Below are 101,775 nucleotides of genomic sequence, written 5' to 3' on the forward strand. Positions count from 1 at the left end.
TCCTCCTATTTTCTTGCTTTCTTCTGTTTTCTAATGTTCCTGAATATCTGTCTTTTCTTCTTTTTACTCAAAGTGTGTAACCATTTCCAGTGGCAAATAGGCAAATCAGCTTCTTAAAAACAAAACTTTTTGTTGTCAGAAACTATTTCAATGAGGCATGTATTTTGCCACAAAGCAGGTAACCACACATTGCTGTGCCCAGACTGCCAGGCAGTCAGAGGCTCTGCCAAGATCTGATGTTTGTCATTAGGTAGGATTGGCACTTCAGCCCTGGTAATAGGTCTTCAGAATTCAGACAGCCACAGAAACACTGCACATGACACAAACTGATCTGGGCATTTTACATTTCCTATAACACAATCTAAAACACCCTTTTAAATGTATTCCTAAAATACCTATAGATATTATTATGAAATATCTGATACAGAAGAAAAACCACCCCTACTCTTTTTACACAGCTTTCCACTTCTTAATCTTTTTTTATTAATCTGTCAAAAGCTTTAAAGCTATCCTGCCATTTTTAACACTTTAAAATTGCCCAAATTTGATGCTCTGCACTGTTTCAAACTGTTTCTGAATTTAAATTTTTACACCTCTGAGCCTTTTAGTGTTGCAAGTTACAAATTTTCTAGATTCTGTAACACATGGATTTGCATTTTATTTTTCCTATGTTCTCAATGCATATACTCAACATGTTTTTTTTTTTCCTAGAAAACATCATCATGTTTTTCCCCCATTTGTTGATATTTGTCTTTTGCTCCCTCATGGCAGTTGCATAGATTGCTATAGATTGCACCTGCTGAATTCCCAAACATTCTGAGCTTTTGTTCACTGGCTAAATCCATTTTCTGACTTTCCTTTGGAGCATGCAAATGCATCTGAAATGTGAAACGTCTCCTTCACGTGCTCTGCCTTAAACCCTAAAAGTTGGAGTCATTATTTCACTTATCAATCCCAACTCTGAACTCCTTAGTTTCCACCCCTTTACTAAATACTATGTCTCCTGCCAGCAACCACACTGTCAAAACCCAGCAAAATTTTAAGCCTCAATAAATCTTGCCAAAGGCTTAAGGCAAGGTGTTTCCCAGCATTTCTATGCATACTGAGAAGGGAAACTACGCAAGGTAAAAGAGATAATTCCTATGAAAGAAAGAGAGTTTAAAATGAGCTGATGAGCTCATGATGAACTTTCCCTTCCTTTGGAGGATTTTTTGTTCTTTTTATTGTTGTCCAAAGTACATCTCTTATCTTAATTGTTAACAAACTTGTTCCTTTCCTGTTAAAATATAATTTTTTCTAGTTATTTTCTTGCTCTTCATTTACCACACACATTTTTTTGTGTCATTCCAAATAATCATTTATTACTTTCTTCCTACTAATTTCAAATGAGTTTTCATGTTTATTCTGTCATTTTTATCTGCCGCGCTCCCGCCCCAGACCCTCGATCTCTCTAGCCCCGGCTAGCTCTCTTTGGGGCGAGAGTGGGCAGTGGAGGCGCCCTCCGCTGCTCCTTAGTAGGGTTTGGAGGACGCCTTTGTGGGTCCCTGGGAAGGCGCTGGCAAGCCTCGTCAGTTGGAAGGAAAGGCGGATCCAGTTGGGGGCTGAATCTTCTTTATTGAGGGCCAACGGGGCCAACCGCACAGAAGTGGTGCCAGCCAACTGGAACCCTTGGGAGGGGTCTGACACCAAGTTATATGGTCTCTGGGAGGGGAAAACCTTGAGGGAGGGATGTTGAGGAACCAATGAGGAGAGGGAAAGGGAGTGGCTCCGGGATGGGGTGATCTGACCTGGTCCAATGGGGAAGGGTCATGGGAGTGGCCCTAGGCCCTCGTCCAATCACTCAGTGCCCTGAGGAGAAGTTTCTGGATAGAGGGGAAGGAACACCGAGTGACGGACAAGGCACCTGGGAGGGGATAGGGGAGTGACTCAGCACTTTCCAGGTTGATGGATGGGTACTGGAAAGGCGGGAAGGGAGGACCAGGCGGGAAAACAGAACAAAAGAATGTACCAACTGGGAAATAGGGGGAAACAGGGATAAACCATTGGGGAAATACAATTATAAGGAACCATACATAAAATATAAAGAAAGCGCACTACCACATTTATCCCTAACTCTATCTTGGAAATAGGCAATAAGCAAAATCCATTTAATAACAAATGACTCTCGGCTGATAGATGTAGGGTTCAATCCTACTCAGCTACCATAAATCTCTAAAAAACAATTCAGTAATCTGAAAAATTTTCATTATTAAGGCTTTGTTGTAGTGGCCAGAAGTAGAGAGGAGAAATTTCCCAGACATCAAGTTAAAAACTGGGGAGAGTTCAAAACTAATGAGTATACATTAATTTCCTTTCCAAACTATTGCATACAGAGACACTAACAGAAGGAAAGTCCATCACATCTCAAAGAATGTATTAATATTTTGAAACAAGAGATGCAGTAGAATCCAATTATACTGTGTTTCAGGGATCACTTGTTCTGTGCTCTGAAACTTGCAGTTTAGTTATACCAAAGGATGACATTTCATTTCCTTGATAGTAGAGTGTTAGTTGTTGGTTCTCTAATTAAACAGTTCCATTCTAATAAAAAGTTAAATTAGTACGTGTTCATGGTTAAAGTAGCCTGTACAATTTGTCTCTGTAAAATCATAGAGAAATTAACAATTTCAGGCTACACAATCTCATGCCAATAGTTTACAGAAAATTATCTGAAAATATAATTAATTACACTAAATGACCATACCTTGAGAGGGTCAGCTGAAGATTAAAGGGAAAGTTGTTTTCACAAAACATTACTTATTTTTACTAACACTATCTTTAAGACTAACTCCTGTAATTAACTTTTAAATTATTTTTCATTGAAGCTCAAATTCTTAATACTTACATTTATTATATGTATATATTTTAACTACTCTTAGATCATTATTTCTTATTAAATTGTCTCATTACAGTCAATGCCAGTTTTGTCTTTTGTATTTTCATACAGTAATTATACAAATTTTGCTGCAAAGAAAATGAAAGTGATGGAATAAAGAAAGATTTCTTGGACAAGTGATGGAATAAAGACTTTGTTTAGAAGAATCACTAGCCATTTTACCATTATAAATTACTTTGGGAGAAATAAATAAAATCACTGATTTTTTTTTCTACCTAGATAATTCCAGGTACTCACACGCAAGTTCTAAGTGTCTATGTTTAAGAGAATATGATAGAAACTTCAACACAGCTGTCAAGGCAAGAGAAAATATCCCAAGAAATTAGGAAGAAATAAAACTTCCTGTACATGTCCCAATATTTTCCTTTAATTCAAATATGTTGTTGCAAAATACTAATAAAAATACTGTACAGTTTATTTGCCCCAACCTCTCTGGTTACGCTGAGATATCACCATAAATCCATTTTGCCGTATGGCCAGGGAAATAACCGGATCATTTATGTATTTCCCAAGCTGTCATAAACCACAGTTTTTGTGATTTGAAACACAAACTGAGAAAGGCTGAAAGTTCATTGGCTTTTTAAAAGACAATACGTAAGAATGCCAATATGTTCATCATGTGTGATGAGGTTGTATACATTAATGGAACATGAATGGAACCTAATAAGAAGTAATAAATACACTTTTTCTCACTTGAATTGCTCACTGATCTACCTTTATTTAACACCGTTCTCTTTCCAGCTCCCACCTTCCAGTTCCTCTGTAAGTTGTTTTAATTCTTACTAGGAATTAAGAGTTGGAATTTATTTACTTTGAAACCTTATTGAAGAGTGCTGAACCACATATGAATGGAGACAACAATTCATCATCTTGAAAACTGCCTATTGAATATTTGATGTCTTGAATAATTTCCCTGAGTAGGAAATAAAGCACTAAACTGTACCAGTGTGTTTTGTCAGGGGGAAAGCTAATAGGATTCTAGAAAACTGAGACATTGTACAATTAATCTCCAACTGCCTGTCTAAGACATCCCTCAGCACTCCACAAAGACAGATGTTAAGGTTTGCCACCAGTAAAGGAATGGAGTTTTAAGAAGGACTTTTATTAGCTCTTTCTCTTTACTTGCTGAGATTCAAAAAAAGCATGCGTTTTACACAATCCAACAATAATCAAGATTTTTACTTAGAGGAAAATCACTGTAATCTTTGAAAATGCTTTCCTGGTGTTCTCCAGGTATTTGCTTTTAGAAGACTTAAAGCAAGGAAAGGAAAATAGCTCCTGTGATCATACCCCAAATTACACTGAAGGTTAGAGAAATTAGACATCTCCTTTTGCACCAATTACTGTGTTAAAGAAATTGTTGCTTCACACAGTGAATGTGTCAATAAGGCACCAAAGGCAGGAGGATAAGCTATACAGGCCAGAAAAACTAACATTTTCAGGAATGACAGTCAGGACTGAACTATTGGACAAGAGTGCAAATAGAACTATTGGGATAAAGATATTAAGTCCTTGCCTTTTTTATCTGCAAATTGAGGCTTCAGAGTAGGTAGAAGCAACAGTAAAAATGGTAGCCACTGACTGGTGGTGGGGGAGCAAAAAATATAACAGGCAGTCTCAGTCAAATGGAGGATGTTCAGCAAAAGTGCCTTCAACAAACTGAGGTGAAAAGTCAAAATCTTTGAAGAACAAACTGGCTTTTAAACACCAATAATTTACAACCGGACGGAATTCCCTTTATGAGAAATTCTGGAATCATTCATATGTTCCCATAAAAATCTGTTTGTTCCTCATATCTGTGAAAAGAATAATTTCTTGACCAATTATCAGCAAAAGCAGTGGAAAAGGTTGCTTTGAGTCTTTAAAACATACTGGTGATAGGGGAAATAAGGATATCTTTAGCTGAACAATACACCTGTTATCAAAGCACTAAACAAGTTTTGATGAAATCACACAAGGGAAGTAAATTTTGGTTATTAAGGTATTTATTATCCTTTATCTGATCACAGAAGAAGTTTGTGTTAGGGATACTGCTAGAGCTCTAATGAGCTTCCAGATAGACCCCAACACTTCTGTGAAAGAACTTCAAAGAGCTCTCAGGCTGGAACTTCATTTCGGTTTTTACCACACAAACAAGAGTACCATATCTTGTGAGTCACCCGAGACAAGTAAAACTTTCATTGTAATGTAAACAATTTTCTACATCTGTTTATTTAGCCCAAATGGCTTTTTTACTGTACCCAGAATACTGAAAATCTTTTGTGCTATCAGTCTCTTTTGCTCATAGCACATTGGATTAAAGCTAACTTTTGTCCACATCCCTGCAGAGTTAACACAGATCTTACATCAGGATTTCTTGGACAACTCTTTTGCACATGGAATGAACTTAAAGACAGCTAAGATAAAATAGTTTGCTAAATTTGATTTGCTCGCATAAAGGAAAGAGCAGATATTTTTAAATTTGAAAAGAAACTGGGTAAACTAGATCTTTTCTTATTCTCCTGAAAAGGATCCTAAAATGAGGAAAGGAAAAATTTTAGCAAGAATTCTTAAAACATCAGAAACACAGAAATAAATGTCATATTGACAGCATGGAATATTTTTAAACAACTTCCATGGCTACTGCTGTATTACTTCTTGTATGTTCTTGACTCAAGTGTAGGATTGAGAATTTTTGTGAGGTTAAAAATTAAACTATCTCACTATAATTAATGTTAATGTTAGATATTAAACCAATATTAAATATTTCCTGCAGATGTGTTTAATTTCTATAATGGCTTAATATTTCCATGCATCACATTGATTGTGTAGCCATGGAATAATTAGAAATTTTATTAATCCAAATTATGATAAAACTCTTCATGGGATCTGGCTGCATGTTTTTTAAATACTATATAAATCATAGCTGTAAACCCTCATCTTGGGTGCATGGAATGTCACAGAATATTCCTTATTAAGAATACAGAGCTTCCTCTCAAGAAAATACACACTTACAAATCAGGTTAAGGCGAGAAGTTTCACAAAAAAGTCAGTAGACAGTTCATTTGTCTAATAAACTCCTGCTTGTGGGCAGGATTATGAATTGTGATAAAAAAAACAACAACCAGATGAAAAGTTGCGAAAAAGATAAAACATGACAACAACAGCACTGGTCTTTTTAATTAATTTCACGGATTTTTCTGTATTTGCACGAATTTCTTTCCCTAATGTGTTCTTTTATGTGTATGTATATTTCACTTCATTATTTCCTCTTGACTGTGAAGAAAACCTTTCAGAAAAAGGAGGTTTGCTTCCTCAGTATGGAATATGATATGGAATATGATTTAAGCAATATTGCTCCCAATGTTTTTTAAGTAGGCTTACATTTTGTCTTTTACTCAATTTTTTCTTTCCTCATGAATTGTCAAATGACAGTACATAAACTATGGAACAATTACATTGTATGTATTAGTATGGTGAGTTGATGATGATGATAAAGATTTTATGAAAATTTATAAAATATAGAAGAGTACTAAGTGATAATTTTTTTTAGAATGAGCCAACATTAAGGATCAACATTTGTTGTTCGATATAAACATCTGCACTTCAAAGCATAAATGACAATCCTTAAAAAATCTCACTGTAGTCATCGAGAAATAACAGTTTTTCTTTGGTCAGATTCTTTGGTAACACAGAATTCAGACTATAAATCAGTTCACATAATTCACTACTGTGTCTCAGGTTTGCATGTCTAGTAAAGTTCAAATTAAATCCCAAACCCTAACCAGGAAATCAAAAAGGAATTACATCTGTTCTGCCTTCAAATGAATATTTTCAAAAGAAGAACAATTTTGAAGCAAATATTCCTGGTTGTGTTGTTTTAAAATTATCTTGAATGAATATTTGAATACCATTTGAAATTGTTTGGTACATCCTTTTTATAAGCATATCTTTTATTCCATATTTTTTGGTTCAGTTTTTATCCACTTCATTGAATTAAAAAATGCCTTTGTGTACATCAACCACATATTTCTGTCAAGATTTTGTCAAGGTTTTTAGAAACAATATATATGCAGTATCATGCACATGACAAAATGATGCTTCCTTGATGAATGCCCAGCCTTATTATTTATCATTGGTGTATACCTTCATGAGTAGCTTTGAGTTTTGGGAAAAGCTTGGAAAATGCCTGTTTGTTTGACAACTAGGCGTGGCCAACCACAGCAACAAGGTCCAATGGAGCACCTGGAGGCTGGAGCTGAAACAGTAAAACAGACTGTGGGACAACTAATTTTTCTCACTCTTTAAATTCATTGCTGTATTTTATGTCTGTGATTTAGATACTGTGAAACAAGCTCCCATTTTAATGGGACTATCAGGAGCCACAAGAGCCAGGCTGGCTAGCTTGTTTCGCGTGGCTCCATCAAGAGGCTCACATGCTCCCTTACAGACACGTACATCTGCCTCTGAACCAGGACCTAGCTTCTGTTCCAGACAAGTACATTAATTATCAATAACACAGAACAGAAAAAATATTGCTCAATGGCACCAGTTTGATGTATTTGGGTCAGATCAGGATGACTTGACAAAAACATTTTGTCTTTTTCCATGTTCTAAAATGAGTAGCTTTTGCAGAGCAAATTAGAAGTCATGAAAGCCTTTTTATTCCCATTAATACATTCTGAGTACAAAAGGAAAGCTTACTTCTGGGTAGCCCTTACATCTCTCGACTCTTGGGTAGCTTTGGGAGAATATGATCAAACAATATTTTTCAAAATTAGAGTTTTCATCTTCAGTATTACTTGTGTCTCATAACTTTGGATGGTAATGACACACACACCTCTACCATTTTAAATGTTGGCTCTGAGATAAGAACAGTGACTTAAAAGTGTGTGTTTCTCTGCATTGATTGCAAAGAGACCCCAAGGGCAACTAGCTAAGATATACACATCTATACTCAATAGTCTTATACTTTGTCACTTGCATTGCACATCTTTTTTCTGTCAAGGGGCTTGGAAATATTCCAGGGACATGACAGTAATTGCATATTCATAGCCCTTAAATTCAGAGACCTATCTCTTTGAAACTTACCCAGACTGAGATTTTGTTGAGGCATAAGATTCTAATCCTCTAGATCTCCTGCACCATGCTAGGGAAAGCAAGTAAATTTATGTATAAAAGAGGGATAATTTTTAAACCCTCTCAACCCTTTTTTTAAAAACACTCTCTTCAGAGTTTAATTTCATTTAGAAAACAGGTTTTATGAAGAGTGATTTCGGAGGAAATGCCATCAAAATTAAAACTGTACTTCAGCAATTTAATCTCCATGTCACAACCAGGATTTTCCATATGCTAGAACAGCTAGAAATAAGTGTGCTGGTCTAGGAAATGTGGTCTTTGCCCAAATCATGTATAACATTGGATCCTGTCCAGTCAAATTAAAAGTGTTAAACTTTCTGTATCTCAGAACCCCAATGTTTTGTTCTCTCTTCATTCACAGACAGGTCCCCCTTGGCTTTGACTAATCTGCATTTATACAGAGGGGATTAGGCTTCCTACTGGAAATTGTTTTGAGAAAGAAAGAATAACAGAAATATCACACATTAGTTTTTGTGAGAAAAAAGTGTAGGAAATATGCCTCAAAGTACTTAAAAGCCTAAACATGCAAAGAGCCACTGGAATTTTTTTCAGAAGAGCCAAGGCATATAATTTCTTATATTATGAGTCAGATAAATGAGGTATACTTTAACATGTAAACTATGGAGACATAAATCTACAATTTGTGAATTTGCTGAGTCACAGAGACACAGAGTAATTTAGGATGAGAGGTGGAGATAACCTGTCTGGTCCAACCCACTCTTCAGCTCAGATCAGGCTTCCTAAGACCTTGTGATTGTTTAAATATCTTCACAGATGAAAAGTTCAGAGCCTCTTTACAGAACATCTTTTAGTGTTGCAGTACCCTGTTGTGATTTTTTTTCCTAATATTCAAATATTTATATATATGTGTGTGTGTGTGTGTATGTATGTTTATATATATATATATATTCCTAATGCTCAAATTTTCATATGTTGCAATTTTTATTCTTGAGCATTCCCTGAAGGCAGCAACATCACCTCTTTTCCTTCTCATCCTAAGAATAGGTCATTCTCTCATCCTCTTATTGTACATCACATGCATTCAAACATGCCAGTCATCTAAGTGATCTTCCACTGGAGAACCCAAAAGTGGACACAGCACTGCAGATGAAGCTAATAAGAGCTGAACAGAAGTGAATAACCACTACCACCAAATTGCTTCCTTCAGTCCTGCCACAAGCACTGTGTGCAGCTGTTTTCCTTTGGTGAAAGGACACACTGCCTACTAATTCTCATCTTGGTTTTCCACCATTATCCCACGCAAATTTCTGGGCAGTCAGTCCCCAGCCTGCACGTGTGCATGGATTTATACCTCCCTAGGTGCAGGTCTTTGCCTTTGTCTTTCTGAACCTCACAAGTCCTGTCAGCCGATTTCTCCAGCCCATTGAAATCTCTCTGAATAACAAACCTGCGCTGCAATTTATTGATCACTTTCTTATCTACATTTCCCTAAATCTGGGGAATGGACACTTAAAATGGATATATCTAAATTCATCATGATGACTTCAAGCACCAGAGCTGGATAATTCCACTGCCAAAGAGACAATAAAGTATATGCACAAGCACACATATATATTTATATCACTTCCGTTTCTTCCTTCCAGAATTTAGGTTCAATAGCTGCATTGTGATCAAACATGTGGAGTCTCTTAAGGTCACTTCAAAAATGCAGTAGCAATCATTCCAAAAAAACACACAGATGAAGGTTTGGCTTTTACCTAGCAACCTGAAACTTACAGCACTTTGACAATGAAAAAAAATTGGGAAACAAATTTGAAACTCCAACTCAGCTGAAAAAAGTCCAATCCTATATCTCTAAGCTTCCAAGAGAGTCTCATAATCCTCAGGCTTAAATCCAGAATGGGGAGAAAATCCTCCTGACTTCTCTCAGTAAAAGGCCTATTTGATTGCTACAAATGAACCAATAGTTGGCAGGTACAAAAAGAAGCTAAATAAAGGAGCTAGGTACTCACCTCAGCTTGAGTTTTTACTTAGTGATCTCTAAACAGAGAGTAGGGTGGTATTTTAGAGTAAACAGTCACTGGAAAAAGGCATGAGAACTTAATTTTAAAGGTAACAAGAATTATGTTAACACCCAACAACACTTCTCATTAATAAGTCACAACATCTGTGCTGACTACCAGGTGTATATCAATCTACTCAAATTTGTGACCAGTATACACTACTGGTAAATAAATATAAATGTCACTTTAGCATTCACCCCAAAGCTTGTTTAATAATTTAGATTTTATATATTTCACCTTGCAAATAAGGGCTTGATATCTTGGGACTGTTTTGAAACATGAATGATGTCTTCCTGAATAACAGTATCAGAGTATGATCTCCATATATATTAAAGATCATGTAAATTTTTTAACGCTTCTGGTTTTTCTCCAGTGTGTTATACTGATTTTATATAATATTTTTAAAAATCACAAAATATTGTAAAGCTTTTTTATCTTCTTTTAGTGACTAGATGATCTTTAAGGTCTCTTCCAATCCAAAGCATTCTATGGTTACATAATTTTACACACAAAATTATTTTTACTGAACATATTAATTGCTAGAAGAATACAATAAGCTAAGTGATTTTTCACTTCTAAACCCAGTTAATTTGGGATAATATTAAGATTAATAGTTTTTGGTGTTGGTTTCAGTTTATCTGAAATTTATTTTATTTGAAAAAAATATTAAATCTGATTTTATTTAATTTGAAATTTAAATATTGAAATTTAAATATTGCTAAAAAATGACCAGTCTTAGTCTCCTACATTTTAATGGTTATAAATGGCTTTGGCTACTTAGTGCACCTCTCTTATCCATTCTATCTGAATTTGGTAATCCATTAAAAAGAAAAAAATTCAGAAAAGGATTTTAAAATCAAGCCAAAATATCTCATCTTACCTCAAACTGTAGAGATTATTTTTGGCACAGTTTCTGACCTCTGATAATAAAGTTATAGACATTTTTCATAAACATTTCTAATGTCTTTTTAATCTCTTGAAAGGTGAGTTCCCTAGACAATTTTCTCCTTACCAAACAGAAATATCTCCTCTTAGGCTTTGTGTAGTTATTTCCATAGAATCTGAGAGAAAAAGAATAAAAATGTAGATAAAATTAAAGACTAGATTCCCCAAAATATTTTAAATTCTTAAGCAGGTCATGTTCTCAGTTGCTTGTTCTCCCTGGTTTCAAGCATCTTTTACCCTGTTGCACAGTAGCAAATACTTGGCAGGCAGAGTTTAAATTGTATAAAATCTACCTTGAAGGTTTTGCAATTTTATATGAGAAAAATGTGAGCTGTGTGGATGATAAGTTCCTTGACAGCAAATGTCAACTGGCTTAATAGGGCAGAGGTTCTGCTATGGTTTCTAATTATCGCAAGGCAAAACCTTTCTAGGAGTTTGTTACAGAAAACTCAAACAATTACAAGGAACATAGTTTGTAGAATTTGTACAGTAATTCCTTTTTTTCTGACTATAATGTCCAATGTTAATAAGAAAGCCAAATTGGTACAGGCACTAATGACAATTACCAACTGATTTATGACTTTCATTCTTCTGCCACAATAAGCACAGCTTCTGAACACCCACAGGGCAAGAGAGAGCACTGAACACAGCAGTTTGAATCTAAATGCATGTTGACTCCCTCACCAGCACATCTTTTGACTTGTCAAACAGGGTATATTCCCCTAAAGAATATAAAAGATGTACTAAGAAATTACCCTAAAGCTCCTAGTATATGTATTATACTATATTCAAGTATTTAGAGGTTAAAATCTCACAGGGCTTTCAGTTATATTAATGCATTATTTCCATAGAGGAATTTTTAAGTCTTCATTAAAAATTAAATACTTCCTTATAACACAAATATCTTACAACAAAAAATTTGGTGGCTATGTCTGCTTTACGTGCAAAGTACAAATCAAGCCACAGAAATGTCAAAGGGTCAAATAATTTTCCTTTCAGATTACATGTATAAATATATCTGAGTAACTTGGTAATTAGCTACTATACCTGCAAACAATGAACTGCCTGTAACTTAAGATTTTAGTATTTTTATATAGCTATATAAAATCAAACATTTTATCAAACACTTTCTCCAAATATAACCCTTTTCCATCAAAGGACTATGCATACATTTGACAGGGAGACTGCCAAAGAGAGTGAAGTAACTATCCTTTGACTCCTTAGTCTAACGTACCAGAAAGGTGAACCAAACTCAGAAAGGTTGAGCTTGGATTTCAACTCTCTAAATTTTGAAGTCAAGGAAGTCTTTTGTTTTGTGCAACCTGCACCCAGGTAACCGTCTAGTATGGCCAACCTGCTGACAAAGGGATAGTTCATCTCCACAGTACATAGTGCTACTCCACTTTGGACAGCCAGCAGCAAATCTGCCCTGTAAGTTCTGCCCCATCGCACACCCACAGAAGATCCTTCCCTGCAGACAGGGCAGACAGCTGAGTCATGCTTTAAAAGGCTGATAAAAGAGATCACTTTTTTTTTCAGACCCTGGATCAATGAAGCAGAGTCTTTTCTGTGCAAAAGAACCTAAGCATATCCCAAAGTGTATTGTTCTTTCTCTGAAGGTAGGACCAGCATCTGGTCACAGGGTGCTTTGGCAGGCCCCTGAAATGGCAAGCAATGAGCCTGATCCATCCAGCTGTTCCTGTCAGGAGCTGAACAAGACCAGGCCAGAAACAGGACTAAAGAGAAAGCAGCATTGTGAGTACAAAATCTGTTAGGCAGATAGAGCCGTAAGAACCAAAGGGCCCACCCCATCCAGGAGGGAAGATATCTATAGGACAGGTCTGAGGTCCAGCTGGGAGGTAGGACCAGAGATCATCTACAAGACAGTTCAGGGAGGGAATAAAGGTTTAGCCAAAATGAAGCTCACAGACCGATGGGGAGGAGGAAAGAAAGAGGAAGCCCCAGGGAAGACTGGGCAGGAGCTGAAATGCCCTTACATGCCCCTGATAACCTTCTACCTGCATGTCATGCAGTCCTGCAAAATAGAAGCCAACTATGCTGAGCTGTATGCAGAATCTCAGCTTATTTGAACGCATGCTGGTTTAAGATTAAGAGCTGTCTGCTGGCTTAATTGACTGAGCCAGCATCAGTCTTTTTCATCATACTGCTGTTGGGCAATTCTCCAGCTGCAAAGCTGTCTCTGAAAGAATGGTCCCAGCATGTATTGACAGGGGTCCCATTCTCTTCTGAACAAACAAGTCACTTCCCTCTGCAAATGTGTCATTTTGTAGTTATGCAGGAAAATGAGACAGCTGGTTTGGAGCTCAGCAAAGGCATTTGTTTGCAGTGATCTCATGTAAAGCAAGCAGGTATTCTGGATACTCCTGAAAGACAAGAGCCAAAAAGCCAGGTGGTTTGCAGCTATTTTGTACCCATGATCAGAAGGTACTCTATCTAGGAGCCAGAGTTTGCCCTACCTCTAATCTGTTCTTAAACTGACCTTATTGTAATATATCTAAAGTGCGGACTAAGTTATATATGTATGTAGACAGAAGACAAGGTCAAAACCAGGGTGTCCCCATGAGACAGAAGGGGGCACCCACTGATAACAAATACTGGCTGGTTTAGCCCTTCTAACTCTTGAGTTATACCGCTTTCATCATTTGCTTGTCATCAACCAAATTGCACACTGAGAAACCATTCATTTTCAAAATTAGTTATCTTCTCATATTAGGGATCATTAATTCATGTTTTTACTTTTTTAAACTGTTTCTATTTTAAGAAAAATCTTAAGAGCCTGCATTGATTCCATATACTAAGACAATTAAGAATGACCTGTACAGTCAGCTAAAGCACTTTGAATGGTAGAAGACCAAAATCCTTGACCCCTCCTACCAGCTTACCAAACTTCCATGACATGCGCTCTAAATACTAGCCATACAGAAGGAGCACCCATGAAAGTGACCATATACAAGGGAAGCCAGCTGATGTAATCTTTTTGGGATTCACTACAGCTTCTTATAGTGGACAGCAACCACCTGGATTAATGCAATGGGTGAGCAACTGGCTCATTGGACAGGTGCAAAGGGTTCTAATAAATGGGGTTATACTGGGCTGGTGGATGCACATTAGTGCGACTCTGCAGGGCACCATTTTATGCTCAGTTCTCTTCAACATCTTCTGAAATTACTGGACACAGGACTGGAAGGAATACTAAGTTTTACTATGATGTTAATTGGGAGGAACTGCTGACTTCTTTGAAGGCAGAAGGGCCCTGCAGAAGGGCCCTGCAAGAAGGGCCTTGACAAATTTGAAGGCTGAACAATCACCAGCCATACAAAATTTAACAAAGACAAATGCCAGATTCTGCACCTGAATGGGCAGCCCTGGATATACAAACACACTGGGGAATGAGATGCCAGAGAGCAGCACTGTGGAAAGGGACCTGGGGGTCCTGATCAAGTTGAACATGAGCCAGAGTACCCTGGCAGCCAGGAGGGCCAGTCCTGTCCTGGGGCGTACCAGGCACAGCATGGCCAGCCGGGTAAAGGAGGGAATTATTCCACTCTGCTCTGAGCTGGGGCAGCCTCAGCTCAAATGCTGGGGGCAGTTTTGGGTTCACAACATAATAAAGATATAAAGCCATTAGAGAGGGTCCAAAGGAGGGAAATAAATATGGTGAGGGGCCTTGAGGAGAAGCTTCATGAGAAGTGGCTGAGGTCATTTGGTCTGCTCAGCCTGGAGAAGTGGAGACTGAGGGGAGACCTCATTGCAGTCTGCAACTTCTAGAGGAGCACAAAAAGGGCAGGCACTGATCTCTCTCTGGTGACCAGTGACAGGACCTGAGGGAATGACCTAAAGTTGCATCAGAGAGGGTTTTGGTTACATATTAGGGAATAGGTTTTCACCCACAGGGTCTGGGCTCTGGAAGAGGCTCCCCAGAGAAATTATCATGGCATCATGCCTGATAGAGTTCAAGAAGCATATGGACAACATTTTCAGGCACATGATGTGTGTTCTTGGGACTGTTATGTGCAGGACCAGGAGCTGGATTTCAATGATCCTTGTAAGTTCCAACTCAGCGTATTCCATGATTGTATTATTCTAATTGCAAGTGACTCCTTTCCTGCTCTCCTTCCTTGATGCTCCTGGTTACAGCAACATGCACTCTGGGCTAGTTCAGATGACTTCCCTTAAATGCCAGCAAAACATGATGAAATGCTTTCACTTTTCCAAGTACAAGAAAGAAGAGATAGTTTTAAAAGTAAAATGGGTTTTGAGGAAGAATGCTGAAAGTAATTTGTTCCCTGACTCATGAAATAGTAATAGGCTTCCTGGCTCCTAGACAGAAGCAAGATGCAGACAAAGTAAAGCTCTGCAAAGAGTAGAAATGCATTGATTTTAGAGTAAAACCCAACTGAGAAAATAGGCATGCCAGGAAAATAGTTTCTGCCAGTTCTCTAGGAATGACAACAGCATGAAAAATTTACTATCGGTAGAGATGAATAGGCAAAAAAGTGAGAACAGGAGAGAGATGCTATCCTTCTGAAGAGCTAAGTGAACTAATTGTTGCATTGTTTATTGTCTTCCTTTTGTCTTTTAAAGATCATTACAGCAATAATACTGTCAGCTTTGAATGTATGCATCTATTATTCTCTACAGTTAGATTTACTAACGAGAGATGGTGAATGCAAAGGGGAAGATAAAAGGAACTGATGAAGTACAAAGATAAAGACAGAATCACAACAAGACAGACAAAGGTTATCAACTTAATAATGCAAAGTAATTTCAACAATTTGAATCGGTAGCTTGTTGACATTTCTGAAAGTCTTTATGCCGTTATCTTATAAAACTGATTTCATGGGAATGGGGGCATAGTATAACAGTTAAGGAGTAATCACCAGCTTTATTTGATTATTACTGTTCATGCTTTGGAAACTCTTTGTAGCTTCTGAATATAATTGACAAAAACTTACATTATATTACTATATTCAAAATTGAAAGCAATCATTTTCATACTTTTATATCAAACATATAATTAATTATTCAGGCACTCATGTTCTTTCAGATATTCTACAGTTCTCTTGGGGAATAGAGGACTTTAGTTTTACAAAAAGCCAACAGGTTAAGAAAATTGTATTGTGGTATTAACATAAGTATCTCAGAGAATATACTTTTCTGTCACACTGGAAATTCTGACAATTTCCTATCAGGTTTCCTGAAACACACACATCAAGTAAGCTAAGATCTTGTACTTGCATAGATTTGGGTTTGAAGGAAGAATATATGAGCAAATATTGCAAAAGAAACCTCATTGTCTCAAACCTAATTATATAGTTGCCTAATTAACATTGCTTGGCTAATTAATTAATATTAGTATATACCCATTTTCCCTCTCTTCTTTCATTCTGTAGAAGCTGGAATGTGCATTTGAATATGCTGCTAATTACATGAATCATTTATTCATATGTTTAATGCAGATACTTAACTTACCAGCATTACTATCACAAAACCTTTTTTAAAAAAGAAAACCCCTGAATTTCAGAGCAGTTTAATTTTGTATAATTTTATGATGGATTAATTTAGGGAAGCAGTAGGCAATCAGAATATATTTGAATGAGTTCTTTGCCATAAACTAGGGATCCAAATTAAATGTATAGAATACCTGCTGGCATGACCCAGCTTGATGCAGCAGATATTGGTAGTAGTACCCCACCTCAACTGTCCTTGAGGGTGAGCAGAGATTTTTTTTCTCTACTGTTAATAAAATCCATTATGGTCACAGAATATTCTGAGGAAGGGGCACACAAGGATCATCAGGTCCAACTCTTAAGTGAATGGCCCATACAGGGATGGAATCCATGACCTTGGCATGCTCTAACCAACTGTGTTAATCTCAGTGTCAAAAAAATTCAGGATTAAAGCTAACCACTGTGGACCCAAACACTTTTCTAGCTGATTTCCTAGGGGTAATAGACAAGAGCTTTCTATGCCTATATTATGGTCCAATGTCTGAGAGTGTAATGGATTGAAGGTATTTTTTTTTTCTTTAAGGTTTGCAGACAGTTTAGGTGCTTTCTTACAAAAGCAAATCTTTATCTCGCTCAGGTTTTTAAGATTTCATAGGCTGTAGTATATTATATTCATCCTTTTTTTTTCCTACCCAGTCAAATTTATAGTGTAATATTTAATTGTATTGTTCCAAATGGGAAGGGGATGAGTGATCAGCTAGTTGTAAAAAGAATCATAAGTTCACTGAGTCATATGTCCTACTCATCTACTTTTGTTTTTAGCTAAATAGGTTTGCTTCATGAGGACCAGGTTATTTGTAGAGTTGGGAGATAAATATTTTTTCCTGACATCTCACTCAGAGCTTTCCTGTTCATCATCTTTCCAAAAGGACTCCTTAATGTCATCACACATGGGGGTTTGGGTCCTCTATATTTCAGTGGTGAAGCTGCTGGATCACAATACTAGACTGGAAAATGACACTTAGCTGAGCTCTGCTCCTTGCTAACCTGGATGGATACATACAATAGTGGATTTTCCCTCGCATCTAACAACTGAATGTCTTGTTATTGGTTTTATTTGAGGGGCAAAGGGAGGCTAGATCCAGAAGATGCAATTGATTCAATAACCAAACCTACTTTCCACTTTCATAAGAATGGAGCTGGACAGAGGATTTAGCAACACACTAATTTTCTTCATCCTTCACCAAACCCACATACCGTGCAATGCACAGGGTGGACAACATATGCAACAACTGAAGCAGTTCAGCACTGTCACTTGCTGAAAGAGCAGCTTGATATTTTTTAGTATTCAGTGGGGTTTTAGTGCTTTTCAAATGTTGCTGTGTATGTTACACCCACACCTGTCTCATTCTGTTATATTTCAGTTTTTCTGGCTTTTTACATGAAAATCAGACAGGAAATAGTGCTGCTTCTGTCAACCTTTTGCTGGTAAGCTCCTCTTTAGCAACCCACAATAGGCTTTACTTCATCTCATTTAACAGCATGAGCCTAAGAGACAAGTTATCAGTTTTTCCAAGCAGTACAGCTCCCTTAATGCAGCTTGCCCAGCCATTCCCAAAGGTAGGATCAATATTGCTATATTGAAAAGAATGGTTTTGGTGCTCACATAAGAAAAAAGTAATGTCTGTGGCTTTTGTGCACAGTGTAAGCAGATCTACTGCAGCGAGATATTACACTGACTTCCCTTGACAATTTTCCCAATATCTTTGAAATCATGTAGTAAGCTCTGTTCTGGACCCCTTCAGCATGACTGAAGAGCTATTTATGCACTGTATTTAATATGTGTTTCAATGTAAAGTACGTTATAAATCTTGTTGGCAAAAGATTCCAGGGCTTCTCTCCCTTCAGGTGGGAGGTGGCTGTGTTGGCTGTAAATCCATAGGCTCACTGTGACTGCTTTTCTGTGTCCCTGTTACTGTTGAGTCGAATAGTTTCAACTAAATATGTAAAATGTACCTCCCATCTCTTCCCTTCTAGCCTGGCAATGTATAAAGATATAGGAGGATTTTAAAGACAACATATGGGCAGCCTGCTGGATCACTGGTTTGTCTGTTAGGCTACAATAAAAAAAAAGTGACAACCATAGTCTTTCCAGGACTAATGTCATAAAAAGACGGGACTGGTTTCTGCTCTGTTATCAGCATGTGATCTGGGGTGAAGTCAAAGAGAAAACAGTCTTGTCCTGCAACATTGACTAGGCATTAAAGCACTAAATGGCATCAAGACTCTGAATGGCATCAGTAAGCAAGCATTTTCCGGTACCAAACTCTCTCTGTCCCCTACAGATGCCCTGAGCAGGTCTCCAAATTGCCCTGCAGGATCTGCACTTCTGTAAATCACAGAGTATGTGCCACAGCACAGCAGCATCTGCTAGTCCCTTTGAGCATGGCTTTTTTTTGCTGTATTCACTACTGTCTCAATATATTCTCCAGCACAGTTGTGGCCAGTGTAGTCTCTGCATAATTAGTTTGTGTTCGTAGTTTTCCCAGTATTACAGAGTAGTGTATTGGATTTGTGTGCCCAGGTTTTGATAGTGAGGGGGTTAAAAGGGTGGCTTCTCTGAGAAGCTACTGGAAGGTCCCCCCATGCCTGATGGAGCAAATACCAGCTGGCTCCAAGACAAACTTGCCACTGGTCAAGGCTGAACCCATCAGTGATGGTAGTAGCACCTCTGGCATAATGTACTTAAGAAGGGTCAAAAACTATCAGCAACTGCAGCTGAAGAGAGGAGTGAGAATATGTGAGAGACAAAAGTTTGCAGACATGAGGGTCAGTAAAGGTGGGGAAGGAGGTCCTCCAGGAGCTGTAGCAGACATTTCCCTGGAGCCTGTGGTGAAGATCATGGTGAGGCAGCTGTGCCCCTGTAGCCTCTGGAAGTCCACTGTGGAACAGAAATTCATCTGTAGCCCATGGAGGACCCCACACTGGAGCTGGTAGAACCCAAAGGAGGCTGTGATGCCATCCAAAGTCCAGCCTGTAAAGCAGGCTCCTTGCAGGATATGTTGCCCATGGGAAGAGGAGACCGCATTGGAGCAGTGTGTTAGCAGGACCTGTGAGCCCATGGTGGATCCACACTGGAGCAGCCTGCTCCTGAAAGAGTGTATCCCATGGGAGGAACCTACACTAGAGCAGGTGATGAAGAACTGCAGTTCCTGGGAAGGACTAATGTTGGAAAAGTTTGTAGAGGACTGTTTCCTGTGGGAGAGATCCCACACTGGAGCAGTGGAGGAATCTTTCCATCTCTCCCTGCCCTTATCTCAACCAATGAGCCTTTCATTGTATTTTCTTTCCCCTGTCCAGATGAGGAAGTGATTGATAGTCGCTTTGGTAGGAATTAGGCACCCAGCCAGGACCATACTACCACAAGTGGTATGGGATTAATAAAAGTAACATCTTCTAATCTTACCTAAACAAATATAAAGGGGATGTTTCCAGTTTAATTTAGACATAGACACTTCTACTAGCACAATAGAAGCACACTGCTGAACAATTTACAGACTTACAATGAATGCACATTAGTTGTTATGGTTTGTGCACAATGCATTCTCCTTCCCTTAGATTATAATAATGGCACTAAGTAACTATAATCTCCTTTGGTTTCAAAATCTAGAAACACTAAATAGTCAAAGGAAGGTAACTGAAGAATAAACAACTGACTGTCAGAAGGCCTCTGTTTTCTTTGGTGAAACTCATGCTTGTCTCTGTAGGAAAGTGCTTGAGAGGTCAAAAATATATATAAAATAAAAAAACCAAAACAAATTACCACCATGTATATGCTTTTTTCACAAGGCAGAGCACAAATCTCCCACTATCTTTGAGGGCATTTATGCATTGCTACTTTTAGCAAGACCAATAGATAAAGCACCTTATCTGCAGCACCAAGGAACATTCTTGGACTATCTGCATAGATGCCTTAACATCTGGCATGCATTTGTATTTATTTGTGATTTAAAGTCGAAGACTGAGTATCTTAAAATCAGAAATGTTGACTGGAAGAGCTCTAAAAATTCTGTAATTTAGCTTCCCATGTTAAGAAGAATTTTCATGATCTCTACACCAGGACAGCCATGATGACTAAGAGTTTCCATTACAAATGCTAAAAAAGACAATTTATGAACCAATCAGTTTTATATTGGTAAAATACATCTGCTTTTATAAAATCAAAATTTATTGAATAAAATTAAAACATATTTTCCAGAAATTCCACCAGGTCTTTGTGTTGTCAAACTTCATAAAAAAATAAAATTCAATCAAAAATGGCTTTTTTATATTTTTATATAAAAACCTCTTTTTATCCTCTTTGTTCTTAAGACTAATCACTCATCTTTAATTGCAAATTCAATTTTTTATTCCAAGCATCATTTAATCCCCAAATATGTGTTTCTCTAAACACTCTAAACAGACAAATTTAAAAAAAAAAAAAGCTGCAGAAATCAGTATTATAGCTGAGATAATAATCACCTGAAATCCTAGCTGACTTTTCCATAATGTCACATCATTTTGCCAAAGTTCCCTTAGTGAAACATGAATTACAAAAGAAAAGCAGAAGAAGCCTTTTTCTTTTGATAAAATGGAACAGAAATTATGCAATCTACAAAAACAGCTGATGCTTTCGTTTTCAATACAAGGTTAACAACAGCAATATGAGACTATTCCTACCAAAAGGTGATAGAGGACTCTCCACTGATCAAGGGGTATATAGAATTTCACTGGACATGAAGCCAATATATCATTACATAAAGATATTTCTCTCCCCATTTCTCAGCCTGCATTGCTTACCTTGATTTGACTTCCCGTAATTTAAATAACATTTCATATTTTCAAAGCACTGTACATTCATTAACTAATTTCACTCATTGTAATTTGACACTGCTGTCTAATGATAAATTCCCAAATGCGGTGGATTTGAAAACTTTCTGTTAAGCACACCCTGATAAGCCTTTTCCAGCATATAGCTGTAAACTGTCTTTTGATGTTGTTAGATCTGTAACCCTTTGCTGGCTATATGCTTCCAGCTAATAAGGAGTTACAATGATTACTGAGCTTCTGCTCCAGAAAAAGAGGCAGGATTTTCCTTTTCTTGGGGGAATTTAGATAACACAAGCAGGCATTGCTTCATTTCAGTGTTTCAAAATCTCCGTGACAGTTTTGTCATGAAGATGTACAAGCTGCCTGATAGACGAGTTTGGGGCCATATTCCTAGTGCTGCATGATAAATTTTTTGTTCTAACCTGAACACACAAATTGAGACAGGTGGCATGTATTTACTTATTAGGTCAAGATAATAATGTCCTTTGCAGCAGCAATGCTCTACTTGGCCTGCAGATGTTATCACAGATTGGTTCCACATAACCTTTGTATTTGTATCAGAGGTGCACCAGCCCTCTGGAGCACCTCTCCTCTCAAGACAAGCTACGAGAGTTGGAGCTGTTCATCCTGCAGAGCAAAAGACTCCAAAAAGACCTTATAAGAGCCTTCCAATATCTAAAAGGGCTACGAGTGAGCTGAGGATGCACTTTTACAAGGGCAGGTAGATATAAGGCAAGGGAGAATGGGTTTAAAATAAAAGAAAATACATCTAAATTAGATATAAGGAAGAAATTCTTTACTGAGAGGGTGGAAAGGCACTGGAACAGCTTGCCCAGAGAAGCTATGGATGCCCCATCCCTGGAAGAGTTCTAGGCCAGGCTGGATGGGGCTTTTAGCATGGATGGTCTAGTGGAAGGTGCTCCTGCCCAATGCAGGGGGCATTGAGCTAGATGGTCCTTCAGGTCCCTTCCAACCCAAATCACAACCCAAATCATTCTATGATTCTATATCACTGCTGGGATCACTTCTACATTTTCCCACTTTGCAGAGGCAGGTCTGAATGTTTCAGTCCAAGGGCAAATAAAACTCCTGAGTGACTACAAGGAGGGCGTATTAGGACACTGTGTCCTGAATAACTCAAGGCCATAGGTCCATCTAGATGTTGCCTAAATTAATCCTGGAACAGAGGATATTCCAAATATTGCAAAAAATGGAGATGATAACCTGTTTGACAAAGGAGATCAGTGGATCAGTGGACACAGGCCATGTGTCTCCCTTCTTTTGATCTTCCCCAATTTTAAAAAGACAATTTAGATAAAACCATCTGTTGAAGAGATCCACGGGTGGGAAAAGGGTGCACAGAAATGACCATAGAGAAAGTTTTGAAGGGTTTTGACAGTGTTTCAAATCTTGAAATTTCCTGTTCTGAAGAGCATTAGGTGGTTCATTAGAAGTACAGGTCTCTTCAGTAATATTGAGGCTGCTTTGCTTTTCTTTCTGACATACCAGGCTGCAAACACTGAAAGTGTAAATCTCTATTCTGAGCAGTAACACCCATTAAGCATTGATAATATGATCTGCACTGCAGAAACCTGACAGAGTGATAGGCTAAGTAATCATTAGTCGTAAACAATAATGTGCGTAATAGCAGTGAATCATCAGACAGAAAACAGAGCACTATTTAGTTCTAAAGATGAATTAGGACGATTTGCTTTGTGCATTAAATGAATTTCCCTGCAGTACTTCAGACTGCTTTGTTTTCATACCTTCAGCTGCATCTGCTCCTCCTGAGAGTTGCTGTAGTCACTTTACTGAGCTCCTGTTTTATAAACAGAGAAGTCATCTCTCTTACCCTGCCCTTACCAGCTTGTCTCAGCATATGCTGCTAGCTTTCACAGTTGACAGACACTCTGACAACTGGCAGTCTTTCTGTCAAGAAGATCCTAAAAGATGAAAGTGTTGAGAAGAAAGTTCAGTTTAGGATCATCTCCATGGCTTTAGAAGAATGTTTGCAGCAGAGATATTATAGTAGAATACTGATAAAACCATCAACTTTGCTTTCCTGTGAACATGAAATCTACTTTAAAGGGGTAATATTTGCTTTATAAAATGCTTAATTACCAAAAAATTCTATATTTTAAAAATCAATCTCTTGCTTTTTCTGGGCCAAGTACAGTTCTCAAAAAGACAAATAACCACCCCTCACTGTGCTGTGAGAAGTGGGTGCTCTGCCTCAAGGTGACTCTCCCAGTTTTAACTCCCTCTCCCTCCTCTCCCAGTTTGGACACTTCGCCAGGTTGCTGTCACCTTCTTCTTGATTCTTCTCACCTTTCAGAACATTGTCTACTTTCCTTCTGCCTGGCTTATGTCAGGTGAGGAGCTGATCACACCAGGCAACTGGCGCTGGGCCGAGCAATGTTGTCCCCTTGCTGCTGGCAGGCGAGAGCAGGAGGAGAGGAGGCGGTGACCTGCCTTGCAGCGCTGACAGCCGGGGAGGGCTGCCAGTGGCAGGGCTGGGATGGTGCCAGGACCCTTGCTGGGACAGCACTGGGTCTGCATTGTGAGACCTCTGCAGGAATAGAGCAGCTTTGCTGATATCCCCGACAAGCACGCACATTTTATTCTCCCAAGTGTAGTCCTTGAGTTTAGGAGCCGATGAAGCAGCTTTCTGCTGCTGTCACTGCTTCTAATTACCTACTGTAATAAGGCTTCATCCTGATTCCTTCTCCTTGACTTCTAAAATGATCTTGTGACCTCCAGGATGAGTGAGCTTTCCTTTCTGATAAACCAGCAGCAAGAGCAAATCTACAGCACCTGTTTGAATATGAACCAGACTGGCTTATGGTAGAATAAAAGTGCAAAATGTTGTGCAAAATGTTATGCAAAATGTTAATCCCAGAGAAATTAAGACTTAATACAAATAGATGAATGCTATGCAATGTTCTCCCTCATCTGTGGTTTATTTGAATTAATCATTTCAGGCAAATTTTGATCAAGAAGAAATAGTCTTATGTACTAGATACTACCCTATTTTTATGAATATAGATTTGCTTAAATAGACCATTTATCTTTGATAGTCATCTGAAGGACTTCTGATACAGTCACCTTGTAAGTCTGCAAACTTAAAATGTTACAGAACTTGTCCCAAGCTATAGTGCAGGGATATGTAGATGATACTCTAATTCACCCCTTTAGACTCTGTGCAGTTAGATTTTCAGAATTTTTCAAAGTGAGTTTCTTCTTTCTTTCTCAGTGAGTTGATTCACCGAGTCACACCATTTACTTCAATTTTTTATAAGATAAATCTGAAGGATAATTTAAATTAGCGCAAACCCTCCAAGATAAGCCAATCAATTCCAAATGCCATCTGTCACAGTATACTCAAAGTGAAGGAGACAAGAAAGCACCCACTGGTTCTGTTCCTCCACACTAACCGGCAGGTGCCTGACTGTCTGTCAGCAGCCCTGTGTTTTCCTGCTTTCTGAAGCTTAATAGGACAGCCAGTTTTCCTGATTAATTCTGGGATCTAAAGCAGACTTTGTAAAAATTGCATCAAAAGCTAAGATTACACTTTCTCTATTCAGAGCAGTCACAGTAGCAAAAATCTCTTCATTTTCCTTACCAAATTTAGAGGGTAATTATCTTCTTATCTCTCCATTCTTTACAATTAAACACATAAATATATCTGTCTTGCAGTTGGTATGTACACACCTCCTTTTTAGACCTCAGAGCACCTAAACTTCTCATTTTGCTGTAAGGGTGAGGTCTGTTGCCCCAGAGTATCATTTACCTTTCTCCTTTTATGTTTCCGAAACAAAAGTGTTCAAGAATAATGATTTGTGGTTTTCTGTCTCCATTATTATTTTAGGTTTGCTGGGACAAGTAAGAAGGGTGACTGGCTTTTTTGGTGGGGGAAAGTGGTGCACATATATAACAATAATTATTTAAATATTTACATGCTTTGCTTTACCTCCATTCTCTCATCTGTAAAGGCATTATCTGTAACCCGGACACTTGTGTCATCACTACTACCAAACACACCAAGAGCAGATTACTTGGCAGAGATGGACCATATCTCAGCTTATCACTTCCTGTCTGTAAAGCAGACTGTATTTAGTGGGCTACTTCACAGAAGTTTTTCTTCTTGTTTTTCCCTCTTTGCTGTTATCCACAGCCACAGTAATACTAACACTGCAGCTGGTCCTTCAGAAAGAAGAGCTTTTCCTAGATTTTCCAAATCCTTTCCCGAGGATGTCTCTGGTCTCTAAGTGGACCCCACCAGCAAGGCATTTTTATGCTATTTCCTGACTATTATTAAAGGACAAGCAACATATGAAACTCATGTCATTTTTATCCCAAACTTTCCCCAGAAAGTTGTCTTTATTCCATCACTCAAATGCTCTATGAATTTATTACCTTCATTCCCTCATGAAATTAGGAACTTCAAAATCCTTTCCATCTTCTCTGAAGCTTTGATGAGTGCTAAAATGATAAAAGCCACATTCAGGTTATTGGGATCTTGGCAACAGCTGAGAGCACTGAAATGTTCTTTCTTTGCTTGAGAGGGTTGCTTAGAGTGGGTGAATTGCTTGATCTCTTTTTTCTCACAGGACCTTTAATCTAGGTGCTGGGAGGTTATGTCCTATGCATCTGAAAGCAGGCACAGGGAATAAAACTGTCTTCTTCCAAAGTCTTATCTATTTGCTAGAAAAAACGATCACTGCAGTGTCAACAGCTAAAGTTAGAGCTTCACTGTGAAAGGAGAAGAGGAAAAACTAGACATTGTCCTAAATAGTAGCACAAACAAATAAGACAAAGGAATGGTTGAGGAAAGGCTTATTAGACTCCTAAGAGTCTGACAATTCGGTCTACTGGGTTCTTAAGGATATTTTGTTCCTATTGTCAACCAGATACTGTTTTCAAATATAAATATAAAACACAGTTATGCTAAAAATCAGGACAGCTACAGGTCATTAAACAACATATGTTCAGATGCACTGATGATATGAAGCACCCACATAGGGGATGATGTACAAGATACAAACTAATTTTATATTTGATAAGCAGAATGTATGTTAAGAGTGGGCAGGTTGAAAACAGCATATTTTTTTATAGTAGTTGTTTTTTCCCAAACAAATAATATCTACCTTCACTAGAGAAGCAAAAGATGCAATCTTCTAAAAATAATTTGTAGATTTTAATTTTTAGAATGTCATTAGACAATAATAAACTATATTAACTATATTAAATTACATAGAAAAGCTTTTCTGCCTTGTAAACCTGTAGCTTCGTTCAACTTAACATTAAGTAGTATTAATTATCCCACAATATTAAATTCTGTGGGTTTCAAAAAAATTTCTACAGAGCTTACACAGACCCTTATGGCTATTATAACTTATGGAGGATTGTTTGAGTAAAATTCCTAATGACTATAGAAACAGTCAGGAGTACACTTTGTAAATCCACATGGATATGAGTTTCTTTATGGTTTGTATTAACTCCATACACTAAATAAATTAGCCTCAATTTCTTTTCTTCTCAGGATGAATCTCAGGTGAAAAGATGGAATCCAAGTTGTTTGTTCTTACCCTTTTGATTTAATTTTCCTTCCACAAACATAAAATTAAAAATTATATTGTGGAATCTTCATCTATTTGGATTGATTTTCATTAATAGGCACTTTTCATTTCCATTAATAACATGTCCACCTCCACATTCCTCATCCCATCTGAACTAGGCATCACATTCTTCATCAAGGTGTTCTCTGAGGGAAGGAGCATCTATACATGTTTCAGCAGGTCCCCTTCCCCTGAGTCAGAAAGTTCCTGCACAGCATTCATTGCCAGCAAGGAAAGTGCTGAAACAATCATATATAAGCATTTGACAAAGGGATTATGTCTCTTTTTAGTATAGTCCTCCTTACAGAGACACTGCCTTTTCTTCAATTATTTAAAATTAATTTTCTCCATGTTCTTTTATTACACTGTAACATCCCCTGACTTCCTCTACAGAATTCCTTTGTAATGTCTGAGAGGTCTAAAAAGGCTAACATCTATCAGCCACATATCAGGTTGACTGATGCCTTGCATGGTCTGCTATGAGCATCCTGCTTCTCTGCTCCAGGGCTGCACAGCAAGCTCCTCATCTCCAATCAACTCCAAAAGCTGCCTGTGCCTACTGGTGCCCAGAAACTCCACAAGCATGATGTAAAATATATTATCTGTAATCATGTAAATTTGTACAGTCAGAGAGTTGATTTTTATTTGCTTGGCAGGAGGTTTGCAACACTCCAAAGCTTGTAAATTGCTAGGTACGACTGCTGTGACATTTCAATTCAGCTGTGTTCATCCCAAATGATAGAACGACCATCGCTGACCTTTCACATGCACGTATATGCATAAAGCTCGGCAGAAAGTAAATGTTTGAAATCTCTCTGAGCACCAAAGGCAGCTTCTGCCTTGCATGTATATGTGCAAAGATTTAGGAAGTTCCTATTAATATTCTGCTAAAGTAAGCCTGTGAAATTTTACTGTTAGCAGTAGCACTCAGCCTCAGAGAAATAATAGGTGAAAGACAATATGTGTTATGTATTCACATCAAACCTTGACAGAAAAGCGAAGCATTATCTAGCGCTGAGCTCCTCAGGAAGGTTCATTCCCCTCACCCCTGGGCAGAGCTGCCAGGCTGATGTGGAGCTGTGTCACTTGTGGCCCCCTCCTCAGCTGCATTATGCTGGCAAATGTCAGGCTGAGACCTGCATCCATACTGTGCCTCTCCATTACTGCTTTCTTCACTCAGCCAGAGAGCCCAAAGCACATTCCCCAGAAGAGAAAAGTGCTACCTATCAGAAAAACATGTCTGAAAGCAGAAGGGCATATGGCATGCAGCAAATGAACTGATTTAGTGCAGTTCCTAAGCAATCTCATGCAAACACAGATCCTCAGAGGTTCTGCCTGTTGATCAAAGCTTGTTCCTCTACCACACAACAGCATGTAAATTACGACTCATTTCCTCTTTCTGGCAGAAGGTTGAAGGGCACCTTTGAGAGCTTCATCTATTAATGTATATAAATTTTCTGCTCACGGCCCCTCATAGGATTTTATATAACAAAAAGTGACCAAAAATGTTGTATTTCGTACTGCCTTCCATAACATGAACATACTTTTCTTTAATGTGAGGAATTGACTCCTTAAAGGAAGAAAATAAATTACTTTATAATCCTTTTATGAGAAGAGTCTTGTCCAAATCTCTTGGCAATATGTCACACAGCTAAACTGAGCAACAAATCTGTGTGTGAAGGGAGACATGATATTTGTAGCATGAAAAGAAGGACCATCACAAACCCTCTTGCACCTCTCTAAAAGCCCATGAATTTCAATAAAGACTTTGTCAGCAAGTACATTTTTGATTTATACTGGTGTTGCTTGTCCTAGAACCCATGGTTACACATGAAGTGTGATGCACGCCAAGGGGAATCCCAATTATTTACTCTTGAATCACTAGAGAATAAAGCAGAAAATTACTTTCCTTGCTTGTGATATATTTTGACATAGCTTTCCAAATTTTTTTCCCATTCTACAATGACAAAAAACCTAGATTTTGAGATATTCTTACAGTATAAAGCAGATAAAAAACCCCTGTGACTGACCTTAAAATACCCAATAGCCCAACAGTTTTGAATAAAACAGGGACTGATCCCTAAAGGTGTTCCACAACTATGAAAACATTAACTTTCTGGTTAGTAAGATTGCCTTGAAATTTGATTTTTGTCTTGTGAAAAAATAAAACATTCCAACAAAACTTGCTTTGCTTTTAAGGAATATTCAGTTTATGACAGAAAAATTGTTTTGAAAATAAAGTTATGACAAGATCACCAAAACAGAGCTCTTCAGAGCAAAATCCAAATGGAAAGTGAATTACAGTTCACCAGAATTTTCAGTCACAATAAAATTTGTGCACTGCAATGGTATTTTGGAAAATCAGAACATAACCATCTAGACAAATGTTTTTTTCATCTGTATTTCCTGTTTAACATGCAAAAAATGTGTATTTTCTTGTAATTGCAATTTAGAAATTAGGATTATTACCTTGATTTTAGCAGTTGAATTGAAAAGGTGACTAAGCATTCAGCTGTTTGTCTGCCAGAAGCAGGTAAAAAAGGAACTCAAAGATTTCAATTTAAAACATGAAGGAACCTTTGGCTGACACTTCAGATTATTTTGCTGAGGTGGGGTCTCTCCCCTTCCACTTCTCCTTGCCAAGGTTTTTATTAATGGTAATGAGCACATAATGAAGGAGACCCCTCTTCAATAGTGAGATTTCAGAATGACTGTTGCAAACTGCAAAAGCTCTAGAAAGCATCACAAATGTCTCCTGAAAAACTCTAAACCTTGAGAGGAGACTCCACATTCTGCACCCTTTTTACTAAAGCAACAGACTAAAGTGAAAAAGACCCTCCTGCAGCCCTAAAACTCAGAAACTGAAGACAAGTATGTGAGAAAAAAAAATAATGTGAGAGCATTAAGACCATTTTTGAACCAAGAGGAAGGTGAATCCATCCTCCCAAACCCGAGAAATGATATAGCTAAACACAAACTTTAACTCATTTTTTTAACTCATACATTTAGAGTGACTAGTCTAATTAGGGCATCTTGAACTGAACATACAAGAGAAATATTAAATGTAGCATGTTTAAAGCATTTATATTTCTGTTAGGTAGAATAACCCTATGAAGATGAAGCTGATATCAAATCAATTGCATTGAATTAATAGAATAATAGAAACAAAAATATACTCATGTCCTTCTGAAATACCATCTTCTACAGAACTAAAGGGCATCAAAAAACCCACAAAAAAATGAAAAGCCATCAAAAAAATCCCTCCAAACCCCATAAAGCAAAACTTGACCCTCTCAAGACAGAAAATGAAAAAAAAAATTATAAAAATTATCTTTAAGGGTGGATTGAAAGGAAAAATAAAGTATAAATTATAAATTTATATATGTAAGAGAATTTATAATCAATAAATTATTGACTACAACTGTAATAATAATATTAATAATAATAATTTAATATTATTGTGGGGCTATTGCTTGAAAAGCTTCTTACAGCCGAGGATAGCTTTGAAAAGGTGTATGTTTTTCCTGTTTTTTAGACAATATTTATCAAGGTACTGTTTTTTGTGAATTCTATCTACCAGTTGTGAGATTACTGCATCCATGTTTGACCACTCTAGGCCACTATCTTTTTCTACATAAATATGAGAAGTTATTTGAAGTTTGTATGAAAGGTCATCATTGTGTTGTGACCACTTGCTCCCACAGTGGATACTCAAACCTTTATAAATGCAACCAAGCAGCTGAAGAGGTTACTAGGCCACCAAGACTCTCAGGAAAGTTTGTGGGCACTTGAAGAAGGAAAGCACTGGTAATTAGCACAGGGGTCAGCAGCTTGTCATGGAAGAGCTGCTAAATTATATCTATAAACATGCCCTGCCATACTAGATAGGATACAGGAACACAAACACTTCTATAAGGAAAAGAAGTATATAACCCATATCTATTCCTCTGTAGCAGATTTCACACCTTTAAATATTTCTCCATAAGACTACATAAAAATTGCTGAGATAACGGAATAAATGGCTAGGAATAAAATTTACAGGCCTGTACCTACATGGTTTGGCTGTTTTGTTATCTTAAATGTTGTAATATTAGACAATTAAGTATGTGTTTAGTTTTTAATTTAGTATTTTTAATCCTATTTTCATTTGTTTTAATATAGCTTATTATTTTTTTCTCACAAGGAAAATTCTAACAATGATTAATAGTCACATAATATTAACCTAAGCTAAAGGTAGATTTACTAGTAAGTGTCATTATTATTATTTTCCTTTATATTTGTATAGATAGAGATATTACTAATACTAAAACTTTGTATAATATATGTATATTATATATATATATATATATACATATATATATATATAAGAACTAGATGTGTGAGTAATTGTATCATCTATATCTCATCTGGTTTTCAACTGAGACATTTCTTTTATCTTCAATGTTCATTTGAAGGGCAAGTTAATCTTGAAAGCAGTTTATTTCATTAAGTTGAAAAACAACTGCTTTAAAGGAAAGAAAAGTTTCAGAAACTTGTAAAAAAGTGTGTGTGTGTGCATGTGTGTGTGTGTGTGTGTGTTCCTGGCTCCTGTTCTTCAATTGTGTTGAAAATCATTAATTATTATTCTAGTAAATAAGATACCCACTAGGATAAGGTACTCCTTTAAATGATGTTAAATTGATATGCTTGATTAATTACCTCTGCAATGAAGCTAGCAAGCCAGCATACACCTGTACAAGTTAAACTAAATTTGACATTTTTACTGGCCTTGAATACTTCTGACTAGTATTACGTAAATATTAATGGTACAAGGACAGCAACTCAGCCTCCTTCCCTGTCATAGAGGATTAGAACCAGATCAGTCTTTCAAGCATCCTTGATAACCTATAAACAATTCTTCTTCACAATTGTCATTGCACCCAGAGGTGAAAGATAAATTATTATTTCTACCAGGGCAGGAATGGTAGGAAGATTTTTTGAGATGATGTTATGAACATCCTTCACTTGATTGGGAATGATTGAGAGATTGGCTTATTCAAAGAGACTTCTTGTGTTGAATTTGATGAGGTGGATAGTTCTGTGACTGCAGTAGGACAATGCTGACAGAATAACAACTGCAGGCATTTCAATGTAAGTACAACAATGCACAGTTAAGTTGTGATCAATATATCTTTATTTCCTGGCAAGAACACATTTTTACTAGATATGATTAGTGTCTAATCTACCTCCCACACTATAGTATACATATAGAAAACTGGTACCAAGCTGGAGAGAAGGAAAAAATACACTGATGCCTGAGCATTAAATTACAACTTTTGAGAATTTCAAGATGAACCTGAAAGAAAAGTATTGAATGTAAGCATGAACAAAATACCCTTGTGAAAACTATGTTTCTTTACACTATTTCATGTGTTTGAATCAAAGTGCACACACTACTGGTATGGATGGGTTGGGAAGAAACACCTTTTGATTAACCCAGGGAAGGCAATTTACACAGCCAGTTGATCCATTTGACTGACATTGACATTCATCCAAAACAAAGGTCATTCTCCATTCTCTTGTGTTGAGAGAAATTCAGTTTTCTTTACAACAGCTGTGCTGATTCCCTATATTTTTTTTTTCAGTTCCATCCATGCCTTGTCATTTGATCTATGTAAACTGTCCACAACCTATCAAAAGTAGATGAACAGCATCATTGCTCTTATTCGTGTGTGAATTTCTAGTAGGTTGATGCTGGTCAGAGGCCTGGCACCCAGCAAAAACGCTCATTCACTCCCCTCCATAAACTGGACAGAGGAGAGAAAATTTTACAAAGGTTCATGAATCAAGGACCAGGAGAGATCACTCATCAAATACCGTAACAGGCAAAACAGGCTCAGCTTAGACACATGCATTGAATTTATTGCTAACAAAATCAGAACAGGATAATAAGGACAATAAACGCTTAAAAAATCTCCCCCCTACCCCTCTCCCCTTCCAGCTCTACCTGCTACCCCAGCAGTGCAAGGAGGGAGGGAAGGGGGGTTATGGTCAGCTCATCCCTGTGGCTTGTCCCGCTGCTCAGGGAGAGGAGCTGTTCCCCTGCTGCACCGTGGGGTCCCTCCCACGGGAGACAGTTCTCTGTGACCGTCCCCAGTGTGGCTCCAATCTCACGAGCAGCAGCTCCCTGTGAATGCTGCAGGATGAGTCCATCCATGGACAAACGTTCCTCCCCAGACTGCTGCAGCGTGGGTCACTGTGCCACAGGGTGCAGTGCTCCAAGGACAGGCTGCTCCAGCATGGGAGCAGGGCCCCTGGCCTTGGGGCTGCCATGGGTTTTCAGCCTCCTCAGGCATCCACCTGCTCCACTGTGGGGCTCCTCCATGGGCTGCAGATGGATCTCTGCATCCCCATGGACCTCCATGGGCTGCAGGGGCACAGCTGCTTCACCGTGGTCTGCACCACGGTCTGCAGAGGAATCTTGGTTCCAATGCCCGGAGAACATCTTCCCCCTCTTTCACTGACCTTGGTGTCTGCAGAGTTGTTCTCACATGTTCTCACCCTGCTCTTCTCTGGCCACAGTTAAAACTGTGCAGCAATTTTTGCTTTTCTTTCTTCTTAAATATATTATCACAGAGGTGTTACCACCATTTCTAATTGTCCAGTCTTGGCCAGAGGCACATCCATCTTTGGAGCCATCAGGAATTGGCTCTGCCAGACATGGTGGAAGTTTCCAGCAGCTTCTCACAGAAGCCACCCATGTAGTGCCCTCACTACCAAAACCAGGCCATGCAAACCCAATAAAGTATTACATGAAGAGACAAGGCTATTCCAGTACAGAATCTAAGGGAGTTTGGCCAGCGTATGGAGGCAAGCATGCACAAATACCATTTCCTCAGGGATAACATTTGTGCACTCTCTGCTTGGAGAGAAGCCTCCAAGACAGCTGTATAATCACCAGTGCCATCACTCAAGTTTGCTCTCATTCTCCATCTATTTCTGACCCTGAAAATCTTCTCAGTTTAAATCCATAGCTGAAATTCCTCTCAGAATTGTGGTATTTCTGTGGTTTATTTTCTATAAAGCTACTTGCTACAGTTCTGCACTGGGTTCCAGACTACATTCACCCATCCATGGTTCATCAGCCACTCTGTCCTAATTAATTGCTTCCAGTAGTGCCAACCCTAACATTTTTTAAATTATCAGTGGTTTGGGGTTTTTTGTTGTTTTTTTTTTTTTTTTTTTTTTTTTACAAGACATGTCTTAATATGAAACATTCTGATGCATAAAAAGTAAAATATTCAGACTCCAGCAAGTTACTTTCCTTCAGTTTTAGAACTTTCCAGGATATTTTTATTTAGAAATATGTTTAGATCAGTGGTGACCAGAACAGGCTGTACTTGGCACTTACTATTGGGACAGAAAGAACTGATAAAAGCAAGCATTTGGGAATTTAACAGGGAATTTGGTATACCCTTCCATCTTTTTTTTTTTTTTTTTTTTTTTTCCCAAGATGAGGAGAAGCTGTTTTACATTTCTTATAAGATACATTTGTTATTCATGTTTAGAGGACTAAAGATCAAAAAATGTGCTGAAACTTTTGGAGATCAAGCCCACCCCCAGCATGTTTTTCTTGGGTTACAGTGCTATATCTTCACCCACTTGATATCTACTGTGGGAAATGCCCTTTTGAAAGTGGGTATCTATTTTGAGAGAATAGCCATGGTTACAAAAAAAGGCCCTAAATTTTTTGCATTCAGCACAGCAGAATGGTCTTCCTTCAAGAGCACATATGTGCAGTGACCTTCCTCCTGCAACACCACAGTCTTGCAGTTCTAACAGTTTAAAAACATGACAGTATTTTAATATGTGTCACACTATGGAAAGCCTGTAGCTCAAGTTACTCACTTGTGAATTCATCTGAAACTACACAAATCATGCTAAAAAGGAGACTTCCTCTCCTTCTGTCTACATTTAAACAAAGACTCAGGTTTATGAAATGGGGGAAGCTTCTGTGAGGTTCTGAATCAGGGATATAGGCTTTTATATAAGTACTGAATCCTTTTAGAGTAAACCTTTGCTCCTTATAAAAAGAACAAGTGTCTTGCTCAGACATCTGAAAGCACTTCTCTCCTCCTGCTCTGAAAGCCTAGGCACCTCACCTTGACTTAGCAAATTATGGTAAAGAGCCTTGCATTCAGAACATTGCCACACCTGTGTCACAAGCCCAAAATATGTCTATGCATATTCTGGTCCTGAAAGTTTTTCCCTAAGGCAGCTTCCACACTTCTCTCTCTGCTACATTACAATCTTCATTGCCCAACTGAACCCCTACAGTTTCTTTGACTTTCTAAAGGCTATTTTTTCCCTTCTGCTTAATTCAATATCTCTAACATTTGTCTTATACTCCTTGCTTTTAATTTTGAGGCACTTGGTGCTAAGAGATAAGCCTGTGGCAGATGCAATTATCCAGCAGCATATTAGTCACTTGTTACTGCCACCTACCTGCCTTTTTCATACTAGTGTTTCCACTGGGAAGGGAGAGACTGGAAAGCCTTTCATCTTCCTTATAATTATTTCTTCATAAAAAATATCTGTGTGGAAGCTAGACACAAAAATCAGAAGTTTAAACCTGAGACTCATCAGTCCTGTAAATCAATAGATTTTATTTGCAGAACCTACCTCATGCTTTATCTCTATTGCAGGCATCACCATGCTGACTTTTTAAAATGAAACAACAAATATAGCCATCTAGCTTAGCCTTAGTCTTTTACTATTTACTGCAGGCCAATGCCTTCAGCTAGGCCCAGACACATCTCTCAGTAATCCAAAGCTTAAAAATGCTTAGAAAGCCAGAGTATAACTGAAGTATAAGCTTTACTATTTAGTTTTTGTAATACTTATGCTTCAGTTTCCTAGTTTCAATCTGCAGTCTTTGCAGCTCTTTAGCAGGCTTCTTATCAGCTGTAGCTGAAACTCACAGTGCATTTGGACAAAGAGATGATGCATTTGAGAACCACTACCTCTCTTCCATCCAGGGTAATGGAGTGGATGAGGACACATGGGCAAGCAAGAAAGTGAACCACGCTAGATCATAAGGATGCTTGGCAACACTGCACAGAGGCTTCCAAACAACTCTGTGTAGACTCCAGTTCACAATAATCACTGAATCACTGGATGGACCTGAAATTACTCTCACAGTTACTTTCTTGCATCAAGCTTCTGGTTTCACATGGGTGAAACCAGATACAGTACTGCTTATGTGTTGGTTTTATTTTCTGCATTCTGCATCAGAAATTGAAATTTTTTTAGCAAGACTGATGCAAAGTGTTTCTGCAGAATTTCCCTCAGATATCCATGACCTCATGCACCTTCCCACTGCTCCAGTCCACACTGAATCGGCACTGGCTTTATGCAGCATCACTCAGTGTCACTCTTCTCAGAGCTCTCAGTAATGGGAATGAATGCAAGGGAGACCAGGGCTAGGTTTGTGTGAAGCAGTTCAGGAGTTTCTGAATGGCACAGTTCCTGACTTGAGTTCCAAACTATGCAAAGTGAATACTTCCAGACACACGCAGCTGGATTCATATGGCACTGCACTTGAGTTTAGAAGCCCAGCTCACAGAAATTGGCTCTGCACTGAGTTAGCTCACTGTCTTTGCAAGGATTAATGGAGTGATTAATCAGAAACCAGATAAACGACCCGCAGATAATTCACAGTTTATTATAGTTTCTTTTATCTGCCTCTGCTCCTGGATTGAAATTTTACGCAATGCATAAGCCAAGAGTGTTTCTGCTAAATTCATTGTGGATATTTGCAATCAAGATCCCTGAACACATCTTGGTATTAATGTTAACTTTTGCTCAGAGGAGTATGGAAATTATGGGGTTATTGTAGGTCAGTATAAACTGAAAGGATGTCAGAGTAACAGCCTAGCTTCAGCCAAAGCTGGCACCGAAATTTTTAAGATCCTATACATTGAAGGGAAATCTTTCTCTTTTGGAGATTGCAATTTGCAGAAGTATGGACTTGTTTGGTTTTAAAAATTACCCTCCAAGGTAGAAAAATACAAAAAAGCTTCTCCATTTTGCAGTGGAAACACATTGTCTGAAAAATATTTCAGTTGTGCAAAATCAATGGCATGAAAGGATGGACATGGCTTATAGAGAACCTGTGCTCACAGGTACGCTTGCGCCTCCTTATTATTTCATCCCCTGATGTTAATTCAAACAAACATCATATGGGTCTCCCCTTCACAAAGTTTGAGCAGAACTGATAGCCAACAAATTATTTCGAGAAATATCAAAACCTCACTTAGAAGTTTCTGTGAGAAGAAAAATTACTTTTCTAAATCAACTGCTGGTTTTATGTAACTGCACAGACTCCAAGAAGATGGTTCAGTTAAAGACCATGCTGTGCTAAACTAATATCACAAGGGGAACAACCTTTAGACATATTGTATTAATGTAGTAAATGAGGGCAAAAAGGCCTTTAGAGACTGAAAAATAACCTATAAAAATTCACAAAAGAACTCAGGTTTGCAGCTGTGCCTATGAGCTGCTTGACAATATGTTTACTGCTTTATCACTCTGATAGGCATTTGAAATGCCATGGTAACTATAATTTTCTGGATAAACTTGCCCTGAATGTCTGCTGCTGGCTTCACCCAGAATCAACTGCAGCCCATAAGCTGGTAGACATCTTGCTGATTCTCATGACCCGTTAATTATATTGCCTCTCATCTTACCTCTAGAATCCAGTCTGAAAGGTGACATCAAAATTCACCAACCCCAAGTAAAATAGAAAGTAGTTGTGCAGGGGGAGCTGCAGCACCCTATGTAGGAAGCCCGTGTTTATACTCATAAAAAACTACCTCTGACAGTAGAAGCAGGTATCTCACACTCAGTTTTTCATATATTGTCCCCATGACAGGAATTCATGGCCTTGTGGAGGTTCTCTCCCAAGGGCACAAGGACAGAAATATGCAAATATGTCTGAAGTTGGTATATTCTAGATGTAAAGGGAAAATGAAGACGAGTGAGGAGTCCATCCTGAAACACCACTAAAAGGTGATTTTCTACATGGGATTTGTGTGGTTTCCTTTGCAAATCACTTCATTTTGGCTGTATATGTCGTGTATACATACATATTGGGTCAGGGTATTGCTGTAGGAACATCTAGACTCTAGTCCCCATGATTTTGGGATTAGACCCAACTGATCTTAGGGTACATGTACAGAAACAGCAGTTTGGGCCCCTAGTGGACTCTGCAGCAGAGACTCTGAAACTTCCACTCATCCCAGTCTTAGATGGATTATAAGAATTACCAGCTTGCTTTTACCTACTTAAATTCCATTTAGATCTTGTTTTAAAGTACTTCATATAAAAGGCTGTGGAATTAAAGGCAGTGGGATTCATGGATGAAGATGACTCTGTAAGAGTTATGTGATTTGAGATATTTTTGATGATATGTCTTTAACTTGTCCATAAAAGTCCCACAAGAAGTGTGCACTGTAGCCTTGTGGCAGAGAAACAGGAAGCAAAAAGAAGTAATAGATACTCCATTTCCTAATCTGCAAGCTTTTAACACATTTACAGCAGTCGATTTCTTGCCCATTCTACTCCTGTTCTTATTAACTAAGCTGCAGTCCTTCTTGGAAGTAAATATTTTAATAGCACATGCTACCACCTGCTGTAAGCAACTGAAACTGCTTTTGTAATTTCAGAGCTTTCAAAGCTGCATTAGGCAGCCAGCCTTAGATTTAAAATACAGCTATATTGTTGGCATCTCTTTCTGATGCTAATTTAATTAGCTATTCACCCAAATATTTAATCCAAATCTGAAAGTTTCTTAGTTATATATGATTGTAATATCTGGGGTTCAGCAGTCTCTAAGAAGCATGAAAATTTAGGAAACAGTTCAGTTGTAGATATGAAACAGATAATAAATTATTTAAGTGATAATTATGAAGATTAATCATTTCCAAATACAGAAAAATTAGTTCAGATATTAGCAATTGATTCAATGTGAGCAGATTTTTTTAAAATAAATCGATCCATGAGGGGTCAAACATTCAGAATATTAATTATTAAAATATTTACCTTTTTTACCCAGTTGCCCATTTGACTCAAAGAAAGGCTAAGAAACGTGCAGGAAATCAAGATGTCTCTTTATTACTTGTTAGAATAAGAATATTTTGGGGGGAAAGAATACATTTTATATGGCTATTTTAATATGTATTTCTCTGGGGTTTTTTCCCTGCTATATTTGTCCAACTCAAAACAAAAAGGTAATTATGTGTAAACATCTCTTTTGCCAAATCCTCAGCAGGTATAAATCCATGTAAGTACTATCAAGGCATTGATATTAGGCTGCTTTCACAATCTAGAAAATAGTCTGTTATGTGCACTCAAGATTTTGGAGGAGGAACAAAAAAAGCTTGAGTCTAGGGTAGAGGCAAAAGAAGGCAAAAGGAGGGTTATGTTGTATCAATAATTTGCATATGTATATGTACTGCTTATGCTACATTAGAAAGTATAAGTGCAGAAGGGGATAATAAGAAAAGCCAAATATATTGTCCTGCAGCAAATTCAGTTTTTGTTCTAGCTTCTACAGCTTGCTTTTTTTTAAAAAATAATCCTAATCATCTTGTCCCTGCTGACAGTCATTCCAGCACGTGGCTGTCTTGCAGCCCATAGACTTTTCTCTCTTCTCAGTCCACACAGGGAGCCCAAATCCACACCAGCTGTGGGCTGCCAGGTGGTGATGCAGAGCAGAGTCAGCCCCATGCTGAGATGACCTTGGCTGGACCCTCGTGCTGCGCTGCTGTCTGGAGCTGAGGAACACCATTTTGGCATAAGGACAGCAGGAGGCAATGGCAGCTCCCTCTAGATTCCCTTCTCCTCCTGCCCATGGCAGCAGCTACTTTCCAACAGTGAAACCCAGCAATGAAACCACTTTCCTGGCTGGGTACCTGGTGACACAGCCACATCAGCAGACTGGAGGGAACAGAGGAGTCTGCATGATGTACACCCCGTTACTGGACTTGCAGCATGTCTTGCACTGAAGCTAAGGTAGGTCAGGCCATGGGGAAATGATTCTCCTGCTCCAAGTGTAGCATGAGCATACACACAGGGAAATTTGGGGTTAAGAGTAGTGCTAGAGCCAGGTGCCTTGTCTCATGATGTAGGTAGCCCCACACTGCAGACACAAAAATCCAGCTCCCTCACCAGCACATGCAGGTATTCTCTGAGGTTTTAAAGCAGTTAGAAAGTAACCAAGGCACAGCCAGCATCTGGCCAAAAACATGGAAAGGATTTCCCACCCCAGTGCAACCTACCACTTATGCTATTGTGTGATTTTTCACTGCATACCCATGCCAATGACAGGAAAAATTTGTTTAGTTCTAAATGCTAATATTAATAACAACAGTGAAAGTAATTAATTGTTCCTTTTCCTTTTTATTTATTTTGATATTATGATCACTAGTCTTGTCACTTAACTTTTTGTTTTCCTTGCCACTCTTTTACCCATTTTCTTGGCAATTTCAGGCATCACTTCAGGCACAGTCTCTACAAAACAGAATGCCTTCTTCTTTCCCCCTAATATCACTGTTCTCTTTTTCTTCTTTTTTCCCCTATTATATTTATAGACTTCAAATCTTTCAGTCATAACCATTATCTTGCTAGACTTGATTGACTTCCTCTCAGTTTAGTAACTCTCAAAGCTCCCTTTCTCTAACTGTTACAATGTCAAAACATTTTGCCATATGTTCATGCATAGCTTTCAAAAGCCCCATTGCCTTCCTCCTTAGAGCAGAGCCTTTTTGTATGAATACCACCTCCAGCAGCAGTGCTAGCATATGTCATCCCTGAAACAACATTGGAACACACCTCACTTGGGACTTGTCTATCCTGAACATTGTGGAAAACTGTACATAGTGACTGGGATCCACTGTGCCAGGAAATGTAAAGGTATCTCCTTCCATCTGCTGGAGAATGGGGAGGAGCAAGGCTACTTTGGTTTGCTTTACTTGCATATTTCCTTCAGTGTCATGCTGTGAGTTATCCTTCAGTCAGAATTAGATTAATAAATTGAAGAAAGATTCAAGAAAGACTACAAGCAAAGGGTCTGCTGGGGGACTCTGGGTGATTTGTACTTCTTGTTACCCTCTGAGACAGTTCTGTCAATAAGACTTTTTTGTGAGAGAAGAAATTATAGATGAAAATTTTAGGCTACGAAATTAAGCTAAGGAGACTTCCCTTGTCTTATAGGATCTACCTTGTAGGATAAGATGTAATGGAGTTGCTGGCCATGCCTCCCTTTCCGAGACATTAATAACAGTAATTCTTAACTTTCTGATCTCTTTTTGATGCAGTCGTTCCCCATTTCATTACTGACCTATCCCTCTGGAAAAGCTGGATAGATTGGCTGACACCAATAGCATGAAGTTCAAGACCAGGTGATTAGATATTGGAATGGGCTTCCCAGGGAGGTGGAGGAGTCACCCTCCCTGGAGATATTTATGGAAAGACTGGACGTGGCACTCAGTGCCATGGTCTAGTTGAGAGGATGGTGCTGGGTTATAGGTTGGACTCAATGATCTCAGAGGTCTTTTCCAACCTAATTGATTCTGGATGATTCTGTCCTTAAATAAATTCCTTCCTTTTCTTCCACTCTCCCCTTCATCTTTAAAACATATTTTCCAATGTTTTTTCTTATTTTAAACATGAAGCCTAAAACTACTTGTTCGCTTAAGACCTGTTCCATATTTTGACTAACTTAATCTGGGAATAAACCAAATGTTGTTCCAGGAAACAGCTAGTGCTACAAACTGCACTGTACTGGTAACAGATGCAACAATTAATTATTCAGGGTTTTTGAGTATGAAAAACAAAGACTGACAAATTTTGGTGTAAGATTCTTTTAAATTGAAAAAATAAATTTTAAAAAGAGTTAATGAAAAACAATGTCCCAGAAATCTCAATATGTCCTTTGGTGGAGATAGAAATTAAGAAAACCCCACTTCTTTCTTCTTTAGTGATTGTCTCTGTTTTACTCTAAAAAATCCCTGCCTCTCTGGAGAGATGCCATACCTCCTTAACTATGTAGGCCATTTCTTGTCATCTTGGTGTCACCTAAGAACTATGACATTTGTGGAGACATCTCTCATCTTGAAGTATTTTCCTTCTCTTTCTACTCTTTTTACGTGATGACACATCAGTGGCAGTGTATATACTTCTAAAGCAAGGAACCCTTCTTTCATTTTCAGACAAATACATATACAAGATTAGTCAAGAGAACCTCTCTTAAGAACATTCTTTCCATCCAAATATTTTTATTTTGCCATGTATTTTGCTTTGGTTTAGTCAAAACAGAGTGACAAATATACTGCATTTCAGTTTTATTGCTGTTTTCTCTGTTCTGCTGAACTCTGCGGGTTGTCTCCTAAAATACTGTCTGACAAGGAAATTGTTTCCACACTGTTTTGTGCTTTCTCCCACAGAATCTCTCAACCAAATCCACCAAAAATTGAATCTGCTGTAAACTAAACAGAACAGTTTGATCACAGCTAGCATAAAATTGTACCATTCAATCAAAGTCAAACAGTACCAGGTTGCCTTTTGTAAGATAAAGGGTTGGTTCAAAATGTTACTTGTGTATAAAGATGCCCAGAATAATCTGTGCATATCAGATGTGAAAACTAAAAATTAAATTTTAATCCAGTCCTACACTTTCTTAAATACAAGCCTTCTAAAAATTAAGTAAAAAATACATGAGTCAGTAAAACCACTTCCACCCTTAACCATATTTTTAAGCAGTTTTCAGGATAAGAGCAACACAAATACTCCAAGCCAAAGCACTGAACTTTGGCATTTTTGATGGCCTTTGATCTTTCCTCTACTGTAAGGATGGCACGTGAACAAAATTGTTCTTGGTGCACTAACTGATACAAGGCTTTTGTTGCCTGTGTTGATTTGACTTAGCACAAAGAGCAAATGCATTTTCAGTAACAAAAGAACAATATACCTTCAGTTTTTAAAAAGTGGGAAACAGAAAAGGTCAGTTTCTATTGCAGATGCACTGCTTCTTCACTGATGATATCGTCAGAATAAAAGTGATGCGCTTGTCAAGTCAGCACTTTGATACAAACCAACATCCTTCTAATTTCAAAGTTGTATTTATACAAATGTACAAAACCATAAAGAACATGATTATCCAGATATATCTCTCTTATCTTGTGATTTTCCTTTTCTTAAAATGTCATTTCTATAAACACAGTCACTTGGCTTTCTGCATGACACTAAGGTAAAGGTAAATTTTAACTCTTGGTTTATATTTCAAATATTCTGCAATTCTTTCTACACAGTAGTAATAATCAAATGGTGCTTCTCACTGACTACATCTTGAAAGCTCTGAGTAACTGTAATCCCTCTGTTAGTACTCATACAGGCATAAGGAAACAAAATTATACAGAGATGCATATAGACAAAGGATTTTCTATTTTGACAATGAAGGAGGCACAATACAGTAAGCAAGGACATGGGCATGCCTGAGAGGTCCTCAGGGCTTAGACACAGAGCTCTAGGAAACCCAGAAGCATTTCCATCTAGTTAAAATGTACAGGTGGAATGTCTGTTGGGGGAGGATGCCAGTTTAATACATATGTACCTATATATACAGAGCTAATATGTATATACAAGGTATACACGTGTGAGTGTATATATAAATATATATATATATATATACAATGACAAATTAATCAATTAGCTTTGTGTTAGTTTAATATGCAGAAGCTCTAAACTTGAATCTACTTGTGAAGTATTGTTTTTGAATTCTGCATTGAGCTTGTACTGGATGAAATACAGAAACAGCTCTTGAAGCGGAGCTGGCAATGCAGAGCTCCTGCACAGCTTCCAGAGGTAAGTTAAAGGATGCCCATAGCATTTCAAGGCCTCCAGCCTGCTCATCTCTGGAAAGTAGGCACAAGTGACCTTGTAGCCCTTCAGCCACAGGATATTTAACACAGGGCACCCACATCCTGCATGTTAACATTTGTTGTAACAAAAACCAGCAAAACTTTAGAGAAACGGCAAATTTCACTGCGTACCAGGCTGAACCACAGCAGCAGGTTTGCAGTGAAGTGATAACTGAATTGAGTCCTTGTGGAGTGCTGGGTGGAATATTATCAGCCTTCATCACCAACCATACTCAGGGCTGTGGAAACTGATATGCTGCTCTTCATATTCACAAGTGGGAGACAAAATATTTTTTTTTTTTTAAGATAAGGTACCAAGGAGCTTAGAATCAGAGAATCACAGAACAGTTTTGGTTGGAAGGTATCTAGTCCAACCCCCCTGCAATGAAGCAATGAACAGGGATGTTTTCAAATAGATCAGGCTGCTGAGAGCCCAACTCAACCTGACCTTCAATGTTACCAGGGATAACTTACATAGCCTTAGTAGCTTTTGGTAGTAATTAGAGAGATATTGCAGATGATGCTAATCAGAAGTCTAAACTCTGCCTAAGGTATGTTTGTAACAGCTAAATCCTGTTTTTGCAACTTTAACAAAATGAAGATAAAATAAATAAAGGGTTTTTATGACAAAGGACTTAGAAAGCAAGAATGATACAAGGTGAAAATTCTCACATCATTGAAATTACTGCAAATTAGGAGGTAAAGGCCAGCCTATGCAAGCTGATTGGTATCTTTCAAACATGCATTTTCTCATTAAATGTTTCATTCCAGTAGTGCCATAGTTCATACTCTGGTCTTGTTCACTTCTGCACTTGGGAATGCTCACTGATGATTCAAGAACTGTGGATTGAATAATTAATTTATTTAACCTTTACAGAGCCTAGGTAATTTCAAAAACATAGAGTAATATCTTTGCTTTATTTTTGTGCTTAGGAAGTTATGTTAGTTCAGCAGATTTTTTTCCGTTATATGTTAGCTGAATTTTCATGTACAAATGTATTTCCTTAGTTGAAGGATTGTAAGACTTTAAATGTCAACTCAGTATTCATGAGGAATCTTTTGTCTGCATTAAGAGCCAGCTGCTGTCAGCGATATTGGGTTACAGAGCACAAGAACAGCCAGCCAAAAAAGAAAAAAAAAAAGAAGAAATCCAAAGTCATTGCCTGATTTGATTGTTATTCACTTTTAAGTACTTTCATTCAACTCTGATTGCTGTAGAATTTCTCTGCTTTATGAGTGTCTTTAAAAGGAGACATTGATGTTTTATGCTGTCTTAAGTGCTAACAATCATCACTGCTAATGAACACAGACTCATTAATGTCTAAATCATTCATAGCACAAGGGTGTTGCTTTCCCTATTGAGTTTGCTTTTCCTGGGACAATTAATTTTTATATTAGTTACTACATCGGTTTTGAATACCATCCATGAATTTTAGTTTATCCTTTGGATTACAACACTAAGTTTTTTGCTGTAAAGGTAGAGTTTTTATTCAGGAGAAGTATTTTTAGAAACCCCCCCCCCCATCCATAGAAATTTTTATTTTAAATTTTTGTTTAATTTTTAAATCTATAACTTATAGTTTTTTCAACTATTCCCTAAATTAAAGCTGATCTTATTTTAGTGTAAATAACTTTCACTCTGAGCCATGAAGGAAACAAATATACCTCTTGAACACAGAACTATTAAAATCGACAATATTACACAATGACATTATCAAATCATGTGGGAAGGAGCTGAAAAATAAATTGTAGCATCATACCTGTTTTTATATTTGGAGCTTATATTTTGGATCCTGAAGAACAAAGCTTTCTTTAAAAAATACTTTTTGGTGACATATTACTGTGACCATTTCAGGAAGAGCACGGCACTTGGACTGAACAGTTTCTAAGGAAGAAACTGCAGTGTCTTGAGAAAAACAAATACTCTGAAACTGCATTACCAACAAAAATATAAAATTAGTAGTTTTCCTGTAGGGTTGGGCATTGCAGCAACCCTTCATCCCACATAATATCCAGTAACTCTGGTGAAGCACTGGGATAGCTCCTAAACCAAACCATAATCGAATCACATGTTTCTTTGGAATTGTCTTTTGCTTATCAAATCACTCTCCCTATGCTGTGAGCTTGTCAATTATGTCGTTTATGGAACTAAAAGGAACAATCTGTGGAATGTTTTGTCTATCAGTCTCTTTTCCTCATATTTGGTTCTTTCTGTTCACGTAGAAATTATATGAGTACTGTCCTTTTATTTCTGTATGATTTGGATTCACTGACTATTCATAAAAGGGATGTGATAGCACTGCATTTTTAGTATCTTTCTCACTAAATAAGAATTACAATCCACACCATATTACAGCAGATAGTAACATAGCAGGAGTGTGCTAGGTTCTGATTCTGAATAAACAATGCAAATAAAAAATCTTGGCATTTGCAAGAGTGGTGTGCATCAGGATATGTATCATACACTGCAGCAATGCTGAACATACAGAGTTCTCTGAGCAATGGAACCAGATGAGACTGGTTTCAAAGAGTTTGCAGATTACTGATTAGATACTTTGATGCTTAATGAAGTATGAGATTTTCATGCAATTGGGCATTCAGTGTTCCCTCTTCATGTGAGCACTAAGCAGCAGACTGGAGCAGGAGAGGCAGAACAAAGCTTGTGTTCCTGTTTCTGTGCCTTGAGTGGACTGACTTCATGAGAAAATGAGAAAATTAGGAGAAGTTATTTTGGCTCCTGAAATATTTTCTTTACAGGACAGGTACACAGACCCTTTCCCTCATAGAGGCCATTACCATCCTCTCTTCTCAGGCATCTCTCATACTGGAGCTTGGGCCGAGGAGTGAGAAGAGAGAGGGATACTGCTATTTCTTTGTGAAATTTGGAGAGAACTGGCCCATTGGTTCAGAAGTTACTATATATGAATAGACACAGACACGGGCATTCACATTTTGATTGCTCAGTGTTCGTCCTTTTCAGGCACCTTGATTGAAAATGTGAAGGGAGGAAGAGAGAACAAGTAAATAATCTGCTTTCTATGTAAAGAGGTCTGACTCCTAACAAGCTGCAGTTCCCTTCATTTTGCCTCTGATGTCTCACTTTGTGGTTAACATGAAATTCTTAGGGGGAGGAAAGAAAAGAAAAAAGCAAGTTCTAGAAAGACAATTTTATTATACACAGCATTTAATGCATGTAATTTCTCTCTGAATTCAAAATAAGCATCTTGCAAGTTCCATTACACCAACACACACACACACACACATATATATACACATATATATAATGACTGTATCTCCTTCATACAACTTTTCCTCCCTCACAGGATTTCAGCTGTGTTTCAAGAATCCAAGGCTTACCTCGGGTAGAGAAACCTGGTTCAGACTTCTGAGGAAATTGCTAAGTTGGAAGAAAGAGCTGTGACAACATCTGCAGAGTGGAACCATGTGATATAAGAAAGGTAAAGTTGATAGTGGAGGTAGAATTATTGAAACTGGGTTTATGAGTGGTTCAAAGATTCTGAAGGAAAAAATGTCAGGGTGGAAAAGAAAGAATTCTGAAGGAAGAAGGAGGAGGTGAAAGAGAACTCAGGAAGAGATGAAACCCAGAAAGCATCAAAAGCCAATCTTGGTGCCTTTACCTGCCTCAGGATCTTCCTGACCTGACCTCATTATTGATCCCTGGCTATCTCTCCCTGGAGTCTCTGAGTGTCACAAGGGAAGGGGTGAAGACTGAGCACACTAACATTTAGCTTAACTCTTTATTAGGTAGCTAACATCTGTACGTGCCAAGCAATGAGTAGTTGCTATACACTTTATCACTGTATGTATTATGCTGCCATAGTCCCTTTGCAAATAGCTAAAGGTGTCCAAACTGTTACAAACAGTTACATCAACTGGGTACATCAAACAGGTAAGGACCCAACCATGCTGAGTTTCTCTGGATGCTGCTGAAACCCTAACAGACCAAAAGCAATTGGTAGCAGAGCTTGGACAGGGAGAGAATTTTGAGGTATAACTTCTAAGAGGAAAGAAATTATCTGTGCCCTTCACTGCATAGTCTGGTCTTTGAAATCTGGCTGTTGAAGGGGAAGGGCTAATTGTAGCTGCTCCATGCGGTAGTTTGTGCCTAATTAATGATCTGGAATGCAGGGCTAGAATACCTAATTGCAAGAAAGGGTTAACCCATCTGGAATCAGGAATGCCAGAGAGAGATGGACTTCTTGCAAGGGAATAAAGGTTCTCTGAGTGATGAGTTGAGAAACAATCTCAGCATTGCCTTATAAACCATCCTGGAATGGTAATAGTCAGGGCACAAGCTTAGGCACAAACCTTGGTCAGCAGAGCTGGGCTGGGGGACAGACCCACAGCTGGGCTGAGGTGCTACAGGCAACCACTATCAGGACTAGTGCTGATGCAAGAGTTGATAAGGAGTCTGCTTATGACAGATCTATGGAGGCTCCGTGTAGAACTGCATCTACTGGTAGAACTCTGGCCAATGCATATTCATTAACTGTTTCTCTTTTATATGTAAGCACACATATGTGTGTAATTAAACTCTAGAGGTACAATTGAAGTTCCTCAACACTGTATATATCCCATTTTCAGACTGCACCCCTGTACCTTTTAACATTTCCTAATCATTCAGAAACAATATGTTAGTCAACCGGTAAGCTATTTCCCCACAATGGAAACTGTGACCTGACACTTTGGAAATTTATAGGTATATTCAACCAGTAGAAGAACTGTGGTGTGTGAAGTCTCTCTCTTTGAATTTGAGACTTTACTGGAAATACAGTATTCACATCAGCCCAAAACTTCTCATTACATCCTGTGGGCCAATGGCTGGGGATTTATACAGATAACGTATCAGTTCCTATCATGATTTCTCTATGACATCAAACAAATAAACAGCTTTGAGAACAGGGGCTGAAACTTCCCATGGCAAATACTTCATTTGTGAATCCAGGTTAAAAAGCCATTCAAAAATCTGGAGATTTACCAACCCTTTTCAAAGAATAGCTTATGTTCACCCAGCTTTAGGAAGAATTCAAGCTCTGTGCCAGCCTGGCTTTAGATATATACATTTGAAGGAAGAAAGAAATAAGTAAATTTCTTTCAGTTAATGAGATTTTTCTTTGCCCTTAACAGTGTGTTAAGATCTAATTATTAAAATTATTAGAGATGCCACTGCCTGAAGTAAGGTGCAAATGAGACCATATGCTGAAGTCAATAATGCAGATTTGTATTTAACAGTAATTGTGAGGTAGAGAGATAGACATATAAAGAAATAGGAAAAAGAAAGAAAGAATAAGAGTAGAAAGGTCTATAGTCACACCCTTTTGGATCCTGCCACAAGACTTGATTGTTGCAACTTCAAAGTCTGTTGGTCAAAGCGATGGTCACTGTCTTGATCCATCAAGGGTGAAGGAAACCCACAAAACAGCATCCACTGGGTTTAAATGTGCTCCTGTTCAGGTTGGAATGCCCAGGTACCTTCCCTGGGTCATGAAGGTAGGATTATTGCAGTGTCACACTGAAGGATATAATGCTGTGGATTATGGCACACTTCAAGAGTCTTTGGTGGTTCAAGACCTTAGAGCTCAGGTCAGCACAGGTGAATCAACAATAAACCATCAGAAGCGGGTACATCTTCAGGCTACTTGTGAATGTCCAGATACTTCCCCGGAGGGGAGTTTTCACACCAGAGCCATTATGTAAGGGAGGACACTGGCATAATACAAAGCACTATCCTGCCTGGTGAGATTTGCCTCTTACCAGCCTTCTCCCTTAACTTGTTCAACCCCAGCTGTAGCGTCCTGTGATGAGTGTGCACTGCCCTCTGCACCTGGGCAGTTAAGAGGTCGATTGTTTGAGTCATTAACCAATCCAGTTTCTCACACGTTGTTTTACCCAATTTGTGGGGATTCTAGAGGCCCCTTTTTGTACAGTGGTCCATTAGTCAGAGAATCAGGCAGCCAGATGTTTCTGTACAATACAGCAGTAGCATGGTCTTCCAATTTCTGGAAACACACAGACTGTAAATAAAGTATACATGGAATACATAGAAAGGTGAAAGCTCTTTTAACTGTTCTCCCAAAACATGGACCATTTGTGATTAAAAACATCAAGGGGAGAAAGAGGTGTGAAGATTCAAAGGGAATCAGATTTCATTTTTACAGATGTCTGTGTGATAGATTAAGACAGGGTTTCTACCTTTGAATTTCTGACCATTTTACAAAGAAGAACTCCTGGGAAGAGGACCCACTTTTTCTTAGAAAGTCTTCACAGGGCACTAAGCTTACAGCTGCAGTGAACAGGGTGGACTCACAAATCATTGATCTGCCTGATACCATGGAAGTGATGGAAGTTTTTGTACAATTAAGTGGAGACAGGCAGACTTGATTTCTCTGTGCAGATGTCCAGAGGCTATTTAGCAAATTTAAACAGTTCTGCTTTGAAGCTAGATGCACATAATGTTGATGGGTCAACATTTAAGTTAGAAGAATATATTGGCAAAATTTATTTCTTCCTTGTGATCATCTTGAACCTGCTCACAGTATATTCATGTATGTAAAACAGCCAGTCCAGTCTATTTGTCTTGTACACAGAAATTATTTCATACCATTTTCAGCACAGCACTTACTGCTTAATGCTGGTGCAAAAACTTCTTTATTTGCATTTAACTAAGTTCCAAGTCATCATGATAAACATATTAATTTGAAATAACTTTTCTCTCTCTTTCAACATTTAAAACAAGACCTAGCACAGGATTCTGCAAGGTGCAATCCCACCTAAAAGGAGTAAGTGAAGGATAGAAGAGATGCTGGGGTTGGATGTGGTTGTGGTGTAGAGGGGGAAATTAGGCTGACTAATAATGCAAAGGCTGTTCCTGCTTGAATACTGATGAGCCAAGTTATCTGTGCTGGCCACCTGCCTAACTATTTATTTCCTGCCAATGTTTGATTGCCTGTGCTGATCTTTGGGGAACTGTTATTGTGTGAACGCTGCTAAATTATTTTAATCTTTATTTTAATTCCTGTAAGCTTTTAGATATAATTGTAAAATATAGTATGTGATTTGTGTGTTGTCCGATTGCTAAAACCTTTGTGCAATAATAAATGAGTATTGAAATTCCCTATGGAAATTCTGGAATATAGCCAAAGGGCAGATAACTGTGGGTGAAAGCTTAAGTGAACAGCAGCAAAATCTTGTCACTGCCCTTGCAGGAGACACACAGAGAACACTTTGGTTACATAAACATAGCACTCTTTATCTCTTCTCAGCTTGTCTAAGAGGCAGCTGTGGTCTGTTTTCTTGGTCTCCATTCACTCATTCTGTTTTGACATTACCTATAACTGCATGGTAGGTGAACACTTTATTGTCTTCCCACAGGCTCAAATTCCCACAGCAGAGCAGTGCTTGTGCTCAGAGATCACAAAACCCAGCAACCTCTTCATGTTTCTTCTCTGCTCATGAACATAATCCAGGGCACAGGATGTATTTTCCATGGCCTCAAGGCTCTTCTTCATGTCAGATGCTCAACTCAGGCTCAATTCATCCTGACTAGACAGATCAGTGGCACAGGCCTACCACCACCCTGTCCATAATGCTGTCCAGCTTAGTCTGGACCAAAAAATATTCTCCAAAACCGTGATGAAGCACCAGATAGGATGGTCTGACCAGTGCTAAAGATACAGTTTTTTATGACCAGACTATTTTAAGAAATTAGAATTTTGGTGCAGGAATGAGAAATAGCTGGTGGTGGTTGACAATATAGTTTGAAGAACTGGAACTGAGAACCACTTCTGTTTAGTGTAGGCAGCAGAATGCAAGAAATGGTCTGTGCTGAATCCTGGGAACTTCTTGTTTCTACTGACTAAGTAAAACTTTCACAGTCTATTTTCTGGATGGGGGGGAAGAGGTCTGTGTGTAAGGAACAGTCATGCCGGTGACTGTGTGTGGGTATGTTAACCTGGGGCAGTCTGTAGGTACAAATTCTGCAACACCATCACAAGTTCTTGTGATGTCTTTTTCTCATTGTCTAGCCTTCCCATCCACTTCTGGAATCTCTAAAAATATTCCTCAGCATTGCTAAAGATGAAGGAATAATAAAAATTGAGGGCATATAGAGTGTGTGCATATTTACACATGTTCTAGCAGGTTTTGGCTACTCTGATTCAGAAATCCCCCTCCTCTCCATGCTCACTGGAGCTCACTCACAAGCTGGACAGACAATTATGTGGTTGCACAAGTCCAGAGCAGGGTCATGACTGAGCCACAGTCCATATCTGGGCAGCAGCCAAAACAGGGGCCAAGGGTTCAGCACCCCGAATAAACCACAGAATTGTGTAAGTCAGACCAGAATTCATAAACAAAGACAACCCAGTATAATACACATAATTCTAAAAGCATTTTGCATGGAGGGCAAATGTAAGCATGATTTTGGAAAGGTTGAATCAGCCATGTCTTCCAAAAACACAGGTCAGGAAGCCAGGTTATCCAAAACAAATAGAGCAGAATATTTCTCCTGTACCATTACATATTAAGATCCAGGTCTCTTCCTAGTGGTAAAATATTTCTTTATATCTCCCAGCCACTAAAAAAATGTTAAATATTTCAGTCTTAAAAATTTAACTATCTGTGCTCCACCTTAGATGTTTTATTGAGTGTCTGCCAGGAATCTGTATGACATCTGTACGCAGTAGTTGTTCTGTTCATACAGCTCTTCATCACCAAGCATAAGAATTTAGATAATTGATAAAGAAAAAAATTATTCTTGAGTAAGCACATAACTCAAGAGTGGAAAAAAAGAGTAATATTGTGGGGTTTTTTGCTGTATTTTATTTATTAACTTTGTTAATGTTGTTAATGAATGTGACCTCACTGCTCTGCCCTGGTTGCTGCTATAGTAGTGTGTCAGCCAGTCTACTCCCAGCACCTGCTGTGTTTCAGTTGCAGAGAGATGTAATCAGCAAAACTGGCTATCCTGTTTATTCCTCTTTTCTTCATACAACCATGTTCAGACACCTGAACAATGTGACACCTATCATCTTCAAATTTACTTTTGCCTTGAATAATCTTTTTTTATTACTCTAACAGCACTCAGAGATTTTAAGTAAAATAAAAATAATAAAAAACCCAAACAAAACCCAACAAAAACCTCAACAAACAAAAATCAAACAAACAAAAAAAAACCAACCCAACAAAACACCCAAATCTGACATGTATGTAACTATGTTTTCTATAATTATATGCGAACATGTTTACAGGGCAGACTGAAGCATAACAGACAGGGGTAAGAACTAACTTTAAACTGTATGTATAAATTCATTCCACTTTAACAGCACACAGATCTGACATATAAAATCTATAATAATCTAGTCTAATAATAATAATAATCTAATATAATCTAGTCAAAAGAGGCCAACTCAAGAGAGAAGCCGTGGGAGACCAAGAAGGAAAAAAGCAACCACAAAAACTTAGCTGAGACTAGCTGTGTTACACATCTATTTGCTGTCTTTTATTTGAATACACGTATTTATGCACCAACAGGAACTCCTATCCAACTGCCTTTAACAGACAGTTATTGCATTAACTGCAGGTGTAAGATGTGCAGGCTAAAAACATAGATTTCAAAGAACATGTTGCCTCTGCTTGCTGCTGTTGCTGCCACAGCAAAGCCTGCTGAAGCTGCAGCGTATTAACTGCAGGAGGAAGCTGCCATCTGCAAGAACATGGAGAAATCCTACCTCCTCCTTGGATCTGTAGTGTTTATGTTTGTAAAGTCTACCATCACAAGAAAGAAGCTGTTACTTTAGCACCCCCAAATCAAGACTGGTCAATTAGATGAAAGTAGTTAAATTACTGGAGCCTGTTTTCACTTTCACAATTGGTACAGTTATAGATCACCTCAAATGGAAAACCAGCTTTTATGTTCTTTAAGATATGACTAGTATTTCAACATTTATACACAACATTTAGAGAGTTCTTTCCACTGCTCAGGAGACTGAACAACCTTGATGTTCATGCTCATTGTAACTCAGTTTGGTTCATGCTTTAGGTTTTCTTGGTTTGCTTTGTTTTTTTCCTCCAGTTTAATATGTGTAGCTTTAAAGTCATGCTGAAAAAGAGATATACTAGATACCTGTTATAGATATACTAATATCTGTTGTTCTGCAAATTAAAAAAAAATCCATTACATTTGCAATGTGACCATTCAAAACACCTAAAATCAGAATTGGAAATTTAGTTCAGACATGATTCACAGAACAATTGAGCCTGCATGACACCTCTTGAGATCATCTAGTCAAACACTATCCAGATGAAGGGTCAGGTAGAGCAAGTTGTAGCTGATTGCACATTGAGTGTCACCAAGGATGGAGATTCTACAGCCCCTCTGAGTAACCTGTTTCCTTATGAATTTTCCTAGTTTTAAGCAAAAGTTCCTGTTCCATTTTGTGCCCATTGACTCTTGTCTTGTACCTTGGCTACTGATGATAACTCTTCAAGCCTAGAATTTCAACCAGATTTCAGTCCACATCCCTGTCCATTCATCTAGCCCATACTTCATTAGTTGTCTATGAAAATAGTGTCAGAAGGCTTCCAAAAGCTGAGAAAAACAACATCTAGAGCTCTACTTTTCTCCATCAAGCTGGCCTTGCACTATAACAAAACACAAAATGCTGGAGAAATTATAAAAATTTAAATTAGAACCACAAGGACTTCTATAAAAAATGAAACAAAATAACCTTCTACCTGAATCTATTTCAAAAGGTTAATTTGAACCTCATAAAAAGCTATAGAAATACCCTAGTTAACTTATTCTAACTGATACAACTCTATATAAAACCAGACTATGTGAATTCATTCTATTCTCGGAAAGACTGAGGATAAAAGAATAGAATATGAAACCCCTCATATCATGCCCACTCATTTTGTGTATAATAATCCTTTTTTCCCCCAGCATCTTATTGCTGGCAACTTTAGTCTTGAAAAATGTATTTTACTTTATGTATGACAGAGAGAAAAATAAACTCTGGTTTCATAGCTTCACACACCTCCTCTACCCATCATATTAACAGAAGAATAGATTTAAGTGCATTTTGCCACTAGTCTAGTAACAATTATACATGTTGAAATATTCTTATTACATTAGTTTTCAAATACAATCACATATGCTGCAAACATTAATGCTTGTGGTTTGAACTTAAATTCAACTCCCTTATATGTTCTCTCAAGATAATCTCCAAAATTACAAAGAAAAGCTCCATCTGTTAAAAACATCCAAAACTAATGCTAAATATATTTTTCCTAAAAGAAAATAATTTTGAGGTTCATGCCTTTTAATTTCCTTGCTTCTAGAAAGGAACATGGAGAAACATTATACCTACAAGATCCTCCACTGTTAGGTTTGTATAAATCAAACATACAGAGCTCTCTCATTCCTATCCCCTCACAGCAAAAAATAGTTCCATAAAATTTTACAGGCCCATGTACAGTTTTCTGGTGCAACAGCTGTTACCAGCTGGAGATACTTTATGCTCAGCTGAACTATGTTAAAAGGCATTTCCCTAGTCACCTTCAAACAAACCTTTTTTAATCTTTTCATGACATTTTATAAATTCAGATCCCTCTTTTGAAAGAATTCAAGCTGCAATTACATATAGACTGGAAAGATTAAATGGCTTTTGATTGTATTTTAATAGAAAGAGTGACACAAAGTATTGTAAAAACCCCACAAGCAAGCTACACAGCTTTGAGATGCCATAAACAGAACAGTGCATCTCACCTGTTATTTACTATAGCTGACAGATTTTGGCTGATTTCACTTGAATAAGCGGATCTTTTACTTTTCAAGGATATTAATACAGACTCATAAAACATACAGATGTACTCTTCCAGAAAAGAGTAACTAGAAATTGAGCAACAGGAACCACACAGTTTTTAAACGTTTCACCAAACAAAAACCAAACTAAAAAAGTGACAAGGTTTTGACAATTTTTAAATTTGGCTCTGGAAAAGAGCTCACATTCAAACTAAAGACCAGATTAATATCAGAGGGACAAAAGAAAGGTGAGGATTTCCATAAGAGAGAGAAGCAAGGTTTTCCTTTGTTCATTCAAATCCCTGTTGGGTCACGGGGTGCAACTGGGCTATTCCACGAGGGAAAGCATGCTGAGGGAACAGCAAGACAGGCACAAGGCAGTATCCCCACCAACAAAAAGCATGTCCCACCACACCAGCCCCACTTGAGAAAAAGAGCAAAGCAGGCCTGATGACAGGAAATTTGTGGACAGTGACTATTACATTTTACCTATTGAGTGTATTTCAGATAAGGGAGCTGCTAATGCACTAAGAGATATCAATACAGTTCCAATTAACTAATACTTCAATACTTCCAATAAACCTTTCATACAACAATTCCCAATTTGTCTTTCAGGAACTTTTGCATGAACACGACCATGAAGAGGTCATTGAAGAGGTCAGCTAAAAACTGACTCTGTCTGGCCTGCCCAACTTAATTTCTATTTGATACCAATGTTGACATAACTAGAAACGAGGCCTCACCCTTTATCCCCTCAAAGTTAATGCATGAATTATCTAACGGTAAAATAAGAAATTAAGTCTTGTGTTATTCAAAAGTGGCTGCTTACTAAAAATAGATACCAGGCAGATTTTAAAAATAGATTTTATTTAGTAATTGGAAAAATATACATTGAACTGGATATTTGGAAATTAATCCTACAATAAAGTAAGCATCTTTTTAAAAGATAAAGTGATGGTTAATTATAAAAGCTTAGTCCTGTCACAATTCACAGTTAAACTGCAATGAGCATAGGAGGCTATTATAATTTTTAAGAAATTGATTTGCATCTTATACATATATAGGTCATTGATTAATTCATTATCACCTCAATGAAAAGTTTAGATTCTTTTGTACAAAGGCTATTTACACAAAGAAATATTGGATCTATATAATATCCTAAAATCAAAGTGCTTCTGAGGCTTGTGGTGCTTAATGCTAAAACCAATGTATGCAAATTAAAATACTCCAGATGGAAAGTTTATAAATTACTGAATTCTCTAGCATATGGAATACATACAAAACAAGTCCAGAAAAACATGAATGTGATTGCAAATTGATAGCTAAATAATAGATAAACAGAGAATCTCCATAAAATAATAATTACAAGTTATTATAAATTATTGTCTCCACTTTGAACAATGGAGGCAAGCATTATTAAAGCCAGAACGAACTAGCTAGTTTCAAACATATTTTATTAATGTAAAATTTTAGATCTCTCCTGAGACCTGTTTGTGGACTAAAAGGCTTTAATTATTTATCTTGTGGTGGTTTTTTTCCCTTCAACATAGCTTAGCATCCTCCTGCTTCTGCAACAGTAAAATTAAAAGCCCTCCTCTGCTTTCAGCAATTCAGTGTTATTCTTTAGCCAGAGCCAACTTTAAATAGACATGAAAACACACAAAAAATTTAGGACCTCACAAAATATGAGTCCAATCGTGCCTTTGCTCCAGTCCTAAAAACTGCTTTAAACTAAGTACTGATTTTCATTCTTTGCGACTCCTTCCTCCACTGAGTGTGTCACCCACAGCTCGGATACAATTTTAAATTTTTTCCCAAATGTTCTCCTGAGTGCCTTCATCTCTTCTACCCGTGAACAATCTTCTCCTACAACAACATGGGAGACACCCTCTTCAAGGTGAGAAACTACTTTTGCACCATAAAAACGGAGCTCCAAAGCTCTAATTGAAAGTGTAGTTCCAGGGATTTTGCTTTGGGGCTCATTAACAACAGCATAACAGTCCACATAAATAGTGCTTCCTCTGAACATACCGAGCTGACAACTGTTCCACCAATAACGTTCTTCTAGCTCTGCAATCAAGTCCAGAGGCATTGCCTTGCTGTCTTTTATTCTTGAAAACACTTCCTTGAGCTGTGTAACATCTGTGTTTGCTGTGTAACTGTCTCCATAACAATCATACTCACGAGCAAAATGTTCTTTTGTGTCAGGACACATGTGAATCATAAAGGCTGGTTGCCAAGGCACCAGCATTTTGGTTTGAAAACACTGAAGGAGCCACTCTGCCCTCACCACATCATATTTGTTGGAAGCAATGATGTTTTTCACTCTGACATTCTCAACTCCTACAATGACACAATAAGTCTCCGGCCCCGGGTTCTGTACCACACTGCCACCACATTGGGCTATTCTGCTTTCCAGCTCAGACTTTGAGTATTTTCCCATTCCTGTCATAACACAAAACTCCACATCTTCAAACACATTTGAAACCTTGCTTACACTTGAAAGATCAGGAGCTTTAAATTGCTCAGCTATTCCAATTACCTTCCTCACCTTTGAAACAGTTTTCCTTTTTTTCTCATGTGGTTCATCATACTCATCTATATGAAGGTGCTTAGATGCCAGCTTTCCTTGTGCTTTGTTTCTGAGGTCTTCTAACATGTCTGAAGTCATGCACTCATACCATTCTTTGTCTTCCCTTATCTTCTCAATTCGGGGGAATCTCAAAGTACAGTCAGTTTTATACATATCACTGTCAACAATCTCAGCTGCCTTGATCTGAACTATGACAGAGTTGCAAGGTTCAATGTACATTTCAGGTTTTTCAGCTCCACACAAAATGTTACCAGGAGGGTCCTTCCTATGGTAGGGCTTCCAGTGTTTAGCCAGTTTCAAGCCTAGATCATACAACTCTTTCATAGTATAGCCAGAGCCAACACGACAAATGGAGTGGAAAATGGTCGGTTTTTCATTCGGAGGGGGCGTCTCTGCAACAGCGCATAGAAAATGAGACATCATTCCACCACGAGACCCCTTCCCCCAGTAACCACCAACAATTAAAAGGTCCAGTTCATCCATCAGTCCATTGACATATTCTGGCTTGATTTTTAACCAGCCTTCCCCACGTTTGTCAGGCTTGTAGGTGGACATGGGATTTTTCACCATAATTCCTTCCTCTCTGTTATCTATGGCTTCATTTAAAGCATCAATTACTTCTTTTCTTGTTCTGGCACTTCTCTTATGGACAACATGTATCCTGCCCTTTACAGGGGTGAATACACTACTTAAGATTTCGTATCTTTTGCTTAGTACTTCATGCCCGAGCTTCTGATCATTAACCATCAATACATCAAATACACAAAAGCAGGTCTGCAGATCAGAGTCCTCCACCATTCTTTTTATGTCAAATTTGTTTCCTTTTTGCATAAAACTTTGTGCCTCAGGATTGTAAGCCATCATTTCACCATCAAGAATGCAATTTTGTATATTGCTCTTAAATACATTGTGAATAAATGGTGTTAATGAGCCTTCAAGGGGTGAAGCACCAAACTGCTGAGTATAGTCAAACCCATTTCGGGAAAAATACTTGTACACATCCCCATCTTTGTGCATCTGCATACGTTCACCATCCAGCTTGGTTTCTATGTAGAATGTCTGGTTACCCATTTGTTTCTCAATTTGCTGGACATCTGCAATAGCAGCAAGCATTGGTTTAAAGGCAGAAAACAACATGATAGAAACATCACTAAGTGAGACAGAGGGATCATGCAGTTGTCTGCAAACTTTTTCCAAATCAGTAGTAACATTGTGTAATTCAGCAGCATCAGGATGAAAAATTGAAAATATAGTTTGTTGACTAACACCAAGCTTTAGATCCTTTATAATCATTCGGATAAGCCATTTTTGTTCCAGTGCTGTGCTCTGGGTAATTAACTGAAGAAGACTTTTCTTTAGCTGACCCTTGTTTTTAGCAGCATTATTATTAGCAATCGCATCTAAATGTTCATTGACTTGTTCTATTGTCAGTCTGCCTTGTTTTGGGCTCCTAGGTTTTAGCACAAAGTACGCAATCATTGCAAAATCTCCAGCATCTCCACGTGAGCCCGTAGGCGTTCTATAATTTAAAAGCTTTGCAGCATCTTTTCCATCTTTTGGTAAACTAAGCAGTTCAATATAGAGCTTTGCAAGCATAGTTTCTTTAATTCCATATGCCATCCTTTCTCTTTCCAACTGTGGGAGAATAAGCCGCATAGCTGGGTAAAAGGAATCTGTGACATCTTTCTCTTTCTGATGAAGTGCATCATGGAATTTCCTCCAGGAATCCAGAAAATCCTTGAAATACTTGGTTTTCTCTGGACGAGATTTGGACTTCTGTATTCGCTCCAGAGTAGAACACAGATCTGCAAAAGGCACGTGAGAGGCCACTGTTTTTTTAGGAGGAGGCTGTGAAACAGGTGCAGAAGCCATCAGTGTGCTTTTCACTGGGAACAAAACAAAATTATATATTTATAACAAAACACCAGCATGTAACTCTGTCTAAAAAGAACACCCCATCTCTAATTAGGATTTACGTTTTTTCACATTTTTCTACCTAAGATCTAACCACTATCTTAAAGGTCTCCAGCCGATTCCTCATTTAAGGGTCAAACTCAGCAGCGAGGCTGCGACACTGAAACAGTGGCATCACCTCGACAAAGGTCTACACGGCAGGAGAAGGCACCGCGCTCCCCTCCCGCTGCTGCCCAGGCGGGAGCTTTCCGTGCTCGGAGACCGATTTCCTCCTCCACCTGCGCCGAGAACGCAGCCTGCCCCCGCCACCCCCCTTATCCCTTGTCCCTCGTCGCTCGGCCGCTCCGTGCCGGCGGAGGGAGCGGCGCCCGGCGGGCCGAGAGGGGCCGCACAGCCGCGCCCGCATGCCCAGCACGGCGGGGAGCGGGCACGGCCCGCGGGGCACCGCACGGCAGCACACAGCCCGGGGCATGCAGGAACGGGCACCCAGAGGACACTCACGGGAGCCGCGGCGGAGCCGGGCTGACAGCCGGCCTCCCGCGGCCCCGGAAAAGGAGGGCCGGGCGCTGACGCCGCGCTCCTCCCCCGGCCGGGCGGGGAGCCCGGGGCGGGGAAAGGCGGGGAGAGCAGGGAGAGCGGCCGGGCTGTGCCCTGGAAGCGGAACCGTGGCTGCGGTGACTTCCTGCCTCGGGAGGAAGGAGCGGTGGTTGAAGTTGCGCCTCGGGGTGTGCGCTGGCCCGAGGCAGCGGCGGCGGCCGCCCGGGAGGATGCGGCGGGTGGGTCCGGCGGGCCTCGGCACGGGAGCGGGGCGGTGCCGGCGCCTGGGGCCGCGCCGGGCCGGGGAGCGGGGGCGGCCGGCGGGTGTGGGCTCCGGGGTGGGCTCCGGGTTGGGGTCTGGCTTGGGCTCCGGGTTGGGGTCTCGCCGGAGCTAACGCGGCTCTCCCTGGGGCGGCGGCAGCGGGACGTCGCCCCGGCGGTGTGCGGCTCCCGTGCCCGCACAGCGGGACGTGGCTGCCCGGGAGCTGCTGCCGTGACAGCGCCTGTAAAAGTTCCTGCAAGTGCCTTCCTGCGGAGCCACGGAGACCTTACAGCTTCTTGGCAGCAAGGTCTCGCTCCAGTGTTTAGTTTGTCTCCACTGCCAGATGGAACAATTCCTGCAAATGGGTGCTTGTAGCAGGTGGGGCTGATGGTAACTGTAGAGTTCTAAATGGGCCAAGTGATCGTTTGGAAAAGACTGAACTGGGCGTTTTTCTTCAGTCAAAAAGGAAGCAATTTAACAAGCTTCGAAATTACTGTGTTTTAGGAGCCTATGGTCCCTAGAAAGTGAAGGTTCCAAGTTAAGATATAGCCAACTTTGTTTTGTTGTTGTTTGGGGTTTTTTTTGCACAGTATCATCGTAATTCGAGACATTGAATCGCGATGATACTTTGTACCATTTGTCATCTGGGAGGAGAAATATCGCGGCGGTAAGGGGAAAACATTTTCAGTTATCAATATATACAACTGGATGCAGAGCTGTGGATGTTTGCTGCTTGGAATAAGCAGGACAAGTGACTCGATTTAAAAGCCAGAGCCATAAAATGTGTGACGCTTAATTTATTCTTACTGTACTTTTTCCTTTGTTAAGAGTTGCTATTTTGATGTTATTTTTTCTCTTTTTTCTTTTTTTTTTTCTTTTTTAATGGGTGTTTCTGTAGGACTTTAGTACTAAGAAAGTGTATTTTTCTGGTCCTTACTAAGCTTGTAGGTTTTCTTCCAGATCAGTTCCCCCCTCTGAAACTAACTTCTTATAGTTGAGGACCTAATATTTATACTTACAGATGTCTTCTGAATAAATATGAGTAAATGTAACACTTGTGCAAATCCCGTCAGTGTCTGGAGGAGGTAGAATCTAGGAAAATGAAGTGGAGACATACAGATGTTGTTAGCTATTTCTTAAGAACACAGAGAAAATTTTTTTGTTTGCTTTGAAATCCAAAGTGTCAAGTGAGTGTCAAGATTTAAGGTTATACTCAAGGCTTTTCTTCAGGAAGCAGACATCAAAAACTTGATGGTGCTTCTTAGCACTAGGTTTAAAGCTACTTATGTACTAAAAGTTAGTTTTAAGGTGAGAATGTAATACTTGTTTTTAAGCGCTATATATACACTATGTTAGTAAAATTATTATAATTATATATGTATATTATTATCATATTACAGAATTATCCTACACTGTGTGTTGTATATATGATCCAGGACATTTCATTGTGATTGTTGAACTTCATAATAAGATGTTTTCAAGTTCATCAAATGTCTCTAACAAGGTTAATAGGAAGAGCATGAGTTTCATTAGTGAAGTGGTTGTAACTTTTAAGGGGTTTGGCTCTTATCACTTCTTCTTTCAAGTAACAAGATAAACAGTAAATTACATGTGTAATTCAAAACTATTTTACTCAAAATTCATAAATGGAATTGTCTTTCAGGCAGAGATGAAGCCTGGGAAATCATCACATCTAAAGGTAAATGTTTTATGATATGATTAGTCTATGAAAATAATGCTGTTCAATTTTACAAATATAGACAAAGGCAAAACAACAGAACCTGTGGCGGATACAAGAGTAATTTTAGCTGCCATTCAAAATGAATGAAAAATTGTTCCCTGGTACTTTAAATATATACTTGAATTTTTGTGATTTCTTTTTCAGTTGATAATGGTGTTAACCATTTAAAAATAACATTAGGGCAAAATAGAATATTGTTAAAATGTCTTGATCATAAAGAGGGGGTTTTTTTTCTCAAATTTTTTATTGTGAGTGATTTGTATTTCAGTAGCTACCTTATTTTGGGACTTGTAACTCATCTGATAGAGGTCTGCTATAGTTCCTAGGCTGTGGATTCAACAGTGGAGATGTACAGATATGGGAGCAGGGGTGTGTGTGTATATATCAACATGTGTGTATATCCCAACACAAAACTGAAACTCGCTGCTTCCAAATTTCCTTTCTGTTTTGAGAGACAATACATTTCCATGGCAGTTTAAGCCAAAGGTACAGCAGCAGTCTGGCCAAGTCATACTTGCATTAGGTCTTAACCTTGATTTGGGCTGCACTGCTGTTCCTATATAGCCATAATTCCCCCCGTAAAGCTTTGTATTTCAGTACTGTCTTCTGTTTGTCTTTTAAGCTTACAAGCATCACCAGATAAATAGTTGTAGGAAGTATCAGGATTTCTGAAAGTGAGCCTTTCAAATGCATGTTATCAGAGTGACAAGATGAAAAATGTATCTTAAATGACCTTATGTTTATTTACTTAGCCTTCTACTTAGTTTAAATAATCGGTGATTATGAAATATTGTGAATGCTGTAAAACAGGATTTGACTTCTTGTTACAGGAGAATCTTGTTTTCAAAGTTACAACAATTACATGAAATACAATGCTGTAATACAATATTTCATAAAAAAATATTTTTTTTAGTGACGCAAGCATGACCTCCAAGAACTTAAAGGGGCGAATGCTTCTTGATATGACTGGGACATCACACAGTTACGGGAAGTCTAGGAACAGAAGCAGTCTTGGCTAGAGAGAGGATCAGGTTTGCCCAGGTTGGGTTGGTTGGTGGGTCTGCTCTTCTTCTCAAGTTGACCACATCAGACATCAAAGTCTAAATATGCTGTTCTCCCACTCTCATGCCTTTTCCGGGTTATTCTGGCCTCCTATTAGTCATAAAATTGCAAGAGAAATTCAACACATGCTCTTCATAATTCATGGCAGAGTATTTTCATCATAAGGTATTACATTGTAAACTGCTTGAAAGGTTAGTAATTTCCCATCCAGCATATCAGGAGTGGGAAATAAAGACCAAAAAGAGAATTTTGTGTGTGTTGTCTTGCAGTATGTTGAACAGTCTCAAATCTCATACACTTCAAAAAGTGCTGACCTTACTGCTCACTGAATATTACTATATTTGCTTATCCTTTCTATTTTTGTCCTTCAAGTGGAATTTTTGTTCTATTTGTTTCATCTTCTGCTCTTTAAGATGGTGTTTGGAAGGTGTGTTACTTTGAGTTCTGTAGAAAAGTGTGGATTGTAGCTTTATTGAAAATGAGATTATATTGATTTGGCTTAGAGTCTCTTTTAGGCCTGTATGCTTGTTAGATAGACCATCCTTTTCTGCTCTAGTGATCTTTTAATTGGTATTGAAAGATGGGGAGGAACCTATGAAAAGTTTTGATCTTAGTTTCCTAACTGGCAAATCTTGCAACAAGATGTGAAGGCCTGGAAATGAATGGAACCAGTGAAGTTTCATATTGCTGGGAAAAAACTTTAGTAGTAATGTAGTTATTCAATATGGTGGTGTAGTCAGCTTTATTTAAATATGTAGTGAGAGTGAAACATTTGTGGCTGTGTAGTTTCCTCTTCCTGTTAACTACTTACTGCATGTTGAGCTTTAGTTGTAGGATGTACTAGCTTTGCAATTTCAGTAGCAAAGTATTTGTCTATACCTATATATATATATACACCTATATATATATCAGAAGTAATTGCACAGCAGAAATATCTCAATAGTATAATATATTGATACTATTAGCCTGCTGAAATTAAACTAGAAGTGATGCCCATCTCATAAAACTAACATGGCTTATAAAATCAACTGTGTGTATCAGTCTCCAAATAATAATCCATGGTGTACGTGAGATAGCTGTTGCAAAACTTCATAACTTGTAGTGAGATTTTTATTCTTTGTTGCTTAGTACTTTTGTTTAGCAGTGGGTCTCTTACTCTTGTGAATATCTTGTTGAGAAAAAATTATTGAAGTTTCTTTAATTTTGTAAGAAAGCCAGCAAAATATTGAATAGTGTAGGTAAGGAGAATGGTTTTATTGTCTCATTATCAATGTTCTTATAGGCTTGAAATGTAATGCAGGAAATGCTTGCTAACTTCTTTAGGAAGTTATCTTGAAAATTGAAGTAGCTACTTCATATGTCTTCTAATCATTGTGAGTTCAAGGGAAATGGATCACAGGAATTAAATTTTCCTATAGTCAGTAATTGTGCATACTTGGATATGGATAATAAACATGAATTTATAAACAATATAAAGAACAAAGTTGAGATAACTGCTCTTTAAGACTACCTTATATTTCATCAGTTTTATGTATTTGGAGTAGATGCACTATAAAAAAGCTTAATATCACATTTGGTTTGGTTAATATGTGAATCTTAAGATGTGGCCTATTTATTTTTATTTCTGATTTATTTCTAATTTTTGCTTAAAATAGAGAAGGCAGGTTTTCCTGGTCAGATCTGTGGAATGCAAAGGGTGTAGCTGCAGAGGTCACCTTTTATCACTCAAGCATACCAAGATGGCTGATATAAAATACCTGGATGCATCTCTGCATGTCAAACTCCTTTGGATTTTGAATTCAGATTATGGCTGTGCTATGTCAATTTTAGGAGATTATAACTTTGTGTCAGAAGTGTAACTATTATCTGCTATGTATCTTAGTGTTCTCAAACAAGTGAGTTTGTGTTCCTTCCAGGTAGTGTGATTATTCAAGTCGGTGGTGACTAAATGGTTACTATAGTTTTTGTGTAGGTTTGGCAGTTTTTGTCTGTTTCCATATGAACCAGGAGTGAGACATATCTTTTGGTTGGAAAGGAGGTTTAATCCATTGTCATTAACATAGCTCTCCTCATTTTATGCTGTGTGTATGCTTTTATCATGAGTCTGTTTTCATGTTTGGTATTTTAAGCAGTGCTTTTCATTGATCAGAGAATAATGTAGTTAATGGATGTTTTCAGTGGTCTTGCATGATGATAAAATCTTCCCTCCAGCTAAATACTTCATGCGGATTACTGATCTCATAGTGGAAAACGATTGCTATAAATCATAAGCAATCAAAATATAGCAAAAAAATCTATCATAAGTGGTACATTACCACATACAATGTGGTATCTTAGCATAGAGGAGTCTCTTCTGAGCAGTTCAGGTGTTGCTCTGTAACCACAGTTGATTTAAATGCTGAAAGACAGCCACTAATCCATAGCAGTGCTGGGATGTGTGGTGAGCCTTCACTGGCTGCAGAGTGACGTGCACAGGCTTACTGCATGCTACTTAGCAACATAGAAATAAAGGCTATTTTAATTTGTGCTCTCTGAATTTTAGAGTTACTTATACGAGCAGCTGAACAGCCTTCACAAACTAGTGATACAGTCTGTATGGTTTTTCTCTTGCTTAGTAGGAAAGTCTGAGGGAAAGCAGAGGTTACTGTGATCTCAGTCAACCAGTCTTCTAGTGCTGTTAATGGACTGCCTGCAGAAGTACCATAAATGGGATTTTGTGGAGTTCTAAAGCCTTTCCTTTTGATTGCATTTCTGCTTGTTTTACAGAATCAAAAGGTTTCTGAAACTTCAAAGGTGGTTTGCCACCAAATTTTATGTTAATGCTCCAATACATTGACTTGCTATTAATTAATATTCTACAAGTACAAATGCTTAAATTGCTACCTTTTTCCTTTTCCTATATTTAAATGTATGCATTTGGGTTCTTTTGCAGGATTTACTTGGAGTAAAAGATCACTGACTTCCACAATGGAAAAATCATGGATGCTTTGGACCTTTGCTAAAAGATGGCTACTAGCTTTGGCTTCCTGGTCTTGGAGTCTCTGCCGTATTTGTCTTTTGCCCTTGATAGTGACTTTTCATTTGTACGGAGGCATTATACTCCTTATATTAATATTTGTATCAATAGCAGGTATATTATATAAATTCCAGGATGTTCTGCTTTACTTTCCTGAGCAGCCCTCTTCATCACGCCTTTATGTTCCTATGCCTACTGGTATACCACATGAAAACATCTTCATCAAAACCAAAGATGGAGTTCTTCTCAATCTTATTCTGCTGAGATACACGGGGGACAATGCAGCGTATTCTCCAACCATCATTTACTTTCATGGGAACGCAGGCAACATTGGCCACAGGTTGCCAAATGCTTTGCTAATGCTGGTAAACCTGAAAGTAAACTTAATTCTGGTCGATTATAGAGGTTATGGCAAAAGCGAAGGAGAAGCAAGCGAAGAAGGCTTGTACTTAGATTCTGAGGCTGTCTTAGACTATGTGATGACTCGGTCTGATCTTGATAAAACAAAAATTTTTCTTTTTGGCCGTTCCTTGGGGGGAGCAGTAGCTATTCACTTAGCTTCTGAAAATTCCCATAGGATTTCTGCCATCGTGGTGGAGAATACCTTTCTTAGCATCCCATACATGGCCAGCACTTTGTTCTCTTTCTTTCCGATGAGGTATCTTCCGCTGTGGTGCTACAAAAATAAATTTCTATCCTACAGAAAAATTTCTCAGTGCAGAATGCCTTCTCTCTTCATCTCTGGGTTGTCTGACCAGTTAATTCCACCAGTTATGATGAAGCAACTTTACGAATTATCCCCAGCTCGGACTAAGAGATTGGCAATATTTCCTGATGGAACTCACAATGACACTTGGCAGTGCCAGGGTTATTTCACTGCACTGGAACAGTTCATCAAAGAAGTAATAAAGAGTCACGCCCCTGAAGAAATGGCGAAAACATCGTCTAATGTAACAATAATATAATTAATATTCTTCTTTGGAGTGGAGTGGGGCAAGTACCTGCACTGTACTTTGATTTGTGATAAGTGGTAAAAGAATGTCTGTTTTTAAATGTATGTCATGTCTGTACTTGCCTAAAGAGTGAAATTAAACTTGGAAAGGTCTGATATTTTATTAAGGTGTTCCAGATAACTTTTACATTTGCAGCATTGTAAATGAACCATTTCATGTCTTTCTCATACTTTTTTGGTATCTCTGTCCATATATTCCACTTGTTTGATATGTACAACAGATGCTATTAAAGAAACTTGCTACAAAAGTAGTACAGAATGTATTTAGAACAACGGGAGGCTCTTTGGTATTCACTGCTGTATGTGTGAGCTTTTTGGACAGCCATGGTTAGCACAATGATTAGTTGCTTCTCTTAGAGTTTATTTAATATGTGCCATGCATGAGATTAGTGTTTTATTTCTTGAAATTTTATATTATGCAAAGTGGGAAGACTTTAATGGGCTAAGTAATATAAAATAACATAAATGGTAGAGTATACTTGCAGGTATACTATCCTGGGTTATTACTGGCTTCTATGGTTATGCAAACTTATATATGTCAAACTGCAGCTGAAGATGAAAAGATACTTTCCTTATTTTCATTTGCTGTTTGTATTATAATAGTGCACAGAAGGATGTATGTGCCTAACATCATGACTTCAGGATTTTACTTAGGCAATTTCTGTATAGAAAATAGAAGTAATTTTTGTTGAAAGAGATCAGTGCAATCTAAGCTCCATTCTGCCTCAAGCTCTCTTCACTAATGCACAGGCAAACTATTTGTTAGTACTAGTCTGCTTGTGCATTTGAGGTGATAATTCTTAAGGCAAAATGGGTGGTCATACAAGGTAAAAGTAGGTTTTTGTGTTCAGACTTTTTCGCTGGTGTAGTTAAATGTTTGTGCTCTTTATTTATACCTCCTAAAGAGACAAATTCAAATCATTATCAGTGATCACATGATTAGAGATAAATGTGTACAGTTGCTACAGTAAGGATAATGAAAACGAGCAGATAGCTGTCATTGAGGGTAGGAAGGCTCTGCAGTTACTGATTGACTGGAGCAGCAAGCCAAGGCCAACTGCACAAGGTTCAGCAAGATGAAAGGCTGGGTCCTGCACTTGAGTCACAATCCCATGCATCATTACAGGCTGGGGAAAGAGTGGCTTGAGAGCTGCTCGAAAAGCAACTTGGAGATGCTAGTCAACAGCCTGGCTCTAAGCCCACAGTGTGTCCAAGTGGTCAAGAAGGCCAATGGCATCTTGGCCTCTATCAAAAACAGTGTGGCCAGAAGGACCAGGGCAGTGATCATCCCCCTGTACTTGACATTGGTGAGGCCACACCTCAAGTTCTGTGTTCAGTTCTGGGCCCTTCACTACAAGAAAGCTGGAGCAAGTCCAGAGTTGTATAAAAGAGCGGGGAAGGGTCTGGGGCACAAGTCCTGTGAGGAGCAGCTGAGGGATATGGTGGTGTGTAGTTGAAAGAAAAGGTGGCTCAGGGAGAGACCTCATTGCTCTACAACCACTTGGAAGGAGGCTGTAGTAAAGTGAGGGTCAGCCTCTTCTGGCATGTTTCAAGTGCAAGGATGAGAGGAAATGGCCTTGCATCAAAGAAGGTTCAAATTAGATATTATAAAACAAATTTCACTGGGAGAGTAGTTAGCCATTGGACTAAGTTGCCCAAAGAGGCAGTGGAATCACCAGCTCTGGAATAATTCGCATCATCTGGATGTGGCACTTGGGGATATGGTTTAGGGGTGATTATGGTTGTGTTAGGTTGATGATTGTACTAGATGACCTTGAAGGTCTCTTCCAACCTTGATTCTGTGGTCAAAGACATGCTGCTAGCTTAGTCTCTAATGGAGTGTAGGAGCTGTTTAGATCTCTTCTGCAGGTTTAATTATCATCTGCTGCAGCTGGGCTTGCCTCTTCAAAATATTCTTTTTTAATGGAAAGAACAAATTGGAAAATCTTCCACGCAATCTTTAAAGTTGCCCTTTGGATTCAAATTTTTAAGTAAACTTTTCTGCCATGTTGTCCTGATTCAGAAAAGCATCTCAGCACATGCTTAAAATCTGTTTAAGCTTGTGCTTAAATTCCCTGGTTTAATAAAACTGCTTTCCTGAACTGGTGCCTTAATGGTTATGCCTCCTAATGGAATTATAGTTCTTAGGTACATGTGGGTAATAGTTGTCAGCAGTTTGTAGGTAGGACGATACATCTTTTCATAAATTTGGTTGGTTTTGTTGTTTTTTTTTTTTAAATAAACATTTACATACCAGCAGTTGCTGCTTTCTCTGGTAAGCAAAGTATCTTGTGATAATAGTAATATTACTATTATCTTGTGTAATAGTAGTATCCTGTGATACTATTATTAAGGTTTTCATAGAGTTGATTGAAGAAAAACTATACATCTTTGTGGGTCTATAGATGTAAAAACATAGAGCATACTTTTCAATCTGAGTGAAACCAAAACTATCTTTTCAGCCTTACAGTAGTGATACTTTTGAGGTTTTTTTTTTCCTTTTGGGGAGAGGGGTACTTAGGCAAAGTATATTGGAGAAGTTTGACTGAGGGCTGGAAGATGAGGCTATGTTTGTACAGTAGAAAGGAGTTGATAGACACAGCATTGCCTTTCCTTGATGTATTCTACAGTGAGATGTAAGCTGCTTGCATAGATAGTTTCATCTTCTTCACATTGCTTTCAAATAGAGGTGGAGGGAGAGAAGGAAAATTAGCAGTCTATTACTTTTCTAAAATTCAGTTGATGAAGCCAAAAGAGTAGATTAATTGTTTGACACAGAATGAAGAGAAAGTAGTTAATTCAGAAGTTGTCATATAAAATACCATTGTGGGGGTGAGGGAGGGTGCTCACAAAGCATCAATTTCTAATGTAACATAGCATGTAACCCCACTTCCCACCAATCAAAACAAAACTCTCAACCCCAGAATACCCCTGGTATTATGTGGTACTTGTATGCAAATTAAGTGTTCCTATTTGAGCACACAGTTGCTCAAACAAAGTCAAATGTGTTTTGTTAGATTATGGCAATCTGAAACTCTTCAAAGTGGGCTGTATCTAAACATTGCTTTTTATTATCAAGCCATATATGTTTTCATTATATTGTCTGCAGGACATAAATATGAAACTTTAATTTTTCAGGTATTGGGTATGAGTTGACACAATTATCATATATGCATCCTTTATACTTGTGTGGTTTCTTCCAGCTTCCACATATGCACAGTTTTGTTTCTCACTTAATGAGTTGGCCACATACACTTGTGAATAAATGTTTTATGCCATTGCATTGGTTATGAAGTCCACTGAAGAAAAATAGGAGGGAAGTGATATTTTTATGCAAGTATTCCACTGCTCTGCATACAATTCTTTAAGGGAAGGAGGGAGGAAGAAGGGGGAGGAAATTTGTTCTGACAAGTGAAGACTTGTTTTTATTTCATGGACTGTGTGACGGAAACCACGGTTATCTGCTGCTAAAAACTGAACTGCAAGCAACATAGTAATAATAACTTTAAATTGCCAAATGGTGTGTTATGATACTGGTGCATTTATTTTATTTAATACCATTTGTGTATAGATGTTTCCCAAATATTTGTCCTGTAGATATGAATTTCTAGTTTGAGAAGAAGTCGAGTTCTTTTCACAGGGTTGTAAGAAAGCCTTAGTTTAAATATGTTCATTAAAGGAATTTTCTAAGAAGAAATTTACGTTAAAAAAAAAAAGTAAAAACAAAATTCCTGGGGAGGGGTCAGGAGTTGAACAGCCATAGCAGTAGAGTTCCTTGTAAGAAAGCATAAAACCTTGTGTATGCACACTTGTGGTTTTAATTAGTGGAAATACTTGAGGCTTCCTACTAACCCAAGTTTACATTCCCAGAATTTGTTTCTGAAATGTGAAATGCAGAGAGATAAGCTGTGCTTTCTTCTGGAGAAACATTAACTGGTTTAGCTGCCCTCATGTCCATTTCTCAGGTAAAATTAGAAATAGAGCACAAATGCATTTGGTAGGCTACGGACAATCTGTCAGCTGAAGGGCAGAAGGATTAACTATTTATACAAAATATGCATATCAGCATCTCTAAGCTAATTGGGTCATGCTGGATATTCACACTGAAGAATGCAAGGCACAATTGAGAGCCCAAGGTATGGTCTTTTCTGTTAGCAAAAAGATGCAGACATACCTCCAAAATGTATTTCATCAGTTCTTGAAAAATGCATTTTATTTTTGTTAATGACAGGCAATTTTGCTAGGGGCACTTCTGCCAAATATAAAATCAGTGCCTCTTGCATGTAGTGGGATTCAGCCTGATGTATCCCATTAGGTATAATTTGCAATGCCATCCTGCTTGTATAATTTAGAGTAGAACCCCACAGAAGTGTAAATAGAGATAGCATATTGAAGTTCTAAATAACACTTATGTTTTGAATTCAGAAACTGTCACTGATTATGAGATGCAAGCTTTTTATTTGATTTTTCTTTAATATATAGTTAAACCAAAACTGTCTTATGAAGTATTCTTAAGTTTTGTAGACAAGGCATAAATGTTATTGTATATGTGCTAATTGTGGCAAAGTTTTACATTATCATTCTAGTTGGTTTTTACAATAAAGTTAATTTTACAAAAAACACTTTTCTATTTTTATGTACTGACATATGCAATAAATTGATACATTAAAAGTGCTGTTAATGTCTTATTCTAGTTTGTGGCCTGTCTTCAGTGTGTTTGCATAGTAACAGATCAACCCCAAGGTATCATTTTCAGTGATTGACTAAAGTCAGAGAACATGGTCTAGACATCGTTAGATGTGGCCTTTGTGGAAAGCTATTATATCAGGGGAAAAAGCATATTACAAATATATTTCTAAGCTTTGTCATGCATCCTCACTTTCAGGAAGTGTTAGTAAGTAAAACTGATATGTGGTGGCATCACTTTCTAACACAATTTGCATTTCAAAATTTCTCTGTTCTCTGGGGGTCTGAGACATGGTCTAAATATTATGTCCATTAGGAAGTATTTTGAAGTGTTTCTGAGTACTTTTACCACCTATGCTTGTAATATTTTACATGTAAATTTTAAATCCTATAATGCCACCCAGATTTATAGTTCATTCATACAGATGGAGTGGGATACTCAGTCTGAATTTCTACTTTCATTCAGAGTTTACAGTGCATTACTAAGCTTATATAACCTCTGCTCCTATTCAGCATGGTTAATATGAAATACCCATAAAATAAAGGCTTACTGATGTCTTTTCTGAAGCTGCAAAATTTATGTCCTCTGCTGAATTACTGCAAGGCTTATAGTGCATTTTTAACCCAGTACCTAGGAAACGGGGCTGTGGGTGGGGCGTGTAGGTGTGGTACATGTGGACACTCCGTTCAAGATACCTATTAATTTGGAATGAAAAAAAAAGTATTCTAATTTTTGTAAAGGAAGAAATGACAGTACAATACCCAGATTTGGGTATTTCATGTGACTATTTCCCTGAATGAGAAGCAGGTTGCTGTCTTGTGAACTGTGTCACTAAAACTTGCTTGCGCAGTAGTGTTCTGGAGAGCACAAGTCTTGCATTTGCGTTTTCTTACTTGAAAATTGATAAGCAGCTGGCCTACCAAGTGCAATACAAACTGTGTCTTGGAATGTCTCATGATGTTATATTCATTTGCTTAGTAGGTAGGTATAGGCCTTCATATCAGGCAAAACACCTGAATTTTTCTCTGAATTTGCGTGTACTGATTAAATCATAGTAAATATTTGTGAGGGCATATCAATGTTGAAACTAAAATTGGAGCAGCCCTACTGAGGACTCGAGGGTGCTGGTGGATGAGAGGCTAGACATGACACAGCAAGGAGCACTCACAGCCCAGAAAGCCAAACATGTCCTGGGCTGTATCCAAAGCAGCGTGGGCAGCAGGGCAAGGAAAGGATTCTGTCCCTCTGCTTTGCTTTGGTGAGACCCCACTGCAGAACTGCATCTAGCTTTTGATTCTTCAGCATAGGAAGGACATTGAGCTGTTGGAGGGAGCCTAGAGGAGGGCCACCCAATCTGATAGAGGGATGGAGCACCTCTTTGATGAGAAAAAGCTAAGAGAATTTGGCTTGTCCAGCCTGGAAAATAAAAGGTTTTGGGGTGATGTAATTGCAGCTTTACAGTGCCTTAGGGAGGCTACAAGATAGATGGAGAGGCTTTTTACAAGGTCGTGTAGTGACAGGACAAGAGGGAAAGGCTTTAACTTGGGACAGTAGGTATAGATTAGATAGGAGGGAGTTCTTTGCTGTGAAGGTGGTGAGGCACTTTAACAGGTACACTGTAACCAAGAAGTTGTGGAACACTCCCTGGAAGTGTTCCGGGCCCGCCTGGATGAAGGTCTCAGCAACTTGATGTAGCGGAGGATGTCCATGGCCTCAACAGAGTTGGAACAAGATGATCTTGAAAGTCCCTTCCAACCCAGGCCATTCTATGACTCTGAAATGAAACCTAGACCAAGAGCTTGCTGTCTGTTCAAAAGATCATGTATAGACAGATAAGGTTTTGAGAAAATGCTAAAACAGTGGCTTGGCAAAAATTATTTTCTCCAAAGATTTGAATGTGCCTGAGCTTTAAATCTCTTGTTGAACCCTATTCAGGGTCTTCATTTTAGATTTTGTACCGAGTTCTGTCTTTGTAAGTAGATAGGAAGATAAACTGATTATTTTCTGGATTTGTTTTGAAAACATCAATGTGATTAATTTGTTATACTTCAGCTTGGATTAGGGCAGAATAACTCTTGTATTTCTTGGAAAAACAGCATTTTTTCTTTCTCTGAAAGACAATGCAGCTTAAGAGCAGACTTGGTTTTACTGTATTAAAGAACCTGGTTTCACTCCCAGCTGGAGATACATATTTAATAATGTGAAGCAATGAGCTGAGTAATGCAAATCTGCAAGGTGGCTGACAGAAATGTATGTTCACATACCAAGTTCAGAAGTTCCTGCTAGTTTGATAGTAACTCAGGAATGGATTGTGCTGCTTGAGGACAGAAAGAAAGGAAGTTCTACAGCTGGTTTGAATTACACTTAACATCTAGTGTGGGCTAACTATTTACAGAATTTCAAAGGGAAAGGTCAGGCAGATAACCCTTTCTTGTCCGTCCTCTAGGACTCAGGGACAGTGCAGCAAATACGGCTACGGGGAAATTTTGAAAATACTTGAATCCTTGTCCTGTGCCCTCTACTGAAGGTCTCCAGACCATAGCAGCAGCAGAGCAGCCACTCCCACTTGAAGGGCCATAGCTCCGTGTTTATCTTGTTATCATACAAAAGCATTTTTAGCCCATCTGTGCAAAAACTATTGCATAGTGTCAAAGAGGTGGAGAAAAGCAGTTCTCCATGTTGCTGGATAGCAAAGCCGGTGAGACTGTAAGAGGAGTGGGCTTCAGCTGTATGACAGAGCTCCTTTTTCCCTGGGCAGTAAGAAGCAATTGCTGTAACATCATGAGGGAGTGGGGGGGAAGGGGAAGGGGAGGAGGCTGGCATTAAGCTGCTGTAGTATATAAATCCTGGGTTGTCTTTTTATATTTTACATGTTTTGAAAACTATTTTCTAGGTAGTTCTGCTGCATACTTTGAAAGACACCTATAATTGTTTTTCCTTTCTGTGTCAGTTCCTCTTCTCTTTGAAAGTGCTGTAATAACCATGTAAAAAGTGACAGTGGCTGCAAGTCAGATATAGGTTTACTTTGAGTAGTGTGCATTTGGACCCAAATTGTATAGATATCTAGAGAAGTAATATATTGCAAGGAATGAAACAAGGATGACATACCTAAAATGTGCAGAGACATCTGTATTATCCTCGGCAATTTTGAAATGTTGAGGAAAAGAGAAAATATTACCCTTTTTGCCTCAGAAAAATCTCATAGAATTTTTGTTTTCCTTTTAACAGGACAGTTTATCAAATAAGGCTTAAACTGTTTGTATAACACATCCTCTACTTACAAGGTATTCAACAGCTTCCTAGAAGTTAAAGTAATAAGATGTAAGATATACAGGCATAGGAGTGGAGTATCAGAAATAGAGTACTTTTGGGATCCATTTGTGAGGCAGAACTTGCCTGGATTTGCTACTGTGTAAGTTGTAGTTAATGGCTGAAAGAACTAATTAAGTGTTCTTTCAGGGAATGTACACTGTTTCAGAGGTGTGTCTGTGAATACTCTTAATACAGATCTCTTCATTAGCAGGAAACTATAACACAGTATTTATTCTGATCTCCCCCAAAATAGTCCTCCTGTTTTGTCCATCTTCAGAAAGGACTTGAAATTAAATGGAAGATTTCAGAATGGAACCTTAGCTTTTTCTGTGCTCTGCACTCTCTTCTGTGGTGAGGCGAGATACCGTGGTCGCTTTCTTGTAATACCCACAGGGACCATTTTGCGGCTGCTTCAGAAGTATGTGAAGCTGGACCCTTGCCACTGGAGGCGTACTTTTAGTGTGGCCTTCAGCACACTTGCATGGCTCTCTGGGTTGCAGCATCTGCACAACCTCCTTTTTGAAAACAGAACATTTGTTTTGAAGTAAACTTTTATGTTTCTTCAGTAAATTGGGTTTTTACGCAAGCCTTCGCAGCCATAGCAACTGCTTCTCTTTTGTATATTGAACTTCGTTATGGGTTTTTCCTCTCCCACAAAGAAGATGGTTTGTGGTTAAAGTACATAAATGGATTTCAAGAAATCAAGAATTCAGCTTCTGGTTAAACCACAAATTTCCTGTATGATTGGTAGCTATCTCTGCCTTGGTTCCCCACCAGATGTAATGTTGATCTCTTATAAATTTTCAGATTAGCAGGACCCATCTTTATAATTTAATCTGATCCTCTGCATAATGGAAATGAAAAAAAAGTTAATTACCTGCATAAAGTTACAGGGCTTGTTTCTGCCATAACATCTTGGAAGTTTTAAACAGCCTTAATTTTGGGTTCAGGATCCCTTAATAATGGGTCCAGGAACCCATTTTCCTGTCTTGCAGTAAAACATTCTCACCTTTAAGCATCTTCAGTGGCAATGTGTTGGGGTCTGGTTTTAATTTATTTATTATTTTGAATTTTACCTAAATTTTTGCTCTCTTTCCTGGAAGTAAAGGACTTGGTTAACTAGAATTCTTAGACTAGCCAAGGCATTTCTTAATAGTTTTCCTTGGCTAAATTAAGGAGTTTTTTTAGTGAGTTAATCTGAGTGTTCAACATAGCTCATGCTTTGGGTTAAGGAGACACTATGGTGTATGCACAGATAATGTACGGTGCATGCAAACTATGATCATGTTTTCAGAATACCTTTATTATAAGTTTTTAATTTTATTTGTTTGCAGAGTTAGATGGCCAGTACTAGGTTTTTGCAGTTTGATGCAATGATATTTTATTTTGTAGCAATAGTTTGGAAAATGCTGCTTTGAGCTGGTCTTGAGGCAGCCCCTAAGGTTTGCTGACTGCATGTGTTTCTTGAGACCAAAATTGTTGATGTGGTACAAAAGTTTGCAAAAGCTTTCAGGAAAGCTGTCCAGTAGAAGCAGGCTGCTACACAAAACCTGAACACAATTTCTGAGATTAGTTCCTTAGACATATTATATTCATTCTGGATTTTTGACCATTTTCACAGTTCAGTTTTGTCAGTCTTAGCTACATGCAAATAGGTTTTGTCAATATAAAAGCACTATGCTATTTCCCCGCAGCATATATATCTGAAGAGTATGCCTCTATTTCAACAAGAATATTCCACTGAGAGCTTGTGATCAGCTGAAGCCATCACATTCCCATGTCTGCTGATGGGAGGCTGATCTGAGCCATACTTAGTGTGCTTTAGTCACGCCTTAGTTTAAAACACAGCAGAAGCAGCATATGCTAAACTTACTGACTTTGCTTTAAGCAGGCTAAGGACCACTTTGCAGCTCTGCCCATGAGAAGAATCATAAGGAGAGGACATTATGACAAGACAGTGGCAAGCATTGAGACACTGACTCTAGATTCTAGGCTCAGCAACTAGCATGGAGTTGTTGTTTGATTTGGGGACTTTTTTGGGTTTGGTGATTTTTGGGGGTTTTTTCATGTAATTTTTGTGATTCGCTTTGATGCAATTAGCAATCTGCAATTAACTAAAGCTCCATCTGATTATAATGGAAGTTGTTCAACTAAGCATATTTCTAGGTAATTCATACTGGTTTTCATTTCTTATTGTCATTAGTCACCATTCTTATTCTCATTGTCACCATTTTTGTCATCACAGAAGTTGTGTGAACTTACATTTTCTTTCAAATCACATAACTACTTATAAATCTACAGAACAACACAAGGTTGCCAACAAAAAATCCCTTTGATGCTTAGCTACAAATGCCTGTTGAATTTAACAATTTCTCATGTGTGGGAGATGAGATTTTCCTCATCTCCCCTTTGAAATTGTCACTGATGAGAATTATAAGCAAAATGGAGCTAGGTGTCTTACAGAAGTCCTCTATGTCATCGCAATTACTTTGTCAGCCCAAATAATGACCCTATTTAAGGAGGCTATGGAGGCTGGGAATAGCCTATTTTCTCTAGAAGTGGCTAGAGCACTGCTATTTATATACCAGTCTGTTATTTTCTGATACATTAATGACTGCAGAGACCTCGCTGGCCAATAGTTCCTTGGTGTTCCTGGATAGCTAGTTAAAACTTTCCTGTTCTCACTCCATTTCATTTTCTAAAATAGTACTTCTTTTCCAACTGTCACATTATTTTTTATTTTTGGAACAGTCAGTACTAGGCTGGTAATATTCTGATGTCTAGGGATACTTGAAGGCATGTCTGCTTAGTACCAATAATTGCTTATTCTGTTAAAAAACCCCATTACATTAGCTCATATTAAATTTACTTCAAAATGCAGCCACATTTAGAGCTTAGCTTAGCCTTTAAAATAGGAACAGAAATGGTATAGTATTCTATTTTTTCCACCCCACACTGATTTCTATATAATTTATCACAGTATATATGTGACTTCTAGGTGCAAGATACAGGATATATTTTTTCCCTTTGCATTTAGGAACAGATTTACTTATCTTTACAGGATGTGTGTGGTTGCTAGAGGTGGCAAAATAAAGAAAAGAGCACCTTTAATTACAATAGAAGATGATAAAGCTTATAATCACACTAAATTTCTTGTAGCCTTAAGAAACAGAAGGGGGAGAGGCTATGGAAGTTGTTACTCTATTGTTGCTCCTTCTTCCTTCTCCTTCCCAACAGAATTAACTTGATCTGAGCTACTCTGGTTAGGTGTTGTCATCAGGATTTTTTGCAAAAACTCCTGTTTGGACTGACCTGTAAAAGTTTTATCTTTGCAAAGATAAAGTTTACTTACATGATAAAGAGGGGTTGATTTTAGCCATAATTGTGACACTTTTGATATTTTTTTCTTCTGTCCCAAACCACTGAAACTTTTAACAAAGGGGTAAAAGTTGAGTTTTGTGGGAGAAGATAATAAAAAAATCACATTAACATATGTGGGATTTCTAGGTAGCCCTGCTGTTGCAGTGAAGAAAGAAAATCCTAATACAGAGTTTTAAGATTAAAATACTTATAAAATCTTAAAAGATTAACTTTAACCAGACACTCAGGATTCACCTGAGTATTGCCAGCATGCATGTTTAAAGTTGTGGGTTGTTTTTAATTTTAAATTCTCTAAATAAATATTTGCCCTTTCAGCCTGTTCATATTTCCCCCTCTGTCATTCTTTTCCATCCCCTAGTTTTCACCTCTTCTAGTTCTACCCCACCGAGTTTCCTCTTTGTGCTTCTTCGTGTTCCCTTTTGCATTAATGCAGTTTCTCAAATTCTTTAGAGAGACTGTATTTATTAGAAAAGTTTATTAAAATGTCATCCCTTTTCAAGTTTTTTTGATGAACTGAACTGCAGAATTTACATCTTCATACAACTGAGAACCTGTAATTTGTCTCATACCTGGGAATGTTTTTCATTATTGTTTTTAGAAAAAGACAAAAAAATATTTTGAATAATTTGTCTCCTCTGTAGGCATATTGGCACTTTAGATATGAATATAAACACATTAATATAAATGATATAATGTATATACAGAGTACATCTATATGCTTTCATACACACAGAAGCACATGCCTGTCATACGTGGATGTCTTTTAAGTACCACTGGATGAAATGCTGCCAGGAAACTTTACATGGTTGCTGCCAGGAAATTTTACATGGTTTCTGCACTTCTAGATAAGGCTCCAAATCACCAGTGGTACTGGCTGTGCCTAAATTTAAAGATTATGGGAAATGGCTATAGCAAGCTGCCACATGAATAACTAGTGGAAAGTGAAAGGAGGAAGGTAGCTTGTGAGAAAGTATTCGTTTCCAAAATGCAGCACAGAGAGGTGGAAACAAAGGGAAGACAGAATCTTAGCTGTTCACTCTGTACATTAAGTCTAATGGTGCTATCAACAGCTTCATATGACAGGAAATGATCTGGGCGTTTTGTTCACTTATTCTGGATGCCCTTAGTTTCAGAGAGCAACTGGTAACATGGATTGCACCTCGGAAGGGGACAGCTGAACTCTCCCTCTGGCTTTAGTAAGGAAAGAGCAGCGATGAAATCCGTGGACTGTGTGCACGTCATCCAACAGAAGGATACCGCCTCCTCTCCCTCTGCCCCCCCTGGTGCTGTTTCAGGCACCACGGGACTTTTTCCTGTCACATTCCTGTGGCTTGCAATGCTCCTGTCCTCTTGTCTTGCAGCAGTGTCTCTTTACCATGTTATCATCCTGAAAACAGAACTAGAAGCTCTGCGCAGCGAGCTCATCTACAGCATCCAGGCAAGGTCTCCGCTAGACCAACCACTCGTGTCCCCCGATGAAAATAAAGCAGGTATCCCTGTTTCTTCCTTCCTGCAAGTGTCTGCAGCTGGCTCCAGGCAGGTAAGCAGGAGGGGTTGGTTTTGACTTGCAGGGCTTGGACCAATGTGGGGCTGCTCTCACTGACTGTTGCTTCTCCTTGTTAGGAGAGCAGGCTTGCTGGTACTGGCACAGCTGAGAGTTTCCAAAAGGAAATCTGGAACGGGAGTAGAAACAGGGGCAGGCGGTCTGTTGTCAACACAGAAGAAAAAGGTAAATACCAGCTGATGAAGTGGTTTTGGATACTGCTGTTGGATATTGTCTAGAGAAAAGCAGGAGTGTTTGATTTGTGTTTTCTTTCTCCTATCTATTGATCTGTGCTCCCAGAGCCCATTCTGGTTTTCAAAATTATTGGTGGATGAATGCTGTTAACCTTAGGCATATTCTCTTAAAAGACAGAATACACAGAATGTTTTGGTTTTGAAGGGATCTTTAAAGGTCATGTAGTCCAAGCACCCTGTCATGAGTAGGGACATATCTGTTGTACCAGATATTTATGCTATCTGCAGGTTAAACTTGAATGCTAGATCCCAAATCTGCACGATGTGTTAGAGTTGAGAAAGGCAACTTCAAATCAATTAGACCTTTAACTGTTCAATTCTCTCTGATCAAAACAGGGAGGGAAATCTATTAGTAAAAATGCCAATTTACTTTTCTGAGAAACATGCTCACCCTAAAAGAGAGAAGTAATGACAACTTTAGGGAAATAGGAGCTTTCAAGAAGAAAGGCTGGCTTGTACCTGAAAAAAGAGGCAGACTACAAGGAATTCAGAAGTTAAGCATAATTTTTACATTAAAACAATCTATCAATAAATAGTAAAATTAATAAAAGAATGCCTATCCAGTAAGATTTTTTTGTCATAGTTCTTCCTTTATAAAAGGTTCTGGAAAGAGCGCTGACTGTGCTCCATGTGTATTATAGATGTATTACAGAGTTGACATATTAATGGGATATATTTTTTTCCTTAAAATGCCTACATTTCTTTCGTATTCCAAACACAATGAGGATGAAATGCAGAATGTTATTGTACTAATTTGCACACATACTCTAATTGCACTGAGTAACTAAAGTATTCCAGAGCTGCTAAACCAGTTCACTCTTCTTTTGTATATTTTTATATTATTTTAACAGATATCGTAAACAATTTAGAGAAGTTTAATGGAGCAAATTATAGGTAAAGACTAAAAGAAGCTTTGAATAAAATGTGTTTGTCAGTGAGCAATTAACATGACATGTATTTCACTTGAGCTTCAGTAAGCTAAATGAAATTAAAGTTCTAGTGTAGAATCACTTCATTTAATTCCAATATTCAAAAATATGCCATTAAGGACATCACTTAAAATCCACCGATTTATGTGAGATTTTTTCTATTTCGTTAGTAGTCTTTGATTCAAGGTCTTGGCTAAGAAAGATTTCGCAAACAGGACTGAGGTCATGATTGCTTAAATTGTATTTCTTGTAGCCTGTTTCCTTCCACAGGAACCACATAGCTCCCCTGCCCTCCCCACCCTAGGAACTCCCAAATAAAAACAAGTGATCTGAAGTGCAAGTATCATAAAAAATAAGGAGGTGTCTTTTTTAAATGAATGTTAGAGCACCAGTACTCTGCAAGTGATCCAACTTCCTTCACAATAGCTTTCATCTTTACTCTTATTGCTATTTGAAGCAAGCAGGGTTTGGGGCTCCTCAGCTGTGCTTCTGAGTAGACTTTTGATTCTTCTCATCATGTAGCCACCTCTGATTATACCTGTTTATCTGTAACACAGAACATTTCAATTATGCTACTTATTTCTGTAAACATTTTTAAGGTACAGCTGGCTTTAAAGTTGTTTAGGATGGATGAAAGAAAACACATATGAACATTTATTTTAAAGGGAAAAAGCTACATAAGTTGACCTATTACAAATATGTTTTCTAACATGAACCTCATATTTTTGTATATAAAAAAGAAAAAAGTAAATTGCAAATCTTGAATTTTTATCCAAGTTTGTCTGTTAGAATTAGCTTTCTGCCTGCTCTAATTACAAAAAATTTAGCTTTTCAGAGTTTAGTTACGTATTATATTTTCTCAGATCAGATTTTACTGATGACCATGAACCTACTAGTCAATGTTAAATTTTGTTTTAGCAGAGTGAGTTAAACAGAAGAACATGGTGTTGTTCATGGTGCTGAATCCAGTCTACTACTTGGTCATGTACACAGAAGTACAGACCCTGCATTTTGATTGTTTGACATTCATATCTGGGTACCAGAATCCCATCAGCCTCCAAACTGTCCTGCAGATGTGTGGCACTTATTATGTTATAATAAAAAATAAATCAGGGTATTGAGTGAGGTGCCTATTCTTGTCCTACTTCTGTTTGCTTCAGCAAGGTCTCAAAGTAGAGTCTTATTTTATAATTAATTGTTGAGCCATCATTTTACTTTTATATAGATCAATTCCTTAGAAAGTTAATATTGGGAAACATCACTGGTATCTAATTGCTTCTCTTGTGCTTCAACAGAGAGCAGAAGTAAAATACAGAACTAATATCTTGTATATAAATAAAGTTATTGTTCAGTTCTGGGCTTTTTAGACTTTAATCATCAAATTCCAGGAATGGATGCCCCATCATTCTTTTTTTACAACCAGCATAGCCTTTCTTAAACATACTGAATTTCCATTTTAATGCATACAAGTGGCCACAAATAAGCATTTTAATTAAAAGGACAACTGAACGAAAGTGAATCTAACACAATATTGTTACTTTTTTTATGGGGTTTACATTTGTCTATGCTAATGCATAAAATTATTAGTCATCAGTAGTTGCACATTTTGTGTCTTGCAAAAATTTCCAGCTTGGGTAGGTTGAAGAGAAATGTTTCAAGCATCAATTCCAAAAAAAGCTGCACAGTCAGCAGTCAGAACCAGAGTTCTTGATGCAATGAGTAGGAGGTAATGGGTGATTTTGAAATGTATGCCTCTGGCAAATGTCATATCAGGACATGTTACAACAAATGTACTTTTTCTTTTTGTCTTTCTCTTTACAAATTTCATCTATGGAGGAAAATTGGTGCACAGCCTAAAACCTCTCCTGAATTCTATATTCTATTCACAGTTATTGATTGTGTTGCCTGTGTGTTTCTTTCTAAGCTGCATGTGCACTTGAGCCTGGGAACAAGATTTAGGTCCCATTGCCTAAGCCAAAGTACGAACGTCAGGTTTCATTTTCACACTCTCTCAGTGTCTCATTCTGCTCATTATTGTGGGATTCTGATTTCCATGGCCTAGGGAGGTGAGAATCAGGTCTTCTGTAAATGCAAATGCAGGTGACCTACTGGGATCAGACTGGAACCCCCATGGACTACATTTCCTCTGGTGTACTGAGGTTCCCAAGTTCCCAACTCCTTGCATGTATGAAGGAGCTGAGGAGCTATTCTATGTAATTCCACAAATCAGTGAGGCAGGATAAGCTGGCACGTGACTTGGCAATTGTTTTTTTACTAGCAATTCTGAGGATCTACTCCAACAGCAGTTGTGTCCATGGGAAGTGACTCTTACCTTCCAAGCATGGCATTAGAATTTGCCATTGATCTTGATAACTGGAAAATTGGTACATTTGTTGGTAGAAAGTGTTTTGACTGTGTAAGTTGTTACTTTAGATATCCATGGCAGAGGGATAGCAAGGGGTTTTACAATGGTACTTGAATTTAGTGATCTTTGAATTGAGATGTAAACTTTTTTTACTAGCTGAAACAAATGCCACATATAAAATTTCCTTGCCAAATATTCGTAATACTTCATATTTTATTGTTTGAAGAGGTCAAATATGAAATAAAAATTGAAATCAAATTAAAAAGGAAAAATAAAAGCCCACTTCTTGAAAATATGTTATCCTTATTTGTTTCTGCTGACAGCAGTCTAACTCAAAAGGAAATAGACCCTTCTATGCAAAAAGGATAGATAATTACTTGATGCAATTCCTACACTTTTACATTAAGAATTTCACTAAATGAGTGAATACATCAGTGCTGTGTATTACACAGAACACTGTACAATCAAAAATACACCAAACAGGCTCTAAGTTTTAAAACCAACATTCTGTTTTATACTATGTAGCAGAAGTCTTAATTCCTAATAATCAATTCCCTTGTTTTTCTAAATATAACATGTTATTGGCAGCTATGTAAAGGTCTAAATAATGCTACTAATTATTTGAAGATGTTTGTTAGATCTTAGTCATACATGCAACTATGATCAAGGCATTTTAATGCAGAGATTGATTGAATCCATAATTAATGTGATATAAAGACATCTCTATTAAAAACCACTAGATTAACCTGGTGTCCTGGCTTCTGTTGTGATAGAGTTCATGAAAATCAGTTTATAAAAATGTGAAACAAACATGAGAAGATCTCTTGTGATGAGAAATCAAGAAGTTAAGGGAAGAAAAACTGCAAATGCTTCAAGAAAATGCTTGTCATTAATAAATTAAATTGTCTGGTGCTTAAATGTGCTTTGGGAAGCCTACAGAGAACAGATCTAGACAAAAAAGGAACCTATATAAGGAGGTCTGGGTTTGGTTTGGGTTTTTTTTTCAAGGTTAGGGTTTTTCCTAGGTTTTATTTCAGCAAAAATGGGCACAGATGTCTCAGACCTCAGATATCAAAAATTTAATTTTTATAAATGAGCTCATAAATATTAAACTTGAAATTTTGTTTGGATGGATCATTAAGTGAGATTGCAAAATACTAAAATTATTATGCAATTTAAAAACAACAAAGTTTGCATGTGAGAGACAATTTTATTTTACCAATATAAGTTTTTAAATAATGGAAATATGCAGAAATCTGGATTGCTGTCCTTCAGCAAAAAATAGTAGGGTTTTCTTTTAATTGTGATTACATTGCTCAACCAGTAGAGAACACATAATTTCATGTGCTGGCTGTGGTTAATAAAGACATCTGCACTAACGTCTTCAGAATTGTGTCTTCTCTTCATGGAATAAGACAGACCCTGAAATGAACTTCTGCCAACCCACAGGCAGCAGAGCAATTAAAATCAGCTGAGAAAAAAATGTTCATCAAAGCAAAGCTATTATATAAAGTCACAAGAGAATGGGGCACACTTTGTCATTCTAGATACATTTTTTTACAGATAGATCTCATGGTGACAGTCAAATTTTACAAATTTTTTACAATTTTTTACAATTTTTCAAGTCAATTTTTTACAAATTTTCAAGACGTATTGTATTAATCCTGTATTTTGCTTTCATTATTAATCATAAATCCTTTAGACTACAAAGCTGTTGCTCAGGTTTGACTTACACTGGGCTAAAAGACATTAAATAGCAACTATTCAATGTGTATTTTGTAATAGATGTATTCTCCATATTGTACTTAAGATTAGGGTACTTCTTGGAATAGAATTGCTAGTGTTTTTTAACAACATTTACTTTTTACTGAAAATTCCTGTTAATTTACCCAGAAAATGTACTTTGTATATCCATATCTTATCCTTCTTAGTATTAGTGTTTACTTGGGATTTTTTTCAATGGCATGTAAGTAGTTCCACTGGAGTCAAAGTACTTGTATATACTGGAAATACTTATGTGTCAACTTTGGCTTCTGAGTATATTTTTGAAGCATGTGGTTGCTCAATCCTTCAAGCACTATTTTAGATATAGTCTTTAGAAGCTTTAGGCAAAATGGCCACTGTGCTAGTTTCTACTGACATGAAAGACACTGTTGCATGCATTTTCTCCACTATATTCTGTGGAGGCTTGTTCCTATCTGCATATATTAAAACAAAAGAGACAGATTTTTTTTTTTTTTTGAGATTAAGTGCAGATCCGATGTCTGTAGAATGAAGTGGAGTTGCTATGTTTTTTTAAAAAGATGGACATGATCTCAAACTGTACTGGTTTTGCAGATTTTAATTACTGTGAGCAGTTCTCAGCAATGCTGACTAGAATTTCAGGGCTGCAACCAGCTGAAACAGAAATCCACACTTGCAAACTGAGAATTAGGATAGTTTGAAGAGTGCCCACCAAGTCTGCAGAGCAAGTTTAACATAAGTTAAATAGCCATAGCTTTCACTGCTGTAGACACTGCTCACTGGTATGCAGCTGAATAGCAGCTGGTTAGTGGGAATATCACAAATCCTCTCATTTGGTTAGTGAAAAATCTGGTGCCCACATTGTGAGTTCTTTTAAGAGCAGGCATTGAAATTTTGTTTTAGATTACTGAAATACTAGGTGATCAGCAAATTACATTCAGTAGGAAGGCATTTTGCTCCAAAGAAGAATTAATAACTTTTGAAATTAACGTGCTGTGTTTTGTGCGTCCACAAAATCACATTTTAATTTTATTTAGAAGTTTATTTTCCAGAAAACTCTTTGCTTACAAGTGTGATTGAAAAATGTATGAAGTATAATAACTTTTTAATTTTGTGTTGGCTTGAGCTTTTTGATTTCTTACCAGAAGGTAGATAATTCAGATGTCTTTAAATTCTTGGTTTGAAAAATCTATAAATTGTAGCACATTGTTGATGTGTATTGATAGGACTCAAGGACACATTTCAGTGTAGGACACAGGAGTTTGGATGATAGCATTCCTATTACCATGAATAGAGCTTGCAGGTTGTGTGATCATTCTGGAATTGAATCCTTGTGTGCTGCCAGTTGGCACTGCTGAGTGCTGATGAGCATCCAGCCCTCTTCTGCTGTTTTCAAAAGGGACCCCTTAGAAAGGAGACTTAGAAACATAAAGAGACTGCTTTCTGCCCAAATCCTCTTGCTACCTGCTGTGCAGAAAGAGGTTTGTGCTACTGGACACTTGGTTGCCCATGTGGGTACTACTGACAGATGCAGAAACAGGATCCTACATATCCATGGCATTCTCCGTTATAGCCAAATCTGTGTGGCCAAATCTGATCCATAGCCTTCTTGTCTGAAAATTGGTAAACAAAATGGAGCAATCCATGGCAGAATTTTCTTCTCTTGACCCTTAATAAATTCATTTGGTCTCTGTCATGTGCAGTAAGTATTACTACCCAGTTTTCCATCCTTCTAAGTGGCATGAGAGCCAGATGTTTCAATTAAAATCTACTCCAAGCAAATGCAGCTCTTTTTTCCTTTTATCCTGTTGCCTGACACTTATGCTCAGCAAGTTTTTTTACAAGATCTTTGTTTCACTTGCAAATTTATATTTTAACATTCTGCAGTATTTTTTGCTAATGAGAAATACCTAATTTCTCATTAGTATCACCAATCTTTATAGTTTTGAGCAACACATTTTAACAAGATACCAAGCTATGTGTTATGTGTGCATTAATTTGCTAAGGGTCATCTCTCTATTTTCCCTCTTAGTACAGGTTGATCAAATGTAGGTATCTGAAATCACATTGAAAGTACATATGTATGGACTTTAAGAATTTATTATGAAAGTATATATGACTAATATTTTACAGCAACTATAAATAGAAAGTAATTTTTCTAAATAATATGGCAAACATAGTTAGAAAATCTGCCATCTATCATAGTTAGCAGGGTTGGGGCTTTTTTCAAGCTTTTGCGTAGAAAATTGACAAGGCTAATTGACCTAATGATTTCTAGTTCATTTGACTTACTGCTACATAATTATATTAGGACCAGACATTAAAACAAGCAAGTCTTACTTGTGCTGCTACCCGAGGCCTCCCACTTAGCTCCATGATCTCTGAAAGTCATCTAGTATGTGTTGTGACAGGGATTTTCATTTTGTACATTTGAGTAAAATCTGTGTTAAAACTAATAGGTCCTGTTTGAAAATAAGTGGTGAGACTGAGAGATTTCTTCCATGTCCTTTTTTTTTTCTTAAAGTAGTTTAATAAGTTTATTCTATTACTGATTTATGTTTCTTTGATTTCAAAATGCTTTCACTTTGCAGTGCTGCAGGCCTGCTTGCAACTGATTGCTGACAGCAAAAGTGATATCCAACAGAAAGGTAAGAATATGTGCCATGATTTATATTCAATGGGATAACTTTTTCAACAAATGTTACCTAATTTCAAAGCAGTAACTGAGCTTTAACAGCAAATTTAAAAAGAAAATAATTAATTTTTTTTTAAACCCCAACAACAACAAAAAAAAAAAATCAAAAAACAACTAGGAGGTCCCTGAATCTGGAAGGTCCCTGTATCTGAATGGCTCTTGCAAATATCATCTTTTCAGTGGGGAAATCCACCTAGTGAGACTGGAAGTTCTATCTAGAATTCATCTTTGTTAATTGTCAGCAGGTGAAAAAGAGGAAAATAACCTTTCCAATCACCCAAAATTATTTTGTCTTTTAGATGATTCAAGCATTGTCCCTTGGCTTCTGAGCTTTAAACGTGGAACAGCTCTGGAAGAACAAGGAAATAAAATAGTGATCAAAGAAACAGGTTATTTTTTCATATATGGCCAGGTGAGAAAGCTCAATTCACTTCAGCACCTGACTTTTGTAAGGATTTTTAATGCCTCCATACAATAAGTTTAAAGTTTTCACCTCTTCTTTCTCTAGGTTTTATATACAGATACAACATTTGCTATGGGACACTTAATACAGAGGAAGAAGGCTCATGTGTTTGGTGATGATCTCAGCTTGGTGACATTGTTTCGCTGCATCCAAAATATGCCACAGTCTTATCCAAATAATTCTTGCTATACTGCTGGTAAGTATCTACATTTTCTTTTTCTTTGTTTGCAAATAAGCTGTACCAAATAGAATCTGTAGTGCTGGGCAATTGTATTGTAGCAGTCATAAAGAACAGGATCTGCATTCATGGATCTGACTAACTGAAAAGTTACAGAATACTTTCAGAAAATACAGTTTTATATAAAATATCAGCAACTGGAGATTATGCATCTAGCTTGGTGAGCTGAACAATTTTGCTCTCTCTATTGACTCTGTAATGTGGTTAGATATTTTGGTGCTTTCAGTTAGTTGCCTGAAGCAGGCAAAAGGAATACCTACCGTCCTCACTGAAGAACTCAGTTTAACCTAGGAGGTGAATTACACATTTAGTCATCCCGAGAAATATTAAGGTGCTATATTCTCCTTTGAAATGTCATGTATGGATTTTAGCCATGCAATATTTGCACACCTTACAGTGATAGTTCTACTCCTTATAAAGGCTACTGGATTTTTAGTCTTTGGTTTGATGACAAACAGTTAATTCCTATAAGGTGGTCTTTATGACTGCACAAATTAGAAACAGCACAAGACCAATTAAACTACTTAATGCAAGTCCAACAGGCTCAATGGTCAATATATGTGTATATTCCTGCAGTACCACTTAAGGAATTAGTGTCAAGGACTATAAAGCCCCATATATCATCTCTTAACTGCCTGTCTTTGCACCTTAATGGTGGATTTGAGGGTTTTCTCTTTGGTCATTTTCCATCAAGATTTTTTTCAATGCCTTATGAAAAAGTGGCTGACACTGAGGGATGGAGTTGTCTGTCAGCAAGTAATGACATTAAACATATGGATGTGGCAGGAAGCTAATTTTTTTCCAAATAAAAATAAATTCTGACTAGCTAACTAATGAACTAGATACTTTTTCCCAGCAATTGAGACTGTCCAAACATTTCCTTTGATTTTTCGCCCCTTCAGTCACACATTCTGGAAACATAACCACCTTCAATTTCATCTATATTCTGATTTTACCCTTGTATTACTGCTCCCCTTACCTAACTAGGATCTCTATCTTGTCACTTCATAATTCCTGCTTCCCAAACTCACAGTGTTCTGTTTTCACTTGGAAAAAAGAGTTCTGACTGCTCTCTCATGCTGTTGAGCATGTGTCACAGCAGATATTAGATGAGTTCTCAGCTCAGCGGCTGCAGCTGGAAGGGGACAAGATCTTGGTTATCATATCAGCTGATGTGTGGCTGGCAGGATGCAAACTTTGGTGCTCTGCAGTTGCAGTGGATCAGCTGATGTCTGGTAACTTCATTAGGTTGGTAAAGCTCATAAGAGCTCCTCCAGAAGTGTGGGAACAAAGCGGTCTGGAGCCCATAATACTCAATGCTGATTTTGACTGTCTCATCACCATAACATGAGGAACCTGGGTGCACCACTGTTAGAAATTTTTGCTGTGTTTGCTGAAGTGAACTGTGCTGTGCTGAGTGCAGTGTGTAAATTAAGTTCATCTTCACAGAGGATGTTAAGTGTCAACTTTGGATAGGCTGCAAACTCTAAGATTGTACCTAAAGATAAAAACATCATCACAAGTAACAAACCATACTTACATTTGGAAGATGACACATAATGACTTTTGAGTGCCATTTATAAAGTAGTGCATTTGAGATATTAACTTTAAAATATTCCATTTTTTTTAACCAGGCATTGCAAAATTAGAAGAAGGGGATGAACTTCAACTTACAATACCACGAAGAAGGGCTAAAATATCCTTGGATGGAGATGGTACTTTTTTTGGTGCAGTAAGACTCCTCTGAAGCCCTTCATTTCTGTTTTTATGCTTAATGCCATTTTGTTCTCTACCTATTCCTTTGTCAGAAAAAATACTGAATTGTAATAAAGCTGCCAATTCAGCCTCTCCCAATTCACCACAGGCTTCTAAGAATTTTCTTCACTTTAATATGCAAACCAAAACAGGAAACATACCAGACATACTTGTGATATAACCACCATGTGATTACCAGAAAGCCAATTTGTTTTAGACAATGGGAGACTCTAGATAACAACTATAAAGCAAGGAGGTTTTGGCTTTAAAACAATTTGTTGTTGTTTAACAAACCAAAGGAGTTGACCAAAAATAACAGCATGACCAGGACCACAGACTATCAAATTGAAAAGGAAATCTAAAATAAAAGTGCATCTTAGATTTGCATTATATCATCAACAAAGTATTTAATATATAAAGTGTGGGGATAAAACATCAAACAGTACATTCCTTACCACAAAATGAAATTGTTAGCTGGGTTCTGAGTTTTGGGTTTTTTTCCCTTTCCCCAAAGATACTGGGGAAGGAAAAATTCTAAATGTCTGGGATAATGAAAACAAATATACAGAATTGTAGCCATTGTCTCACTTCGTCCCTGTGAACAGAAAGTGAATAAATTACTACAATCTATTAGCATTTACTAATTAGAATTAATCTTGCTGGAAAAAGGACATGTAAAGCACTCCAACAGCTCAATCTTCAAAGCATTGCTTCTCATCAAGGAATACGTGTACACTTCTATGTAAAGAAGGCTAGCACAGGAAGAAGCACAGTGCAATTAGACACAATACCATGGCTGGAATTGGATTTACAGCTCCATAATTTCTGCAGTCATATATAGATGTGTGTATATATATATATATATATATATATATACACACACTGTGTATATATATGTATATGTGTATATATATACACACTATGTAGACATATCTGTATATATTTGAGAATATTATGCACACACTGGTCTTCAGCATTTGGGAACAGAGTTTTTCTTCTTTTGAGCAGTTTATCCAATGGATATACTACTTAATATATATTTTTTTATATTTCCCTTGCTTCTTGCTATGATTTATTCTATGAAATATAGTAAAAAGAAAAATCCAATACATCTGGGACCAGCCATGCAATTTAAAAAATACACTTGTATCTCAGAGGCTTTTTCTGCAGTTTTGAATATAGTGCTTAACTCTGTTTTACAAAAAATATCCAGATCTGTAGAAAGAATAAACATATGTCCTTTTTCCTTTTCTTCTGTCTGGCTGCTTTGTTCAGTAGATAGTATTTATGCCTTTTTTTTTATTCCAAATATTGAATGGTCCAAGGAGCTATTCTGTTTTTTCCCTGCTCTTAAAGAAGCATAGAATTGCTACTGGAATAGATAAAAAGTAAAACCCTAAGTAATGAATTGCACTTTATTTGAAAAATAGTTTTTAGGACCTGAGAATTGTGTTATATAAGCTTACTTAGTAAAGAAAAGATGCTCTGCATATTGCAGTTTCCTTGTCTGTTTCTATGAATTGTGATTTGATTGATTTCTCATGGTGATAGATAATAAATAAAAGAGATTTGGAGCTCAAAATTATGGTAAACTAATAAAAAAATCATTTCATGTTCTCTGGGCTTTGGGAAGATATATCAGCAATAAGCATATGTGTATTGGATTTTTACACTGGGATTTTGATGAGGCTTAATGACAGTTTCAAAATATCTGCAAGTCCTTTTTTTAAAATGTCTTTATGTATTGTGGAGCTGAAGCTGCAGATGCTTATTTTTTCTTTTGGATTTTTTTTGGTCTTTATTATTAATATTTTATGTGCTGAATTTGCCAAAAAGTCATTTTAAATCCTATACAGGAGCCCTCCATTTAACCAAGGTTGTATAATGCTGCATATAGGTAAAAGAACTGCTAGCACACAGTGAGGTGTCTGTTATCACTGAAGTACATGAATGATGCCCAGAATGTCTCATCAGAAATTTGATTTTTAGTGTTGTCTGATTATAGGAAAAATTACATTGTTACTATTGCTTTCCCAGAGAATTGGTAGCTAAACCTGCAAATCTAACTTCTATTGTGTAAGTTTCCCCAGTGGCTTTGGTGGGCTTGTGTGTGCTTAGTTTAAGCCATTCCCCTGGCTGCATTTCTTCCTTCTGCTCCTGACAAATGTGCAAAGTGCAGATGTGTGGAAAGGGTCTGGCACATGATTTGGCTTGGAGGAAAACTTCTGTCTCCTGAAAGAAAAATTTTCAAAGGTGTTCCCTTCCTTAGAGGGATGAAATTGAACTTCAAGTTTCTTCACAAAAAGCATGAAGCATGTTTCTGTGAACCACGAGAACTCCCACATGTGTGCAGAGTGCAAACTGACAGACTGTTCAGATACTTCTACTTACAAATCCAGCAATTTTGTTGTCGACAGATTAGGTTTTTACTGGCTTCATGAGAAAATTTGTCTTCTCAAAATTAACCTGCTTCTGCACAAATTTGAGTTTTAACAGATCAGCATTTTCTGATCAAAGCATAAAGAAAAGGAAAATAGTTAAACCCTGATCATTCTGCTAACAAGCTGGTGATATAGAAGGTGACAAACTGCATCCAGACCACCATCACACATATGCTTCAGTGAGTGGGAGTTAGTGAAGCATTCTGCATTTGGGAGATATTTAAATAAGTGTGATAGGCAATAATTAGTATCTAGTTGGTTAATATAATATTCCACATTTTTATCAAGGATATCTAGCATTTAAGAGAGGTTTCTGCAAATGCAACAAACGTCGTGTATACTCTGATTCTTTTTCACGTGGTGTTAAGTAGCAGTGTGGCAAACATAAGGGACTTTTTCTTTCCAGTACATTTTAACAGAAAGCGTGAAATTTTATCATTCTTTCCTTTTTAATAATCTGCAGTTGACTTTGACTATAGCTGCTTTGAATGTAATGTATTTAATGTAATGTGCATCTCATCTCTTTTATATGATGTGCAGTCCACACCCTGCCAACATACAGACTATATTCATTATGTGACTCTCCTATATCTGACTGTTTCTCAAATTGCTCAGCATTTGTCAATTTTAGACTTTGACTTCGTAGGTCCTATAGTTTTTTCAAGCTTATACTGCTGGAGCTGACAGTTTCTGCATCTCTGGTTTGTGTCTCTAAAGTTTAATTATAGTGGGTTGTCTCTAGCCCTCAGAGTTCTACTCCTCTAAACATGAGGCTAGGAAAAATGCATTCTTTGGAATTTATTCTAAAAATTTGGCTACTTTTTCTTTGGAAAGGCCTAGAGATTTTGCTTTGAAAGAAGAAATATAATGTGGGTTTTGCTTTGTTTTAGAAAGAGTTTTCTTTCTTCCTTCCTCTCTTTCTTCTGGACTCTCACAGGGTATATGCTTTTGAAGAATATATCATGCTTTCTCATGTTAAGCATATTCTATCTCTATGGAACTTTCAAAAAGAAGAGGAAAATGTTCCCAGCAACTTTATGTCTGGATTACATCAGTAAGGCCTAAGTTTGTTTTTCAAGGTCAGTCCAAACAGCACTGCAAAGGAAGCTGATGCAAATTCAGGGAAGAGGAAAGCTAAATATTTGATGTAGAAAGACTCTCATGGAGTTTGCAGGTTACATAGATCCCAGCAGAGATGGGGAATACAAATTAGACCTGGAGCTGGATGACAGGAACAGGAGACACCCTAGCTGGGATTTAACTGATTGATTTCTAATTCACAAGCTCTCTTATTCATAGCTCAGAACTCATAACTCATGCACCTATGAGCAAAACATAGCTGCTGGGGAGAGCTCTTGTTCTTCCTCCTCTGCCATGGGACAGGTGTCGCACTGTGGAGAATGAAAGCCTCAGCAATCCAGCTGCTGTTGCAGTCACTTTAAAAACTGTTTGGGTAAGCTGACACCTTTCAACTTGGACATTTGATCTACACCATCTCCAGGAGTTAGCAGGTTTTGCCAGACAAGCAACAGGCAAAGATGATGGCTGTGGGAAACAGCAGGCTGCAGGTGACAATGGCTGCATAAGGACCTTTAGTTCTTTTTTCTCATGGCGTTGAGCACACATGTTGCCTTTGCTTTGGCCAAACAGCAGTGACCCCAGCATCAGGGAATAACACAGAGCATGAACTATGTGCTAGCCAACATCTGAGCAAGAAGTGAGCAAAGAGTCACACCATGGGGAGTGCAGTCAGACACTGACACAGGTTGTTCACAGGATTCCATCACTTTCTTGGATAAATCCCTGAGCAACATAGTCTGAACCCAGTGTTGATCCTTCTTTGAGCAGGATGAAGTACAGGCCTCCTAAATGATCCCTGATCTCTGAGAAGAAAGTAGGAGATGGGAGAGGAAGAGAAAGGACTGAAACTGGTGGGTCAGGAAAGGTCCTGCTGGGGAAGGAAGGGTTTTCATTTCCTGAGTGCTAATGAAACACAGGGTCCTCAGTGTGTGCTTCAACAGCATCAGCAAACATTTATGAACTGAGCAGGGCAGGTTCCAGTTAAGCACAGCAAGTTGCTAGTAGTCATCAGGTACCGCATGACCTCAAACCTAAGAGTGTAAATTGAATCAAACCATGTGGCCAAGTAATAATCTTTTTTTACTCTCTTACAAGTTTCCTTTGACTTTTTTTCCTGCCCCCCTCCTCAGTTCATTCAGTGGATAAAAAGAAGATACTTCATCCTGTGGAAAATAGGATATCGATGGAAAGTGTTTTAAGCTGAAGACCAGAAATATATCTCAGAAATGTTGAAAGGAAGTAGTAAATGAGGCAGAGCATGAAAGAAGATAAATTAGTGTCCTTTTTAAATTAGAATGGCATTCCCTTTCTGTCAGTGAGAGCTGGCTGAAAAGTCATGTTTACTTTCCACAGATGTTGATTTTTTGCTCTTCTTTTAAGGCTACATTTGTTTCAGTTTTGACTTAAAACCACTTCTACTAAAACTTTTTTTGGCCAATCTACAGATCCTATCTCTAGTCCTGATGAATGTCACTTATTCCAATGGTTGTGGGAAGTCCTGTATCACAAGACATATGTGAATTCTCCTGACTGTGCTTAGGGTGCTTGCTTCCCAAAGCTTCTCAGCCTAGGGAGGAGTCTCAATGAGCTACTTTGAATCTAGAGACTTCCACTTTTAATTTCCCTGGCTCAGAAGCCAACAGCCCTTTTGGAAGTCTAAGCTCAGTTCCCCCCCACCATAATTTTCAGTTTCATAACAGTTTATTCAGTCTGAAATATTTTAAGGAGAACATGCTGGGCTCCACAAACTGTGGTTTTGACAAGTTTTGACTGTTTTGTCTGAAAATTTCCAGACTGCCCTAGCATTTGTTGTAGAGTTCCTTAAACAAGATTTTTCACAGGTGGTCACTGAGTAAATGTTCCTCATTCTCTGTCTGACTGACTGATGCCCTTGTGGTCTCATTTGCAGAAGTGTTGAAACACACAGCTGCAACTGAAATTAGCAGGAGCATGCTTTGAATACATGGAGGACTGTATATTTCTGCTAGAATTCTCCTGTGGAAACACTACAGCAACAAATATTCTGAAAAAGCCCTAGGGGAAATAAATTCTCTTCTGGAGACAAACATAGTTATAAGTGTGCAGTCAGCCAAGAGGCATGTTTTGGAAAAAGTGTGAGGAAAAGTTCTTAAATCTTTGCTTGGGTACTGGACATTGTGTGCATTGAACGTGATGGTGATCTTAATGTGAAGGGCGATGTGAGAGTATATCAAGTAACTTCTGCTAGAGGTAGTAGGACTGGGACTACAAAGAAAACTTTGTCCCATTTTCACTAGGAGCATTTAACTTTGCATTGGAATATTTGGTGGAGGTTGGAGACAGGATATCCAGGGGCCTGTTTCTATTTACTGCACAGAAAAGGGAAGCTCCACCCCGACAAACTTCATAGAAACTACTTCATGGAGCTGTGGAAGGGTTGGTGACAGTTCTACTTGTGTTTAGAAAGTGTTTGTCTTGACATTAAGAGAACTTGAAAACACCCGCTTCAAAATTCCCAGCTCCACTGGAGAGCAGACCCAGTATTTTTAAATGGAGAAAAGCAAGGGGGAAAGTTTTGCCAGGGAACAGCATATAAGCACTGTCTGGTGGCAAACTGCTGTCTCAGGATTTCTTACCTAGCTTTGTTTGTCATTGGAACAGGAAAGTCACAAGGCTGATAGGGATTTGAAAAGCTAAATGAATCTGTTTTGAGATTAACGCTGTTGATTCTTTTTCTTTCCCTCAAAGAGTAGATTTCCCATGTCCCAGCCAGCCCAAGGGGATAATAAGTGCAAAGTGTGTGGATGGGGTGAAGTGTGCATCTGATGTGATGGCAAGTGGGAGAGGTAACCAAGATGTAGTTGTGTGGAAGGGGTGAGTGAAGATGAGACAACAGCAAGGAGACAGTCCTGCTGCTGCTGCTGCCTGTCTTCCCCCACTGACTCCATTGCTCCATGCAACCTTTCAGTCCTGTGTTACTCTGGCATTTAATTGCAACTGGTAATTTTTTTGAGAGGATGTTCACGATGGGTCACACTTATGTCTCTATCCAATTATCAGTTGCAAACACCAGCCAAAATTACCAGTGCTCAACCTGCGAAATAGTACTGATGATGCTCTGTTGGTCTGCTACACTGGAAGTGAGTCAGGGCTGATGCAAACAAGCAGAGCAGGCTGATGAGAAATGAGGTTAAGTCTAATATGCTTTGTCTGTAAAAGGATGATGGTACACTTTCCTATTTCTTAGGCTTCTAGAAATATATCTTCCACCATCAGTGTATGCAATGAGCAATGGAAACAGAAGCATGTAGGCTGCTGCTTTTTTCATCACTTGTTTTCTTTCTTTATTTTCTTATTTTTTTCCAGAATCCCTTTGCCCAGCTTTATTTATCTCTGTACTCTTGCATTTATCACTACTATACTCAGAACATGCCAAAAAAAAAAAAGGCGGGGGGCAGGGGAGGGGGGCAAGCAGATAATTTTCTTGTCTCCACTGTTAGTTTTTGTTGGATAACCTTGCACAGTCATCATCATCACCATCACCACTCCAAGGGAGCTGGAGTCTCGTGCAGTACGGCCGGTCTGTTCCCACGGCTCCCATCGCTTCCATCCCTGCGCAGAACAAGCTGCTGAGGAAACTGCCTCTCCCTTTTAAACCCGGTGTGTCACTTCCGACACTGCAAATGGGAAATGAGAAAAACAAAAAATTCTGGAGCACCAGTGCCAGTGAAGTAAGCTTTTCTGCCAGATTGTATGATTAATTTTGAGTTAGTTCTGTGAATAATTATGGAATCATAGAATATCCTGAGTTGGAAGTGACTTGCAAGGATCATCAAAATCCAGCTCCTGGTTCTGCCCAGAACAGCTCCAAGAATCACACCAACATACACGAACATTTTAAGAATTTTAGTCACTATTCTAATTGGATTAGGCCCACCTTGTTAATTCTCTCTTCCCTCTATTTGCATACCTGAGTCTATACACTCTTAATGTATATGTAAGATCAGCCTGGTATAAGAAATTATAATTTATTAATCCACAATTTTCGACCATGAATGGATCATTCTCCAACCTCTGAACACCCAATGCTTTCTTTTGTTTTTTCTTGCCAACCAGGTTGAAAAACAAGAGTGGAAAGAAGAATATTTTTTCTGTTATTTAGAAGCCAATGCTTTGAGAAATTTTCTATAAATTCATTTCCTCACCTTGATTTAATATCATAGAGGCAAGAAGAAAAAGAAATCCTTGTATTGCCATAAGTATCTTACCTCTTTGAAGGCATTACTTGAGTTCCTGTAGCTATCTTCACATTTTCATTAATTTCTAATACACCTTTCATTTTAGCTGCAAACCTTTTTTCTGTTAAACTGGGAATAACTCAAACCACATCCCTTTGATCCTACTCTCTAATTCACAGCTTTAGAGCTTATATGTTGTTTTAGTCTGCTCAAATACTTGTTTATTTGGAGATGGTGATTGCTTATATATATTCATTAGTTCTCTTCACAAAGGAATTGTACTAAAACTGATCCCTTGGGATGCAAAACTTCTGGTCTGTGCAAAAGAGCCAGGCAGAATGGCAACATTACACACTGTTTTGGCTTAAGAGTGCCTTATTGCTCAATTTTCTTACCTTAATGGTTATGAATATAGGAGAACATATTCACTTTCTTTAAATACTAACAAAAAGGTTCTTCTGACTTAATGAAGACATCAGCATCTGCCATGAGGAGGCCTCCATATTTTGAGATAACTGTCTGGTACTTGACCTTAGCCCCTGGGGTGAAACAGGCATTTCTGTGTCAGTGTGACTTTTACTTATGTAAATGATTCATGGCTGAGGTGAATCATACTGAAAATTACCTTTTTTTTTCTCTGTGACTAAAAGACATTCAAGTTAACACCTCACACAATGTAGCAATCCAAATTGAGAATAAGCAGATAATGGCATATAAAAACAAATGAAAGAAGATAGTCTTCATGTCATGATTTGTAACTTGGCATTTAAGGGGATAAACTGATCAAGAGCAGCTTGGCTGAAAAGGACTTGGGAATGGTGGTGGGTGAGAGGCTGGACTTGACCCATCACTGTGGGATGGGTCTGGTCGACATATGGGGCCCTCAGTTCCCCTCAGAAGGGAGTCAGTGCTTATCTCAAACTAAAACCTGTTTGACATTCACAGACTAGTCACTCCTACTGATGAAAGCCCAGAGCATGACACCGTTTCATTCCAAAACCTGGCCCACAAGAGAAGGAAGTGGTGTCCTGACCTGATTTCAGATAATAGCCTGGTGGTTCCTGCACTGGTTGAAGAAGTAGGGCACTGTCCTGAGCCTGGGAGCTGAATCAAATGTGTGCCTCAGGTCTTCTCTCTCATCACTCTTGCTCTGCAGGGTGAGCTAAAGACAGTCTCTCACAGCTGAAGGAAAGATTCAGCTGTGCATGTGAGGGCAGAGGTTGCAAAAGTGAAATTTAGCCTTACTTGAATCCCAAAAGCAATGATACGGATAAGTGCCAAAACTCTGTTTGCTAGCTCCCAAATTCAGAGTAATGGTGATGAGAAAGCTTAATGCTTACTGCTGACTGCTGTGAACCTCACTCTGCTGTGCCTACCTGTGTCTGTCCTAGCTGTGGTGATTCTGAACCTCTCTCAGTTGTAGATGGTGAGGGGTTAAGATACTTTTGGTATGAGCTGCTTTATCTTTAAACATTATAATAAAAAACCTTCCTACAATTGATTCATTCAACCAAAGGAAAAATTCAGAAAAATGTTCATTTCAAGGAAATTCACAGATTTCTCAATCTCCAAATGTTTGTACTGGTACAGCTACCAGTGGCTAACAGAGAAGAAATTAAGAGAGAATGTTTACACTATGTAGATGAGAAACAACTAATATCTGGTAGTAGACACATATTTTTTTATCACTGGGAATCATGATTTCTTAACTAGATTGTATTTGTTTCTCCCAGAACTGATCTCCTTGTCTTTGGATTTTAAAACATCAGAGGAAGAAAGTTTCCCAGCAAAATCTGTTTCATGTAAATTCCAGAAATCCTTTTCTCCATAACTATTTTCATTATTTTGTTTATATTGGAACCCACACATTCTCACTCAGAGAATCACATGATTATTTAGGCTGGAAGAGACCTCTAAGATCATCTGAGTCTAACCATTAACCCAGCCTGCCAAGTCCACCACTAAACCATGTCCCCAAGTGTCACATCTACATATCTTTTAAATACCTCCAGGGGTGGTTACCCAACCATTTCCCTGGGAAGCCTGCTCCAATGCTTGACAACTCTTGCAAAGGAGAAACTTTTCCTAATATTTAATTTAAACCTCCCCTGGCACAACATGAAGCACTTTCAACATTTTTTCTGACTTCTCTCCCAGCCTGATACCTGGGAGAAGACCAAGTCCTCTTGCCTTGCTACAGCCTCCTGTCAGGTAGTTGTAAAGAGCAATGAGGTCTTCCCTGACCCCCTTTTTCTTCAGACTAAACAACCCAAGCTCCTTAGCTGCTTCTCATCAGACTTTGCTCCAGATCCACCACCAGCATTGCTGCCCTCCTCTGGACAGGGTCCAACTCCTCAGTGTCTTTCTTGTCGTGAGGGGCCCAAAACTGAGCACACAATTCGAGGTGAGGCCTCATGAGTTCTGCAGAAAAAAACAGTGAGGTTTCTCTAAGTACTCACATGAGGCTTTCTGGGATCTCCTTAAACTCATAATGTATGCTAACATATATGTGTCATTGCCTTTTTATGCCTTGAAGTTGGATGTCTTGAGAAATTCACACCAAGAATGCAATACAGAGTATATCTTCCTCTAAATGTTAACTTTCTACTCTTCTGGAATTTTAGGTTATGCTTTTTCTCATTGTAGTTGAAAATATAACTAAATACTTCACTTTTAACAACTTAAATCCTCAGAGAATAAGAAGTATACAGGTTTTAGAAGTTAAACACATCTCCATTGTTCAAATAGTAGGATTGTTTAATTCATATCAGAT

The 101,775-nt window shown here is 38.1% G+C and overlaps 3 protein-coding genes across 11 annotated transcripts; 2 read left to right on the forward strand and 1 right to left on the reverse strand.

Annotated features, from left to right (window-relative positions):
* Positions 1-1,594: 1,594 nt before the first annotated feature.
* LIG4 (DNA ligase 4) lies at positions 1,595-60,881 on the reverse strand. Of its 3 annotated transcripts, XM_085581974.1 has the most exons (4): positions 60,771-60,881; positions 45,699-60,241; positions 25,779-25,844; positions 1,595-24,176 (listed from the first exon to the last, which is right to left on the reverse strand). In XM_085581974.1, exon 2 carries the CDS (start codon positions 60,225-60,227, stop codon positions 57,489-57,491), a length of 2,739 nt encoding a protein of 912 aa, XP_085438100.1. In that variant the 5' UTR covers positions 60,228-60,241; positions 60,771-60,881; the 3' UTR covers positions 1,595-24,176; positions 25,779-25,844; positions 45,699-57,488. The 3 variants fall into 3 exon arrangements, with proteins under 3 accessions (XP_085438100.1, XP_021402262.3, XP_021402263.3); XM_021546587.3 differs by having other exon boundaries at positions 1,595-25,844; XM_021546588.4 differs by lacking the exon at positions 60,771-60,881 and adding an exon at positions 60,448-60,646 and having other exon boundaries at positions 1,595-25,844.
* A 72-nt stretch (positions 60,882-60,953) lies between these two features.
* ABHD13 (abhydrolase domain containing 13) lies at positions 60,954-72,574 on the forward strand. Of its 7 annotated transcripts, none has more exons than XM_085582126.1 (4): positions 60,954-61,045; positions 62,732-62,767; positions 63,723-63,850; positions 66,804-72,574. In XM_085582126.1, exon 4 carries the CDS (start codon positions 66,839-66,841, stop codon positions 67,850-67,852), a length of 1,014 nt encoding a protein of 337 aa, XP_085438252.1. In that variant the 5' UTR covers positions 60,954-61,045; positions 62,732-62,767; positions 63,723-63,850; positions 66,804-66,838; the 3' UTR covers positions 67,853-72,574. The 7 variants fall into 7 exon arrangements, with proteins under 7 accessions (XP_085438252.1, XP_085438243.1, XP_085438269.1 ...); XM_085582117.1 differs by having other exon boundaries at positions 63,723-63,840; XM_085582143.1 differs by having other exon boundaries at positions 62,736-62,767; positions 63,723-63,840.
* A 716-nt stretch (positions 72,575-73,290) lies between these two features.
* On the forward strand, positions 73,291-92,754 carry TNFSF13B (TNF superfamily member 13b). Its single transcript, XM_085582197.1, has 7 exons — positions 73,291-75,343; positions 80,407-80,819; positions 80,903-81,008; positions 88,705-88,761; positions 89,108-89,220; positions 89,317-89,467; positions 91,144-92,754. The coding sequence occupies exons 2-7, from the start codon at positions 80,493-80,495 to the stop codon at positions 91,254-91,256; spliced, it is 867 nt and encodes a 288-aa protein (XP_085438323.1). The 5' UTR covers positions 73,291-75,343; positions 80,407-80,492; the 3' UTR covers positions 91,257-92,754.
* The last annotated feature ends 9,021 nt before the right edge of the window (positions 92,755-101,775 follow it).

This window comes from Lonchura striata, chromosome 1 (assembly GCF_050655825.1).
Source record: "Lonchura striata isolate lonStrDom1 chromosome 1, ASM5065582v1, whole genome shotgun sequence".
Classification (NCBI taxonomy): Eukaryota; Metazoa; Chordata; class Aves; order Passeriformes; family Estrildidae; genus Lonchura; species Lonchura striata.

Coding starts and splice junctions, on each gene's coding strand:
- LIG4 (XM_085581974.1), bottom strand. CDS start 60,227: ATGGCTTCTGCACCTGTTTCACAGCCTCCTCCTAAAAAAACAGTGGCC.
- ABHD13 (XM_085582126.1), top strand. CDS start 66,839: ATGGAAAAATCATGGATGCTTTGGACCTTTGCTAAAAGATGGCTACTA.
- TNFSF13B (XM_085582197.1), top strand. CDS start 80,493: ATGAAATCCGTGGACTGTGTGCACGTCATCCAACAGAAGGATACCGCC. Junction 80,820..80,902: donor CTGCAGCTGGCTCCAGGCAG/GTAAGCAGGAGG, acceptor TCTCCTTGTTAG/GAGAGCAGGCTTGCTGGTAC. Junction 88,762..89,107: donor AAGTGATATCCAACAGAAAG/GTAAGAATATGT, acceptor TTTGTCTTTTAG/ATGATTCAAGCATTGTCCCT.